Below are 144179 nucleotides of genomic sequence, written 5' to 3'. Positions count from 1 at the left end.
TGAAGGGTTCTCATACAGCTCCTAGAGAACAACTTTTCTGCCAAGCCAGAAAAGCATGAGCTCCACAAAGAGCAAGAGTCATTCTTGTGCTTTATACTCACCCCTTCCAGTGTTCAAATAGACCCATTAAAGTTTCGGCAATTACAGAGTGTCCCAAACAATGTAAGGTCAAGCAGGTGAGACGCTTCATGGGGTTTGCAAACTTCTATTGCTGCTTCATCAGAAATTTCAGTTCTATCATGCCCACTATGATTGCTCTAACCAAGAAGACCTCTTCAGGATTCCAATGGACGAAGTATTCTCAGAACTCAAGCAATGCATCGCTACTGTCAAAGTGCTGCAATATCAAGACCCGAAGTCATCAAGTTCAATGCATCAGAAGTCAGATCCAGGCCCAGGAGGGTGACCTCCCAAATGGTTGTTTGTTCCTGCCTCTGTCACCCCAGACCCTAGAATTTATAAATAAATTACTTTGATGTTCATCTATGTCCCAGGATGTTTATGACTTCATCTCTTCCTGTCCCACTTGTGCTCAGAACAAGACATCACAGCCATGCCCTGCAGGTTTATTGTTTTTGATTTAGTTTTTAAATCTACAGCGCATTACAGGCCCTTCTGCCCACAATATTGTGCTGACCATTTAACCTATTCTAGAAACTGCCTGGAATTTCCTTGCAGAACAGCCCTCTTCTACTAAGCTCTATGTACCTATCTAAGAGTCTCTTAAAAGACCCTATTGTTACAAATCTGCCACTATCACCAGCAGTGCATCCCATGCACCCACCACTCTCTGTGTGAAAAACTTACCTCTGACATCCCCCTATACCTACTTTCAAGCACCTTATAACTATGCCCCCTCCTGTTATCCATTTCAGTCCTGGGAAAAAGCCTTTGGCTATCTGCACAGTCAATACCTCTCACCATCTTATACACCTCTGACAGGTGACCTCTCATCCCCCATCACTCCAAGGAGAAAAGACCAAGTTCACTCAACCTTTTCTCATATGCTCTCCAATCCAGGCAACATCCTTGTAAATCTCCTCTGCACTCTCGCTATAGTATCCACCTCTTTCCTGTAATGTGGTGACCAGAACTAAACACAATACTCCAAGTGGGATCTAACTAAGGTCTTATATAGTTATAACATTATTTCACGGCTCTTGAACTCAAGTTGATGAATGCTATTACACCATACGCCTTCTTAACAACACTGTCAACCTGCGCAGCAGCTTTGAGTGTCCTGTGGACACCGGCTCCAAGATCTCACTGATCCTCCACACTGCCAAGTGTCTTAACATTATATTCTGGCTTCAAATTTTACCTACAAAAATGAACCACTTCACACTTATCTGGGTTGAACTCCATCCATCACTTCTCAGCCCAGTGCTGTATTCTATCGATGTCACTTTGTAACTTCTGACAACTCTCCAGACTATCCACAACAATCCCAACTTTTGTGTCAACAGAAAACTTACTAACCCACTCTTCTACTTCTTCATCCAGGTCATTTATAAAAATCACAAAGAGGAGGAGTCTTAGAACAGATTTCTGCTGAACATCACTGATCACTGTCCTCCATGAAGAAGATGAGCCATGTGCAAGTACCCTTTGCTTTCTGTGGGCAAACCAATTCTAGATCTGGAAAGCAAGGTTTCCTTGGATCCCTTGCCTCATTACTTTCTAAATGAGCCTCTGCTCTGCCCACTATCTCTGCCTCACCGCCCTGTCCCAACTCCTGGTGGGATTTCATCACTAGTCTGCCTCCGTCAGTTAGAAATATTACCACTTTGGTAGTTGTGGACTGGTTCTCCAAAGCTGTCCACTTCATTGCTGTCCCCAAGCTCCATTGACTCATAGGACTGCTACCATCATGATTCAGGCTGAACGGCTTTCCTCAGGACATAGAGTATGATTGAGGACCACAGTTCACATCCGATTTTTGGAAGGCTTTCTGTTCACTTTTGTGAGCCACAATCTGCCTCATATTAGGATTACACCCCCAATCTAATGGCCTGACTCAGAGAGTGAATCAGGAGCTGGAGACAACCCTGCACTGCCTTGTCTGCTCTAAGCTTAGGAGGATTAATGGTGCCCAATGGTGACTCCTTTGCTTGCATCTTTGGAAACAGCTCCATTTCTATCTTTAATATCTCTATTTTTCCCTTTCAGGGTTCTTTTGAAGACGGTGACCTGGAATTACACACCGACTATGGTTCTTTGCAGGAATGGGACCCGCTCTCGGGGTTTCACGAATGGCCGTTATTTGGCATGCCAAGGGCTCGGTCTAAGAGTTCAGCCTGCCTTTGGCGGGCCGAGATCTTGTGGCTCTAGAGATGGGTGAATCGAAGGTCAGAGTCCGGGCAGATCGGTGTGTCGTGGGAGATGGAAGATCTAAGGCTGTGTGCCCAGAGCCCCAGATCTTGGTGCACAGAGCTAGGAAAAAGTGATGCAATAGAGTTTTAACATCATAAACCAGTGAGTTGTTTGTTACATCTCCCCTCTCGCAGTGAAACAGAGACACCTCTTTCTTCCTTCTTTGGGAGAGAGAGAGAGAGAGAGCCTATGGTATGCTGAATACCAGGTGAACAAGTAGTCTTTGGAGAACTACAAGTCTGTGCTCACACTTGAGAGCTCGGTGGTGGGTGCCGATTTTCTTTTTGCCAGTGGGGGTGGGGGTTCATTGCTTGCTGCCGCTTCCGCGTGGGAGGGAGTGGAGCTGGGGGGGGGGGTACTTTGGGGTTCTAACATTTAACTGTCATTCATTCTTTGAGGGCACCTCTCTGTTTTCCTGGATGGTTGTGAAGAAAAAGCATTTTAGGATGCATACTGTATACATTTCTCTGACATTAAATGCACCTTTGAAACCTTTGAAAACCCACGATCCAGAGCTCCCAGCTCCCAACTGGCTTTGATAGAAGTTGTCCACAATAACCTCCAGTCACCCTCCAGTGGCATGTTCCCCTTTGAATGACAGAAGGTATTCTAGCTACCACTCTTCCCTAACCAAGAGATTGACAAGAGAGTTCCCGCTGTTGAACATTTGGTCTAACGCAGCAAGTGCACGTGGAGACAGGCCAGGGCTTCTAAGCTGCAAGATCAGAAACAATATGCCGGGCAGGTTGATTCAGCTCAGAAAGATTTCAAGGAAAGTGCTCCAACATGCATTGCAACAGTTGATATGTAATTAGTGCTCAGCAACATGCTGGGTATCAAGGCTCACTGGGGAGGACATTTTAAATCACTAATTATTTTCACCTCCAGGGATGAACTAGACTCATCAGTCTCTGTCTAATCAGAAGCCCCTCATTCTGTAAGTACTTCCTTGCTGAAGTTGGCAGGAAGATTTATAATATTGATTATCCAAAGCACAACAAGAAGAGGGTCTCCATTACTCTACTTCAATACAAGAATTGATGGAGAATAGTGACTGCTATACCAAGGAACCTAAACATAATCTTTCCCAGGCAAGAGTTATTTGCAAAACAATGCTGAGGGACAGATTCATTCAGGTCCAAAGAGAAAGCTTTAACAAACTACTGATTAGCATTGCTAAAAATATGATCTATTGCATACAGTAGCAGATAGCAAGATTAGTAGAACATTCATCCACAAAAGCATACTATTCTTTTGTTATACCCATTAATAGTAGAACTTAAAATAAATGCACTGCCCTGAAATTAGGAAATAGAATTCTGTTAAAAATATCTCAATACGTAATTGGTAGAAAATCAAAGCTATATATCACATAATGATTTCTAATATGTATATTCACATGATTAAACTGTAAAGTTATTGTCATGACATGCGCTGGCAACGTTGGAACTCAAGTAAAGAGGACGGACAGACTCTGATGTAGAGACCATGACTAGACTTAATTCATAAGATTTCCAATAGAACATCAGCAGCTCAGCTGGGTGACATGGCGAGATGTAATATTCTCAAAACTAGGACCCCACGAGCATCTGCTTAAAAAATACGAGTAACACGGAATACCCAAGCCTAGCAAAATAAGCTTAATTTTCAACTGAAAGTACCAGGAGACTGCATTACAAAGAGCAAATTGCTTGAGAAAAACTGCAGGGAAATCTAAAAGATTAACAATTCTTATTAAACAACAATAATCAGTTCAGGTGCTCTTAAAAACATCGGAGCCCAAACTCACCGGCTCCCTACACAAGCCCAAAGAGTTCATTATAATGATGGATATCAAGAATAAACTTTCTTTTAGATCCTAAGCAAGTGATTCTAATTTATAAAAAATTGGCACCTTTATAATATAGACAACCTGACAACATTATGTTTGTATATAGTACCATAATAATATCTCCAGTTCAAGACAACCACAACTCACACAACTTTTCTCAACCAAGTTCAATATTATTAAACTTGTTGATATTTCCCATATCACCATAATGGCTGCACTTACAAACTAATTACCATCAACTGTGAAGTTCACATAAACATCCAGATGTTGTGAGTGCTGCTGTATAAATGCATAAATGCCAGGAAGTGTAATGGATGATTGTGCAGACTGCTGAGAGTTTTCCCTACTATTTGCCACAGGGAATGTCATCAGAAGAATCTTCAACCACCTCGTTCTTGTGGACACATCCCCAAATCGCTGTGTGGAATCCATAACCTGCAACAAATTAGACTTGGTTGCAGGAGGGACCGGACTGTTAGCAACAGCATATTCTAATGTTCTTTGCTTTAGACACAACAGAGCAGGAGGAATTAAAGGAGGTGGGTTGGCTTTACTACTTAGGGAAAATGTCATGGTAGTGCTCAGTCAGGGCAGACTGGAGAACTCATCTGGTGAGGTGTTATTGGTGGAACTACAGAATATTAAACGTATGACCACGTTAATAGGACTATATTACAGACTGACCAACAGTCTACAGGATTTAGAGGAGCAAATCTGTAGAGAAATCGCTTACTGTTGCAAGAAGCATAAGGTTATTATAAGGTTGTTGCGATTTTAACTTTCCACATATTGACAATGACTCGCATACTGTAGAAGGACTAGATGGGACAGAGTTTGTCAAGTGTGTTCAGGAGCATTTCCTTAATCAGTATATAGAAGTTCCAACAAGAGAGTGTGTGATACTTGATCTGCTGTTAGTGAATGAATCAGGGCAGGTGACAGATGTTTGAGTAGTGGAACACTATGCATTTAGTGATCATAATGCCATTAATTTCAAAGCAAATATGCAAAAAGATAGATCTGGTCCATGGGTTGAGATTCTAAATGGGAGGAAGGCCAATTTTAATGGTATCAGAAAGGATCTGGCAAGTGTAGCTGTTTATTGGCAAAGGTGTACGTGATAAGTGGGAGGCCTTCAAGAGAGAAATTCTGAGGATACAAAACTTGTATGTGCCTGTCAAAATAAAAAGAAAAGATAACAGTTTAAGGAACCTTGGTTTTCAAGAGATATTGAGGCCCTGGTTAAGAGAAAAAGGAGGTACATAGAAAGTATAAGCAGGTAGAAATAAATGAGGTGCTTATGGAGCATAAGAAATGCAAGAGGGCTCTTCAGAAGGAAGTCAGAAGTGCTAAAAGTAGGCAAGAGGGTAGAGTAGGATCCGCTGTTGTTTCTCATCCCTATAAATGATCTGGATGATAATGTGTTTAACTGGGGAAGCAAATTTGCAGATGACACCAAGATTGGCTGTGTAGTGGACAGTGAGGAAGGCTATCAGAGCTTTCAGCACGATCTGGACCAGCTGAGAAAATGGGCTGACAAGTGGCTGATAGAATTTAATTCAGACATGTGTGAGCTGTTACACTTCGGTAAGATCAACCAGGGTAGGTCTTAATAGTGAAGGGCAGGGCACAGAGGAGTCTCATAAAACAAAGGGATATAATTAAGTCTATAATTAATTGAAAATGGCATCACAGATAGATAGAATCTTAAAAAAAGTTTTAAACATATTCGTCTTCATAAATTGAAGTATTGAACGCAGGAGATTTGATGTTATGTTGAAGTTGTATAAGACATTGGTGATGTCTAGTTTGGAGTATTGTGCTCAGCTTTGGTCACCTACCTACAGGAAAGATGTAAATAAGGTTGAAAGAGTCAGAGAAAACTTCCAGAGATTTTGCCAGAACTGGAGGACCTGAGTTATAAGGCAAGATTGAATAGGTCAGAACTTTATTCCTTGGAATGTAGAAGATTGGTTAAGGGGGAAATGTGAAAGGATTAAGGGGAGCATGAGTGTAAACACCTTCACTCAGAGTTTCATGAGAGTGTGGAATGAGCTGCCAGCATAAGTGGTGTATGTAAGCTCGATTCCAATGTTTAAGAGAGGTTTGAGTAGGTGTATGGACAATAGGGGTATGGAGGGCTATGGTCCCAGTGTAGGTTGAAGGAACTAGGCATTTTAAATGTTTCGGCATGACTGGATGAGTGGGGGGACTGTTCCTGTTCTGTAGTTTTCTATGATTTTATTTCTCTAACAGTGGATCTCATCATCAATGAATGATCATAGCAAGAGAAATGCAAGGAACCACAGTACATGGTCTTTTCCTGTCCACGAAAGCTTTTGATCTTGATCGTCATAAATGCCAGTAAAGCACTAGATCTTCTTCTTTTGATTTTGATTCCACATACTGGGCATGATAGTGGAGCAGTCTCTTCAACTTCAACTGCCCATGTGAAGCCGTAAGAGATGGGGGAATATCTTAAATGGACTTTTTGCACCTGTATTTACTTAAGAGATGGATACAGTGTCAACAGAAGTGAGGCAAAGCAATAGCGAGGTTATGAACCCTATACAGGTTACAGAGGATGAGCTACTTGCTGTTTTGAGGCAAATTAGGATGGAAAATTCCCCAGGGCCTGACAAGGTGTTCCCTCAGACCCTGTGGGAGGCCAGTGTGGAAATTGCAGAGGCTCTAGCAGAGATATTTAAATCATCCTTAGCGACAGGTGAGATATTGGAAGATTACAAGATAGCCAATGTAGTTCCGCTGTTTAACAAAGGCTCTAAGAGTAAACCAGAAAATTATAGGCCGGTGAGCTTGACGTCAGTAGTGGGAAAGTTATTAGAAGGTATTCTAAGGGACCAGGTATATGATAGACAGGGATTGATTTAGAATAGTCAGTATGGCTTTCTGTGCATTAGGTCATGTCTAAATAATTCTAAAGAGTTTTTCAAAGAAGTTGCCAGGAAAGTTGCAATGGATGTTGTCTACAAGGATTTCAGTTGATAAAGTCCTGCATGTGAGGTTGGTCAAGAAGGTTCATTCGCTTGGCATTCAAGATGAGATAGTAAATTGGATTAAACGTTGGCTTTGTGGGAGAAGGTAGAGAATGGAAGTAGAGGGTTGCCTCTCAAACCGGAGGCCTGTGACTCAAGGAGTGCCGCAGGGATTGGTGCTGGGCTCGTTGTTGTTTGTCACCTGTATCAATGATTTGGATGATAATGTGCTTAACTGAATCTCAAAATTTGCAGATGACACCAAGATTGGGTCTGTTGTGGCCAGTGAGGAAGACGATCAAAGATGGCAAACTGGGCCAGCTGGAAAAATAGGCTGAAAAATGGCAAATCGAATCGAAGTTTGAGGTGTTGCACTGCAGGAGGATCAACCAGGGTGTGTCTTATACAGTGAGCAGTAGGGCACTGAGGAGTGTAGTAGAACAAAAGGATCTGGGAGTACAGGTCCATAACTCCATAAAAGCTGTGTCACAGATAGATAGGGTCATAAAGAAAGCTTGGCACATTGGCTTTCATAAATCAAAGTACTGAGTAAAGAAGTTGGAATGTTATGTTGAAGTTGTATAAGATGTTGGAGACATTGAAAGAGTGCTGAGGACATTCACAAGGATGTGCTGGGACTGATGGAGCTGAGTTATAAGAAAAGATTGAATGGGTTAAAATTTTACCCCCTAAGACTTAGAAGACTGAGGGGAGATTTTATAGAGGTATACAAAATTATGAGGTCTATAAATACGATAAATGCAAGGAGGCTTTTTCCGCTGAGGTTGGTTGAGTCTACAACTAGAGGTCATGGGTTAAGGGTGAAAGGTGAAATGGTCAAGGGGAACATGAGGGGAAACTTCTTCACTCTGAGGGTTGCGAGAGTGTAGAATGAGTTGCCAGCGTAAGTGACAGATGAGATTTTGACTTCAACGTTTAGAGAATTTTGGATAGGTACATGGATAGAGGGATATGGAGGGCTATGGTCCGGTGCAGGTCAATGGGAGTAGGCAGCTTAAATGGTTCAGCATGGATTGGATGGGCTGAAGGGACTGTTGCTGTATTGTAGTTTTCTATGGCTTTATATTTGCTTCATGAGGGCATACAAACCTTGATGCTAACTAATTTGTCCATAACAGAGCGAATCCTTGAGAAGACCAGAGTCAAGTGATGTTTTGAGTAAAGTGCTAAACACTTTGCTCAATCTTTCTCACTACATTGATACAGCTCAGCTCCAACTAACTCATCATAGTGGTGAAGCTCATCTTCAGGACTAATGCAAAATCATTCAGCATGCACTCTGGAACAAGATTATATTTGAATAATCTGTCAATTAATATTCTGGATGCTTGTATATAGTAACTTAGAAACATAGAAACCCTACAGCACAATACATGCCCTTCGGCCCACAAAGTTGGCCGAACATGTCCCTACTTTGGAATTACTAGGCTGACCCATAGCCCTCTATTTTTCTAAGCTCCACGTACCTATTCAAAAGTCTCTTAAAAGACCCTATCATATCCACTTCCACCACCATTGCCAGCAGCCCATTCCACACACTCACCACTCTCTGAGTAAAAAACTTACCCCTGACATCTGTACCTACTCCCCAGCACCTTAAACCTGTGCCCTCTTGTGGCAACCATTCCAGCTCTGGGAAAAAGCCTCTGACTATCCACACTATCAATGCCACTCATCATCTTATACATCTCTATCAGGTCACCTCACATCCTCCGTCGCTCCAAGGAGAAAAGGGCAAATTGACTCAACCTATTCTCGTAAAGCATGCTCCCCAATCCAGGCAACATCCTTGTATATCCAGGGAGCTATCCTTCAACATTGTAATAAAATATTACATTTCAGTGTCTGGTCTTTTACACTCAGAAGATTTGAGATCACTTTTAGCTGCTTAAATTATCAGTTGAGATATGCTCCCTTTGTAAGTATATAATTCTACATAGTTACTTGTCTACACCCAAAGGTTGAAGTTAACATTGAAACAGTTAATCAACAGTTGTCATCCTTGTGTTTAAAAAGTATAACATCTCATTACACTTTTGAGATTCTCCAAGAAATACATCTTTCAGAATACCTGTTTTTTTTTGTACTGGATAAAGGCATTCTACAACTACGGTTCTAGTCTCCATGTGTCTCATTCACAATCACAGCAGTCAGAACTGGATCTTGGCCTCTGGCACACTGAGGCATAATGGGGCAAACACCCTTTCTGCAAATTCTTCCAGTGAAAGGATGAACAAACCATCTTTAATATACCCTCCCAAGTTAACACTCCCTAACTGAGGCCATTATAAAATGTGTTGCCCTTAAGGCATTTATTTAGCTTTATTACATTCTTGCTTTAGTACTTCGTTTGTAATTATTTTCTGGTTAAAGTGAAGATTGATAACTATGTTGCAGTTGTTGAAGGTAAATTCATTGTCTGTGATGTATCGCGACGTGATGACATCACACCTGGTTTTGCCGCGTCTTGTGGGTAAATACCAGTTTAGAGAAACTGGAAAGCGGGGGCTTGCGTGTGCAGGATCAGCGCGAGAGAAGTTCCATTTCTACGCACTAAGAAACATCATAGAAGCAACGCCGTAAGTTCATATGACAGTCGATATGTTGAAGTAAAAACGTTAACGCTGATTCTGTTAAAAGAAATGATGATTGATAAAGTTTATTTTCTTGTGCTATTGAAAGCGTTGCTGGAAAGTTTGTGTTGAAGTATATTTAAAGTTGTTGACGGCGTAGGTAGATTCTGACTGTATGTTGTACTTTAATGAGACTTTAATATAGTTTGTTGTAGTTTTACTTTTACAAGTATTTATGATGTAAATGTAATGCCAAGAAAGAAACAGATACTGTATATATTTTTTATTGTTTTATCAACAGTTTTCACCATACGTTAATGTGGAAGAGTGAACAGTAAATGGTTAATCTTACTGTGATCCTGTCCTCATTGGCTACGGTTTAACTTGGTGTTTAGTTCAGAGTTTCTACACCGGCAGAAGAACACTACATAAAATCAACACAGCCAAGTCTATTAGGCAGACCACATCATCTGCCTGCCTCATACCAGACTCCGCTACTCTGTCTCAAGATCTGTCACAGGATATTATTTTAATAGATTTCAATAGGTTTCAACATGTACATTTAATGTCAAAGAAATGTATACAATATACATCCTGAAATTCTAATAACATTCGGTGTGCTAAACAGGTTTAGAGATGGTGCCCATCTGTCTGCGCTCCGGGCCGGTAGCAACAGCACTTCCCGCCGGCCGCGCAAGGCCAGTGATCCCTGGCGCGAGGGTGTCACTGCGTTTAGGCGACTGATGACCTCGCATGCGTTCAAGTTCAACTGTGGGCATGACGGAATGAGGAAAGGTGCAGCTGATTCCTATCGTTTCATACCGCCAAATCACATAGCTTCCTCATGGTTGGGGACCACTGAAGTACACTGTAGTGCGGGGGAGCTACACGCATGCGCACTGGGCAGAAAGAACGGAACTAAAACCCCGCAACCCGGAAACGATTTCTCAACAGTATTTGTGTATTTATTTTTCTTTTTTTTCTGGATCTACCGGGAAAGTCTCAAAGATCGACCAGTCGATCGTGATCGATGGGTTGGCGACTACTATTCTAGGGAATACAACACTTCAGAATCTGTATCAGGTTTAAAATCACTGGCATGCATTGTGAAATTTGCTAACTTTGCGGCAGCAGTTCAATGCAATACATGATAAATAGAGAAAAATTCTGAATTACAGTAAGTCTACTGTATATATGTATATTAAATAGTTAAATTAAGATAACTAGTGCAAAAACAGAAATTTTTAAAAAGTACTGTCATAGTGTTCATGGGTTCAATGTTCATTTAGAAATCAGATGGCAGAGGGGATGAAGCTGTTCCTGAATCACTGAGAGTGTGTCTTCAGGCTTCTGTACCTCCTTCCTGATGCTAACAATGAGCAGAGGGCATGCCATGGGTGGTGGGTATCCTTGATGTTGGAAGCCAATTTCCTGAGACACAGCTCCTTGAAGATGTCTTGGATACTATGAAGGCTGGCACCCATAATGGAGCAGACTAATTCAATAACTCTCTGCAGCTTTCTTTGATCCTGTGCAGTAGCCCAACCTTCCCCTCCATACCAACTGGTGATGCAGCCAGACAGAACGGTCTCCACAGTATAATTGTAGAAGTCCTAGGTGACAAACTGCATCTCTTCAAACTCTTAAGGAAATATAGCTGCTGTTTTGTCTTCTCTATAACTGCATCGATATATTGGGACCAGGTTAGGTCCTGTCCTCAGACATATTGACACCCAGGAACTTGAAACTGCTCACTCTCTCCACTTCTGATCCCTCTTTGAGGATTAGTTTATGTCTCCTTGTTTTTCCCTTTGTGAAGTCCACAATCAGCTCTTTGGTCTTACTGACATTGAGTGCCAGGTTGTTGCTGACACCACTCAGCTAGCTGATACATTTTGCTCCTGTCCACTCTCTTGGCACCATTTGAGATTCTGCCATCAATAGTTGTATCAGCAGCAAATTAATAGATGATATTTAAGCTATGCCTAGCCACAAAGTCATGGGTATATAGAGAGTAGAGCAGTGGGCTAAGCACACACCTCTGAGGTACAATAGTGTTAATTATCAGCAAGGTGGAGATGTTATCAACAATCCACACAGATTGTGGTCTTCTGGTTAGGAAGTCAAGGATCTATTTGTAGACAGAGGTACAGAGGCCCAGGTTCTGTGGCTTTTTCAATCAGAACTGTAAGAATGATGGTGTTAAATACTGAGCTATAGTTATTGAACAGCATCTAGACATAGGTTTTTGTATTTCCAGGAGATCCAAAACCACATGGACAGTCATTGAGATCACGCTCGCTGTAGACCTATTGTGGTGGCAGGTAAACTGTAGTGGCTCCAGGTCCTTGCTGAGGCATGGGTTAATTCCAGCCATGACTAACCTCTCAATGCATTTCATCACCATAGATGTGAGTGCTACTGGTTGATAGTTGTTGATGCAGCTCTTCTAGGGCACCGATATAATTGTTGCCCTTTTGAAGAAGGTCAGTAATTCCAGCTGTAGCAATGAGAGATCAAAAATGTCTTTGAATACCAGTTGGTAGGCATAAGTTTTCAGAGCCTTACTAGGGACTCCTTCATGGCCAGCTGCCTTGCTGATACTCCTAAAAGACAGTCTAACATCAGCCTACGTGACAGGTATCAAAGGGTCACCAGGTACAGCAGGCATCCTCACAGCTGTAGTTTTATTTTTCCTTTTAAAGCGACCATAAAGAGCATTGAGCTTGTCTGGTAGTGTAGCATCACTGCTATTGGTGATCACGAGGAAATCTGCAGATGCTGGAAATTTAAACAACACACACAAAATGCTGGTGGAACACAGCAGGCCAGGCAGCATCTATAAGGAGAAGCACTGTCGACGTTTCAGGCCGAGACCCTTCGTCAGGACTGCTATTGGTGATGTTGGGTTTCCCTTTGTAAGAAGTAATGTCCTGCAAATCCTGCCAGAGTTGGTGTGCATCCGATGTCACCTCCAGCCTCACTCGGAATTATTTCTTAGCTCCTGAAATAGCCCTTCGCAAGGCATACCTGGTTTTCTTGTACAGAACTGGGTCACCACATTTAAATGCCATAGATGTAGCCCTCAAAAGACTATGATCCTTCTGGCTCATCCATGGCTTTTCGTTTGGGAACGTGCAGGTAAGTTTTCATATGCACACACTCATCCACACGGGTGACAAATGTGGCATACTTATCTGGGTTTGAAGATGAATCCCTGAATACAGTCCAATCAAAGCAGTCTGTAAGTCCTCTGGTGCTTCCCTTGTCCACACCTTCTGCCTCTGCCTGTATTCAGGGAATAGAAGTACAGCCAGGTGATCAGACTTTCCAAAGTGTGTGTAAGGAATAGCACAGTAAGCACTCTTGATGGTATAACAGTGGTCCAGTGTGTTTTTTCCTCTGCTACTGCAAGTGATTTGTTGATAATCATTATTTAGTGACTCTTTCTGTCCAGTTAAAATACTTCAAAATGATGGGGAAAGTATCAGGGTGTGCTGTCTCATGCCTGCTGATGTCGTGGTTTTTCGTGCCTTACAAACGACGAGGAGACGCAGAAGATTCTTCAAGAAGGGTTAAACTTTAATTTGCAAATCAAAGCTGAGACAGTCAATGAGCTAGTCGCTGATTGCGCCCCCCCCCCCCCCTCGATCCCCGGACACTGCAGCTTTTATAGCAATCTCTAGTTGCATACTGCACATACTGCACGTACATCATGTCCCTTTTGTTCCTATCGATTGGCTTAATCATGTTTTACTCTACATCTTTTAGCTACCTCTCATTAACACACCATTGTCTTCCACATTTTTAAGACTTCGGTCTCCTACCAAATTGGATACATGCATAGAAAATAATAGTCCTAGGATTATGTGACTTAATTATGTTCTAATCTACATCTCTTAGCTACCTTTCTTTAACACACCATTGTCTTCTACATTTTTAAGACTTTGGTCTCCTACCAAATTGAATACATGCATAGAAAATAATAAACTCAGAACTGAGCAATGTTCTAATCTACATTTCTTTAGTTCTTTAGCTACCTCTCATTAACACACCATTGTCTTCTACATTCCTAAGATTTCATTCTACTAAATTGAGTACATGCATAGCAAATAACTGACTTCATAGTTAAAATTTATACTTTTATACTCCAATATATCCCCCCTTTGAGACCCAGAGGGTCTCACACAGAGAAGGAAGACGAAGAGTCTGCGCACAAAAGCCCCAATAAACTCAAGCACTTATTCCCAAATCTCGGGTTAAACTATAATTTTCTGCGCCAAGACCTCAAAGTATTCTCTCCCTGTTACCCTGGGGCGCTGAGCCAAAAACCTGTCCCTATGTATCTGAGACAGGGAAAAAGACTCAGAAGCCCTAACAATCTACTCCCACACTGTCGTTTTGCTCCTGTTCATCCTGCAGGTGTGGTAGGCTGTAACGATACATGTTCGGTGTTTCTTTCTCCACTAAGCTTGCTTCAGTAATTGCCACGAGCATTGGAAATTGTTTGGTTGCAGCACGCACTACAAGAGATTTGAGACAAGGAAGAAAACAGCACAGCAGAAGTGCACAGCTCAACAATATAATACTGACAGTTATTGCTATTTTAGTCAGCCATGCTCCCCATCCTCCGAGTCTACTTTCTAACCAATCAAAGAACTGATGTCCGAACCCTGCATTCTGTTTGACCTCCATCCGCAGATTCTTTAACTTATTCATTGCTCTGGTGAAAGACCCTTCTGGGCTAGTATTGTTCGGTATGAAAGTGCAGCATTGTTCTCCAAACATTACACACACACCCCCTTTCTCTGCCAAAAGCCAATCCAGTACCTGTTTTGCCACGCCACCCTGCTAGTTGCATCTAGCTGTTGCCCTAAGGCCCCCAGTGCATCATCGGTGTAGTTGATGAATCTCTGCTGATTATAGTATATATATATTATCCATTCAACATTTTTGCTCACCCCTATCACAGGTATGATAGCTTCCCAGCCTGCAGCAATCTCATTTCGTGCCTTGAATTCGTTAGGTATACCTCTTGGCTGCCCTATACTGTCAATCCGGATTGTCGGATCCGGGTCATATTTTCTCTTCTGCCGTAGCAGAGTCCGCTGCTCAGGGAAGTTAGCATTGGACTGCACTTCAGGGGACATTATAACTTCCTGAAGCAGCATGACATGCATACATGTTCCTGCCCACCTGAGGGGGAGTGTAGATCTCAGACCTCCTTCCTGTCCACACAGCCACCAAGTGTCTGCTAATGGGATAGTCTGAGACTCCATTGCACCCTCAGGAGGAGGGGAACCCGTCAAGTGTCTTTTACCTGGGGTTACATCCCATGTCTGAGTGCAGTTGCCTCGGAAATGGCCAACTGGGTGCGTGCCCACCCGCATGAAACATTCATAATTCAGATGGTCCTGCATTATAAGCTGTTGCAGTGTAGGTGTCTGGCTTCTTTTGTTTATAGCCCAGGGTCTGCTATAATTACAGTGATAGGCAAGCTTTTTTTAGTCAAACTGCGAGGATGCCTGATATAGCATACACCAATATGGGCACATTGGTGCATTGTTCATACAGCTTTGATAGCAGGAATCTGCTTTAACGCAAATCCTCATGAAACAAGCCCTAACTGGAACTGAACATCGTTGCTCACATTGCCCTGTGCTCTCTTCGCCACCGCGTGCAAGTGGAGGAGTTATAAGGCATGGGAACTACATGCTGAGTGAGGCTTTCCCTTGAGCACAGATAACAATTTTGTCTCTTCATCATTCCTGCCGTGTAAGCTGCCCATTGATACCACTGATTAGTATGTGTCTTTAACCATGGCGAGGAGGTAAGTGTTGTGCTCCTCTTACTTCTTTTCTGCAGGTTACCAGTCCCATTCCATATCTGCCCCACTAATGGTACCCAAGTCTGCACTACTAGAGTATGTGGGTGCTTTGTCCCCAGGGGCACAACTGGTCATTCCCAGCTCATCCCCATTATCTGGAGAAGCCCTATTATCCACCACCACATCCTGAGGGTCTTGAGGCCCATCCTCAGAATCAAAAATTTCCCTTACTAATTGATCAAACTCCTGCGGTGCAGTGTCAACTTCTTGTTCCCCCTGTCTGTCTCCTGTTAACTGCTCTTCCACATCACTTACCTCGGACACTTCACCTGATTGCCCTTGCAGGACTGCCCTCGTGCAATGGTTCAGGTGGTACCAGGTGGAGGGTCCTTCTACCTGAACTGCGGTGGGTGATGCCTTAGTCACCGTAAAGGGTCCCTCCCTTCTTGGCTCGTTCCACTTTCTCCGAAAAACTCGCATGTAAACCTGGTCTCCTGGTTTAATCCGTCCTTCCCCTTGTACGGTCTCCAGCTCTTTCTGTTTTTCCTGGGCATAAATAGACCTATGTATCATAGTTAGCTGCTGCATGTATTGTTTCAATTCTATTTCCAATTGTTCCAAGCTAGGTCCCTTATACGGCCCTCTCCACTGGGGCACTGGCATGGGCCTCCCAGTGAGCATCTCATGCGGTGTCAGGCATGTAGATAGATAGATAGATAGATACTTTATTCATCCCCATGGGGAAATTCAACATTTTTTTCCAATGTCCCATACACTTATTGTAGCAAAACTAATTACATACAATACTTAACTCAGTAAAAATATGATATGCATCTAAAATCACTCTCAAAAAGCATTAATAATACCTTTTAAAAAGTTCTTAAGTAGTTTACTTAAATACATTGAGTCCTAACCCCGGCACTTTAACATATCTTACTCCTGGCGGTTGAATTGTAAAGCCGAATGGCATTGGGGAGTATTGATCTCTTCATCCTGTCTGAGGAGCATTGCATCGATAGCAACCTGTCGCTGAAACTGCTTCTCTGTCTCTGGATGGTGCTATGTAGAGGATGTTCAGGGTTTTCCATAATTGACCGTAGCCTACTCAGCGCCCTTCGCTCTGCTACCGATGTTATACTCTCCAGTACTTTGCCCACGACAGAGCCCGCCTTCCTTACCAGCTTATTAAGACGTGAGGCGTCCCTCTTCTTAATGCTGCCACCCCAACACGCCACCACAAAGAAGAGGGCGCTCTCCACAACTGACCTATAGAACATCTTCAGCATCTCACTACAAACATTGAATGACGCCAACCTTCTAAGGAAGTACAGTCGACTCTGTGCCTTCCTGCACAAGGCATCTGTGTTGGCAGTCCAGTCTAGCTTCTCGTCTAACTGTACTCCCAGATACTTGTAGGTCTTAACCTGCTCCACACATTCTCCATTCGATTATTCGATTAGTTTGCATGCGGTAAATCATCAATGCTAATGGTAAAGCATCAACCCAATTAAGTTTAGTATCTGCACAAATTTTGTTTAGTTTGGCTTTCAGGGTTCCATTAATTCTCTCTACCATGCCCTGCGACTGAGGGTGGTATACACATCCAAATCTTTGCTTTATCCTCAGCGCCTGTAGTACCAGTTTGACCACTTTCTGGGTAAAAGCTGAACCGTTGTCTGAACTAACTTCTGTAGGTATTCCAAACCTTGGGATCACTTCATTTGTCAGGAATTTTACCACTGTCTTTGCCCCTTGATCTCTTGAAGGTACCACCTCCACCCATCTGCTAAATTGATCAATTACTACCAGCATGTATCTTTTCCCTCTCACTGTCTTTATCATGTCTACGTAATCGATCACTAAATGTTTAAATGGTCCTTCAGGTACAGGAATGTGACCTATTGGGGTTGTAATTCCCTTCCGAACATTATTTTGTGCGCATACCTCGCACTGTGACAAAACAAAGTCCACTGAAGCCTGTAAATAAGGTGACCAAAAACCATCTTTCTTTATTTTCCTTATCACTTCCCCCCTTGCACAATGGTCCATCCCATGCGCTTCTGAAATCAGAATCGTCAGTAGAGGGGTGGGTGCTACCAACAAACCATCCTTCGTGCTCCACAAGCCTTCCGGGTTCTGCTTGGCCCCCCTTTTTCTCCACATTGTCTGTTCTGCCAAAGTTGCCTTACCTTGTATTTCAATTAGCTCCTCTATGTTAGGTTCTGGAGTTAGGCTTACCTGGGGGGCAATGACAGCTGACGTACGTCCAGACGCTTTTCTAGCTGCCTCGTCTGCAGCTTGATTTCCCTTTGTTATTACATCGTTTCCCTTTTTATGTGCCTGGCATTTTACTATAGCCAATGCTTTAGGTTTCATTATGGCTTTTATTAAGTCTAGAATTTGCTGACAATGTTGTATGGAATCTCCGCTACTTTTTTTAAAACCTCTCTGCTTCCACACTGCCCCGAACAAATGGCATACTCCGTGAGCATATGCTGAATCAGTATAGATGTCTACTTTCTCACCTTCCATCATTTCACACGCAGCTGTCAGGGCTTTGAGTTCTGCTAGTTGGGCGGAACACGGTTGGGGACAGGACTCTATCCTAATAATCTTATAGCTCGACTGATCCTGCTGCACCACTGAGAATCCTGCGTGATTTCCATCATAATCCCTATAACAAGAGCCATCTACGAACAGAACCTTTTTATCTATATCCTCTAGTGGTTCTGACCGTAAATCTGCTCTCAATTTGGCAAATGCCATCGTCTTCCCTACACAATCATGGGGTTCTCCTTCATAGTCTAAAGGGACAAAATCGGCTATATTACTGGTAGTGCATCTCTGTATAGTTATGTCAGGAAATGTCAATAGCATCTGATACGCTGCTATCCTGGCTGGCGTCAGCACAAATTTCCCTTTTTCCAGCAATTCTGCTACTTTGTGGTGTGTGTACAGAGTTACAGGATAGCCCAGGGTTACCGATGATACCTTTTCATATGCATAGTACAGCACCGCCAATCCCTGATAACAGGGTGGGTACCCCTGAGCCACCACATCTAGTCTCGTACTGTAGTATGCTATCGGCTGCTTTGCTTTTCCTGTGCCTGTCTCTTGTGTTAGAACCGCTGTGACATAACCCTCCTGTCGATTGGATACATACAAATAAAAAACCTTCTCGTAGTCAGGCAAAGCTAATGCTGGTGCTGACTGCAATTCCTGCTTAATAGTATTGAAAGCTATCTCCGCCTCTCCATTCCACTGTAAGCCGTTCTTCAAATTTGTATGTCCTGCTTTTTTCATTATCTTTCTTAAAGGTGCCACAATCTCAGCATATTCTCCTATCCAATCTGAGCTGTACCCTGCCATTCCTAAAAATGTCATCATCTGCTCTACAGTCTGGGGTTTTGGGGCCTTAGTTATTGCCTCAATCTGATCTGGTGCTATCGCCTTCACTCCCTTGGATATTACCCTGCCTAAGTACTCCACTTGCTGCATGCAGAATTGCAGTTCCTTTTTGGATATTTTATGTCCTCCCTGCGCTAGCTTCTCTAACAGAGTTATAGTGTCCTGCTTACACTGTTCCTCGCTGTGGGAGCAAATCAACAGGTCATCCACATATTGTAACAATGTACTTTCCAATGGCATGCCCTCTAGGTCTGCCTTCAATACCTGATTAAAAATGTGTGGTGAATGTTTAAATCCTTGCGGCATTCTGGTACAGGTATACTGAGCACCTCTGTAAGTAAATGCAAACAAATACTGTAATACTGACACTGCTTGGCCAGAGGAATGCTGAAGAAAGCCGAACACAAATCGATCACTGAAAAGTAACTTGCTTCTGGTGGAACATTAGTCAAAAGCGTGTGTGGGTTGGGGACTACCGCTGGCCAGTCCTCTACCACATCGTTTACCGCTCGCAAATCATGCACCAATCTCCACTTAGATTTATCTGCTTTTAAGACCGGCAACAACGGGGTATTGCATGGACTGTTTGTTCTTTCAAGCACTCCTATTTCAAGCAACCCCTGCACTGTCGACGCTATTCCCTCTTCTGCTTCTGGTCTTAGAGGGTATTGTGGTCTCCTGGGTGGAATTGCTCCCCTTTTCAGCCTTATTTCCACCGGACTCGCTGTTTTTATTTTCCCTAAGTCCGTGTCATGCTGTGACCACAGAATAGACGGCAACTCATCTAACCTTCTATCTTTCTGTTGGCCTCTTTCCTTTCCCAGCAATGGCAGGTGTGGTTGGGGAGTTATTTCGACCTCTCTCACTGTCCCTACCATATCTACACTTACCATTATTTTAATACAATTGTTGTCTTCTGATATCCACACCTCTGGTGTGATTTTCCTCTACACTGTTATGGTTTCAGCACTCTTAACTAAAGGTCCTAAGTCTTTAGACTGATATCCCTTATTTACCAACAACGTTACGTGGGGCGCAGCCTCCGGTATCCTGTACCATTTTTCTAAAAAGGTGTTCCACTTAACTTGTAAAGCTGCCCCTTGCTTTCCAATTATCACAGCCTCCCCTTCCAGGTGCTGTTGGGTACATGCCTCCAGGTGCCATCTCTCCTCTAACTCCCTGTTCTGAGTCTCGTCAAAAATCACTGTACAATGTAGCTCAGATTTGGGCATTACAGCCCTGGGTAATATAGTCTGCACGCCCTTTTTCCATTTTTCCCAGGTTTCCTGAATCTGGTCTGCGATGTCTCCTATCCAAAAGACATTAGCCTTCTTGTCTTCTCGCACTATCAATTGAGCCCCTGCTCTTTTCACACTCAGCCCATTTCTGGTGCATTCTAATTTTAATTCCAGTTTCAACAAGGCATCTCTGCCTAACAAATTAATCGGAGTTCCTTTAAATACTAGCACCAGCAAAACAACTTCTTTATTTCCCATTCTCAACCGCACTGGAGCCGTGCACTGTGTTAACTGTGTTTTCCCGAGAACCCTACCGTCTTAATAAACTTTCCTGACATGGGAAGGTGAAGGGCATACTGTGGCTGTACACAAGTGTACGTGGCTCCAGTATCTATCACCATTGGTGTCAATTGCTCTTCTAACATAACCTGAACAATGGGTTCCTCGTCTGCCTCCCTTGTTATCATTGGGTAATGTCCCTTCCCACTCAAGTTCTCGGGGCATCCCTAGTACCTCGCATAGGGGTTCACAGGTCCGCTTGGGCCGGTGGGGGCTGGTCCTTGGCTAAACTTTAGTTCCCTTCTTATCGGTTCCTGCTTGTGTGTGTCAGGCCATAGTATAAACGGACAATCTCTTCTCATGTGACCTGGCTGATTACATTCCCAGCACAATTTCTCTACCTCTCTTTCCCACTGTCTTCTCACTGGTCTCCTTTGCCCATAGCTCCTCTGTCCCCCTCCTTGGGACTTCCAGTCCTGTCTGGGCTGTCTGAATTTAGTCTGTTCCTGATAGAGCATTTGTGGGAATGCTCCCTCAAAGTTAATTATTGGCATGGGGTTTTCCAGCCCTTGTCTTACAGTATGATCGGTCCCTCCATATAGCAGTGCTTTGTCCAGCTCGATGGCTGTACTCGAACCGGTGGTTGTTGGCAGCATCTTTTTGTTTTTCTCTTTTTCCTTCTTTTTGAGTTCTTCGAGCTGCATTTGTATTAACTTTCTTTGCACCTCTTCCTGCTGCTCAGCCAACCTTTGTTTGTCGTTCCGGTATTTCTCAACCGCATGGACTACGTGGTCTCTAAATTCTTGTGGGGTCTTTGACGTTAGCCCAACCACTTCCTCCAGTTTGGATTTTACTTGTGGTGGCATTGCATCCAAAATGCTATGTCGGAACAGTGAGGTCATAAATAAGCTATTCTCCACCTCTTGCTCAGTCTCCAGTCTCCACCTTTTCAACTGGTTTTCTACGCAGGCTGCTGGGTTTTCAGTGTCTCCCAGTGGATCCCCTTTTAAGGCTTTGGGGTCCACTTTGGGTGGATAAAGCTTTCTGAGGGCCTGCCATACCCTCTGCCTCACTCTGTCAAACCCATCTCCATCAGTTCTTGGGTCGTTCGAGTTTACTATGCCAGCCATTTCCATTAGTTCATTAAATTTGGAGGTTCCCATCAACCTTATCAACAGTGCCTTCAAATCTCCCATAGCCAATAATTGTCCCGCTGTTTCTTCTTCAAAGGCTCTAATCCATTTCCCTGCTCCTTCATGTAAATTGGGAAGAGTGTTTTTCAGCCCTTCTAGGTCCTGGGATCCCCAAGGGATATACTGCACTTGTCCTGATCCTTTAACTAACAACGGCATCATTCTTCCTCCTTCTTCCCACCTGCCCTGGCTCTCCTCCTCACCTGACTCCCCATCTGTCTCAGGGTATGTCTTTACTGCCTCCCACACAAATGTCTCCAGGGTTCTGCTCTTCCCTCGGTCTCCCTGTGGAGTCCTTCCTTTCTGTCTTGATTCAATACTTGGTTGGCCCCTAGAATATTTTTCGCATCTCTCCTGGTAATCCCCTTTCAGTAACTTATCTGGCGCTCTCTCTACTTCCGCAAGTCGCTCCCCTACTGCCTCCTTCTTTCCTTCTAGGCTTCTGCCTCCTACCTCTTCCCCACAAATTCTCACATCCTCTCTCTCTCCACTTAACTCTTGCTCCTCCAATGAGTCACCTTTTCTAGTCTGTTTATTTCTATGGTATAATCGATACTCTTCATACTCCTTTTCCTCTCTCAAGTATTTCATCCGTTCAATCCCTTCTTCCATTTCTCTCTGTACCTGTTCTATCTTTATCTTTTCTGCCTGTATCTCCTTCCATATCGCCGCTCTTTCATTCTCGTATTGTTTTTTCTCCTCCTCATTATCCCAAACTTGGACTTCTCCCTGCATGTTTACTGTTCCCGTCAGCAGGGGGCACTGCTTAGGGGTTCCTTCCTCATTATAGGGAGGGGGTTTTTCTGTTTCTTTCGCATCCGGGTACGGAGCCGAAGCCAGCTTCTCACCGTACCCTCCTCTCTCTTTAACAGGCTGTTTCTCCAGCACCTTAGTGTCTTCCTCGCTTGTAATCAATATTCTACCTGTCCTCCTCAGCCTTTCTCCCTCCGTTCTGAAGAGTTTTAGCACTTCCATTTCTCGTTCTCTTTTTTGCTCTCTTTTCTTAGATTTATCTTTTGATTTGTAATTTTTAATTAGTCCCTCCATTTCTTCGCACAAACTTACATCAAACGTTCCTTCTTTTGGCTACCTTGTGACCAGGTTTTTGGTTTTTTTTCCCCATTTTTCTGAAGTTTTTGTGATCTCATTTTGAACTAATGGGAATTTTTTGCTCAGAATCTCTACTGCTGTTCCTTTACCTGTCATGTTATTCTCTCTTGTTAAGGTATTTCAGAGATTCACAGTTTGTTTACTGGATAATATTATTTACTCTAATTCTACACCTAGTCCTAGTCTAACACCACGTGGACTTTTTCTTCCTATAACTTACTCTAATTCTACGCCTAGTCTAACACCTCGCCCGTTCAGACCCTTATCTCTTAAGGCAGTATCCACGAGGACTTTCTACTCTAATTCTATTCTACTTTCCCTGCCCGTTCAGCCCATCGTTTCATACGAAGCGGTACCCACAGGGATTTACCAACACCACGTGGACTTTTTCTTAACGTATTAACTTATTTGTACTTACCCTCACTGCAGTGTTCTTGAGCAATCCTCTGAGCCTCCTCTGTTAACCCCCAATTCTGCCAGATTCTTTGGACCAGAGAGACCCTTTGGCAGTGGTTCCACACTTCTGAGACTCCAAGACTTCCCTAAAGCCAACAGAATTCTTAGTCCAAATTGTCGCAAAAAGCGCTTTCCTTTTGTTTGGGTGCACCCTTAATTCTGTTAGCCCTGTGGGGGTCCCTAGAGGACTGGGAAGCATTCCCAATCTGCCGTTTCCTTTCTGCGGGTCTCTTTCCGGTCCTGCCGCGGTCGCCAATTATGTCGTGGTTTTTCGTGCTTTACAAATGACCAAGAGACGCAGAAGATTCTTCAAGAAGGGTTAAACTTTAATTTGCAAATCAAAGCTGAGACAGTCAATGAGCTAGTCGCTGATTGCGCCCCCCCCCCACCCCCCACCGATCCCCGGACACTGCAGCTTTTATAGCAATCTCTAGTTGCATACTGCACATACTGCACGTACATCATGTCCCTTTTGTTCCTATCAATTGGCTTAATCATGTTTTACTCTACATCTCTTAGCTACCTCTCATTAACACACCATTGTCTTCCACATTTTTAAGACTTCAGTCTCCTACCAAATTGGATACATGCATAGAAAATAATAGTCCTAGGATTATGTGATTTAATTATGTTCTAATCTACATCTCTTAGCTACCTTTCTTTAACACACCATTGTCTTCTACATTTTTAAGACTTTGGTCTCCTACCAAATTGAATACATGCATAGAAAATAATAAACTCAGAACTGAGCAATGTTCTAATCTACATTTCTTTAGTTCTTTAGCTACCTCTCATTAACACACCATTGTCTTCTACATTCCTAAGATTTCATTCTACTAAATTGAGTACATGCATAGCAAATAACTGACTTCATAGTTAAAGTTTATACTTTTATACTCCAATACTGATTACATTGCTCAGTTCGTCTAGAGCCTGTTTGACTTTGGCCTGAGGTGGAATGTACACCATTACCAAGAATAACACTGAAATCTCCTGTGGCAGGTAAAATGGCTGGCATTTGATAGTAAAGTGTAACAGATCTGGTGAACAGGATTGGAACTCCACTGCCATGTTTGTCCATGACAAGGAATTGATCACTAAGCAAACCTCCTCTGTCTTTGGCTTGAACAGACTCAGCAGTTCTATCTAAAGGTAAACCTGGACTCTGCGTGAATTCTTTCTGGCTGCATTTTCTCTCTTCCTGTACTCATGGATGCCATTTGTGAAAAATTTAACTCTTTCAGTTCATTCAACCATTTGGTCACACATCCTCTGTGGTGAAAAATTTTACAGATTCACCACCCTATGAGTGAAAAAGAATTATTCTCCTGTCCATTGTAATGCTTCAGTCTGCATCCTGAGATGGTGATCCCTTGTTCAAGATTTCTCCAGCCAGGGAAACATTCTCCTTTCTTTGAATCTATCCAACTTGTCAGGATATTGTACAGGATATTCAAACTGTGTAAAGAGACCAACAACGTTCTTCTCCAGTATACAACTAATGCTCAGACGTTAAAAATTAACTTACCAAAATTAAGGCAGAAATCCTTCAGCCAAGCACAACACCTGAAAAGGGAAAAGTAAATGTGTATTTCACATTGGTTGCCTATTGAGTAAAGGTTTCCAGCTGACTACATCACCTGCCTTTTCCTTGTCTCATTTGGTTCGATCTCCAGACATTCTGATTTAATTACAATTTACAACATTTGCAGTTTTCTCTGCTTATCAATTTAAAAAAATCAACCACTAATATATTTTCATTATCAGACTGAAACAGTGTAGATGGAAAAAGGCTGATTTTAATACCCAATCTGTAACAAACAGAGGAGAGAGATTATCCTTGATTGCAGTTACACAGATATCAGAGAGTACTTTTTATATTGAAGATCCACACAGTTGTAATTGTTCCTCCAATTTTGATGCAGGATTCATTTCACAGAAAGGTGAACTTTAATGAACTCGCACTTCCCAGCATTAACTCGCTGATAATAGTCACTAGGATCTCTAATTAAGGTCTGAACCCTCCTGAAGTCTACTATTAAAGGTAACCATCAGTATCTGTGATAGATCCCCACTGAATTAGCTGCATGGAAATGGATCTATGTTAGTTAAGGGCACCACAGGAAGCAACAACAATTGAGTTTCAGGTAGGATCAGCTGTATCTAATCGAATGGCAGAACTGATTTGAGGAGCAGGGCTCTTATCCTGCTTCTATGATGCCTGAACAGAGTCCTAACTTCCATTAAGTAGGAATTCTTGAGGTATCTACAATATACTCCAACACTAAACATGGCAAGAGAAGGTGACATGGGGCACAAAGATGACTGAGAAATCAATTGCATTCAATATTTGGTCCAAAGACAAAGTTGAGTCCATTGCAACATGTATACACAGGGGCAATGATAAAACTTGCTTGCTGCAGCATCACAGACACGTAACATTGGGGACATAAAAATTGCAATAAAAACATACATTAAATATAAATTATATAAAATTATGCAAGAAAGAACAAGCTTAAAACACAAATCACAGCCCACTGTATTGCAAAGCGATCATAGTGTTGTTATGTCAAGGAAGTACTTAGGGTAGTGCAAATTGGTTAAAGACCATAAGAACATAAGACCATGAAGCATAAGAACAGAATTAGGCCATGTATGGGATTTCTGTCCTGTTTACATCCTGTCCTATGTTAGCTGTGAGAAGTTGGCATGGCCTAGATCTCTGATGATGGCTGTTGCCTTCTATACAATTCTACATAGAGCGAGTATTCAAGGAGATAGGTTAGCTTGGGTGAAGATTGCCAATGGAATAGATATTTTAATCTATTTTAATCTATGGAATAGATCATCTATAACAGAAAATACACAGCCAAAAAGAGCCATGACCACTGCAGAACAATCAGTTCTTTATGTCTTACACTTTGGATGGCGTAAGCCGGTTTTAGAGCTCGTCCTTATTCAAGAAATGATAAATTTTATGGAACATTGGTGGCATAGCAGAAAGCTCAGTGAGACCATGAGGTAACAAGAAACTACAGATGTGATAGGTTAGATTTAATGTACTTCCAAATGGGAGCTGTATACAATGGGATGTTGGAGAAGGAATACATTTGTTCAGAAAAATTGGTGGTGTGCTGGTGGTGATGAGGTTGTAGAACAAGCTTGTTGAGATCAAAGTTTAAAGTAAATTTATTATCAAAGGACACATATGTCAAAATATACAAACCTGAGATTCATTTTATTGAGGCTATTCACAGAAACATAATAGAATCAATGAAAAACTTCACCAAACAGGACAGACTATCAATGTGCAAAAGACAACAAACTGTGCAAATGCAAAATGAAATTTAAAAAAATATAAGCAATAAATATCAAGAACATGAAATGAAGAGTCTTGAAAGTATGTCCATAGGTCGTGGGAACAGTTCAGTGATGGGGCAAATGAAGTTGAGTGAAGTTACCTCCTCTGGTTCAAGAGTCTGTTGGTTGAGAGGCAATAACTACTCCTGAACCTGGTGGTGTGGGTCCTAAGGCTCTTGTACCTTATTCCTGATGGGAGCAGTGAGAAAAGAGAATGACTTGAGTGATGGGGGTCCTTGATGATGGCTGCTGCTTTCTTGTGTAGGCACTGTGTAGATGTGCCCAATAATGGGGAGGATTTACCCGTGATGGACTGGGCTGTATACTTTTTTTGTAGGCTTTTCCATTCAAGTGCATTGGTATTTCTATACCAGGTTGTGATGCGACAGCCAATATACTCTCCACCACACACTTCTATAGAAGTTTGCCATGTTACACTGGTGATTGGAAATTGGTATTGAATAGATCAGCTGAGAGCAGCTTGCAAAGAAAAGAGAGTAGAGAGGAGATCCAGCAGGGTGTTGACTGGGACTGATATTTTAACTTTGAGGAGTCCCTGGATAGGATGGGTTTGTTTACCTTGTGGAGTGGAGAGGGGCTGAGAAGCACCTTATTGTCTGCCTGCATTGCACTTTCTCTTTGACTGCAATCCCATTGTCTGCATTCAGTTATTGCTTTACTCTTATACTACCTCAGTATACAAATGTGGTGAAATCATCTGATCTCTGTGGATGACATGCAAAACAAAATTTTTCACTGTACCTCAGTTTATGTGATGATAAAGCAATTTACCAATTTAAGAACATGAAAGAGGTATTCAAAATTATGAGGGGAATATGTAGTCTAGCAATAAAGTGTATATAGTTAAAGTAAGTGGTAGAAGGTTTAGAGGGGCCTTGAGGAAAACATTTTCACTTGAGTGTGGTTGTAATCTGGAACACACTGACTGAGTGGGAGATGGGAGATGGTACTCTCGTAGTATTTGAAAATATATAGCTGAATATCTGAATCACCAAGGCATCGAAGGCTATGGGCCAACCCTGGAAAATAGATAGGAACTCAATAGTCAGCATGAACATGATGGGTCAAAGGACCTGGTCTTGTGCTGAAAACAAGTACAGCAAATTGGAAGAGGATATGATGACTAATCTATACACATTCGTATAACCATACACAGGACCATTGGGCACATAGGGACCATGCTAGGTTCCTGCAGAGTGATCCCATCAGTCTCATGATCCCTAATCAGTCCCTGCTTATCCAAATACTCATATATCTGGTCTTTTAGAATACCTTCCAGTAACTTTTCTGCTGGTTATGTCAGGCTCAGTGGCCTATTATTTGCTGGCTTATTCTTAAAGCCTTTCTTGAAAGGCACGGACTAGAAGGGCCGAGATGGCCTGTTTCTGTGCTGTAATTGTTATATGGTTATATGGAAAAGTGGAACAGTATTAGCTATCCTGCAATCCTTTGGTACCTCACCTGTTGCCAAGGATGATTTAAATATCTATGCTAGGGCCCCTGAAATTTCTGCACTTGCCTCCCATACAGTCTGAGGATTCAGACCCTGGAGATTTATCTGTCTGAATTTGCCACAAGACAGCAAACACCTCCTCCTCTGTAATGTGTATATGGTCCATGACCTCACTGCTGTTTTGCATCACCTCTATTGACTCTGTGTTCATCTTCTGAGTAAATAAAGCTGCAAAGATTCCATTTAAGATCCCCATCTCTTTTGGCTCTACACATAGATTACAATTCTGGTCTTCCAGAGGACCAATTTTGTCCCTTGCAATCCTTTTGCTCTTAACATATCTGTAGAATCCCTTAGGTTTCTCCTTCACCTTGTCTGCTAGGACAACCTCATGTCTACTTTTAGCTGTCCTGATTTTTTTCTTAAGTGTTCTCTTGCATTTCCTACACTCCATAAGCACCTCAATTGTTCCTACCCTGCTATGCACCTTTTTTTTTCATATCCTGGACCTCAATATCTATTGAAAACCAAGGTTCCCTAAACCTGTTATCCTTGCCTTTTAATCTGACATACAAGTTTTGTACACTCAAATTTTCACTTTTGCAGGCTTCCCACTTACCAAGTACTCCTTTGCCAGAAAACAACCTGCCCAATCCACACTTGCCAGATCCTTTCTGATGCTATCAAAATTGGTCTTTATCCAATTTAGAATCTCAACCTATGGACCTTTACCATAATTATCTTGAAACTAATGGCATCATGATCACTAGATCCAAAGTGTTCCCCTACACACACTTCCGTCACCTGCCCTGTCTCATTCCCTAATAGCAGATCAAGTATCATACATTCTGTCCTTAGGACTTCTACATTCTGATTAAGGAAATGCTCCTGAACACATTTGACAAACTCTATCCCATCTAGCCCTTTTACAGTATGGGATTCTCAGTCAATATGTGGAAAGTTAAATTTACCTACTATCACAACCTTATGTTTCTTGCAACAATCTGCAATCTCTCTACAAATACAGGAACATAGAAAACCTACAGCATAATACAGGCCCTTCGGCCCACAATGCTGTGCGAACATGTACCTACTTTGGAAACTACCTAGGGTTATCCATAGCCCTCTATTTTTCTAAACTCCATGTACCTATCCAGGAGTCTCTTAAAAGACCCTATCATATCCACTTCCATCACCGTCGCTGGCAGCCCATTCCACGCACTCACCACTCTGCGTAAAAAAACTTACCCCTGACACCTCCTCTATTCCTACTTCCAAGCACCTTAAAACTGTGCCCTCTCATGTTAGCCATTTCAGCCCTGGGAAAAGCCTCTGACTATCCACATGATTAATGCCTCTCATCATCTTATACACCTCTGTCAGGTCAGCTTTCATCCTCTAAACACAACGGACTGTTGGGTGGTCTATGATATAGCCCCCATAACATGGTCATACCTTTCTTATTCCTCAGAAGAAGAAGAAGAAGAAAGCCCTTAACTCCAAGTGGAGTCATCGGGACGCCGTCATGACGGCATTTTTTTAGCAGGCTTTCTTGTTTTTACGAGGCCGAGTTGCTAGTTCGATGCTCAACCCAGTTACTGCAGATCTGATGCAGCACAAAAAACCCCATAAAAAATAAAGAACACAATAATAGTGAAAAACACACACTATGAATATAAATACACAAGATAGATTACATACATGTATTAATTGTATGTCTATAAATGACATTACACCCTACACAGGGTGAATGACAGGAAATAATGAAGTTGTGGTGGAGTTAATGAGTGGAGATGCTGATCAGTCTGACTGCTTGGGGAACACAACCGCTTTTGAGGCTGAAGACCTGGTGTGTGGATATTACCTAGCCTGCTCCCTGATAGGAGTGTACCTGAAGAAACCTGATATCCTCTTTAATATTATTGGATAGGTTACTTTTGTATTACATCTTTTCATTCTTAAATGATGTTTTTAGTTATCTTCTGTTGGTTTTTAAAAGCTTCCCAAATCTCTTATTTCCCATTAATTTTTTGCTCTATTACATGCCCTCTGCTCGGCTTTTATGTTAGTTATATATATCCTGTGCCTTCTGAATTGCTTCCAGAAATTCCAGCTATTGGTGCTCTGTTGTCATCCCTGCCAATGTTCTTTTCCAAGCAATTCCGACCAACTCCTCTCTCGTGCCTTTGTAACTCTTTTACTCCACTTTAATACTGATACGTCTGACTTTAGCTTCTCCTTCTCAAATTTCAGGGTGAATTCAAACATATTATGATCACTTGCCCCTTAGGGTCCTTTATCTTCTGTGCTTTAACCAATTCTGGTTCATTGTACATCGCCCACTCCAGAATAGCTGATCCTCTAGTGCGGTCAACCATGAGCTGCTCTAATAAACTATCTGATAGGCCTTCTAGAAGTTCCCTCTTTTGGGATCCAGCACCAACCTGATTTTCCCAATCTACCTGCAAATTGCAATCCATCATGACTGCTGTAACATTGCCCTTTTGGCATGCATTTTCTATCTCCCCTTGTAACTTGTAGACCATATCTTTACTACTGTTTGGGGGTCTGTATATAACTCCCATCAGGGTCTCCTTATCCTTGCAGTTCTTCAGCACTACCCACAATGATTCAACACTATCTGACCCTATGTCACTTCTTTCTAATGATTTGACTTCATTTTACCAAGAGAACCACACCCCCCACCCCACCCCCACCTACTTGCCTGTCCTTTTGATAGAATGTGTATCCTTGGATATTAAGCTCCCAGCTATAATCTTCTTTCAGCCATGATTCAGTAATCCCTACAACATCATACATGCCTGTCTGTAACTGTACTGGAAGTTCATCTATCTTATTCTGCATACTGTGAGCATTCCAATATAACACATTCCATTCTGTGTTCTCCCTTTTCAATTTTGTCCTCCTTTTACATTGCAACTCATCCTGTTAACTACAATTTTTCCCTATCATAGGCCTCACTTTGATGGGAGTCTCACTACACATTGTCTCTGTTTGTAAACCAACTATCTCATCCTCAGCTCTATCACTCCAGCATAACTTTGCTTTCAACCAGAGATTTGGGTTGGATCTTGAGATTACCTCTCTAGAGGTAACAATGTCATCTACACACTTATTGATCTCATTGTAGTATGATGTACGGGTGACAAATGAGGCATATTCCTGGAGATCTGTGTTTACTCTGTTTGTGGAGTCCTCCTTGATCATCTGCCAGTTGCTCCATTCAAAACAGTCCTGAAGCCTCATTAGGCCATACAGTGACGGTCCTCTTGACTGGTTTCTCCATTTTCATCAGCAATTAACAGTATGCTGGGATTAACATAATGAAGTTGTGATCAAAGAGGCCAAGATGAGGGTGTAGGATGGCTTTGTAAGTTACGCATGTTTGTATAAACATACAAATAGATTCTCAATTGTGAATACTCCTTTTCCACATTAAATAGCCATCGGCCAGCTATGTCCATTTGTCAGTGGGGATGTTGTATTCTTTCAAAGCCTTCAATTGGGCTTTGAGCCTTGAATCGTTCCTTCTCATGGCAGATCTTGGAACAGAGTATTTGTTTAGAAACACTGGATGTTGGGGAAATCACATAGCATAAAATGCTGGCCAGGCAGCATCTATGGAAAAGAGTAAACAGTCAACATTTCGGGCCGAGATCTTTCATTGAGACTGAATGAAGGACCTTGGCCCTGAATATCGACTCGTTATTCTTTTCCACAGATGCTCCCTGGCCTGCTGAGTTCCTCCAGCACTTTGTGTGTGCTGCTTGGATCTCCAGCATCTGCCAATGTTCTCTTGTTTGTGATTAGGGAAGTAAATACCATTGCCTGCCCGATGTCTCTGCCTGAGAGTAACCCATGCCTCAGAACTGGAATTATACAATCATGAATTCACTACCACAATACAAAAGATATATTCAACCCTTCATTGCATTTATACAGAACATTTAAAGTCATCTAATGACAATGAGTCACTAAACTAAATCTGTTCTGTGGAAAACATTCTGATAGGTCTGGTATGGAATCTCCAAAGCATAGCAATGCAAGAGACTACAGATCTGCCAGATCCATCATGAGTACAGCTTTCTCCACCATCTAAGATATCTACAAGAGGCAATGTCTCAGGAAGGTGACATCCATTGTCAGGTACTCATCCCATTTGGGCCATGCCCACTTTTCAATGCTGCCATTGCACAGGAGGTGCAAGAACCTGAAAACCCACAACCCAAGGTTCAATGACAACTTCTTCCCCACTGCCGTCAAGGTCTTGAACCATTAATTAATTTATTTACAGATACAGAACAGACAGGCCCTTTCAGCTCACTGAGTCACACTTCCCAGCAGCCCACTGATTTAACCCTACCCTAATCACAGGATGATTTATAATGACCAATATAGCTACTTACTGGTACACCTTTGGACTGTGCGGGGAATTTGGGGGACCCAGAGGAAACCTACACACACACACACACACACACACACACACACACACACACACACACACACACACACACACACACACACACACACACACACACACACACACACACACACACACACACACACACACACACACACACACACTCCACAATATTTTACAGAGAATGCCAGAATTTGAACTCTGAATTCTGACATCCTGAGCTGTAGTAGGCTCGTTGTAATCACTACACTACAAAGGCATCTGGAACTGAACCAAAAACCCCGCAGACTATATTTTCCTCAACATTCACTGATATTGTTACGTGTATTTTTGTTTATTTTGCCCTGTAGTTATATATAATTTATGATAAGTTTCTATAAGTTTTGTTTGTCATATTTGTAATGCTCTGTTACAGCTGTAAAAATCTAATTTTCATGGCATGAGCATTCCTGGGTAGGTATGCCGATGAAAATAAACTTGAAACTTAAACAGTGCCTATACACTTGAGCTTATATAAAAACAAGTTCTGTTATAAATACTCTGAGATAAGATCTTTAAACATTATATTTCTGAAGGGCCTGTACTGTGCTGTAGTATTCTAGTGAAAAGCAAGTTACTGAACCAACCTACAATGGAATGTGTACTTAAACTGTGCCTTTTCTATCTTTCTCAATCAATTCAACACTCTGTTTCTAACCCATCGTAACCTTAACTAATACCCTTCAAAGCATGATATACCTGATGCACCATCAATAACTCACGCTGAGACTTAGGAAACGAGATATCGGCTTTTATTGACTGGAAGAATAAACAACACTACATCCTGGGGAAAATGAGGGAGAGCAGCAGCCCACAGTCGCCTTTATACAGAGGTCTGTGGGAGGACCACAGGAGCAGTCAGACAGGTATATCTAGTTCACCACAATACCCAAACCTAAAATTGTTTTCAGATCGAAACAGAAGAGAGCATGCCAAAATTGGATCCAGCACACCAGACCCTCTTATATACGAGGGTCAAATGTCATACAATACTCTTAAGCTAGCTTGGCATGTAAAAATACACAAGGAACTGTTAATTGGAGTGATGTAGCATGTTTTGGTATAAGTTAAAAGTCTTTTCATGTTTGCCGGTAGCAGAGAGTTTGAGGCACCCAACTTAATCCAGGCTTAATCCCGTCCCATGATTTTTTCCCTTCTCTAGCTCTGTATCCCTTTTGCCAATCACCTTTCTGGCTCTCAGCTTCACTCCACCTCCTCCAGTCTTCTCCTATCATTTCGCATTTTCCCCTCCCCCTCCTACTTTCAAATCTCTTACTATCTTTCCTTTCAGTTAGTCCTGACAAAGGGTCTCGGCCTGAAACGTCGACTGTGCTTCTCCCTATAGATGCTGCCCGGCCTGCTGCGTTCCACCAGCATTTTGTGTGTGTTGCTAATCCAGGCAGATGCTTTTTTTCTAGTACTTCCACTCTTCTGCCTCCTCCACTCACCAAAGGCCCCTCTTCCATGTGAAGGTCTGCTCAAACCCAACAACTTTCTACTTAACCTTTGCACAATCATTTGCTTGCCCTGCAACCTTTAATCCCATTTTCCCACTCAACTCCCCAAAGCAGGCACATGGAAAATAAAGCTGGAGTAAGAGCTTTGGCCCTTCAATCTGCCAATGTGGTTATGCCTAATCTTCCACTACACTTGTCTTCTCCCTTTATGCCCTTACATTGAGAAGTACTTTCTTCTTGAATACATTTAATTCTACCGGATCCTCACAACCTGAGTGAAGAAATTTCTCATGTATCTTGGTACTGTGACACTTGTTTCTGTCAAACCCAACCATTTGGGACATTCCCTCGGCATCTGCAGTTTCCAGTTATGCTAACAATACATAGGTTTCCAGGAGATCTCTTGTCATTCTTATAAACTTCAGTTAAAAAGGGCCTATTTCTCCTGAGACATGAGATTTGCCCAGGAAACAATCTTGTAAATGTTTGCTGTCTCTTCCCCGCCCCCCACTCCACACAATTACCCCATTGCAAGAACATATTTCCTCAGATTAGGAGACCAAAACTGCACGTGATACTCCAGATGAGGAGTCACCATGGCCCTGACCATGAGCAGTAAGACATCCTTGTCCTTGCACTCAGATCCACTTGCAATCAAGGTCAGCACACCACTTCTCTACCCGCTGCTTGCTGCACTTCAATGCTTGCTTTCGGGATCTTTTGTACAAAGATACCCAGGACTCATTGCACCTTCCATCACCATTCAGATAATAATGTTTTTCTGTCTTAAGCTCTGACTCACTGTTATCCACATTGACTCCCATGACATTGTATTTGCTTGCTGACTTAATTTGTCTGAATCCCCCGCTTTGATGAACTCTTTCACTCTTTCCACGCACCCACTCTTCTCTCTAGTTTTGTGTCATCTGCATACTTCCATATACTGCATTTTTGGTATCTCTTTTTTTCCCTTTTGAAGACCCTGACCTGGAGTTACATTCTGAATTTGGTTCTTTGCGTGAATGGGACCCTCTCTCAGGGCATCATGACTGGCTGTGGTTTGATATCCCAAGGACACGGCTTAGAAGGCGAGCGCACCTTCAGGGATCCAGATTTTTGAGGTGCTGGAGACAGGCTGATTCTAGGCTGCTGCTCTTGAGTGAAGCATCACAGGAGAACACGGAACATCAGGAGCAGTGGGTTAGCTGCCAGGAGTTGTGTATCTGGAGATCTGCACCTTTCTGGTGCCAACTCTCTGGGAACAGAACTCAGAAAAAGTGACGCAACAATCTTTTAACGTCATAAATCAATGAGTTGTTATGTCTCCCCTCTCACTGTGAAGTGGGGACACCTCTTATTCCCTTATCAGGGAAGAGAGAGCCTGTGGTTTGTCGAATTACTGGGTGAGTGAGTGGTTTTTGGGGTAGTGTGTTTATTGATGCTTTGCTGCATGTTTGAGTGCTCAGTAGAGGGTGCTGGTGCTTTTTGCTGCTGGAGATGGGGGAAAGGGACCATTGCCTCGCTGTTGCTTGTGCGTGGGAGGGGGAACTGGGGGGGGCTTTGGGTTTCTAACTTTTAACTGTCATTTATTCTTTAAGGCACCACTCTGTTTTCGAGGATGTTTGCAAAGAAAAAGAATCTCAGGATGTATATTGTATACATTTCTCTGACATTAAATGTACCTATTGAAATTTATTGATTTCCTTATTCATATACTGAGATATAACTGGGGCCTAAACACTGACACAAAATGCAGGTGGAACACAGCAGGCCAGGCAGCATCTATAAGGAGAAGCACTGTCGACGTTTCAGGCCGAGACCCTTCGTCAGGACTAACTGAAAGGAAAGATACTAAGAGATTTGAAAGTAGTGGGGGAGGGGGGAAATGCAAAATGATAGGAGAAGAACGGATGGGGTGGGATGAAGCTAAGAGCTGGAAAAGTGATTGGCGAAAGTGATACAGAGCTGGAGAAGGGAAAGGATCATGGGACGGGCGGTCTCAGGAGAAAAAAAGGGGGGGGAGCACCAGAGGGAGATGGAGAACAGGCAGAGTGATGGGCAGAGAGAGAGAAAAAAAACAAACAACTAAATATGTCAGGGATCGGGTAAGAAGGGGAGGAGGGGCATTAACGGAAGTTAGAGAAGTCAATGTTCATGCCATCAGATTGGAGGCTACCCAGCCGGTATAGAAGGTGTTGTTCCTCCAACCTGAGTGTGGCTTCATCTTGACAGTAGAGGAGGCCATGGATAGACATATCAGAATGGGAATGGGATGTGGAATTAAAATGTGTGGCCACTGGGAGTTCCTGCTTTCTCTGGCGGACCGAGCATAGGTGTTCAGTGAAACGGTCTCCCAGTCTGTGTCAGGTCTCACCAATATATAAAAGGCCACACCGGAAGCACCGGACGCAGTATACCACACCAGCTGACTCACAGGTGAAGTGTCGCCTCACCTGGAAGGACTGTCTGGGGCTCTGAATGGTGGTGAGGGAGGAAGTGTAAGGGCAGCTGTAGCATTTGTTCCACTTACAAGGATAAGTGCCAGGAGAGAGATCGGTGGGAAGGGATGGGTGGGGACAAGTGGACAAGGGAGTCGCGTAGGGAGCGATCCCTGCAGAAAGCAGAAAGAAGGGGGGAGGGAAAGATGTGTTTGGTAGTGGGATCCCGTTGGAGGTGGCGGAAGTTATGGAGAATTATACGTTGGACCTGGAGGTTGGTGGGGTGGTAGGTGAGGACAAGAGGAACCATGTCCCGAGTGGGGTGGTGGGCGGATGGAGTGAGGGCAGATGTGTGGGAAATGGGAGAGATGCGTTTGAGAGCAGTGTTGATGGTGGAAGAAGGGAAGCCCCTTTGTTTAAAAAAGGAAGACATCTCCTTCATCCTGGAATGAAAAGCCTCATCCTGAGAGCAGATGTGACGGAGACGGAGGAATTGTGAGAAGGGGATAGCATTTTTGCAAGAGACAGGGTGGGAAGAGGAATAGTCCAGGTAGCTGTGAGAGTCTGTAGGCTTATAGCATATCCTTCCTTGGACCAGACCCCCTAAACACTGATCCCTGTGGATCCCAACATTCAGTGCTGCCAGCTGGCAAAAAGACCTAATTGCTCCTACTTTCTCTTTCCTGTTTCATTTCAAGACCCAAGATTGCTTTATGTCATTTCTTGTACAGAAGTGTAAGGAGAACAAAATAATTGTTCCTCTGGATCTGAAGCAGTACAAAATAAAGCACATAATAAATATAAGTACATGAAATCCAAAACTTTTACTAAGCCTGATTTCCCATTCATAAACCCATCCTAACTTTGTCCAATCCCAAACATACTTTCCAATGCCTCTGTTATTGCACATTTAATTATAAAAAGAACACTTGGGATTGGACAAAGTGTCCAATTACTGATTTCCACCACTGATGTTTGGCTTATTGGTTCAAAATCACGTGTTTTTTTAATCCTTTTATCTTTCTTAATAACATTGGGTGGCATTTGCTCACTCTCTCAGATGGTGATGAAAAGGCGTACAGGAGTGAGCTGGGTCAGCTGGTTGAGTGGTATCACAACAGTCTTTCACTCAGTGTCGTTAAGTCCAAATAATTGATTGTGGACTCTGGAAGTAGAAGGCAGGGGAGCACACACTAGTCTTCATCGAGAGGTCAACAGTGGAAAGGATGATCAGATTCATTAGGAATTTGAGAAGATTTGGTATGTACCCAAATACTCTAGCGAATGTCACAGATGAGTCACTGAGAGCATTCTAGCCAGTTGCATCATCGTCTGGTATGAAGCGGCCACTACACAGGATTGGAGAAAGCTGCAGCGGGTTGTCAACTCTGCCAGCTCCATCATGGAATCTGAGCATGGAGGAGATCTACAAAATGATGCCTCAGCAAGGCAGCATCCATCATTAGCGAGCCTCTGGTTACCACCATCAGAGAGAAGGCTGAAGACTCAACGTTTTAGGAACAACTTCTTCCCCTCTTCCATCAGACTTATGAATGGACATGAACACTACCTCAATACTTTTGCTCTCTTTTTGCAATAGTTATTATTTTTAATATAGATTTCTTAGTATTATTTATTGTATTTTTATGTACTGTACTATACTGCTCCATAAAACAACAAATTTCATGATATATTTATTATTATCAAACCAGATTCTGATTCTGATTCCAATCTGTAGAAAGTGCCCCCGAGTTTAATGAATTTTGGAAGGTGATTTCCAATGCACTCCTTATTTCCATGAGCAACTTCCTCAAGTACTGTGGGATGTAGATTAAAATTGAATTTGTGCAACTGAACTCATCGATTCCTCTGCTGTTCAGCCTACACCCCTTACTATCAATTACTTTGCATAGGTTAGTGCCTCTACCTTTCCAATCAAGATGGTGCTGGGCTGCAATATCTGTAGATGTCATGATTAATTTTTCAGTTTGTATGAATAGCTTCAGGGCAGAGCGTAGTGTTAGGGGTCAGGTTAGGGTTCAGGCAGAGGAACAAGGGGGAGTCTTGGGGCTCTAAATAAAGTATCCGGACAGGACTTCCTGTCCAGGTTAAAGCACTGTGCTGCAGAACATCAGGAAGTCATGTCATAGGCATTGATAAGACTCTCACCGGAGAGACTTCCTCAGCTCAGAGTCCAGTCCCAGACTGCAAGTTCATTAGGGCGGCGACTCCCGGGTAATGGTGGGTGTCAAGAGTGCTGTTGACGCACACCCCAGGACACTAGAGTTGAGGACTGTGTGAGTCCGGAAGTCAAGGACCAAAGATCAAACCGGCCAATTCAGACGGCAAAGCCAGAAGATCGAAGAATGAAGGTCGGGGCCCAAAGGTATCATAAGGATCCCAAGGAGTCGAGACAGCCTGTGTCACTGGGGTCTGAGGCCTGTGCAAGTCTAAAAGCCGAAGTTCAAAGGACAAATTCATGATTAGCACCCTGGGTTGAAGTCTGAAGTTGGAGGCCCAGTGTCTATGCGTCTGACAACCTGGGGACAAGAACTGAAGGCACAAAGGCAGCCTGTCCTAGGGTTGGAGGCCTTTGAATGGGTGCTTGGTGGATGGGAGAGAGGGATGGAAAAGGGGCTTATTTTGCTGCTGTTGTTTTGTTTTGTTGTGTTGCTACTTCTGGTTATTAACAGAAGTGACATATTTTACTGTACGCTTTAATTTGTAACTGATAAATAAATCTGAAACTAAATCTGACTCAAATACAATAAATCACAACCACTCAGGAATGAATTCCCCTTGAGACTTTTAACCCTGCCATTGCTATCCTCCTGAGTTTGTTGGATTCCTTCCTCAGTATCAATCACTATCTAATAGCAAGTCATCGACTGAGGGTTATACAGCATAGAAATGTGCTCTTCAGTCCAACTGGTCTATGATGAGCAAGATTCCCTGTATTTGTCCTATATCCCTCTGAATCTTCCTTATCCATGTACCTGCCCAAGTATCTTTCAAATATTATGAAAGTACTTGCCTCAACGACTTATTCAGGCAGCTCATTCCATATACTGACCATCCTCTGTGTGGAAAACTTTGCCCCTCAACTTCCTGTTAAATCTCTTCCCTTTTACACTAAATCCATACCCCCTATTTCTTGATTTCTTGATTTTCCCTATCAAAGCCGCTCAGGATTTTATATACCTCAATAATCACCTGTAAACTCATTTAAGAACCACATTTCCTACATTTAATTTTAAATCATACTATAATGAAACAAAGAATAAAACACTATGCCCTGTGGATCTCATTATAAACAGCGTAGCAGCCTCCCAGAATCCCTTTCCCTTGCTGTCACTCAGCTGGTTTATATCCAAATTGCCATTTTGCTTGGGCCTTAACTTTTTTTGATCAGTTTGCCATGAGGATTTGTCAAAATCCTTGCTAAAATTCTAATGGTCTAAACCAGACACAATTATTTTTGCTTACAGAAAAATTCAATGTTTAGTCAAACAGGCGTTCCTTTGAAAATATTCATGTAAATTATCCTTGATAAATCCATGGCAGTCTGAATAATGCTTTGTATCATCACACAAAACTTTTCCAACAATTTGCTCTCTTCTGAGAGTGTGCCAATCTGACTAGATGTACTGCTTGTTCACTTCTATCACAGAAGTCTATCAGTTTGGAAAATTATGGTCCGATCCTCCATTACACATTCTTCTGAAAGAGGAATCAAAATCAGGTTTAATATCATGAACATCTGTCATGAAATTTGTTGTTTCATGGTAGCAGTACAGTGCAATATACAAAAAAAAACTAATAAGTAATGCAAAAAGAGAGCAAAAGATACCGAGGTAGTGTTCATAGGTTATTTCCCTGCCTGTTCAGAAATCTAATAGTAGAGGGGAGAAAGCTATTCCTAAGATGTTGAGAGTGTGTCTTCAGGCTCATGTCCTCTTCTCATTGCTACCTCCTCCCTGGGGGTTGCAAAAAGAAGAGAGCATGTCCCGTGTGGTAGCTGAACTTAGTGATGGATGCCACATTTTTGAGGCATCATCTTTTGAAGAAGTCCTTGATGCTGGGGAGGCAAGTTCCCAAGATGGAGCTGGCTGAGTTTGTAACCATCTGCAGCATTTTCTGATCCTGTGCAGTGGCTCCCCCTTACCAGGCGGTGATGCAACCAGTTAGAATGCATCCCACAGTGCATCTGTAGAAATTTGCTGAAGTCTTTGGTGACATACCAAATCTTCTCAAACTCCTAATGAAATATTGCCTCTGTTGTTCCTTCTTTGTGATTGTATCAATATGTTGGGTCCAGGAAGGATATTGAGAGATGTTGACACACAGGAACTAGAAACTGCTCACTTTGTCCACTGCTGATCCCTCGATGAAGGGTGGTATATGTTCCCTTGACTTCTGCTTCCTGGAGTCCACAATCAATTCCTTGGTCTTACTGAAAATTGAGTGCAAGGTTGTTGTCATGACACCAGTCAAGATCATAAACATTAAATATTTTCTTCTCACAAATGCTGCCTGACTTGCCCCCCGCCCCCTTCCCTCCCGAATTCCAGATGTATATCAGAAGTGCTGCATATGCTTGTCAAAGACCCCTTCTATCTTTCCCATAGCTCATTGACCTCCTGCCATCGGGCAGAAGGTACCACAGCATAAGAACCTGAACAAGTCAGTCTGCATAACCGTTTCATCCCCCGAGGTTGTTAGATTTCTTAACACCCTGCTGCCACACAACACACATGTAGACCTCGTCTGAGTTCCCCACTGCCGCCCCCTACCCCTCACTCCACAATTCACAGATGAAAGGCACACTCTCATCCTGCACTGGTCACTTTTCAACTTTTATTGCTGCTGTTTCACATAATTATACAACTGCTTGTTTTATTATAATAGTTTCAGTAACATTAAACTGTCTTACATAAACATGCACCGTGCCACTGTGCTAATATTATTTTGTGTCTGCATTGTGCTTGATCATAACTATACAGTATGTGCTGTAAGTGACTATGTGGCCTGTGTTTTGCACCTTGGCACCAGAGGAACAATATTTTGTTTGACCATCGGCATATATATGGTTCAAAGACGATAGATTTTATTTATTTGGCATCGAACAGCTCCTCTGGCTCAATGAGCCTTGTCAGCCACCAACCCATCTGATTAACCCTAGCCCAATCACAGGACAATTTATAATGACCAATTAACCTATCAACTGCTAAGTCCTTTGGGAGGAAACTGGAGCACTTGGAAAAAACCTACACAGACACAGAGAGAATGTACAAACCTGAACTTGATCTGTGGGGACAGGACTGATGCAATTCTTCTACAATCACCCAACATGGACTCAATGTCAGCTTACTGTGATTCAAATTTTCCACTTCATCTTTAACTACTTACAGTGGTTGTTAATGTATGATGCTGATACACAATTAATATCCCTGCAATCGTGACAAGTGCTATACCTGCCCCTTCACCTCCTCCCACACCGCTATTCAAGGCCCCAAACAGTTCATCTAGTTGAGGTGACACCTCAGCTGTGACTCTGCCAGGGTCACCTACTGTATTCAGTGCACTCAGTGTGACCTTCTCTATATCGGAGAGACCTGATGTAGATCGGGGGACCACTTTGTCGAGCACCTTTGCTCCATCCACAACAGGTGGGACTTCTGTGACCACCCATTTTAATTCTACTTCTAAATTACATTCTGAAATGTTGGCCTATGGTCTCTTCTACTGCCATGATGAGGCAACTCTCAGGCTGGACCTTATATTCTGCTTGGGTAGCCTCCAACCTGATGCATGAACATTGATTTCTCTAACTTCTGGTAATCTTCCCCCCTCCCTCTTCTCTCCCTTTTCCATTGCCCATTCCAGCTCCCCTCTTACCTCTTCCCTTCTCCTAACCTGCCCATTGCCTCCTCCTTCCCTTTCTCCCATGGTCCACTTTCCTCACCTGTCAGATCCTGTCTTCAGCCCTTTACCATTTACACCTATCACCTCCTGGCTTCTTACCTCATCCCTCCTTCCCCACCTACCTGGCTTCACCTATCACTTTCTAGTTTGTGTTCCTTCCCTTCTCCCCAACTTCTTATTCTGGCTTCTTCCTACTTCCTTTCCAGTCCTGATGAAAGATTTCAGCCCAAAACATCAACTGTTTATTCCTCTCCATAGATGCTGCATGAACTACCAATTTCCTCCAACAGTTTGTATGTTACTCTTAATCTGAGCAAGACATTTTCATAAGGATAAAAAAAAAATGTTCCACAGACACTCTGAAAGCCTCCTTGAAGAAGGGTAACATCATCCTGATTCAAGGTAATCCCTGGTGCATTACTACTTATTCAGAAAAGAAAGAGTACCTTGCTGCATGAGCATGCAGAAGCAAGCACAGACAAAAGAAAGAAAAATAGTGCCTCACGTACAACCCACCCAACTGCCCCTGAAGATCTCACAGGAATTTTCAACCACCTCAAAACCCTTATGACTGTAATCATTCTCAGACTCAAGAGACTGCCTAAAGGAGAAGAAAGTGATGATTTATGACTTCACCAAAAGAACAAGGAGGCACCTTCATGAGCCCCCATAGCCTGAAATGGCCTTGTGATTTTAGTCTCTGAGGCCAACGTGAATGCGGAGTGGCATCTATCAGCCAGACGGGACACACAGTGGAAAATCACGTCAAGGAGCACAGGAGGTGTATCGGTTTGGGTTACCCAGAGAAATTGGCAGTAACAGAACATTACATTTGCAACGGACATAGGATTGAATCTGACGGCAGACAATACCATATTGTGGCTTTTCGGAACTGCCTGGTGAAGGAAGATATTGGAATAAAACTAGAGGGGAAAAAATTAGCAAAGGTGAAGGTCTCACTCTAAGTAAGAACTAGAATTCAAATGTAAACAAGGAGGGACAATGGAAAACTGATTGGATGAGGACGGACAATGGGGATATATATACCACCAGACTAGACATGCCCAGGCATCATCGCTGATGGAGATGGTAGAGTTAGTCATCAAAACGTCAGTTAAAATCAAGACCTGTGCCCGGCTGGAAGCCCGAGAAGAGTTTATGTTAAAAAAATGTAAAGTGTCATATTTTGGATGAATGAAGATATGGTGGCTGAGAGATCAAAATGGTGATTGAAAATCAAAACAATGCAGATACTGAAAATCTGAGGTAAAAACAGTAGCTACTACAAATATCTTGCAGGTCAGACAGCATCCATGGAGGGAGAAACACAATTAATGTTACATGTTCAGCAACCTTCTCCAGGCATGGAAAAGTTACAAATTATACATTAAAACAGGAACCCTCATTTTATCTCCAAAGATACTTTTGGTGTGCTGGATATTTCTTTTAATTTCAGACATTTGAGTCCATCTTTACTAGTGGGAGGAAGAAACCATAAGAAAAGGACTGTAGGTTTTATATGCAGAGATATTATGAAAGTGAGATGAAGATAAACATGCTGGTCTAGTCAAGTACAACTAAGCACAATTTTAATTTTATTTTCTGTACTTCTGAGAGATTTTGGGAAGATTCTTTTTTCAAAGAAGCACAGGCAAATCTACATCATGTGATATCCAGGAAGTTTATTTATGAGGAAAAGCTGGAGAAATCCAGGGTACTATGAATAGAATTTTGAAAGGTAGAATAAATTTTAATAAGGGTATAAACATTTATACTGGTTTAATGAGCACATTACCAGAATTATTTCTATTTCCTAGATGGGAGCCAAGAACAAATAAAAAGATGGCATGTAGAGCTACTACCTCACGTCTCCAGTGAATCAGGATCAATCCTGACCGTGGTGCTCTCTGTGTGGAATTTGCACTTTCTCCTGGGTGCTCCAGTTACCGCCCAAATCCCAAAGAGAGGGACATGGGTAATAGAATCTGGGCTGATAGCTGGGAATGCAGGGAGAATAGGGAACAGGGAAAATTATTGGTGGAATAGGATTCCTCTGTGAGCTGTGATTCCTCTGATTACTTTCTCCATCATAGTCTCGTTGGGACTAACAGTTTCCTTTATAAATTGAAATGTGAATTACGCATTACACAACTATTACACAATTACACAACTATTAGGGGCATAGGTCATGAGACACTTCACACAAGTGTTGATGTCCAGAAGGCTTGGTTAAGGGATAGATTTCAGGATGGATTGTTTTACCTAGAGGATGTTTGGGCCTAGTTTAGGCAAGTGCTCTCACAATATTTATATAGTATTTATGTGGAACATCATGGCATAGTCATCTGTGGCTCAAGTGCCTGAAAATGGGATTAAGTTGTGTAGACAATTGATGTTGCATGGATATTGTGAGCAGAAGAGACTGCTTCCATGCTACATGACCCAATGGCAAACAAAACAAATTATTAATTGATGAAAAGAATTACATTAATGGATCATGAAGATACCAAAAGAGTGCAATAAACAAATGCAAGTTCTTTTTTTATACATAAATAAATGTTACATTCCATAGGAGAATAAAGGATGACGTACTTTCAAGAACTAAGTTACAACTGTTCAAAATCTTTAAAAAGACAAAGGCATTTCTAGATCATAAGCAAATGAGTACATGCAAGGTGAATGAATTATGTGATTAAAAATGCATGATAATATGGGTCTAATATGAAGCTTTCAAGAGACCAATGCCTCCAGACAAGAGGGACTTAAGAGCAGACAAACAATGTTAATTAAAGTATCAGAACAGTTGCTTTGTATGTCTGAATCTATTTAAACTAATCCACATAGCCTAGAAAATAAGCTATTAGACTAAGCTGAAGTGCTCAAAATAAACACATCTGTAAAGCTGTCAATCTCACCAAGATCAGAGGTCTAAAGAACTGAGTGTTGCAGTGGAGGGCAGCAGTGTAGGGTGAACCTCAGTTTAAATGAAACATTGAGGCCTTGTGGCTGCTGACAGCTGCTGAATATACACAATGGTACTAGCCACCTTTGAGATCTTGTTGGAGAATATCAAGAGATCAAAAAGCCAACAAAAAAAGTCTTTAAACTTTCTCCTTCATTAAACTTGGGATATTTAGGCATTTGCAGGATATTTAAAAAGTTGCTTAGATCAAAAAAGAAGCCCTTCTCCTTCTTTCATTCATATTATGCTTTGAATGAAACTTACTGGTTTGGAATGACTTAAGAAGTTATTGTTTGATCCCGATTAATTCCCACTTGGTCTCCAAGAGTATACTGTGAAATTGTTGTTGATAAAACTGGCATGAAGAGCTAAACAGAAATTTGATGGCTTCATTCCAAAGTCACAAACTGGTAAACAAGGAAATGTTAGAGGATACATGAGGAATGGCTACTATTTCCTGCAAAATTCAGATTTGCAGGTTGACTTGGTTGCTGATTGTTGAAAATCTTTTACTCCGCTAGTGAAAATTAACAGATGTTCTCTCTTCATTATGATTTGTTATCTACAAATCAGTATCAACTAAAAATTAAAATGTTGTGATTAGAGTTTAAGAGCAGAGCAAGAAATCATCTGAATAGCTGAGTAACTAATTCAATGTGATGCAGCTATTAATAATAAACTTCTGATACAAGCTCTCTGAGTTGTTTCAATCTATCATTTACAAGCATAGAGATTTAAGCAAGTTGATGTAATATTTAATTTTAATAGTTGGAGAAAGGTCGCAGTTAAATATATTCAGATGCCATAATAGTTTAGCATTTAGATGAAATATTCAATGCTATTTTATTTAACACCTCAGATTGGACACCATCAGTACGTTGGTTGATGGCAGTGGAGCTGAACTTATTGCATATCGTTGTTGTGTTGTTGTGTTGTTGCCTGTGTCATACCATTATACTGAGGTGGTGTGTGATCCAACACACCGAGCGAGTGATTGTCCTTGACATTTTTCTTGTGATTGCAAGACCCTGTTCCCTTGGTAATGTAGAGTACTGCAAGTCAGATTCACCGGTTCATTGATGAGATGGACAGCGGGGAAGCTGCATTGTCTTGGTTATGGTGTGGACTAGGCCCACCTGCCGAGGTGTTTCCTGTTGTAGTCGCCCAGGAGAGGAGATGCTGAGGTGGATTAGGAGAGAGCAGAGGCCTCCATGGCCATGCTGAAATCTGTACTGGGTTGGGGGCTGGCTCCTCCTGTCAGTGCTGCCCTCCAGTGTTTGCTCAGTGGAAGAGCAAGCAGGACCAGGACAACATAACATGTACTATTAATCTACAGGCCATGCCACTCAAGGACTTGGGCAATAACTTTTTTTGTATGACTGTATGTTTTCTGCTATCATAACATTATGTGCTATGTGCTATGTACTGTTGATAATATATTTTGCACCTTGGCTACGGAGGAACGCTCTTTTGTTTGCCTATATACATGTACGGCTGAATGATAATTACAAACTGTATATTTGAATTTGAACTTGAATTAGGGAATGGATTTCGTAATAGGGTAATTTGGCCTTGTTAATAAATGTGGGTCACTGTATTTCTCAACCGGTAAGAGATGAAGGGTTTCAAAGAAAAGCCATTAGGGTCAGCGTTTGTGTCCTTGCTTGCCCATTTATGTTTAGTGATATGCAAACCACTTTATTATTGTCACAGGTTCTGTACAATGAAAAACTTTCTTTGCGTACAATCCATACATACCATTCATTACTGCAAATTTGACAGACTGCTTACCGTAGATTCCGGACTACAGAGCGCACCTGATTAAAAGCCGCTGGCTCTAATTTTAGAAATAAAATCAATTTTTTACTTGTACAGGCCACACCGGATTTTAGGCCGCACCGGATTTTCGGCCGCAGGTGTCCCACGTTGTAATATGAGATATTTACACAGAAAGATATTACACGTGAGGATTTTTTAACTTTTAATTAAATCCATATGGTAACAAACAAATATATATTGCAAATGCTTTTTTTCGAACCGTGCCTGTAATACGGCTACTTTTAAATATACATACGTATCGGTAACACAAATTACGTTGCATATACTTTTTTACTGAACAGCACGAACAACATTCCAATATCTCCTAGCGACTGGTAAAAATATATATACTGCAGCCTACCAGGAAAAGTTATTGATCGCCTTTAACTTAAAAGCAGCGTTTTCGCTCGGGTCTGATGTGCTCGGGTCTGATGTGCTCGGGTCTGATGTGCTTGGGTCTAATGTGCTCGGGTCTGATGTGCTCGGGTCTAATGTGCTCGGGTCTGATGTGCTCAGGTCTAATGTGCTCGGGTCTGATGTGCTCGGGTCTGATGTGCTTTTCTTTGAGCGTTTTCCATGTTGATGAGGGTGACTACAAATGACTGATTTACAATAATTTAATTGTGAAAGTGCGCTTGATTTATTGTACAATTTCATTGGACCTCTGTGAACTACTCATCAATTTTATTGGTCTACTGTTACGAGGCAAAATGTTTACGAGGCGGCATGAAAAAAAACCATGCATTAGCCGCTCTGGATTAAAGGCCGCAGAGTTCAAAGCTGTTCAAAATGTGGGAAAAAAGTAGTGGCTTATAATCCGGAATCTACGGTACTTTGAATTCTGAATAGGCCAATCATCCAGAAAAGTGGTGGAACCTGCTTGATACTATTGAATTTCGTTCTTGCAGCCAATGAAACCCAAAATCATTTTCAACCCTTCCCTCATTTTCCTCCCAGTTTCCCAAGGCAATGAGTAGAGGAGCTAGATGTACTTGAAATCTAGTTCCTTGATTTTACCCCAATCATGGCAAGAAGTGGCGCTTAGAAGTGGGTAACCCTAGGTAATTTCTAAGGTGAGGACATGTTCGGCACAGCTTTGTGGGCTGAAGGGCCTGTATTGTGCTGTAGGTTTTTCTGCATTTCCATGTAATAGATTCTGCAACCTGCATTAAAAATGCAAGCGTATCTAAGTGTTTTTCTCCACATTAGCATAATATTTTCTATGAATTTATAGTAGTTTAAGGTTGTAATAAATATTTATTTTTAGTAGTTTGTATTATAATTATGAAAATGTTTCTAATTTTTGAGAATTTTATAAACAAGTTACAACCTGTCATAAAGGCATCTGATCACTCCAGCTCTGTTAATCAGGTTTAATGGGAGCTACAAACAACGTGCAGGAGGAACTCAGCAGATCAAACCGCAGCTGCAGGAGGAAGGATGTCCTGTTACAGGGCTTCAATTCAAAGCATTGACAATTCCTTTCCCCAAAAAAGGTACAGTTTGACCTACTGAAGCAGATTTTTGTTACATCATATTTCATCATCTGCATTCTCTTGTGTCTCCATAGTTTTAATTAGCATTTGGAACAGTTGGGTTTTGTGAGATATCTATGGAATCTAGATCAATTTCTGCTTTGGAGCTGGAGCGGGTAAGTGTGGGCACTGGGAAAGGGCAGAGAATGAGTGGGAATGATGGGCTTCATGGAGCCTGTTGGGCTTATTCCTACTCAGCTGATAAGCAGTTAGCAGATATTTTTAGTGTCCAATAAAACACTCCTCAGCAGAAACCTGGGGAGGCCAAGTGCAGGTGGCTCCAAGTTTTCTGCTTGTTCCTTGTGAGTTTTGAGACTTTAACAATTACTCTCAGAGACGCTGCAAATACTCTCTGACATGCTGCATCCTTCCTTATTCAACTCCCACAGAGCCTTAGAATGGAAACTGGTCCTTCTGCTCTACTGGTTCAGGCCAACCAGATTGCCCATCCAAGCACATCCCATTTGCCAGCATTTTACTGATGTCAATCGAATATTTTTCCTGTCTGATTAACTGATGAAGCACATGAGACTGAGGACAAATCCCTGAGTATTTTGTGAACGGAAATTCCTCTTTATCATGCCTGTCTCAGATTGGCTAGTATACCCTGGTTGTAAACAATAGATCTGACTCAAAAATCTGAGGAGAACTTGAAGGATAACTGCCATAAACTTTTACATTCAATGGGTAATCCCAGCACTGAAAATCATTTTCAAGAATCCTGACCATCAAATACAATCATTCAGCCAACATTTAAGCAACCATAAGGTATACATCTCCCACATTCTGTTTATTTGCTGTCACTGTAGGTCCTCTAAGTCCATTTGAGTCAACTCCACAACTTGTTTCCAACATTACAATGGTGATGTGACTTCACTGGCACTTGAAGCGTTGTTTCTCACTGATTGTAAAGCAAGTACCAGTGTACACATGAAAGGTGTTATACAAATGCAGGATATCTCCTGTCCTTTACAAAAATATACAGAATTAGAAATAGACATTGTTTAGCCAGTTACAGAAATTTCACAGAATATCAGTCTCACCGTATTGACCATGCAGGGGAGGTGAGGTTGGTTGTGGTGTGATACATGGTGACATTCAACAGAGAATATTACTTACAAGGAGATGAGTTGCAGAGGTATGTGAAGAGGGTGGGAGAATGGAATTAGCCGGATTGCTCTTGCATCCTCTTTCCATGCTACAAGCCTTTGGCACTTCTGTGCCAAAGTGGAAAGCAATTAGAGGTACCTGAACACAGCAATTGAGCTGTGGTCACATTTAGGTCTGTTGTCGAATAGAACATTTCTCAGCCTTCAAGTATTGGCAGGAATTAATGACTACACAAGATTTAGTTCCCAAACGCCTCACAACTGAGTCCAAATTTGCAGTGTGTCTTAAAGTGGAGAGAATTCAGTTCTTCTGAGACATAAATAAGTTCATCCATAGCTCTGCTGTTCACAGCCAAACTCACATCATGATTTGTTTTCCTAGCACCAAGAACACTTAACTCCAGTGTCTCTTCATTTTTCTCATCCTAATGTTTGAATTCCTCCATAAACTTTCCATTCCCTTTCTCTGTAACGTTCTCTAAGCCTCCTGACCTCTCTGCAGTCTTCCTGCTTAGCCTTGTATGAATTTCTTTGATTCTACTATTCTTAGACTTGCCTTCAGTTGCTTAGACCCTAAACACCTCAACTTTTCTCCATTCAACCTCATTCACCTATTTTAAAACATTTCTTAAAACTTGTCTCCTAAACTTTTGACTGCATCTGCTTAATGGAGCATAGTATAACTTTGCAAAGAAGTGCTTGAGGATTTTTAACCATATTAGAAGTGTTTCTGAATCTAGATTATTGCTTCATTTGCTGGTGTTTTGTTAAAATGAATCTCCCTGACTGAGATATTGCAAAGTTAGCCAACAGAAAAGAACATTATCACACAGGATATCTACAGTTTGAAGATTGTTTAATATCATTTCCTGAAAACAAATGTAATGGGGAATGAATTAATACTTAATCGGTGTCCAAAGCAGCAAAAAATACAAAATTTAAAGAACACAATAATAATTAAAAAATAAATATGAATAAATACATACTATAACTTATATATACAGATTGATTGCATGCCCATAACGTGACACTAGACTATATATAAGGTGACTGAAAGGAAATAATGAAGTAGCAGTGGAGTGGGTTAGTGGTGGAGGTGTTGATCAGTCTTACTGCTTGGTGAAAGTAACAGTTTTTGATTCTAGTGGTCCTGGCATGGATGCTACATAACCTTCTTCCTTATGGGAGTGGGGACAAACACACCCATCATCCTTCATGATGTTACTGGCCTTTTTCCAGCACTTTTTCTTTTTAACAAAATTTTTTAATTCAATTTTTAAGATAGTTACATAGAATGAATAGAATAATAGAATAATATGATATTGTAGCAGTGTGCTACACACAGCGCTGAAATAACGACACGCAGTCGGTGAGTTGCAGTTGCAAAAAAGATTTATTCAAACTTCACGGCGTCGCTTTAAAGCCTTCTTGTTCCCGCCCTCCCCGGGTGGGAATGCTATAGGGGGTGCATATTCACAGTCCTGTCCCGCGCGCGGGCTTTTCCCCTTGCTGGTGAAGAAAGCCTGGCACCCTTTTTGGAACCGGCCTCAATGCCCGCGCGCGCCACTTTGTGAGCCGGTTCGAGTGCGCTGGGAAGTGGGTCACCACATAACCATCCCCCCCCCAGAACTGACGATACACCCCACAATGTCCTCAGTCTGGGTCGGACTCTGTTTGGGAGGTCTGCCTCTGCGCCACGGTGCCTGAATCTCGACCGGCTGCGTCAAGTCCACATGGGCCGGTTTGAGTCGGTCCACTGTGAAAACCTTCTCTTTCCCCCCAATGTCCAGCACGAATGTGGACCCGTTGTTTCTGATCACCGTAAACGGCCCCTTGTAAGTCCATTGTAGTGGTGTCCGGTGTCCGCCCCGTCATACAAAAACAAACTTACAGTTCTGCAGGTCTTTGGGTACGCAGGTCGGGTTCTGTCCATGCTGTGAAGTGGATATGGGGGCCAGGTCACCGAGCCTCTCACGTAGTCTGTCCAGGACTGCTGCGGGTTCTTCTTCTTGCCCCCTTGGGGCTGGTATGAACTCTCCTGGGATGACCAGGGGTGCGCCATACACCAACTCGGCCGACGAGGTGTGCAGATCCTCTTCGGGCGCCGTGCGGATTCCGAGCAGGACCCAGGGGAGCTCAAAAGCCAAAGCGAGATACCCAGGTTGCAATCAGTGCTCGGGCGCAAGATTCGGAGATGGTGTCGGTGAGCGGGACCGCCTCTGGCCATCTTGTGAACTGGTCCACGATAGTCAGGAGGTGCCGCACTCCTCGCGACACTGGCAGGGGGCCCATGATATCCACATGAATGTGGTCGAAACGCCGGTGGGTGGGGTGGAACTGCTGCGGCAGGGCTTTGGTGTGCCGCTGCACCTTGGCTGTTTGGCAGTGCATGCACGTTCTGACCCATTCACGGACCTGCTTGCAGAGTCCGTGCCAAACGAACCTGTTGGCTACCATCCGGATGGTAGTCCTGATGGAGGGGTGCACTAAGTTGTGAATGGAGTTGAAAATGCGCCGCTGCCAGGCTGCCGGGACGACGGGGCGGGGTTGGCCCGTGGCTACGTCACAGAGTAGGGTCCTCTCACCTGGGCCTACGGGGAGGTCCTAGAGCTGCAAACCGGAGACTGCAGTTCTGTAACTAGGGATCTCCTCGTCTGCCTGCTGCACCTCTGCCAGCGTTTCATAGTCCACCCCCTGGGACAGGGCTTGGATGTTAGGTCTGGAGTAAGCGTCTGCCACGACATTGTCCTTTCCTGAGACATGCCGGACATCCGTCGTGTATTCGGAGATGTAGGACAGATGTCACTGCTGGCGGGACGACCAGGGGTCGGACGCTTTCGTGAACGCAAAGGTAAGCGGTTTGTGGTCCGTGAACGCGGTGAAGGGCCTACCTTCTAAGAAGTACCTGAAATGCCGGATTGCCAGGTATAGCACCAACAGTTTCTGGTCGAAAGCACTGTATTTGAGCTCGGGTGGTCGTAGGTGTTTGCTGAAGAACGCCAGGGGTTGCCAGCGACCCTCGATGAGTTGTTCCAGCACCCCACCGACTACCGTGTTAGATGCGTCCACTGTGAGGGCGGTAGGGACGTCCGTTCTGGGGTGCACTAGCATCGTGGCGTTTGCCAAGGCTTCTTTGGTTTTAACGAAAATAGCTGCGGACTCTTCGTCCCAGATAACGTCCTTGCCCTTACCCGACATCAGGGCGAACAGGGGGCGCATGATTTGGGCTGCTGAGGGGACGAAGCGGTGGTAGAAATTCACCATACCCACGAATTCCTGCGGGCCTTTGATTGTGTTGGGTCGGGGGAAGTGGCGGACCGCGTCTGCCTTGGCGGGCAGAGGAGTTTCCCCGTCTTTAGTAATCCTGTGGCCCAGGAAGTCGATGGTGTCGAGCCCGAACTGGCATTTGGCTGGGTGGGACAGATGCTCCTGACGACTACTGCTGGCTATGAGGAAGTCGTCCAAATAGATGAAAGCGAAATCCAGGTCGCATCCCACCGCGTCCATTAACCGCTGGAACGTCTGTGCGGCATTCTCTAGGCCGAACGGCATACGGAGGAACTCGAAAAGGCTGAATGGGGTGATGAGTGCCGTTTTGGGGACGTCATCCTGATGCATCGGGATTTGATGGTATTCCCGGACGAGGTCTACCTTGGAGAAGATCCGTGCACTGTGCAGGTTTGCTGCAAAGTCCTGAATGTGCGGCACAGGGTAGCGGTCCGGTGTTGAAGCCTCGTTCAGCCTGTGGTAGTCGCCGCATGATCTCCAGCCCCCTGTTTCTTTGGGCACCATGTGCAGGGGGGAGGCCCATGGGCTGTCGGACCGCTGTATGATCCCCAATTCCTCCATCCTCTTGAACTCATCCTTCGCCAGTTGGAGCTTGTCCGGGGGAAGCCTTCGAGCACAGGTGTGGAGGGGTGGTCCTTGTGTCGGGATGTAGTGCTGTACGCCGTGTCTGGGCATGACTGCCGTGAACTGCGGTGCCAGAACCGATGGGAAATCCACCAGGACTCTGGTGAAGTCGTTGTCGGACAGCGTGATGTAGTCTAGGTGTGGGGCTGGCAACTGGGCTTCACCCAGGGAGAACGTTTGAAAGGTCTTGGCGTGGACCAGTCTCTGCCTCGGCAGGTCGACCAGTAGGCTGTGAGCTCATAAAAAATCCACCCCCAGGAGCAGTTGGGTTACGGCGGCCAGTGTGAAGTCCCACGCGAACTGGCTGGAGCTGAACTGTAGCTGCACCGTACGGGTGCCGTAGGTCCTTACTGTGCTGCCATTCGTGGCCCTCAGGGTGGGACCCGGTGCCCTGTTGCGGGTGTCGTAACTCGTCGAAGGTAAGATGCTGATCTTGGCTCTGGTGTCGACCAAAAAACGGCGTCCCGACTGCTTGTCACAGACATACAGGAGGCTATCCCGATGGCCAGCCGCCGTAGCCATCTGCAGTGGCTGGCCCTGGCGTTTCCCGGGAACTTGCAGGGCGGGCTACAGCGGCGGGCTTCTGTACCCCACCGCTGGTGGTAGAAGCACCATTGTTCGTTGGTCTCCTCACTCCTGCCTCTGGGGTTAGCAGGCTCTGCAGCCGGGCCTTGTCTTGTTTGCTGCTGGGAGCGTGGCCTGGTGATCTGTGCGATGGACTCCCCATTCTCCTTCTTGGCTTTCCACAGCACGTCCGCCCAGGCTGCCACCCTCCGGGGGTCACTGAAATCTGCGTCAGACAGCAGCAGGTGTATGTCCTCGGGCAGCTGCTCCAGGAACGCCTGCTCAAACATGAGGCAGGGCTTGTGGCCTCCGGCCAGGGACAGCATCTCGTTCATCAAAGCCGACAGTGGCCTGTCCCCCAAACCATCCAGGTGCAGTAAGCGGGCAGCTCACTCACGCCGTGAGAGTCTGAAAGTCCTTATGAGCAGGGCTTTGAATTCTGTGTATTTGCCGTCCTCCGGGGGCGACTGTATGAACTCCTCAACCTGGGCGGCTGTCTCCTGGTCGAGGGAGCTCACCACTTAGTAATAACATGTGGAATCCGCGGTTATCTGCTGAATGTGGAATTGGGCTTCTGCTTGCTGGAACCATAGGTGAGGTCGCAGCATCCAGAAGCTTGGCAGTTTTAACAAAACTGCATGAACAGATGCGGTGTCGTTCATCTCCGGTCCAAATATTGTTTGGGCCATCGGGGTCACCAATTGTAGCGGTGTGCTACACACAGCGCTGAAATAACAACATGCAGTCGGTGAGTTGCAGTTGCAAAAAAGATTTATTCAAACTTCGCGGCCTCGCTTTAAAGCCTTCCTGTTCCCGCCCTGCCCGGGAGTATTCACAGTCCCGTCCCGCGTGTGGGCTTTTCCCCTTGCTGGTGAAGCAGGCCTGGCACCCTCTTTGGGACCGGCCTCAATGCCGGCGTGCGCCACTTTGTGAGCCGGTTTGAGTGCGCTGGGAAGTGGGTCGCTACAATATCAACCTTCCCCCCCTCCCCTTAACATCCCTATCTAAATAAAAAGAAAAAAAAGAAAGAAAGAAGAAAGAAAGAGTGCCTGGATATCGGAAGATCCCCATATGCTCCATGAAATTCAAAATAGCTTTAATATATATATTTATTTCTTTCCCTCTATATATATATGTGTATACATATATATATATATATATATATATCCCATCCACTCCATAGTGTACTGGTTAGGCACAGGAGTACATTCAGCCAGAGACTCATTCCACCGAGATGTAACACTGAGCGTCATAGGAAGTCATTCCTACCTGTGGCCATCAAACTTTACAACTCCTCCCTCGGAGTGTCAGTCACCCTGTGCCAATAGGCTGGTCCTGGATTTATTTCCACTTGGCATGATTAACTTATTATTTAATTATTTATGGTTTATATTGCTATATTTCTTCACTATTCTTGGTTGGTGCAGCTGTAACGAAACCTAATTTCCCTCGGGATCAATCTATCTGTCTGTCTGTGTTTGTAAATAAGGGCACCAAATTCTCAGAAACGTGTCATATTTATTCCTTAAATTATAAGTAATTTTTTCAAGTGGAATGCAGCTAAAAATTTCATTATTCCAATGATCCATACTTAAGTATGAATCCGATTTCCAAGTAACTGCGATAGCCTTTTTGGCTACTGCCAATGCAATTTTTATAAATACTTTCTGATATTTGTTCAATTTAGGTTTCGGTTTTATCCCTTCAATATCACCTAGTAAAAATAATATTGGGTTATGTGGAAGCTGTGTTCCAATAATTTGTTCCAATAAAACTCTTAAATTTATCCAAAAAGGTTGTATTTTAAAACAAGACCAACTAGAATGTAAAAAAGTACCAATTTCTTGATTATATCAAAAACATTGATCAGATAAATTTGGGTTTAATCTATTTATTTTTTTGCGGTGTAATAAATAGTTGATGTAAAAAATTGTATTGTACTAATCTAAGTCGGACATTTGTTGTATTTGTCATACTGTCAAGACATAGTCTTGACCGACTTGTTTCATCAGTTTTAATATTCAAATCTATTTCCCATTTTTGTCTTGACTTATGAATTCCTTGTTTAAGTGTCTGTTTTTGCATCAAATTATACATACAAGAGTAATTTTTTTAATTTGTCCTTTTTGAATTAAAGTTTCTATTTCATTAGGTTTCCGCATTAACATTGTTTGACCCAGTTTTTCTCTTAAGTAAGCCCTTAGCTGAAAATAACAGAAAAGAGTGTTATTTGATATTTTATATTTATTCTTTAATTGATCAAATGACATCAATATACCTCCTTCAAAACAATCCCCTATATATCTAATCCCATTTTGAAAGCAGTTATATAAAAGTTGATTATCCATTGTAAAAGGAATGAGTCTATTTTGAATTAGAGGCTTCTTTGCTAATAAAAATTTCTTTATCTCATTATCAACATTTGTCTTATTCCATAAATTAATCAAATGTTTTAATATATGGGATTCTTTCTTTTCCCGTATCCATCCAGTACTTTTTTTGTATATATGCCCTTGATAGTGTTTAAGCTGGTGCCAGTCATGCATTGGGCTGTTGTAGTGCCTTCCGGTCTGCCACAGTGCAGTTTCCATTCCAGGCAGTGATGCAGTTTGTCAGGATGTTTCCTACTGTGCATCTGCAGAATGATGTTAGTATAGAAGTGCAAAGTCCAGCTCCCTTTAGCCTCCACAGAAAGTAGAGGCGCTGAAGAGTTCTTCTGATTGTGTAGAATATGCTTTGGGACCATGAGAGGTTGTGTGTGATGTGCACTCCCAAAAGCTTGAAATTGCTTGCAGTTCCCACTGCTGTGCCTCTGATACAAAGAGAGGTGTATGTGGTACAAGTTCTCCTGAAGTCAATAACCATCTCCTTTGTCTTGTGGACATTAAGGAAGAGGTTATTTGCCTAGCACCAGGCTTCGAGCTCTTCCACTTCCTCTCTATAAGCCTTCTAATTGATGTTGGTGGCAAACCACACTGTTGTCGTGTCATCAGTGAGCTTGACGATGTGATTGTTCGGATGTTTGGCCAGGCAGGACAATATTCCAATAAAAAAATCAATCTCGAGCAATTGCCTTTGCTCTCTTTTCACCCTTTGTACTTCACTTTGCTTCTTGAAGTATACATTGGCTATGAACACTGAAGTGTACTCAGGGGGGCTCCTGTTCCAATGACCGAACCAGCTGACAATTCCAACCTCAGCCTCTCTGTAATGAATCATGACATTTTGTCAGAAATATCAACTCTGACATATTCAAAGCATTTTGGCCTGTGTTACATTTAGTTACATCAAACATAGAGCAGTACATCACAGCAAACACAAAGTGCACTGCAGATGCTGTGGTCAAATCAAGATGTACAAAAAAGCTGGATGAACTCAGCAGGTCGGGCGGCATCTGCTGAAAGAAGCAGTCAAACCTTCAGTCCTGACGAAGGGTTTCAACCCGAAACGTTGACTGCTTCTTTCAACGGATGCTGCCCGACCTGCTGTGTTCATCCAGCTTTTTAGTACATCACAGCCACAGGCCCTTAACCCACAATATCTGTAGCAAGTATGATGCTAAATGAAACTAATCCTTTCTGCCTGCACATGATCCACATCCCTCCATTCACTGCATGACTGGAATCATGGAAGTGGGGATGCACCACCAAGCCCAGGATAAGTTTGAGAGGATACTGTAAATAGCCTCTACTGCTACTATTATGCCCCAAAGAAGCCAACACTTTATCTGCAAGTCTGTTGGGGTCATCTACTGTATCTGGTGTTTCAGTTGGTCCTTTACTACATCGGTGAGACTCATCATAAGTTGGGGGACTGTTGTGTTGCGCACCTTTGCTTTGTCTGCAACAAGGAGGATTTACCATTTTAACTGCACTCTCTATGTGGAAGTTGAATCTGGATAAAGTCACTCAGAGACCGTGTAAGTACAAACGCTTTATTCAAAGCACCCGGGGCTTACTCTGTCTGTCTGTGACTGTTCCTGCCCGATCCACCAAAACTAACTAACAATTCCCCTTACAGCACAGATGTATTTGTTCAGATACCTCCCACACAAGACAGGCTGGAGTCAAAGTTATCCACTACATGACAGCCCTGAAAGACAAATTACGAAATAGGCATAATGGGCAGAACATACTGAAACAGGCTAGAGTGGTCCCATCTCTACGCATGAGTGCACAAGGAGATAAGCATCCTGAAACCCTAGCTAGCTATCTTCAAGAAGAAATATGGCTCAGCATGGCTTAGCACATCTATTGATCATCAGCAGTTTCTTTCAGAAAAACAGGCTGCTATTGTTTAACGAAGTGCTAACCCTTTTACATACTTTATCATCTATTCCCATTCCAACATGTTGGTCCATGGCCTCCTCTGCTATCATGATGTCACAAACATTAATTTCTTCACCTTCCAGTAATTTCTCCCCCTCTATCCCTCTCTCCTTTTCCACATCCCTTTCTGGCTCACCTCTTACCTCTTCTCTTCTCATCTCCCTATCTATCACCTCCCTCTGGTGTCCCTCCTCCTTCCCTGTCTCCCATGGTCCACTCTCCTCTCCATCAGATTCCTTCTTCTTCAGCCCTTTACCTTTTCCAGCTAACCTGAATTCACCCTACCTTCTCCACCCACCCATTTTCTCCCTCACCTGGTTTCACCTATCAATTCTGAGCTACCTTCCTTCCACTCCCTTCAATTTTTTATTCTGTATTTTTTTCTCTTCCTTTCCAGTACTGATGAAGGGTCTTCATCCAAAACGTTGACTCTTCTTTCCTTTCCACAGATGCTGTCTGACCTGCAGAGCTCTCCAGCACTTTTGTCTATTTTACTCTGGATTTTCAGCATCTGCAGAACCTCTTGTGTTTATGCTGTTTCTATGTTGCGAGGGAGCAATATTGAAACATTTTTAATGGTAATTACTTCACAATACTCTCCATATTTTAAAGTTCTTACCATTAGCAACAAACTGAAGAAAAATAATTTTGAAACTGATGTGAAAAACATAACAGAGGAACTACATTATTAGGGAAAAAAGGTCCCCTCACCTCACTGGTTCCACAGGCAAGTCCCCAATTAAAAGAAATGGAGTAAAAATCAGGATGGAAACAAGTTAAAAGAGACAATAGGATGACTCAAAAAGTAAAATGTTTTTCTTTTTATGCCTCTTGCAAATGATTTATTAACAGACAACTCAAACACATTCTGCTATCCTGGGAAGACAACAACAATCCCTGTAATATTTTTAACAGCTATGCGGACCAACCATTGATCTGAGAAGGGAATTTTTACACAGCCTGAAAACTGTAGGGCACTTTAAATGATTTTTTCTAATATACGTACTATGAATATTTAGAATGAAAATTGAAAAATCACATACTTTTGTTTTTATTTATTAATTGAAGGTTATAATGAAATACAGTACAACAAAGAAAAACTTACACATTTGGCAAACTTTTTCTCATCTGTCTTTACTACAAATCTATTGTCTATGAACACTATCAAAATTAATATCACATGCAGATGAAGGATATGTCTTAATCCTCATTAGATCATCCAAATGTTGCATTTCTAGTCTGTTTCTGGATTTACATTTGATTTAATACATGACTGAATCCACGTTTGCAGTCAGCACTAGAAGCTTGAAATGTTCCAACGATGTCAACAAGAATTGACAGTTCTTCAAATTCTTCGTTTCTACGCATATGGTTCCACACATCAGTGATCATCCTAATTGAACCAGTCTTAACTTTCTCAGAAACAACAAATTTGGAATCATAGTATTGCTGCGGTATTTTTGAGGCAACACTTTTTGTCATACTTTGTAATAATTGCTGAGTATTTTTTTTGTCAGTCATGCAACATTCTCTTTTCCAAATTCACCACTGAGTCAGAAGTTTGCCATTCTCTTAATTCATTGTCCCATAATCGATTATCCAAGTGATAATACACATGTTAAATGAATCAAATAATAGGCTCAGTGTCAATGTCAGAACTTACAGATACAAGCAGATTTTTCACTTTCTTACTACGATAAATGGTATCGCCAAGATATTGTGAATATAACTTGTTAACTTCTGCTTTTTACATACTGCAGTACTTCAATTGTATTCAAATAGGTTTTCTGAAGGGATTTACAAAGAGGTGCCAGATCTTAACACTTAATGCTACTCAATATTGTTGATTGGTCAAAATCTTCAGGCAGTAGTTGTTGATTGGATTGTCACATTTATTAACTTGCTCTTTGCAATTGTGGATCAAAACTTCATAATTCCTGATTAAAGCAGTGATGGTAAAACGCCCTGGCAGCCATCTTACTTTGTTTAGAATCAGAATCAGGTTTATTATCACTAGTATGTGATGTGAAATTTGTTAAAACAACACAATAGCACATTCTGTGGTGTTAGCTAATTTCCAGATGCATGGCAACAAAGGCTATGTGCACGGGAATGTTTCAGTTACTGTACAGCCATGCATCTGTGTAGTTTGGATGGAATAGTGGACAGCAGTCAACATAATCAAAATCCTTCCCATGCCAGTCATCCTCTCTTCTCCCCTCTCAATTAAGCAGAGGACACAAAGGCTTGAGAAGATGAGCCAACAGTCTCAAGGACTGCTCCATCTCACTGTTACCAGAATTTTGAATAGTCCTCTCATACATCAAGAGATAAACTCTTGATCTCATGATCTACCTTGTCATGGATTTCATACCTTATTTGCCTACCTCCTCTGTACTTTCAGTGTGACTGCAACACTATATTTTGCATTGTTTTTTTTTATTTTTGTATTACCTTGAAGTACCTATATATGGAATTATCAGCCTGAATGGCAAACAAATGAAAGCTTTCTATGTTATCTTTGTACATATAACAATAATAAACCAGTACCAATTACCGAATTGAGGGAATGAGTCTGTATCATTACCCATTTCTCTAATATCTATTCAGATAGATACATATTTTTTAAAGGACATCAAGTGAACTGGGTAAGTCTGAGTTGGAACAACTGACAGGGCTGCAATTCATCACTTACAGAAAGCAATTTAGACAACAGAAGGAAATTGAAAACAACAGCACAGTGCTCTCAAAGAAGCAAATGGAAGTAAGACAGGTATGTGATGGCATTGGGCTCACTGTCCACAAAGCCCTAAACTCAAAAGGAAATTTTAAGCCCTATCTGATTTAGGTATCTACAAGTAGCTTCACTGTAGGGAGGTTATACTGGATCAATCTCCTCTTCAAAGACTAGCTTACTTCCCTGTCGAGTCCCTGTGGTGAGGTCTAACTGCCAATACCCACAATTTGAGTGGTGAGTGTCCATCACTCCAGCTAACAACGTAGTTTAAACACAGCTGTCAAACAAAAGAAAACTTGCAGATGCTGGACATCCAAATAACACACAACAAATGCTGGAGGAACTCAGCAGGCCAGACAGCATCTATGGTAAAGAGTACAGTCCACGTTTTGGGCTGAAACCCTTCAGCAGGACTGGAGAAAAAAGATGAGGAGTCAGAGTTAGAGGGTGGGGGGAAGGGGGAGAAACACAAGGTGACAGGTGAAACTAGGAGTGGGGGAGGTATGAAGTAAAGAGTTGGGAAGTTGATTGGTGAAAGAGATACAGGGCTGCGGAAGGGGGAATCTGACAGAGTACAGAAGGTCATGGAAGGAAGAAGAAGGGGGAGGAGCACCAGAGGGAGGTGACAGGCAGGCAAGGAGATAAGGTGAAAAAGGGATGGGGAATAGAGGAAGGGTTGAGGGGGAGCATTACCGGAAGTTTGAGAAATTGATGTTCATACCATTAGGTTGGAGGCTATGCAGATGGAATATAAGGCATTGCTTCTGAGTGTGGTCTTATCACAACAGTAGAGGAAGATATGGATGGACATGTTGGAATGTGAATGGGAAGTGTTATTAAAATGGGTGGCCACTGAGAGATCCCACATTTCCCAGCAGACGTAGTTCATTTTATTTTAATGATACATGTTTAAATTTTGACATTTAGTTCTTAACACACATTTAAATCATAAATTTCAGATTCAGAAGAAATTTCCGCATTCCAAAAGATTTATAAACATTTATAAAAGATTTATAAACATTCAATGTCTGTAGTGAGAAGCTGAAGATGTTCTATAGGTCAGTTGTGGAGAGCGCCCTCTTCTTTGTGGTGGCGTGTTGGGGAGGAAGCATTAAGAAGAGGGATGCCTCACATCTTAATAAGCTGGTAAGGAAGGCGGGCTCTGTCGTGGGCAAAGTACTGGAGAGTTTAACATCGGTAGCTGAGCGAAGGGCGCTGAGTAGGCTACGGTCAATTATGGATAACTCTGAACATCCTCTACATAGCACCATCCAGAGACAGAGAAGCAGTTTCAGCGACAGGTTACTATCGATGCAATGCTCCTCAGACAGGATGAAGAGGTCAATACTCCCCAATGCCATTAGGCTTTACAATTCTACCGCCAGGACTTAAGAACTTTTTAAAAGCTATTATTAATGCTTTTTGAGATAGTGATTTAGATGCATATCATATTTTTTACTGAGTTAAGTATTGTATGTAATTAGTTTTGCTACAACAAGTGTATGGGACATTGGAAAAAAAGTTGAATTTCCCCATGGGGATGAATAAAGTATCTATCTATCTATCTATCTATCTACAAAGGATTTCCAAACACAGGTACAACTCTTATGAACTGAAAGATCAAAATTGCAAACAAACCAATCATCAGTTGCAGAAAATGCAAGTTGAGGAATTCATTTTAGTTCTTCTTTCTGTCTTCTGTCTTATTTCTGTCTTCATTTTTCCATCATTTTCCCTGTCATTCCTAACAATCCCTAATGCTTTCAAGTATTTTATACAGTTTTGCTACTAATTGACATTATTTGAATGTGATGTTTTTTCAGATACCTTTGCTAGCACAAAGTAATTCCCAATTACAAAATAATTAGTCTTCAAGCTGCTGAAGACAGAGATCCCGGACACCCAAAATTAATGTTGTGAGGGCTTACTTTCTGAGTATGTAAATATCGTAACTGTTATTGATTATATCTATGACCATGTGCTAAGTGACAAAATCTTCTGGTCTGCAAACTTTCTTGAACTCATTTACAATGGCGCAAAAGAAAATCCAGCTAGTGCTGTTGGTTTTCAAAGCTGTCCTTTCGACTTCAGACTGATTATTGCTTGCAGTTTAGATAGATGGATAGATACTTTAATGATCCCAAATGAAGTTACAATATCACGGTAGCATTACAAGTGCACAGATATACAAATATTAGAAGAGAAGTAAGAAAGAATAAAAATGTTACCTCAGAGTCTAACAGGAGCAGGTCATCACTTCTCTGGCTATAGGTTGACTCATTATAGAGTCTAATGGCCGAAGGTAAGAATTACCTCATATAGCGCTCTTTGGAGCAGCACAGTTGTCTTGGTCTATTCCTAAAAGTGCTCCTCTGTTAAGCCAAGGTGGCCTACAGAGGGTGAGAAAAATTACACTATGAGTCGAAGAGTGGTTATTGATTACAATAAGAAGCTGAGCCAGGAATATTGATTAGAAGCTTAACTTTGTCATAAGTAAAGCTGACCCTTTGGAAAGTTCATGCTGCTCTGCCAGAAAGCTGAGGTTAACAGTAATCCTTTCAGGCCCTGGGCAATGACTATCCACCACAGTGAATATCCATCCAGAGAACAGTTACAATTAACTATGGATGAGGGAAGTGCTAGATAGATTTAACCTAGAGGGAGTTAAAAGTTTGGGCCTCTGCTGTGCCGTCGTGATGTATGCTCTATTTCAGACGTGAGTAATAAAAGTTTAATTTTAAGTTGAAATAGCAGTTCAAGCAGTATCCCTTTCCAGCTTGCAGGTGACTGAACATTGACTGGGAAATATTGTAGTAAAATTTAGCTGAAAGAATTCAGGCCGAAGAATAATTAAAATGGAAGATGGAGTTTGTTCATTTTAAACACAGGAACTTGTAGTTTTAGACTTCTAAGCCATTAATATTATTGCATAACCTACTCTGCAGAAGCAGAAATTATGTACTTCAGAGCCAGAGTTAGCAGAAGTGCATCCTTCTGTCCCTATTGTAAAATTATTAGGCAGGCTCAGTGAATTTATGATAAATCAAAAGGAGACAAACCAATAAAAGTTCAAAGATGGGAATACTCATGGCAACATTCCTAGTGCAAACTTCTGAAAGCTTTTAAAGTTCCTCAGATCTCAGACTTTATAAATAGCAACACAGAGCACAAGAGTAAGGGAATCATGGAGTGTCTTTATAAAACCCTAACCAAAGTATTGTGTCCAATTTTGTATGACACACTTTAGAAAAGATGCAAATACTTTGGTGAGAGTGCAGGTTGATTCTATTGAATCAATTTCCCTTCTTACACTAGTTAATTCAATTTTTAATATATATTTCTTATTGTAATTTATAGTTGGGTAGATGGGGCTCATCAACCTTGGTTGGCAGCTCATCTAGGAGAAAGAAAACTTTGATTTCAAACCTCTACTGTCTTGTGGCTATACCCACTGATGAGGTAGGCTTCAGCAGTAAACCCCGAGGAAGAACCTGAGCTGGAGTTTCTAAGGCAGTCCTACGTTGAGTTCAATGCTGACTGGCAACTCTTGTGATGCCACTGGTGCCAAACTGTATCAGTCTCTGCTGTTCCTTTAGATTAATCGGTTGCATGGGGAGGGTTGAAGTGCAGAAGCCTGCCACATGGGCAATAGTTGGTTTCCATATAGTACTGCTATATGCATTGGCTTGCGTATCATATAGACATTTGGGACACAACATCCATGGGTGATCTTGACCGATGGAGGGCCTCAGAATTTATAGTTTCTCTTTCGTTCTTATGTATTGCAATATACTGCGGCTGCAAAACAACAAATTTAATGACTTATGCCTGTGATATCAATCCTGATTCTGCTGTTGATAAGGATAAGGAAAGAGCTCCACTCAATGATAAAGAAGGGATTTTGCGCTTGTTGCAAAAACAAGTAGCTGAATTTTAGTTCTTAGTAGGCAGCTGTTGATCTCAGGGCATCATGGGTTTGCACCTCTGGTGGACTGTGTCCTCTCCAGGGCGTAAGCCTGGGTGGAAAGATTTGGAGAACCGGCTGTTGCCTATGCAGTAGGCTCCCCCCTCCATGTCACTGATGTCGTCCAAGGGAAGGGCAGCACTGACACCTGTGTTGTTGCAGAGATTGCCAGAGTAAAGTTGTAAACAACATCAGACTGCCTGAGGGACCCCAGCAGCGGATTTCTTCTCAGGGTTTACTCCCGAAGCCTTTCCCGTGGGTGGGTATGGCCACAAGGCAGCGGAGATTTAAAATCAGAGTTTTCCTTCTCCTAGGCGGGCTGCTGTCCAAGGCTGATGAGCCCCACCTGCCCAAAGCAACTGGTTTTGTGGTGCCAGTGGTCTGCCTTTGCCCCTCCTCTTGACAGCAGAAACAGTTCTGCCAGGCCTAGTAGCTCATCCACATCTGAAGGCCAAGAGTTGGACTTAGTTGTCAGAGGCTGTTAGAGACGCACGCCAATTAGAGCACTTTATAGATAGTGGTAGTTTATCCCCACTACCACCCCCAACTATGATAACCGTAGGAACCAAGGTGTTAATTAAGTACTTTAAATCAGTATTTACTGATGGAAGGAATTGGACAATAGTGAAAATAGTGGGGTATGTGTATGTGTTGGGACTTCTTGAGATTAAGGAGGAAGTGGTGGGTCTACATTTAGGTGAATACATTCCAAGGGCCTCAAAGCCTATATCCCAGGTTGTGGGAAGAAACAAGTGAGGAAATTGTTGGAGATATGACAAAGTTCTTTGTGTCCTCATTAGCAACAGGTGAGAACCCAGAGGACTGGATTGTAGGAAAAGGTGTGCCTTTGTTCATTTAGGAATTAATCAAGTAACTTTAGGCCAGTGAACCTCTACTCAGTGGTAGGGAAACTACTGGAGATGATGGATAGGATTTAAGTGTATTTAGACAGGTATGGGCTACTGAGGGACAGTGGCCATGGCTTTGTGCAGGGTAGTCCACACATTACAAATCTGATTGAGTATGTTTGACAAAATGACACAGTTGTTTGTTAAGTGTAGGGCGGTGGATATTATCTGCATGGACATTTGATTAAGGTTGTTCATGGTAAGTTGATTCAGAAGATAAAGATGCATGGGATCCAAGGAGAATTGCAAATTTAGATTTAGAATTAGTTTGTCCATTAAAGATGCTGATGGCTGTTATTCTAGCTAACGGTGCTTCCATAAGAATCAGTACTAGGACCTCTGTCGCTTGTGATCTGTCGCAATGATTTTGATGGAAATATAGATGGATAGATTAGCACACTGAACATCCTCTACATAGCACCATCCAGAGACAGAGAAGCAGTTTCAGCGACAGGTTGCTATCGATGCAATGCTCCTCAGACAGGATGAAGAGGTCAATACTCCCCAATGCCATTAGTCTTTACAATTCAACTGCCAGGAGTAAGATATGTTAAAGTGCCGGGGTTGATTGTATTTAATGTATTTAAGTAAACTACTTAAGAACTTTTTAAAAGCTATTATTAATGCTTTTTGAGAGAGTGATTTAGATGCACATCATATTTTTACTGAGTTAAGTATTGTATGTAATTAGTTTTGCTACAACAAGTGTATGGGACATTGGAAAAAATGTTGAATTTCCCCATGGGGATGAATAAAGTATCTATCTATCTATCTATCTATCTATCTATCTATCTATCTATCTATCTATCTATCTATCTATCTATCACTTCTGAAGGACACTAAGATTGGTGGATTTGTGGACAGTGTAAAGGACTCTCAAAGAATACAACAGGACATATATCAGTCAAAAATATGGCCTGAAAAAGATGCTTATCAGGATGCTGCCTGGATTAGAAGGTACGGGCAATCAGGAAAGGTTGGACAAACTAGTGTTATTCTCCTTAAAGTGTTGGAGCCTGAGGGAAAACCTTGTGGAGGTTTTTGCAATTATGAAAACATAGATAGGATAGATATTCAGAATCATTTTTATCAGGTAGAGAGCAAACACAAGAAAATATGCTGATGGTGGAAATCCAAGGCAACAGACTCAAAATGCCAAAGGAACTCAGTAGACCAGGCAGCATCTATTGAAAAGAGTAAACTGCCGATGTTTTGGGTTGAGACCTTTCATCAGGACTGGAAAGAAAGAGGAGAAGACAAAGTAAGACGGTGGGGGAGGGGAGGAAGAAGTACAAGCTGGTAGGAAATAGGTGAAACTGGGAGGGGGAGGGGTGAGGTAAAGAGCTGGGAAGTTGATTGTTGAAAGAGATAAAGGACTGGAAGAGGGGTAATCTAGTAGGAGAGGATAGAAGACCATCGAAGAAAGGGAAGGAGGAGGTGCACCAGAGTGAGATAATGGGCAGGTAAGGAGATAAAGTAAGAGAGGTAAATAGGAATGAAGAATGGTGAAGGAGAGGGTGGGCGGAAATTACTGGAAATTCAATAAATTGATGTTCATGCCATTAAGTTGAAGGCTACCTAGACGGAATATAAGTTGTTGCTCCTCTAACCTGAGTGTGGCCTCCTCACAGCACTAGACATTTTGGAATGGGAATGGGAAGTAGAATTGAAATGGGTGGCTATTGGGAGATTCTGCTTTTTCTGGTGGCGGAGAGTAGGTGCTTGGCCAAAGTAGTCTCCGAATCTACCTAGGGTCTCATCGGTATACCAGAGGCCACAGAAGCACCAGACACAATTGATGACCCCAGCAGACTCACAGGAAGTAATGTTTAGGTCCTGAATGGTAGTGAGGGAGGATGTGCAGGGGAAGTTTGTTCAAAGACAATCCCTGCGAAAAGCAGAAAGTGGGAGGGGAGGGGTAGGGGAAGATACATTTAGTGGTGGGATCCCGTTGGAGATGAAGGGAGTTATGAAGTAAGGTAGGGGACATGTTTTTAAATTTAGTGTGGAGGAGCTCAAAGGTGACATGAGGGACAAATTTTTATTCAGCTACTTATAATTGCCTGGAAAGATAGTGGTGGAAGGAAGCCACTTAGCTGGAAAAGGTGCAGAATTGTTACTGAATCTCGATGGCTTCCGTTATAAGGAAAAGATGGATAATCTGGGATATTTTTGCCTGGGGCATAAGAGGCTGATGGATTAACTCCTTGCATGATCGAGTTTTATAAAATCGAGATGGGCATAAATAAGGTGAATATTCACAGTATTATTCCCAGAGTAAGAAAATCTAAAAATAAAGGGCATAAGTTTAAGTTGAGGGGAAAGAGGATTTGAGGAGCAACATTTTCACCCAGAGAGTCGTGTACATATGGAAAAAGTTGGCTGAATAATTTAGATCAAAGGGTCTGTTGCCTAGATGTATAACTCTACGATTATTTAAGTCGATTTAATACTAAATTCATTCCTTCCTAATGAGCTTACCAAACCACTTACGATGAAGTCTCAAAATACAAATGTATTGAAACTGTATTAAACCAACACAATTATGCAGCACAATACCCTGAAAAACAGAGTCACAACAAAACTGTTTCACTCTTAGGATGAAAAGATACGAACTGAGTCTCGCCTCTTCCTGTACTATATAGTTTTAATGATGGTTACCCTGTCCACTTATGAGGAACACCCATCATATGGAATCAAGCAAGAGAGGGGTGGTTGTTTATTGCTACTGGAATATTGAAACTGTGATTCAATGACTCTCCAGTTAATCTGACCATGTACTGTATTTTGCAGTAATCCCAGCTGTTGGGTTTCTTCAATCTGCTGTGGTTGTTCTGAGTTAATTTTGTACAGGGAACAGAGCAGAACATTTTCAAGCAACAGTATTAATTTGCTCACTCAGTTAAGCATATTATTATTCTGCATGTCTGGGGTTCAAGTTCCTGTACTTTCTGAGACAAGGCAGAGGACTGTGATTATACAGATTGCTCTCTCTGAATCCTGACAAGAAGGCGGCCCACTTATCTTCCTGCATACTGCATTTATTACAATTCTTATGCATTTTAATAGCACCTTTCACTGGAATTTCCATAGAACTTCCCATCCAATTAATTACATTCAGAATGAAGTCATGGCTGTAAGGTAGGACATGCAACAATCGATTTTTGCAGAACAAGCTTCAGTAAACAACATGAATGATGAAGTTATCTGCTTTCTCATGATTGAGGGATGAATAATGACCACAACAGAGTAACTACATCTTCTCAAATGTGTATCAGTTTCTTCTTCTCTTCTCAGATGCACAATATTCAATCACTCTATGACAGAATGTGAGATACCCCAGCTTTTTGATCATTTTAATGGCGCAATGCTGCATCTAAAGCACAACTGTATTCAACAATTTGAGCAAAAGATTAATTGCCAGCCTATCTGTACATCCACTCAGTGAGCACAGGCAGTCTGAATCTCAGAGTCTTGTGTGTAGGAAAATTGTTGGCTTGCCTCATATTTTATTTTAATGAATTAACTTATTTAGAGATGCAGCATGGAATAAACCCTTCCAGCCCAACAAGCCATGCTACCATGCAACCTCAGCATTTAATATTTAATCCTAATTTGATTACAGGACAATTTACAATGACCAATTGACCTACTAATCAGCATGTCTTTGAACTCTGGGAGGAAACCCATACGGTCATCGGGAGAACATGCAAACTCCTTACAGAATGCACCAGAAATGATCTCTGAACTCTGATGCCCCGAGCTGTAATAATGTCAGATTAAATGCTAAACTACCATGCCTGAAACAAGTTCGTTGAAGCTCAAAGTGAAAACTTGTCTCCTTTGATCAGGCCTTACCTAAACAGATTTTAATTACAGCCGTTTTGCATTAATATACTGGTGTTCTACATTTACAAGGTCCCATGCAGGGTTTTTTTTCTGCTTTAAAATCAAGAACAGCAGATGGACCCATCTGACGGGTGATGCATCTCCTGCAGTTGCACTGGGCAATGTTGTGAGAAATTGATGAGGAGGAGAGGTTGCTTCCTCTGGAGCATTGGATGTTGAGTATGAGAGGCATAGACAATGTAGACAGCTGGTATCTTTTTTCCATTGTTGACATATATAATGCATGCACTTAAGGTGAGATAGAGCAAGTTCAAAGGAGATGTGCTGGCAGACTTCTTTTACACAGAATGTGTGGGTGCCCGGAATGTGTTTCCAGGGGGTGGAGGAGGCATATGCAAAAGAGGTGTTTAAGAGGCTCTTAAGTAGGCACATGGATATGTGGAGAATGGAAGGATAGGGACCATGTGCAGGCAGAAGAGGATTAGGTGTCATTAGCTTAATAAATTCAGCATAACATTGTGGACTGTGTTGTATTGTTCTAGATTCTATGTTCTAGAAAGGGACAGAAGTGTGGACAAGGGAAGCTTGAGGATAGTCCCTTCTGAACACGGTAAAGTGCGAGTAAGGAAAACGTGCCTGGTGGTGGAACCTCATTGAAGGTGAAAAAAAGGCGAAGGAAGACCACTGAAAGTAGAGATTGGTAGTTGGGAAGTGAAGGATCAAGGAAAACTCCTTTTGAGATCTTGCTGTAAGCAGTTGGGGTGAAAGCAGAGGTGTGGGAAATGGATGCCAAGCAAAGTTTCCACCAAATGATGTAAAGGGAAATTCACAGTTTAGGAAGAAAGGAAGTTGCCTCATTGGTACCAGTGCAGAACATCTCATCATCAGAATGGGTGGGACATAGGATGCAAAGATATTTAGCCAAGATAGTTTTGGAAGTCTGTAGGATTGTAATGGACTTTGGTAGCCAGCCTGTGCACTGCACTATAAGGTAGACAGCAAGATCTGGAAAAGGAGGGAAGAGTCAAGGAGGGGCTATGTGAAAGTGAAAGCAATGTTGAAATTCACTGCAAAAATAATGGAACGTTTTGGTTCTGTAATATTACAGGAAGCAGTACCAGTACAGTTGTGAGTGTACTGCAAAAAGTATTACTGAATCAATTACTGTACCACATACTTTACCAAATCACTTACAGCTTGGACCCATACAGGTGCCCATAGCCAAATCCCTGATATCTAGAAAGTATGTAGAGTTAAGGAGAAGTTGTTCAATGTGAGGATGTGTTCCATCAAGCCAGTGAATGTTTTGATGGAGAGGAACTGGTTGGGCCTCTACTGAAAGAAGATGTGGCTATTCTGATGTTGGATGGAGGTACAGAGTAACCGTATATCCATGTGAAAGATTAGCTGGTCAACACTGATGAATTGAAAACTACCAAAGTAGCACAGGGATTTGGGGCTTCATTGATGTAAGTGGGAAAGGGCTGGACTGAGGAGAAAGGATGGAAAGTAAATAGGAATATGAACAATGGGGCAGGAACAAACTGAAGCGATATCTGGGTATGGGATAAAAGAGGGTTGTGTAGAGTTAGAGATGACATAGCTGAAAAGAATGGAAGGAGGTCTGATGCTGAGTTGTAGAGTCATCATTCAAAGGGAGGTGTGAGGAGAGTCTAAGAGCTGACATTTGGCTTCTTTTAGATTTAGGCCATTCTATCAGATGACTGCAGTGCGCCTGTCAGCACTGGCTTTTAGTGAAGGGAGGCTGGAAGTTCTGACGGGGGTGAGAAAGAGCATTAAGGGGAAGTAGATAACCTAAGAGACCCACAAGAGACTGCATATGCTGGATACCTGGGGCAAAGAGCACACAAAGTATTAGGGCCGGCAGCATCTACAGCAGGAAATGAAAGGTAAACATTTAAGCTTAAAACCCTTTATCAGGCCTCATAAATTAATATAGTTAATGTTGCCTCGACAATTAGTAGTCATAACAGGCCAACCTGACACTGAGGAATAACATCTCCTGTCATTTCTCATGTTTATGTGGAGACATTCAGAGCCTGCTTTATACTAGTTACTTAAGGATTCTGACCACACTGAAACCTATAATTAAGGAAACTAGCATCATGGAGATGGACTGAAGGGAGTTAACTTATGCACACAGAATGTGAATGTCATTATCATGGTAACAATTTTAGAATTGTTATTGTTTTCTACTTGGGTATTATTCATTTTGTAGAGGAGGTCAGGGTCTGGGAAGACCCTGACAAGCAAGTCACCTCCCAACTCCCTCAAGCCTATTCACCATCTACAAGGCAAAGTCAGGAATGTGATCGTCCTGACATGACATCCTCACATTAACAATTTCTCCTTAATTCAACACACTTAATTAATATCAGAAGTGTGGTTATAAGCACTGCATGAACCCAAGCTGTGTCAGCAGTTTGGTGAGATACGTGGTAGGATAATTGATTCAATAATACTCAGGGTCCTGCATCAACTCTATTTCCAATACACTCATAACTGTACTGATGTTGTTTCCTGCATTCTTACAGAACCTAAACAGGAACATTCTCCACTTGCCTGGATGAAGGCAGCTTCAATAGCAGTCAAGAAAGTTGACTTTTTACAGGACATAGAACCCCTCTTGATAGTCATACCATCAGCAACTATTCACTTACGTCTACACCAATCAACAGGAGCAGCTGTTTCCACCATTTACAGGATGCACTGTGATAATTCACCAGGACTCCTCAGGCAATATCTTTCAAGCCCACAATGTCTCTACCATCAAGAAAGACAAGGCATTCAAGAGCATGAGAACACCACCACCTGGGATTTGTCTTCCAAACCACACAGCATCCTGGCTTGGAAATATATCATTATTCCTTCACCACTGCTGGCTCATAATCCTAGAACTCCTTCCTGAAATAGTACTGTGGTTATACCCATACTTAAGGACTGCTGTTCCTGAATTCAAAAGGGACCATCACCTTCACAAGGACAACTGCTGATGGGATGTCTTCTTCTTACTTGTTATACCAGCATATTAACCTTTTGAGCTTCACATAAAAACACATGCTAGTCTCACCAATACCTGTCAGTCTGTCACTATTTAAAAATGACTTTTCATTTATCTTATCTATCCACATTATAAAAAGCAAGCTGTCTGAATGCATCACTGCTTGATATGGTAATTTCTCTACCCAGTACAGCAAGGAGCTGCGGTCAATTATAGCACATCACGAAAACTAGCCTCCCATCCAAGAACTCTTCTCTACTCATCAAGACGTACAAAAAAGCTGGATGAACTCAGCAGGTCGGGCAGCATCCGTTGAAAGAAGCAGTCAACGTTTCAGGTCGAGACCCTTCGTCAGGACTAAAGAAGGAGGCGGCAGGGGCCCTATAAAGAAGGTGGGAGAGGGTGGAAAACCAATCAGAGGAAAGATCAAGGGGTGGGGCAGGTGAAACATGGAGGGGATAGGCAGGAGAGGTGAAGAAGGAATCTAAGGGGAAAGCACTATGGGTAGTAGAAGAAGGCAGAGTCATGAGAGGTGATAGGCAGCTGGAAGAGGAGACAGAGTGAAGGTGGGATGGGGGAAGGGAGAGGGAGAGAATTACCGGAAGTTGGAGAATTCACTGGTCATACCAAGGGGCTGGAGACTACCCAGATAGTATATGAGATGTTGTTCCTCCAACCGAAGTTTGGCCTCATCATGGCAGTAGAGGAGGGCATGTATGGACATATCCGAATGGGAATGAGAGGGAGAGTTGAAGTGAGTGGCAACTGGGAGATTCTTCTTCTACTACCCATAGTGCTTTCCTCTTAGATTCCTTCTTCACCTCTCCTGCCTATCCACTCCCTGTTTCCCCTCCTAGATCTTTCCTCTGATTGGTTTTCCACCCTCCCCCACCTTCTTTATAGGGCCCCCGCCTCCTCCTTCTTTAGTCCTGACGAAGGGTCTCGACCTGAAACGTTGACTGCTTCTTTTAACGGATACTGCCCGACCTGCTGAGTTCATCCAGCTTTTTTGTACGTCTTGATTTGACCACAGCATCTGCAGTGTACTTTGTGTCTTCTCTACACATCTTGCTGCCTCACTAAAGCAGTCAACATAATCAAAGTCTCCTCCCACCAGGGCATTCTCTCTTCCCATCCAGCAGAAGATACAAAAATCTGAATCCATTGTCTGAAGGACAGCTTCTATCCTGCTTTTATAAGACTTAATCAAACCTCTTTTACACTTCACCTTTCAGTCTTCCTTGTCAATGCCATACACCTTATTGTCTACCTGCACTGCACTTTCATTATAACATTATATTCCGCATTCTCTTATTGTGCTACCTTTGTACCACCTGTGTGCACTGATATGATGATGCATGGCATGGAAAACAAGTTTTTCATTATACCTTGAAACAGATGGCTGTAGTCAAACAATTACCAATTATCATCCAAGTAGCCTATTCCAATCCAAACCAATCATAATTCAGCATTAAATAGAAAATGTCACAACTACTGTTTGCAACTGAACAAAAACAACTCAATATCTAGGTGCTGCTGCAGAATTTCAGAATGCGACCATTGAGCTGCAATCAGTAGTGTAGCCAGACCTACAGCAGGACTGGCTGTAACACAAAGGAAAGCAACGATAAATCCGGAGAGGAAAGTTCAAACACCATCAATATATTTGCTGATGACACCATTGCTGTTGGCAGAATCTCAGATGGTGACAAGGAGGTGTACAGGAGCAAAACTGATTGGCTGATCGAGTGATGTTGCAATAACAATCTTGAACTCAACAATTGATTGTAGACTTCAGGAAAAGGAAGTGGGAAAACATGCTCGAATCCTCATCGAGGGTCAGCGGTGGAAAGGGTAACATGTTCAAGTTCCTGGGCATCAACATCTCAGAGGATCCATCCTGGGCCAACATATTGATGCAATTGTGACAAAGTGACTATAATTCATTTGGAGCTTGCGAAGATTTAATGTATCGCTACAGGCTCCAGCAAATTTCTACAGATGTACTGCACCTTGGAGAACATTCCCACTGGTTGCATCACTGTCTTGTATGGAGGCATCAATGCACAGGATCATAAGAGGCTGTAGAAGATTGTAGACTCTGTCAGTTCAATTATGGGTACAAACCTCTCCACTGTTGAAGACATCTCCAAAAGGTGGTGGCTCGAGAAGGCGGCATCATTAAGTATTGTCACTATCTGTGACATTCCCTCTCTTTATTACTGGCATCAGCGAGGAAGTAAAGGAACATGAAGGTCCACAATAGCTTCATCTCCTCTGCCATCAGATTGATGGAAGTCCATGAACTCATGAACATTATAACATACAAGACAGTGACACAACCTTTTTGTGATACAACATTTACACTACACGCTGCATCCGCAAAGGAAACAGCATTATGAAGGACCATGCACCCCTCATACAATCTCTTCTCCCTCCTGCCATCTGGGAAAAGTCTCCGCAGCATTCGGGCTCTCACTATAGACCAGACTATGTAACAGTTTCTTCCCCCAAGCTATCAGACTCCTCAATACCCGAAGCCTGGACTGACACCTTGCCCTATTGTCCTGTTTATTATTTATTGTAATTCCTGCACTGTTTTTGTGCACTTTATGCAGTCCTGTGTAGGTCTGTAGTCTAGTGTAGCTTTCTCTGTGTTCTTTTTTTTTATGTCTTTCAGTCTAGTTTTTGTACTGTGTCATGTAACACCATGGTCCTGAAAAATGTTGCCTAATTTTTACTGTGTACTGTACCAGCAGCTATGGTCGAAATGACAATAAAAAGTGACTTGACTTGACTTGAACCAGTAAGGATGCTATCCTTTGTACATCTGCAGAAATTTGCTCTGTTTTGGCAGTATCTGATGTTGCTGGATTAAATTTTCCCATCAAATATGTCGCTGTGTCCTCTGTAGTTGTTGGCCCAGGGAGACCAGTCAGAATTTCTTATGTCTTTAATGAGACATAGGAAGATGGACAAACTTGGGTTGTTTGCTCTGAAGCATTGGAGCTAAAGGGAAACCTGATTGAGGTTTCTAAGATTATGAGGGGCACAGACAGATAGAATAGACAGTCAGAACTTTTACTGATTGAACAGATCCTCCAGTAGTTGAATAAAAATGTCAATTACTAGAGAACATGCACATAAGATGAGAGGAGGGAAGTTGAAAGGAGATGTGTGGGCATATTTTTTTACACAGATAGTGGTGGATGCTGCCGGGGGTGCTGTGGAAGCAGATATGAAAGTAGTGACAAAGACATACAAGAACATGCAGAGAATGGGGGTGGGGCGAGTGGGGGGGGGGATTTAGGACAGATGCAGGCAAAAGAGGCTTAGTTTAAGTTGGTATCACGTTCAGTGCAGACATCATGGTCCAAAGAGCTTATTCCTGTGCTGTGTAGTTCTATCCTCTAGCTCCTATTAGCAACAACAACACTGCTGGCTTGTGTATAGCTCTGTGCCCTCCACTGGAAAATGAGTACATTATTCTCCTTCAAGAATGGTTTGACATTTTCCATTTATTGAAGAAACAGCCAAATTCACACATACCTCTTGAGATACCCAAAGTACCTGATACACCTGTTGTCTGCTTTACAAGAACCCCTTTTATACTAATCCTGCGACTCCTTCAAAACGCAGCACCCCAAATCCAATCACAGTATCTATAATAGTCCTTTATGTCACTATTTATTTATTGTAGTAATATGAACAAAATATCTTTCATAGTCTAGTTATAACATTAAATCAAAACCGTAATGCAAACAGCATTATTGGTTTTCAAAGATACATGCTGACAGTGCCTTTAAACTGAGGAAGAGCAAGGAAGAGTTGCAAAGACAATGTTAAGAAACTTTTCACAAAAAGAGGCTCATTGACAAATGTGGCCAGAGCTACCAAATACAGAGGATGTAGTGACATCCTTGAAAGGGAAATTTAACCCAGCAGCATCAGACACTGGAAAACGACACAAATTTACAGTCCTTTTAGTATTGGGTATTCTGGGGATGCTTAATACAGAACAGTCAGTACCAACAATGATGCAGCAAATTTGTTGTACCTGCTGAGCATATAGATAAACAAATATATAGATGGTTACATTTATATTTGTACTGATGGGTATAATTTTAAAATTATTTTATTGGTATGTTGGTTGAAGTTTTTGTGGACATTGCTGTAATATATTTTGCATTTAAATTTTACTTTTTATCTCACTGATTATAGACAATTAATTCATAAAGCATAACCCATTTCCACCATACAGTATCCTAAACCAACATCATGTGCTATTCCCTTCTCTCAGTTCCTCCACCTCCTCCACATCTGTTCTCAAGATGAAGCTTTCCATTCTAGAAAATCTGAGATGTCCTCTTCCATCAAAAAACAGGTTTTCCCTTTCACCAGCATTGATGCTGCCATCATCTGCATGTCCTCCATTTCCTGCACATCTGTCCTTACTCCTTCCACATCCCATTACACCAGGGTAGGGTTGCCCTTGTCCTCACCTCCACCCCTTGAGCTTCTGTATCCAGCACATCATTCACTGTAACTGCCACCATCTTACTGCTTGTTCAATTCCTCTGATCTTTGTTACTGCAGACTAGACACTTACATAGACTCAGATTCTGCTTCACTTTCTCACTTACGTATATACCACAGAAGGATGCCACCCCCAGAACTATCCCAATACCCCTTATACTCCAGCAAATTTTCCTTTCTCAAGCATGGCTACAAACTCCTCCCTTGATCATTTTGCCACTTACCTACACTATGTGTCAAATAACCTACTGATGTGGGAGGAAACCCAAGCATTTTGAGAAGCCCACAAAGTCAGTGAAAGAATGTCCAAACATCACACAGACAGAGGTCAGAAACAAACTCAGCTCACCTGTGCTGTGAAGCAGCAATTCTACTGGCTGACTAAACATAGAACTCACAAACTGAAGGTTTTGTTTAAACATCTCTTAAACCCACTCTCCATTTTTTCAATGAAATTCCTCGTCACTGAAGACAGCTCATCAACTGGATCCTTCTTTTGTGCTGACCTCCATGGTAAGAGCTTTTAAATTCAGTGGAGATATACAGAGATGTTCCTAGTTTTCATCATTCATTGGTGCTTTGCAAAACCTTTTCCAATTCTCCTTTTCTCCAATCAAAAGGGAATTAAATTGGCCTGAAGCATTTTCGGCTAAAAATCACGCAGTAGGGAGCAGAATATGTACATCACTGGGAAAGAATTAAACTGTTAATGTGTTTTTATCTCCTGTAATAGCCAGGGAATGTGTCCTTGATTCTTCATTATTGAGTAATTTTGTAAAAATTAACATGGCAGGACATTTCAGAAGTGAGCATTTGGCAGCTTGAAATATTGAAGAGCCAACATCAGCTGTAATGAACAGATTATATTAATTATTATTCTAAAAATGCTCAGATTGCTATTCTTCTCTCTTCAGTTTGAATTTATTAAGATAATCTGCATCCTTCACTTACTTGTCAGTCTGTTGAATCTGCGTCATACTGAACCTCAAAGTGGTCAGATAGCAGACTGGGCTGAACTGAAAAAGATAAAGGGTGAAGAGGAAGAGTCTTCTCTATCAGCTGCAAGTGTTCAAGATGAAGTAAACCTTGGACCACCTCAACTCACTGCTACAGAGCCTGGGACATTGTAGACAACTGATTTTTATTGAGTATTAATTTTGGACTTGATATAGAAATTGATGCAAGATGCCTCACATTGATGAACGAAGAAATACACAATAGAAGTTTGAATTGGGGAACATAAATTGGTAAGTTGGTTTATTATTGTCACATGTACCAAGGTTCAGTGAAAATCTTTGTTTGGGGCACCATCTACACACATCATTTCACCACATCATTGCACTGAGGTAGTACAAGGGAAAACAATAACAGAATGCAGAATAAAGTGTTACAGTTACAGAGAATGTGTTGGGCAGCTTAGCAATAAGGTGTAATGGCATAACAAGATAGGCTGTGAGGTTAAGCTTTCATTCTAGGAAACTGTTCACTAGTCTGATAAAGGTGAGGCAGAATCTGCCCTTGACCCGGGTGGCAGATTCAGGATTTTGTACGAATGCTGCCTGACCTGCTGAGTTCATCCAGCTTTTTTGTATGTCTTGATTTGACCGCAGCATCTGCAGTGCACTTTGTGTCTTGTATTTTCTACCTGATGAAATGATTATGAAGAAAGAATTCCCAGAACGGGTGGGGTCATTGATTATACTGAATGCCATACAGACACAGCAAGAAGTGTAGAAAGAGTCCATAGAAGGGAGGCAAGTTCCAATGGTGTGCTGACCACAGACCTAATCCCAGTTTAAATTGAGATCAGGTAAGGCTATGCACACACCTCACAGCACAGTCACTCTCCCAGAGGCAGGAAAACTTCGGGCAGTGAAATGGGAAGTAGCTTTGATACTTGCGGATAAACACGTATAGATAATAAGGGATTGTTTGGTAGCCAGTTTGATGGATAGGATAGATCACCACATGAGTGCATGGAGTTAAAGCAAGGGCCTGAGGAGAAATACCCTTAGAGAGAAGTGATGTGTTGACAATGGAAGTACCATGATGGTAATCCATGAGGGGATAGGCTGTTAGGAAACCTAATGTCACGAGGATACCTTGGACAGGAATGATTTAATGATGTAAACATATTTCTGCAGGAACAATAAACATGGATACCAACAAACTACGCTCAGAAGAACTTGGATAATTGAATATCTCTTTTAAAATGGAGCAGCTATTGTTGGAGTGGGACATTGTTAAGAATGATCTGGCTTTGGCTCAACACAGGCAAAGGTTCTAAGTAAGTAAGTAAGAAAGTTTCTAGTAATTTGATCTTTTTTTTCTGTTACTACAGAGCTACTGCACTGAGAATGGGTCCAGAAATGGTGTTATGTTCTTTGTATGAGAGGTGGGAAACTTGGAGGACCTCCAGTCCTCCCTGATAACTACAGTTGCAGAAAGTGTATCAAGCTGCAACTCCTTGTTAGGCAACTAGAGCTACAGCTGGATTACCTTTGGCTTATATAGGAGAATGAGGAGGAAATACATAGGAGGTACAGGGAGATAGTTACCCCTGAGATGCAGAAGGCAGTTGCTTGGGTGACTGTCAAGAGAAGGAAAGAGAATAGGCAACAGTGCTGAGTATCCCTGTGGCCATTCCTCTCAATAGTAAGTACTGCTTTGGATACGATTGGGGGAAGAGGGAGTGACCTACCAGGGGACGTAGCAGCAACTGGGTTTCTGGCACTCAGTCTGGCTTTGTAGCCCAGAAGGGGCGTGGGGAGAAGAGGAGTGCTGCAGCCATAGGGAATTCAATATTCAGAGAAGCAGAAAACAGATATTGTGGACATGAAAGAGACACCTGGATGGTACAGCGCTTGCCAGGTGCCAGGGTCAGAAATGTCTCTGATTGGGTCCACGGCATTCTAATGGGAGATGGTGAATATTTTAATGTCATGGTGCATATTGATTCCAATGGTAGAAAAAAGGAGGTCCTGAAGATAGAATATAGGTAGTTTGGAAGAAATATGAAAAGCAGGATCTCCAGCATAGTAAGCAAACATCTGAGGCAAATGTGATATATGGACTGTGTTTTGCACCTTGGTTTCAGAGGAACATTCTTTCATTCAGCTGTATACGTGTGTACGGTTGAATTACAATAAACTTGAATTTCAACTTTAAATACTATCATTAAAATTTACAGATAACCAGCATGACTCCTGCCCTACAGATTGATCACTCTTTTCACTGAGTGTCATTAAGGCTACATCCACACTAGACTGGATAATTTTGAAAACACCGGTTTCGCGTAAAAACGATAGGCGTCCACACTATGCATTTTTAAAAATATCTCCATCCACATTGAAACGGAGCTTTCAGCAAATCTCCTCCTACTGTGCATGCGCAGGACACATCTACCGAAAACAAGCAATATGTTTGGTGTCGAATCTCGCCGTGAAAGTGCGCATTTGTGTAGTTACAGACTAGAAAAACTTAAACAACGGGCAGCTGTTGGCTCTCGCGCAGGAGGACTTAAAAGTAAAAGAAAACAAATACTGGAGCATACGGAGGCAACCGACAGGGAGTTCACGGACAGATTGACCCGGCTGACGATGAACATTGAAAAACTGACTAACTCGGTTGCATTAATAAAACACCTTGTTAAATGTGTAAAACATGTCTGCATCAGTATTATCTTGTATTTCCATGCAACGTTACATTAGACTGTTACACATCTATTGTCAGAGAAGTACTTGCATAAATAGGTAAACCAATTTCATACAAGCAAGGATAGAAAACAGGGCAAAATGAGTATACTTATTTATTCAGTAAGTTATGGGTCAAAGTATTTGGTGAGTACATTTCTAACTCTTCCGGCTTCAGTCTCGTTGCCATCTGTTCTGAAATTGTTAGGTTGCGTTCAAGAAAACAATGAAATGGCGTGCTGCCATCTGACAGCGTTTTCAGATTTCTCCGGTTACCCCGTCCACACTGATCTGCCTGAGCGGTGTTTTCAAAATTACACACTTTGGAGAGCCTTTCCGAAATGCTCCAGTTTCGGGGGACGAAAACGCCATTTTAGTGTGGACGGAGGGTAAAAACAAAGAGAAAAAGCTTTGGTTATAGATTTATCCGGTGTAGTGTGGAGGTAGCCTAAAGTTAGCAGGGTACAAGTCTGGGTGTGAGATTTCTCACATTTTAATCCTTAATGACTTCCAGTCTTCCATTTACTGTCCTCCTCATGACATTTTGTGGAACAAACTTGCAACCTTTTAAACTGAAGGTCTTTGATAAACTTTAAAGTAGGCATTTCTCATCCCTTCTAAAACCATATTAGATTTGCCCTGGTTTTACCTTTGTCAACACTGAGAACCATCAGAACTCATAAAGAATGATCTTGTCTGCCAGTTGTCAGAGACAACCTGTTGACTCCCAAACTATAGGAGCCATAGTGTGCCCACATTGCCCTGTGTCCATCATAGTTAGCATAGTTAGCATAGTTAAGAGCATCTTGCCTTCTCTAGTAGGAAGCACCACTGATTTAAGGTGGAGGCACAAGAGCAATGTCGAAGGGGTGTAGGAACTAATTCAACATACAGTAAAGTAAGCCAGGCTTGGATTAGCACCACCACCACACCTTAAGGTACATTTACAGGGTAACTGAAGACTGAGGTCCAAATCAGATAGGTTGAAAGTCCACTGAAGATCTGGTGCTGTGTTGATAAGCATGACAGGCGTGAATTCATCAGTATGCTTTAGGTCTTTGAGATCATCTACAGCCCAAACATTTAAGAATCTACCCCACTGAAGGTAAATAATGCAGCAGAGATTACCATGGGTACAAAAGAAGATAGTAACCACTGGAAGGAACACTGTGAAGACTCCTTGGATCACATGCTCTTGACTCTACCCTCCCTGCACCCCTGCTATAACATCATCTCCAGTCATGTTGCATCCCCAGTCCGATGAGACGTTGAAAAGATTGCAGATACCATCTAAAAAATTAAGTCCCTAGAACAGCTGGTACAGTGAGTTTTAAGGCATGATAGAGAAGAGCTGGTAGCCTCTTTTCTGTCATCTAGGAAAAAAGGGCCATTCCAAGGATTCTCAGAGATGTTTAATCATGACTCTCTCTCAGGAGTGTGGAAAATCTAATTGCAGTAACTACTGAGGGATCTCCCCAACTGTCCTCCTCAGGGAAAGTCACTGCCAGTGTCCTCCTCAATCCTCTTCTCCCATTTGTAGAATAGCTACTTCTCTAAGCAGTTGTGAGCAGCAACATCAGTCATTGTTCATGGCCTCTTTTGCTTTCACAGGAGAACCAATTAGAAGGGATGTTGGGGAACCATTCTCAAGTTTGACTGATACTATATTAACATCTCCCTTTTTCCCTGGTACACAAAGACACAGCGTTTTTATCCAAAGAGTCCAAAAGAACCAATCTCCTCGAGGGCAAGGATCAAATAAGATTGCCTTGGTTTCATCTATATTTTCAATCTTTTTCACTTCAGTTTTGTTTCTTAATTTCCCCATTGAAGTGGAGCTAATCTACAGGTCGAGTGCAAATGTGATCAACTGGCTTGCCTCCAAGCCAGAGCCAAGGTCATTCTAACTTCAGTCTTCCACATGTAGTATGTAAACTAACAACACATATAGGGCCACTCAGAGGCCAAAGTCAGGTCAATGCTGATCTTTTTGTTGATATATGAAATAAAATCAAACTTACATCAAACATCCAAAAGACAAATCAGCCCCTGTTACAAAATGATTGTTTAATAGAACCCTCTGCTTCAGTGACCAACCTAACACAATATCTTCAATTAAATAGAAACAAACTACTGGAGATACTCAGAGAGCTGAGCAACATCTGTGGAGGCAAAGATATAGTTAGTGTTTCAGGTTGAGACACTACATTAGAACTAAGAGAAAAAAAACAGTATAAAAAGACCAGTTTCATTTCCTCCTTTATTGCTCTGCACGCAATAGTCCAAGTGTAGTCTGATTAAAGTTTTGGTGGCTGCTGTATGACTTCCTTACACTTATGCTCCATACCCTTACCAATCAAGACAAGCATGACATGCACCTTCTCTATCAGTTTATCCATGCCTGTAGGCAACTTCAGTATACTGTGGACCTGGTCCCTAAGATCCCTCTGTACCTCAAAGTGATTAAGGAGTCTACCGTTAGCTGGATACTTGACCTTTTATTTGACTCCCCAAAGGGCAACTCCTCATATTTGTCCAAATTAAACTCCATCTGCTACTTCTCTGCCCATATCTGTAACTGACCAATATCCCACTTTTTTTTCATTGATAGCTTTATACATAGCCCACAACTCTGTGAAACTTGGTGTCATCTGCAAACTTCTTAATCCACTCACCTACATTTTCTTCAAAGTCATTGTATATCAGAAACAACAGAGGATCCAGCATTGACCCTTACAGACTTCCAGCCAGAAAAACAGTCTTCCATTCCTACTCCCTGTCTTTTAAAGGCCAGTTGAATCCAAAAATTCTAATTCATCCTGAATTCCACACAGTTTTATATTCTCAATCAATGCGCAGTGAGGGACATTATCAGATGCCTTACTGAAATCTATGTAGTTAAAGTCTATTGCCTTACCCATATCAAGCTCCTTTGTCACCTCCTCAAAACAACTCAACCAAGATAGTAAGGCATGGCCTACCCTTCACAAAGCCATGCTGACTGTCCCTAAGCAGGCCATACTTCCCCAAATGTCCATGAATTCTATATCTCAGCATTGTCTTCAATAGCTTCCTTAACACTGACCTGAGGGTCACTGGCCTTTAATTTCCTGGATTATGTCTATTTTCCTTCTAGAACAAGGCAAAACAGTTGTAACTCCCCATTCTTCTAGGACCTCACCATTTGTTAGTGAGGACACACAGACTTCTGTTGATATCCCAGCATTCTCCTTACTAGCCTCTTTCAATATACTAGGATATATGTCATCAGGTCCTGGGGACTTATCTACTTTAATGCCTTTTAGAAGAACCAGCATTACCTCTTTCTTAATCTCAAAATATCCCAGCACATGAGTATGTCCCACACTGCTTTCATTATCTTTCACAAATCCTTCTCCTGTGTAAATAGAGTGTACTTACCCTCTCCTTAGCTATTCTCTTTTTCTGAAAACAAATACATAATATCTTGGGGTTCTCCTTGATCTTGCTCATCAAGGACATTTCATGTGCTCATTTGGCCTTCCTAAATGCTTGCTTGAGCACTTTCTTAATATCTTCATATTCCATAAGGGCGCAGTCAGAATTAAACTTCCTTTTTGATTTCAGACTAAACTTAGAAACATAGAAAACCTACAGCATAATACAGGCCCTTCAGCCCACAAAGCTGTGCCGAACATGTCCTTACCTTAGAAATTACCTAGGGTTACCCATAGCCCTCTATTTTTCTGAGCTCCGTATATCCATCCAGGAGTCACTTAAAAGACCCTATTGTATCCACCTGCACCACTGTCACCGGTAGCCCATTCCATGCACTCACCACTCTCTGTGTAAAAAACTTATCCCTGACATCTCCTCTGTACCTGCTTCTAAGCACTTAAAACTGTACCCTCTTGTGCTAGCCATTTCAGCCCTGGAAAAAAGTCTCTATCCACATGATCAATGCCTCTCATCACCTTATACACCTCTATCAGGTTACCTCTCATCCTCTGTTGCTCCAAGGAGAAAAGGCCAAGTTCACTCAACCTATTCTCATAAGGCATGCTCCCCAATCCAGGCAACATCCTTGTAATCTCCTCTGCACCCTTTCTATGGTTTCCACATCCTACCTATAGTGAGGTGAACAAAACAGAGCACAGTACTCCAAGTGGGATCTGACCAGGGTCCTATATAGCTGCGACATTACCTCGCGGCTCCTAAACACAATCTCACGATTGATGAAGGCCAGTGCACCGTGTGCTTTCTTAACCACAGAATCAACCTGTGCAGCAGCTTTGAGTGTCCTATGGACTCGGGACCCAAGATCCCTCTGATCCTCCACACTGCCAAGAGTCTTACTATCAATATTATATTCTGTCATCTCTGCTTATCCCTTCCTTGTCCTTAACCCCCACCAGGTCATACTGCTCCTGAACTCTGATCAGCTGGTCTTCAAACAACTCCCACATGTCAGACATGGGATTGTCTGACAGCAGCTCTTCAATTAGCTCCTGTATCATCCTGTTAGAATTTGTTCTCCCCCAATTTAGTACCTTCCCAAAAGATCTATCTTTATCCTTACTCATAACCATCTTAAAACAATGAATTTTGGTCACTATTTCCAAAATGCTCCCATGCTATCAGTTCATTTTTTAAAACCAGTTTCAGTATCTTCCCTCCTCCAGTTGGACACTCCACATGCTTTTTCAATGCACGCCCCCCCCCCAAAGGCACTCAAGAAATCCTTCCCCATCTAAGCCTTTTGTATTTAGAAAGTTCCAATCAATACTGAGAATGTTAAAGTCCACTATTGTGACAATCCTAATGTTCCTTCACCTTTTCAAATTCTGTCTAGATATCTGTTCCTACAACTCTCACCATAAGGGCATTACCACCCAATAGCAGCAACATACTAAATTTATGCCAAGTAAACCTGCCTGTCAATTACAAAAGTTTGATGAGAATTTCCTACTGATTATATTGTTAATTGTGCCTTAGTTGTTTCACTATTAACTATCTTGATTGTGGAATGATTATGTCTGAGACACTTCTTTTAATTCAACTCTTGACAGCACAAAAGACTATTTCTTAAACTACCATTAAATGGTAATGATAATTAATTGCTAATTAGCCATGACTGTTAGATTACTTCAGTTATTAATGCTGCTGTAAATCTATTTCAGGCAGCTAATAGAAGTTAAATAGCTGTCGTACTCTCCACTGGAGCACCATTTCGATCATTTCTACACCAAGAAATTGCATTGTTGCAATGTTTTTCCTGTAATGAGTTTAATACATTTTCTATCTTATTCCTATGATTACTTCACTTCTAACAGGGGATGGGAAATCACCCAAAAATTCCGACCTTTGTCATCAGTATATTTTTCCTGCTGGATCACGAGCCATGCAGGATGTTGGGTAAGAGGAATATTGTGCATGATTTTGGGGGGAGATATAGTGAGGGGGGAAAAGAGAGAGAAAGAGAACCAGACTAAAATTATAGATAGGGATGGGGTAAGGGGGGGGGGGGGCAGGGGTATCAACAGAGGTCTGTGAGTTGAATGTTCATGCCGGCAGGTAGGAGGCTACCTAGGCGGGAGATAAGGTATTGTTCCATCAACCTGCGTGTGGCCTCATCTTGACGGTAGAGGAGACCATGGACAGACATATCAGAGTGGGAGTGGTCTGTATCTCCCCCCAGCTCTACCTTTCTTTCTCTTTTATTTCCCATAATTCTCCACCTTCCCCCAGCCCATTTCCCTTCAGCCTATCACTTTCCAGCTCTCTACTTCATCCCTCCCCCCACTTCTTATCTCCCCTTGACCGTCCCAGGCTACTTCACTCCTGAAGAAGGGTTTCGGCCTGAAACGTCATCACTACCTCCTCCCATAGATGCTGTCTGGCCTGCTGAGTTCTGCCAGCATTTTGTGTTTTTATTGCTTTCATAACACAGCTTTAAAAGAGAAAAATGGCCCTGATGATGATGCAGGAGCTTTGTGACAAGAAAGACACTTCTGACAGAGGAGCACTCCATCAGGTGTCAGACAGCCATGGAGACTTCATGCAGACCCCACACAAAGAGCACCCACATTCACGACTGAAACCATAACTCAGGAGCTGTGAGGCAGTGGTGTGCAAAATACGGTAGTCTGGATTTGGTGCTCAATTGCAAGAATGGGATTTGAACCTTTTATTTTCTGTCTCATGGCGTGAGGAGGAGGGGAGATTGGCATTCATTAAGGCTTATATCATACTAGGGTTGAAGATTGTGGGATTAAACTTTACTCTTGGGTCTTGCTGATAAAATTCTGGCATGAAAGTACATTGGAGTACTGACAGGTTGCACCACAGAAATTGCCTTGCTGGTCTGTAATGCCTTCCCATCCTCCTGTACCAATTTTGTCTGCATGTGGAGGGTGAGCCTCTTCGGCTGTCATTATCGCGGAGAGTAGCAACGTGGCCTGAAAAGGGTAACAGGACTTCCAGCACTTGGGTACTTCTTTACTATCTTTGGTACCTCCTAGGGCTGGTGATTTGAATTGAATTGACTTTATTACTTACATCCTGATTCTAAACCTCCGCTGCCTTGCGCCCATACCCACCCGTGGGAAAGGCTTCGGGAGTAAACCCCGAGGAAGAAATCCGGAGCCAGCGTCCCTCAGGCAGTTTGATGTCGTTTACAACTTCACTCTGGCAACCTCTGCGACAACACTGGTGCCAAGCTGTATCAGTGCTTGCTCTTCCCTGGGACTACATCAGTGACGTGGAGAGGGGGAGCCCTCTGCATGGGCAACAGCTGGTTCTTCAAATCTTCCCACCCAGGCTTGTGTGGTGGAGAGGACACAGTTCAACAGAGGCACAAACCCATGATCCCCTGGGACCGATAGCAGCCTTCTACTTACATCCTTCACATACATGAGGAGTAAAAATCTCTTACATTACATCTTCGTCTAATTGTACAATGTGCAATTTAAGCAATGTGTAATAAATAGTATGTACAACAGGACAGTCACTATAGCATAGAAATACAATTGTACCAGCATGAATTAATCAGTCTGATGGCCTGTTGGAAGAAGCTGTTCCGGAGGCTGTTGGTCCTGGATTTTGTGCTGCAGTACCGTTTCCCGGATGGAAGCAGCTGGGATGGTTTGTGATTGGGGTGACTTGGGTTCCCAATGATCCTTTCAGCCCTTCTTACACACCTGTCTCTGTAAATGTCCTGAATAGTGGGAGGTTCACAACTACAGATGTGTTGGGCTGTCCACACCCATGTCCTGGATTGTGTCCTACAGCTCCCATACGAGGCAGTGATGCAGCCAGTCAGAATGCTCTCAATTGTGCCGCTGTGGAAAGACCTTAGGATCTGGGGACCCATACCAAACTTCTTCAACCATCTGAAGTGAAAGAGGTGCTGTTTTGCTTTTTCACCGTACAGCCAGTATGTACTGACCACGTGAGATCCTCAGTGATGTGTATGCCAAAGAACTTAAAGCTGTTTACCCTCTCAACCCCTGATCCATTGACGTCAATAGGGGTTAGCCTGTCTCCATTCCTCCTGTAGTCCACAACCAGCTCCTTTGTTTTTGCAACATTGAGGGAGAGGTTGTTTTCTTAATACCACTGTGTAAGGGTGATGACTTCTTCTCTGTAGGCTACCTCATTATTATATGAGATTAGGCCAGTCCATGGAATATCGTCAGCAAATTTAATTAGAAGATTGGTGTTGTGGGTGGCGACACAGTCATGGGTGTACCGAGAGTAAAGTGGGGGCTTAGGACACAGCCTTAAGAGGCACCTGTGTTGAGGGTCAGAGGGGTACAGGTGAGTGAACCCACTCTTACCACCTGCTGGCAATCTGACAGGAAGTCCAGGATCCAGCTACACAAGGCAGGGTGAAAGCTGAGATGTCTGAGCCTCTTGTCAAGCCTGGAGGGAATTATGGTGTTGAATGCTGAATGAACAGCATTCTCACATAAACATCCCTCTTCTGCAGGTCTGTAAGGATGGCGTGTAGACAGGATTCATGGGCTTAAACACTTTGAAATGACTTGCAATATAAAATATCTCCAATAATTTGAGATTGTTAGGTCTTTAAAATTTGAAGTAAATTAATGAAAGAAGTTAAATCTATCTAAACATATAAAAAGGAATATTGTAATAAAACACCAAAAGCACAAATGATTGAAAACAAAGGAAAAAAGTAATTTGAGTACAACTGAGTAAGGAGAGTAAACTCTCATTTGTTTTCTAATCCTTTATCCTACTAGAAAGACTAGCTGGGGTATTCCAGCCAAACTGGGCACCAAATGAGTTCAAAAGCAGCAAAATAAATGTACTGGTGATGCACCATCAATAACTCACGCTGAGACTTAGGAAGTGAGATATCGGCTTTTATTGACTGGAAGAATAAACAGCACTACATCCTGGGAAAATGAGGGAGAGCAGCAGACCACAGTTGCCTTTATACAGGGGTCTGTGGGAGGAGCCACAGGAGCAGTCAGACAGGTATATCTAGTTCACCACAACTGGTTTAGAATTTATTTAAATCTTACTTCCATCCCACAACGTGAGGGAGTAAAATTATTTGCGTTATGAATCTATCGCAATGTACAGACATGTAATTTTAAAAGCCTAATGGCTTGTAGAAAGGAGCTGTCCCCTAGCCCATTGGGCCTGGCTTTAATGCTGCCGTACCATTTGCCAGACGGAAGCAGCTGAAACAGTTTATGGTTGGGGTGACTGGTGACCCTAATGACCTTCCAGACATTCTTTCTACACCTGCTACTATAAATGTCCTCAGTGGAGGGAAGTTCACATCCACAGATGCACTGGGCTCTCTATACCACTCTCTGCAGTGTCTAGGGATCAAGGTTGATGCTGTTCCCATACCAGGTGGTGATACAGCCAGTCAGTATGTTCTCAATGGTGCCTGTGTAGAAGGTCTTGAGGATTTGGGAGCCCATGCCAAACTTCTTTAGTCACCTGAGGGGGAAGATATGCCGTTGTGCATTTTTTGCCACACAGTCGGTGTGTACAGTCCAGGTGAGATCTGCAGTGACGTGTATAGCGAGGAACTTGAAACAACTCACCCTCTCAACTGCAGACCCATCGATGTTGATTGGGCTAAGCCTGCTTCTGTTCCTCTTGTAATCCACAATCAACCTTTTTGTTTTTTGGACTTTCAGGGAGAGGTTGTTATCCTGGTACCACTGTGTCAGGGTGTCAATCTTTCTTCTGTAGGCTGTCTCATCACCACTACTAATAAGGCCAATTAAAGTTGTATCATCTGTGAATTTGATCAGCAGATTGGAGCTTTGTGTGGCAGTACAGTTATGGGTGTAAAGGGAATAGAGAAGAGGTCTCAAAACATAACCCTAGGGGTACCTGTGTTGAGGGTCAGAGGGCAGAGGTGAGGGAGCCCATCCTTACCACCTGTCAGCGATCCGATAGGAAGTCTAGGATCCAGCTGCACATGGTGGGGTGTAGGCCGAGGTCTCTGAGTTTCCTGTCCAGTCTGGAGGGAATGATGGTGTTGAATGCTTAACTGTAGTCCAGGAACAGCAATCTAACATATGTATCCATCTTGTCCAGGTGAATGAGGACTGTGTGTACATCTGTGGCTATGGCATCATCGGTAGACCAGTTCCATCGGTAGGTGAATTGTAAGGGGTCCAGAGTGGGTGGTAGTATGCTGCAGATGTAGTCTATAACCAGTCTCTCAAAGTATTTTCTTATAATTGGGGTGAGTATGACAGGACACCAATCATTCCGGCAGGCTACCTTGATTTTCTTAGGTACAGGAACAATGATGGCCTTTGAACAGAAAATCCTACAAAAATAGAGGAATTGGATCAGTCCTTCACAGGTAAAGTCCTCCCCACATTTGAGCACATCTACAACAAATCATTGTTGCAGGAAAGCGGCATCCATTGTCAGGGACTCACACCACCCAAGTCATTCTCTGTTCTCACTGCTGCCAACGGGAAGAAGGTAGAGGAGCCTCAGGACTCACACCACGAGGCTCAAAAACAGTTAGTGCCTTCAACCATCAGGCTCTTGAACCAAAGGGGATAACCACCCAACTTCATTTTCCCCATCATAGAAATGCTCCTATAACCTATGGACTAATTTTCAAGGGCTTTTCATCTCATGTCCTTAATGCCTATTCCTTATTTATTTATTATTAGTATTCCCTTCCTTTTTAATACTTGCACAGTTTGTTGTCTTTTGCACACTGGTTGAATGCCCGGATTGGTGTCATCTTTCATTGATTATATTATCGTTATTATTTTATTATGGACTTATTGAGAATGCCCACTAGAAAATGAATCTCACAGTTGTATATGATGACACATATGCACTTTGATAATAAATTTACTTTGAACTTTATGTTTTGATGTATTCACCAAATATCGCAGACAACAGCAACATTAACAAGCATTATTAAGAAGACTTGTGAAGTCCAGGCTAATTCTGTCCAGAAATCGATGCTCCAAGACTAACAGCCTGTTCCATGGCTGTCCTTGTACGAGATCTGATCCCAATGTTACAGCAATTCTCTGCAGTAAAGTGTCCTTTGGATGTGATCTGCTTCTTTTACTTGGGTAATAAATTTTAATTAATGGCTTCCTGTCAATTATGCACTATTAACTCCCTCCCAGTCTATTATAATTTTATAATCATCCTAAATCATGTTTAGGCTTTCTACTCCAATGAAAAGAGCTCCAAGATATTGAGCTCTTTGTTACAACTATAACTTCTCATCTGAGGCATCCGCTAATGAATCTACTGTCTGCTGCCAACTGTTTTCACTTCCTCTGAATGGAGGTTTCTGAACAGCACTGAGAACTCAAGATGGAACCCTAATGAACTCTATTCAAATAGATCAATGTCAACACTGTTCTCATTTTGAAACAGAATGTACCATCCTTTTTATGGCAATGGGGAATTATGCACAAGACATGAAGATCACTCCCCCATCACCGTCCAACTATTATGTACTTGTTTCCACGCCTTATTAATACCTTCCTAGAAATATTCCTCTTGGCCAGGGGTTCCCAACGTGGGGACAATGGACCTCTTGGTTAATGGTAGGAGTCTATGGCATAAAAAAAGGTCGGGAACCCCTGGTCTAGGTGTTACAGCTGCAATGATCAGCATTTGCAATCAAAGATCAATTTTAAGATCATTTAGGCTACATTTAACATTGAGTCTGTGAAGTTACTCAAACCTTGGTTTGGGCAAAGTGTGGGGACACTAGCACAAGTACTGGGGAAGAAGAGAGCTGTTCCTTTGCGATGGGCTCCACCTGAATTCTGCTGGGAGCAGTGTCTTGCTGCCTTACGTAGATAGGGCTTTCAACTGGCTAGGAGGAGGGAGTTATCCACAAACAGAAAATTTAATAAATCAGGAGGGACTGAAAGTTGGTAGATAGTGAGGGGGAAACGAAGGTTCAAAGGTTAATTTACTATCAAAGCATGATAAGTTATATGATATACAACTCTGAAATTTGCTTTTCTCCAGGTAGCCATGAAACAAAGAAAGAACATGAAATTCATTCAGAGAGAAACATCAAACCAACCCTCCCCCTTACAAAAAAGAACAGCATCTCAATAATTAACCCCCCCCCCAAACCCCCACCCCCTGCACAAAACGGAACAGGAACATTGACCCCCAAAAATCCCCTCCCCCGCACAAATAACTAACAGGACATCAACTGCCAAACACCCTCCCCCACACACAACAAAGCGGAAAAGGAACGAGTGATTAAAGAAAAGCACAGAATATAAAACCCATAAGCCTGAAAAAGTCCACAGTCCATAAACACAATGGGCCAATCCATGAATGCAGGACCAAGATAGGATCCGACCTGCCACAGCGAGCCACACAGTAATAGTCTGCTCACAGACTGCTTCTCCAGCAGCGTTCAGAAGGCTGGCAGTCAGCAATGAAACGCTCGCTCATCTTCCGCATTCGCCTGGATGCCTCAGTCTTTCTCGACACTTTAATCAGACAGCCATTGTGCGATAGCCCACGTTAGATGTAAATGTTAATATGCTCAATAGAGCAAATCTAAATTTAACTAACTCTAAAACGTCAAAGTTTAGTAATGTTTATTTCAATGCATGTAGAATTTGCATCAAGGTGGGTGAGTTGACAGCACAGTTAACTATGTTATTGAACTAATTGTTATACTGAAAGTGTGGCTGAAGGCTGACCAGGACATTATGCTCAATATTTTAGGTTAAACGGTGTTGCAAAAGAAACGTCCGAAGAGGAAAGTATTATGTACGAGCAGGACAAGAATGACAACAAAATGGTATGATTAAACATTTTTACTAAGTCATGTTAGTAACAGAACTCACTGGGCAACTTACAGTGTGGAAGCTACGATCCGGGCCCACCGTGACAAAAACTCAAGCACATTAGAAAGCCATTTCCCAAAAGAGAGTGTTCCGCCCCCATCCTCCATAGGAAGCCCAGTCGATTCACCGCGTGATCAATCGGCTGCGTGCACGCACGCCCCATTTTTACAATCGATCTGATACAGTACACCCCTCACCCTCCATACCAAGGATGGGAACTGCAGAGGAGGTGAATAAGTGAAGTAAACTAAGAAAAATATTGAAATGTCTATCCCGCTTGCTAACAGTAACCTGGCTGGTGCACCACTGTGGCCCGCTACAGGGTTCAAGGTGGGGGGGGGGGGGGGGACAGCTTCTCTGTCTCCGTCTTCCTGGTTAGCTGATGTTGAGTGCAGTGGGCTGTTAATCTCCTCTTCTGTTGATGAAGCGTCCATTGGTTCATCCGCAGGGACACTGGCTTCATCATCAGAGAATACCTCTGATAGCTTGCCTGGGATGCCCACCTCTTCACTGTGTACTGTGGTGAACTACATATACCTGTCTGGACATGCCCCCCCCTACTGACTGCTCCTGTGGCTCCTCCCACAGACCATGGCTCCTCCCAGGGACCCCGGTGATGCACCATCAATAACTCACGCCGAGACTTAGGAAGTGAGATATCGGCTTTTATTGACTGAAGAACAACACTACATCCTGGGGAAAATGAGGGAGAGCAGCAGGCCACAGTCGCCTTTATACAGGGGTCTGTGGGAGGAGCCACAGGGGCAGTCAGCAGGGTCTTGGGACGAGCCACAGGAGCAGTCAGACAGGTATATCTAGTTCACCACACCCGGTATAAAGGCGATTGGAGGCACAGCCCCGGCCTCAGTCTCCAGGATGTTGTGTGGTGATCACTTGCTGCTTGTTCTTTCTTCCAGCCAATAAAAGCCTATATCTCGCCTCACATCTCCGAGAGTTATTGATGGTGCATCATGTACATACTGTCAGTTGAAGTTCTGCTGCATGAACTTGACAATGCTAGATGACAGTTTTCTTCCTACGAGATGCACATGCCGACTTTGTCTCTGGCACCAAGTTCAAGTTTAATTAAACATACATGAATATAGCTAAATGAAGCAGCTTTCCTTCAGGCCAAGATGCAAAACACATTACCAATAGCATAAAGCAAACTGTACATAGCACCTGGCACAAGTAGCAAATATCATTACAATTTCAGAATAAAACATTGCCACAAAGAAATAAAAGGTAATCATAAACCCCAAGCCCCTGAGTGGCATGAGTGGTCCTGAAGAAAGGTCCTGGCCAGAAACATTGATTGTTTATTCAGTTCCATAGTTGCTGCCTGACCTGCTGAGTTCCTCCACTATTTTGTATGTGTTGTTCTGCATTTCCAACATCTACAAAATCTCTTGTGTTTAAGAATTGATAGTAAGTTGTCCTGGTACAGCTTGTTCTTCAACTGAGCGAACACAGGAGGGCAGCACCAAATGGAGGGCCAGCCCCCAACCCATGTACAGATTCCACAGTACCCCACAGGGGCTCTCAGATACTGCCTCAGTGTCCGCTTCCTGGTCAGCTGCAACAGGCGACCCTGAGGCCTCGGCCTATTCCTCCCCACAACTGAGGCGAATCAGCTCCCCTGACATCGGTCTTGCCAATGAACCGGTGAACCATACTTACAGTATTCTATGTCACTGTTACTCCAACAATAAAAATGTCCAAGCCAATCGGTCACACCTGTTTTTGCATGTCACACCACCCAGACATCCCACCCAGCAAAAACTCATTTCAGGGAGGTAGCAGCATCAATTTGCGGTAGACTCTCGGAACTTCCAGGAGAGGTAAGATGTCTGCAATAGAGTAGCTCCTTAGCAGCTAGCGAGCTAGGTTAAATAACGTTAGCTATAGTAATGAACGAATGACACCTATTAAACTCACCTCAACATGTGTTTTACAGTCATTTAACCCACCATGGGCAATAGAAAAGTCACTGTTGCAAACAGTACAGTGAGCAACACTGTCATTGTTTTTGACCCCTATTAGGCAGGGGTACACTTTAGTGTATTCTGATGTACATTTTATATTTTCTTTTTTTTGGAACACTTTGCCATGGTGTGCTCTCTCTCTCTCTCGCTCTCTCAAAAAAATTGATTTCTGGGATATTGTATATAATTTGCGGGCGTCAGGGAGCCACTATCAATATGCCGGAGCTGCTGGAACTTCTGGGAGAGGTGGGATGTCTGCAGCATCCAACGGTACACGACAGGTCCAGGCAACAACACAATAATGGTACGCAATAAGTTTTGCTGATGGGATAGTCCTGCCGTATTGATGTACTTAGCATTCAGCAGAGACTTGGGGTCATAAAAGAGGCATACAAGATGAACAAGTACATCATTCATGTGAACAAGCATTCACAGACGAATGTGAGTATCATATTTTTGTTTCATGCCCTCCTGCTTGCTACAAATTGCACCCACCACATACGGCACCACGCGGGCCTTGTAAAACTTGAGCTGGGTGTTCTCCTTAAACTTGAACTTAGCAGCCAGACCACGGTATTGGCCAAAGCCTCAGCTGGGAAAACCCACTGGTGCTTTGGTAATAGAGAATACAATGCAGGGCTCTCCCAAATACGGTCAATACAGGACAGCACCGATGGCATCTTTTTAATCCAATTTCAGCTAAGCAAATTAGTCTGTCGATCTCCCTGACCACCTACACAAGTAATATCCCTGCTGAACCAATTCTTCCATAAAGACACCATGCACATCCACGCTATCTCCAGTGTAACTGCAGGATACTGAGTTCACTGGTCATTATCTTGGAATCTGCTGAAAGGATAGTTCGCTTACCAGAATGACAGCTAACCCCAAATCCAGCTCAAATTTCACAGGTTGGTTGTCAGTTGTAAGTGCAACGAAGTAAGGCTCCACCTGAACCATGCTGGGACCAGGGTCCTGGTGAATCGCATAATAAGGGTTGTGGATAGGGCTTTTAGCGGTATAGGGAAGTGTATGGTCATGCACTTTGGTAGAAAGATGCCTTGTGCAGGAGATGCAGAGGAGATTTCAATAGCATGTAAATAGACTGTAACCAAGATGAATGGTTCAATGCCTAAAGAAAGTTAATGTAATAAAATAATTAAACAAGTTTACATACTTCAATCATGTGTGTATGCTGATACTTTTATTTTGAGCACTTCAGAATTTTAAAATATTAGTTAAATAAAAGACAGTGTCAGGTGCCTGGAATATGCATCGAAGGGAAGCAGATATGATAGCAATGTGTGAGAAGCATTCACACAGACACATGAACAGGCTGGGAATAGAGACTAGATGTAGACGGGATTAGTTTCAATTGTCATCATTGTTAGTACAGATGGAATGTGCTAAAAGGCCCATTCCTGAACTGAACTGTTGTAAGTGTTATGCTGTTTCATCCTGGGATTCTATCTGTGTGGTATTAATGTGATTAATGCTCAACCCTAGATACTGGAGTTAGATGCCAGCAATGTTGTTGAACAGCATGCTTAACAGTAATCACCATTGAAATACGGAATGATCACACTTCTGGATCTTGTGGTCAATGAGCTATGAGATCGAAACATTTTTTTTCTCTCTATTGTCTTCTGCTTTGGTTAAACATTGAAGAAAATGTGATTATCAACAGCATGAACATAGATGCACAGGAATGTAAGAAGCTGCAGAGAAAGTTCATTGTAGATTTAGTATCAAAATATGTATACCGTATATAACCTTGAGATTTAGCACATAGAAATCTACAGCACATACAGGCCTTTCAACCCACAGTGATGTGCTGATATGTAACCTACTTTAGAAACTGCCTAGAATTTCCCTAGCACAAAGCCCTCTAGTTTTCTAAGCTCCATGTACTTATCTAAGACTGTCTTAAAAGACCCTATCGTATCCACCCTCACCACCATCATCAGCACCACGCACCCACCACTCTCTGTGAAAAACATACCCTGACATCCCCTCTGTACTTATTTCCAAGCACCTTAAAACTGTGCCCTGTCATGTGAGCCATTTCAGCTCTGAGGAAAAGCCTCTGGCTATCCATACGATCAATGACTCTCATCATCTTTTACATCTCTATCAGGTCATCTCTTTCCTTCTGTTGCTGTTGTGTCCCGGTCTAGAGCCCGCATTCCGGGTCTTGATCCGGTGGTCCTCCTCCTCCTCCCGGTCCTCCTCCCCCTCCTCCTCCTTCTCCTCTCTCCCCCACCCCCCCCCCCCCCCCCCACTGTTCTGTCCTGTTCGCCTGTCTATCCCGTTTCGACCCCGGCTTGGAGTACCCACCGTGAATCATCTAGTTCTGTAGTTGTGCCCCAAAACCTGCCCAGCTGCTCTGCATCTTGCCCAGGCCCTCGTGTTACTGCCTGGGAGGCGACCCTGCCCAGCAGCTATGTGGCCCGCCCTGAGGACTCCTGATCCTTTCCTACCCCTCGCTTCTGACGGGTTGTGTCCCGCGACCTGCCCGGGCCCCTGTGTTCCTGCCTGGGAGGCTGGGCCCTGCCCAGGAGTTATGCAGGATCTATCCTTCCAGTATTCCTTGTCCCATAGACCCATCCTTTAGCCTAGCCAGGGTCCTGCTTTCGCCATGAACTCCAGGGTCCTGCTTTCGCCATGAACTCTCTGAATCCCAGGATCACCTTTGCATGCCACGATCTCCCCATCTTGTTCTATCCTTTAGTTGTTCCTGTCCTACCCCTAGTACTTCAGTGCCTGCGTCCTGCACTTGGGTCCAGTCTCCACGTCCCCTTGTGACAGTTGCTGCAAGGAGAAAAGGCCAAATTCAGTCAACTTATTCTCATTAGGCATACTCTCCAATCCAGGCAACATCCTTGTAAATCTCCACTACACTCTTTCTACGGTATCCACATCCTTCCTGTAGTGAAGTGACCAGAAATGAACACAATACTCAAAGAGGGGGATGCCAAGGTCTTATATAACTATAATACTACCTCATGGCTCTTGAACTCAATCCCATGGTTAATGAATGCCAATACACAACACACCTTCAGCCAGAGACACATTCCACCGAGATGTAACACTGAGCATCATAGGAAGTTATTCCTACCTGTGGCCATCAAACTTTACAACTCCTCCCTTGGAGTGTCAGACACCCTGTGCCAATAGGCTGGTCCTGGACTTATTTCCACTTGGCATGATTAACTTATTATTTAATTATTTATGGTTTTATATTGCTATATTTCTTCAATATTCTTGGTTGGTGCAGCTGTAATGAAACCCAATTTCCCTTGGGATCAATAAAGTTTGTCTGTCTGTCTGTCTGTCTGTCTGACCTTCTTAACAACCTGTGCAGCAGCTTTGAGTGTCCTATGGACACGGACTCCATGATTTCTGATTCTTCACATTGTCAAGAGTCTTAGCATCAATTCTATATTCTGTCTTCAAATCTGACCTACTAAAATGAACCACTTCATACTTATCTGGGTTGAACTCCATCTGCCACTTCTCAGCCCAGTTCTGCATCCTATTGATATCCCACTGTAACATCTGACAACACTCCAGACACCCCCAATCTTTGTGTCATCAGCAAACTTACTAACTCACCCTTCTACTTCCTCATCCAGGTTATTTATAGAAGTCACATAAAGGAGGGGGCCCAGAACAGGTCCTTGCAGAACACCACTGGTCACCGTCCTCCATGCAGAATACAAACCATCTACAACCACTTCTCGATCCACAAAGCAAGGTCTCCTTGGATCCCATCCCTCCTTACTTTCTGAATGAGCCTCGCATGGAAAACCTTATCAAGTACCTTACCTAAATCCATATTCATTACATCCACTGCCCTACCTTCATCACTATGTTTTGTTATATCCTCAAAGAATTCAATCAGACTCATAACGCACGACCTGCCCTTGACAAAGCCATGCTGACTGTCCCTAATCAGAGTATGTCTCTCCAAATACTCATAAATCCTGCCTCTCAGGATCTTCTCTAACAACTTGCCCACTACTGAAGTAAGACTCACTGGTTTATAATTTCCTGGGTTATCTCTACTCCCTTTCTTGAACAAAGGAACAAAATTTGCAACCTTCCAATCATCCAGTACTTCTCCTGTCCCTATTGATGATGCAAAGATCATTGCCAGAGGCTCAGCAATCTTCTCCCTCAGTTTGCACAGTAGCCTGGGTTATGTCTCATCCAGTCCCGGCAGCTTACCTAACTACCGGTAAATGCTTTTCGTGAGCTCCAGCACATCCTCTTTCTTAACGTCTATGTGCTCAAGCATTTCATTACACTGTAAGTCATCCCCACAATTGCCAAAGTAATTTTCCCTGGTGAATACTGAAGCAAGGTGTTCATTAAGTACCTCTGCTACCTCCTCCAACTTCATGCACACTCTTCACTATCGCACCTGATTGGTCCTGTTCTCACACATCTCATCCCCTTGCTCTGCACATGTCTGTAGAATGCCTTAGGGTTTTCTTGCAGCCACCAACAAAACAAAGAAACAAAATAGAATTCACGAAAAACTACACACAGCAAAGACGGGCAACCAGCCAGTGTGTGAAATAAAGAACGGATCATGCAAATGTAGCCTGGGAAAAACACTCAAAACAAACAAATTTTTTTTTTTGGTCTTTAATTATTTTATCTGTTTTAGATGTTTTAATGCAGGAAGAGGGTATCAAAACAAAAGTAACAAAGTGAGTTTGAAAAAATAAACAGTTCGTGCTGTTACAATCTGAGCTTAATTTTGGTCTTCACACTTGTGGATCAACTAGTTACGTAAGCAGTATGAAAATAAGTAAAATCAAATGTACAAACCAATATGGTAGTAAGGCTGTTGTAAGTAATTTATCACTGCACATGTTCCTTCATATATTTGTGCTTATAACAATGAATTTGACCTTAATTTTGACTCTTTGCGCAGCTAGTTCTCCACATTCCTGCACCCTTGCTTTCAGCTGGCTCTTTGCATCTCAGCATCATGATATAATGGCACAATGACAGCTTATCTCTAAATGAACTGAACAAGATGCAACTGAACAGAGACTTCAGCATGATGTTGAAGAAGCTGACTTCCAGCAGCTGCTGGTGGTAGAGTGAAGTGTGTGAGTTCGCTATGATGAGAACTAATATGTACAAATCAGAGTGTGTTCTCATTTTTTTGCTATGTCCTCTATTAGTGGCCACTTTTCTGAAATGGATCAGGATTATGTCCATCAGAAGACCCTGCAGAACAATCTTTTCCTTGCAAGAATACATCTGTATCCAATTCTACTTTTCGCAACTACAAATTTGTTGATAGGAATTTGTTGTAGTTAAGATGAAATCATGGAAATTCAGTGACACTCCAGCAGTGAGCAGTAGAGGGATATTTCAGGTCTCTTTTTTATGAAAGATCTGTATTCAATACCATACTTTAAACATAAAACATTTGTCAATGTGAAAAAATAGCCAGACAGATTAAAATTGAGGTCTCTTGTTGCAGCCTTATTAGATTGGAATTCTACTTAGAAAATTAATTTGAATGCCTCATATCCAATGACTCAGTGGTATGGCACTAACAGCAAGAGTCAAAAATCAACAAACAATTCGGGAATATCTTTTCCCTGATCCAACTTTGGAGGGTCTCAATTGGGAATGTGAGGTCACAGCATGAGGCTTTGATCAACAGAAACACTCTTCAAAGCCAAATAAAGTTGTTTGTTTGTGTCAAATCATTACGGTGAGGTGTTGCTTGCTGGCACTGCCATCATTGACCACAGTGCATTCTTAGTTACTGCAATTTCGTCATTTTCTCTCTTTATATATTCTTCTGGGTTGGGGTAGGTGGGATAGGGCATCCCAGATGATCGTCACCCACCATGGGATGGTCCAGCACAGGGGTCTCCAGACCATTCCTTCTCATCAATATTCAAGTGAAATGTTCAACATTCATTTTGATGCAAGCAGCTTTCTCCGTGGCATTAGGCGTTTTGTCACTGCAATGTGGTTGTGCCTCATGTGTCATCCCGGCCGATTTCTCTCTGCTTTTCAGATAGCAAATGGTGCTTCTCCAGTGCTGATATACTGGCATGTCTATTAATCCTGGTCTGCTGAAGATAGGCTGTTGATGATATTTTTCTGTATACTGGACTTGCAATATCCTCTTAAAAGAGCGTCTGACCTGAAGTCTCTCCAAGAGAAAATTAATTTATGTAAGTAGTCATATAGTGTGTGGAGGAAGTGCGGTGGGGGGAGGGGTGAGCAGGGGTGGTATGGGGGAGGAAGCTGTGGGACAAAAGGTGGGGATGATGTGGGGCTTGTTACTGCAGAAGGAACAGAAGAATCTAACTGAGGAGTGAGGGCCATTTAGTGAGGTCAAGACTAATCTGACTTTCTAGTAATGAGAGAAAACTGTTCTTTCCCCCCTGTTAAATACCCAAGCCACCACTGTCTTATCATTTACTCCAAAATAAAGGTAATTTACACGATCAGAATCAGGTTTATTATCACTGGCATCTATCGTGAAATTTGTTGTTTTGTGACAGAGTACATTGCAATACATGATAATAAAAACTATAAATTACAATGAGAAGTATATATAAAAATAAATTAAATTAGTGCAAAAAGTGAGGGAAGAAGTAATAAGGCACTTTTCATGGATTCACTGTCCATTCAGAAATCTGATGATGGAGGAGAAGAAGCTGTTCGTGCAATTTTGAGCCTTCAGGGACCTGTGCCTCCTTCTTGATGGTAGCAATGAAAAGAGGGCATGTCCTGGGTGTTGGCATCGCCATTTGAAAGTGTCCTGGATGCCAGGAGGCTGATGGTCATGATGGAGCTGGCTGAGGTTACAACTTCCTGTAGCTTTTTTCCGATCCTGTGCAGTAGCCCCTTCATTCCAGATGGTGATGTGACAGTTAGAATGCTCACCACAGAACGCCTGTGGAAATTGGTAAGTGTCTTTGCTGACGTACAAAATCTCCTCAAACTTGTAATGAAACATAGCCGCTGGCATGCCTTCTTTGTAATTACACCAATATGTTGGGCCCAGAATAGATCCTCAGATATATTGGATATCCAGTAATTTGAAACTGTCCATCCATTCCACTGCTAATTCTTTAATGAGGATTGATGTGTGTTCTCTCGAATTCCCCTTCCTAATGTCCACATTCAGTTCCTTGGTCTTATTGAAGTCACGTGCAAGTTTGTTGTTGCGTCACCACTCAAACAGCTGATCTATCTTGCTTCTGTATGCCTCCTCATTACCATCTGAAATTCTGCCAACAATAGTTGAGCCATCGGCAATTTTATAGCTGCCATTCCAGCTGTGCCTAGCCACACGGTCTTGTTTGTGGAGAGTAGAGCAGTGGGCTAAGCATGCATCCTTGAAGTCACCGTTGTTGGTTATCAGCAGTGGAGATATTATTTCTCATCTGCACAGAGTGTGGTCGTCTGGTGGGGAAGTCAATAATCCAATTGAAGAGGGATTACAGAAGCCCAGATTTTGGAGCTTGTTGATTAGAACTGAAGGTATGATTATGTTGAATGCTGAGCTGTAATCAATCAACAGCAGCCTGATGCAGCTATTGCCCAGATGATCTAATGCCAAGTGGCTAGCCAGTGAGAATGCATCTGCTTGTTGTGGGAATTTCAGACTGCAGCAGTGAGAGACCGACGATGTCCTTGAACATTCCCGCCAATCAGTTGGCACAGGTTTTCAGCGCCCTGCTAGCTACACCATCAGAGCCTGACAACTTGCGAGGGTTCACCCTCTTGAAAGACATTCTGATGTTGGTCTCCGAGACAGAGATCACAAGGTCACCAGATGCTGCAGGGATCCTCATAGTTGTAATTTTATTCTCCCTTTCAATGCATGCATGAAAGGGGTTGAGCTCAACTGGGAGTAAAACATCACATCCATTCATGATGTAAGCTTTCACTTTGTAGGGCTAATGACCTGAAAACCCTGTCAGAGCTGATGCGCAACTAATTATGTCTCTAACCTCAATTGGAATTGTTTTTTTCACTCTTAAAATAGCCTTCTGTAATTCATAATGCTGAGGGAACTGTGTTACGTAATTGAATTTACAGGCAAAAGACTTACTGCTCTTGTTTCATGTCCTCCAATTGCATTGCCTGTTATTTTCCATTGTTTTATGTTGTAATAATTTACAGATCTAATACCTACCAAATTCTTTGTTTTTCAACATTATGAACATCAGTGAAAGCATATTGTGCAGCCTCTTTCTTTGTGTTTACACTGACCTGTATTTGTTAATTAACTGCATTGTATTTCTATGCAAACTATATTTCTGATAATGAAGTTACAGATGAATTAAGTGACTGACTCTGCATAAAAGAATTCATGATCTACAATGAGCTTGAAGCATTTGCTTTATGCCTGTAATGCCAGCTCCAGTGGAAGCACCCCCATCAGTCACTGGGATCACTAGGTGTCATTGCATATACTCCATCACTAAAACCCCCTCTGCAGAATTTCACCCTTCCTCTCATGACAGAACAGCCTTTTTAGAAGCTACTATCTGATCAAGAAACAGTACCTATCAGAAATTCAGAGCTCAAACTGAAAGAGGATGAAAATCCTTTAATGCTGGCCAATTACCGAATTTTAAGCACCCTACAACAGACAGCATCAATTTAATGTATTAATAATGTCCAAGGTTTAATTTCCAGGAGCTGGAATTTGAACACAATTGCTGAAATTGCTGCACTAGTATTAAGGTTGTCTTTCAAAGAAAGCTTGGCTAGTAAATGGTGACATGAGAGATTGCAGATACAAGAATTAGGAATAACACAAGACGTGTTGGGGGAATCACCCACTAAATGCTAGAGGAACTCAGCAGGCCAGGCAGCGTCAATGGAAAAGAGTACAGCTGATGTTTCAGGCTAAAACCCTTCAGCAGGACTGGAGAAAAAAAGCTGAGGAGTAGATTTAAGAGGTGGGGGGAAGGAAGAGATAAACACAAGGTGGTAGATGAAGGTGGGAGGGATGAAGTAAAGAGCTAGGAAGTTGATTGGTGAAAGAGACAGAAGGCCATGGGAGAAAGAAAAGGGGAGGAGCACCAGGTGGAGGAGATGGGTGGGTGAGGAGATATGGTGAGAGAGGGAAAGGGGATGGGAAATCTTCCTCCTGGCATTTATCCTTGTAAGCGTAGCTACAGGCAGTTCCTGGGTTACAAACGAGTTCCATTCCTGAGTCGTCTTTAAGTCGGATTTGTACTTAAGTCGGAACAAGTACATCTGGTATTATTTAGCATGTTAGCAAAATGTTTGTCTTAGTATATAGTATATATTTTACCTTTCTATGCATATAAAAGACTTAAGAAATGTATGCATTCCAATAATTAAACCACTGCGTTGCTTAGTAATAATTGTAGCTTTCATCAGGGCAGGGCCTTTCATATGCTCCATTATTCTCACTTTATCTGTTATCCTTTAAAATTCTTCTGATCGTTGACCAACTGTAGCCTAACGCGTTTCCAATGACAGATGGCATTTCACCTCTTTCCAAATGCTTTATTATTTCTACTTTATTTTCAATCACGATCGCTTCCCGTCAATGGAACAGAAATACTGCGGGTCCTAAGGACCACCGCACTGAGACAGGCTAAATGGGACAAGTGGGGGCTGTGCTGGGTTTGGGTATTTGATCCTCCACAATATTACGCGTGGGAATTTAAACCGGAGGTGGCAGTGTTTTTTTTACGAGGTCGAGTTGCGAGCTCCACATCAACCCGGCATGGATGGTACAGAGGTCACTGGATCAACATCAACCCGGCACCGGAGCGGTCTGTCACTAAATCGACCTCAGGAAACTCCGTTCTCCAGCCCGGCGCTGATCTCACTGCGCCACCAGCTGACCGGAATGGGGGGCAAGGTCAGGGTGAATCTTACTAAGAAAAATTTAAGCCAAATACAAAGTTAAACACTCAACACAATGTCAACGGCAATGACTTAAAATGGCGGACGACCTTAACCTTCCTCGGTTCGTAAGTACGAGTTGTCCATAAGTCGGACGTTCGTAACTCAGGGATTACCTGTAGTACTACACATGCTCCTGCACCTCCCCCCTCACTACCATTCAAGGCCCTAAACAGTCCTTCATCTGTGAGTCTGTTGGGGTCACATATTGTGTTTGGTGCTCCCAGTGTGGCCTCCTGTATATCAGAGAGACCCGACACAGATTCAGAGACTGCTTTGCCAAGCAGCAATGCTCCATCCACAAAATAAAGTGGGATCTTCCAGTGGCCAGCCATTTTAATTCCACTTCCCATACCCATTTCTGCTATGTCTACCCATGGCCTCCTCCACTGTTGTGGTGAGGCCAGATTTGGGTTTGAGGAACAACACCTCATATTTTGTCTGGATGGCTTCCAGCTTGATTGCATGAATATCGATTTCTCCAACGTCCGGTAATGCCCCCCATACCCCCTCTCCACCATTTCCCATCTCCTTTTTCCTCTTTGACCTTATCTCCTTGCCCTCCCAACACCTCCCTTTGGTGCTCCTGCCCCTTTTTTTCCCTTCCATGGCCTTCTGTCTCGTTCACCAATCAACTTCCCAGCTCTTTACTTCAACCCTTCCCATTCAGGTATCGCCTATTATCTTGTATTTGTCTCTCCCCTTCTCCCTCCTTTTAAGTCTACTCCATAGCTTCTTTCTCCAGTCCTGCCGAAGGGTTTCAGCTTGAATATGTTGACTGTACTCGTTTCCATAAATGCTACCTGGCCTGCTGGGTTCCTCCAACATTTTGTGTGTGTTGCATGGATTTCTAGTATCTGTGGATTTTCTCTAGTTTCAGATTCAGATTCAGATTCAGTTTATTGTCATTTAAAAACCACAAATGTAATGCAGTTAAAAAATGAGACAACGCTCCTCCAGAATGATATCAACAAAGCACATGACAAAAACAGACTACATCAGAAAATCCACATAACGTTTGGCAATCCCCAATCCAGACCCCGGAGAGGCTGCTGCATATTAATATCACGCTACCGTCTTAGCGCGTTCCCCGGAAAGGAGCTCCAATCTCACCAGACAAAACAAGACCAAGAAATAAAGCTACAAGACCTGCACAAAACCACATAGTTGCAACATATAGTTACAACAGTGCAAACAATAGCATAATTGATTAAAAAACAGACCATGGGCACAGTAAAAATAGTCCAAAGATGTTAAAAGACCATAAGTTCAAAGGAAACCAGCACACAGTTTCCACAAGTCCTCAGGGTCCCGATTGACTCGTCATCCCACGCAGGTGGCAGAAGGGAATACCCCCGCTATGGACTGCCACGGCGCCGCCTGACTCAGCCTCGCAGAAGCAGCACACAATGGAAGCTCCGTCAAAACATCCTCTGAAAACTCTGAACATCCTCTACATAGCACCATCCAGAGACAGAGAAGCAGTTTCAGCGACAGGTTACTATCGATGCAATGCTCCTCAGACAGAATGAAGAGGTCAATACTCCCCAATACCATTAGGCTTTACAATTCAACCGCCAGGACTTAAGAACTTTTTAAAAGCTATTATTAATGCTTTTTGAGATAGTGATTTAGATGCATATCATATTTTTTACTGAGTTAAGTATTGTATGTAATTAGTTTTGCTACAACAAGTGTATGGGACATTGGAAAAAAAGTTGAATTTCCCCATGGGGATGAATAAAGTATCTATCTATCTATCTATCTATCTAGCAAGCCTCGCAGGCGCAGCACACACTGAAAGCGACCTGACCGCAGCAGACTCCGAGTCCGTCGAACCACCGAGCCTCCGACCATCCCCTCCAGCACAGCTTCTCTGAGCACCATCCTCTGCCGAGCATATTAAGACGCCCCCGCCAACACGACCCTGAGGACTGGGGGCCTGTTCTTCCCAGCAGAGACCCGAACCTCACAGCAGCAGCAGCAATGAAGAAGGTCTTCCTGGAGATTTCCAGATGTTCCTTCATGCTCCCATATCCGTTTTTCATCCGATTATGATTGCGCATGGCACCCGGCTTCACAAATAACAGATAATCAGTTCCAGAGTGGCTGCTGCAAGCTGTGTTGTGCCGCCATCTTGTATCATATCATCTTGTTTGTGTTGGGGGAACCAGTTTGTCAGGCAGCATCTGTGGAGGAAAATGGTCTGTCAACATTTCAGATTGAGAACTTCCATCTGGACTGATGGAAGTGATGGAGTAAGAGCTGGCAGGTGATAAATGGATCCAGATGAGGAGGGGGTGTGAAAGGCAGATGAGGGAGGGGAGAGTGGTGATGTTGTTAGAAGCTGGGAGGTGATAGGTGAAAGTGAAAAAGATGATGGAATGTTACAAGAGAAGACCCACCTCATCTAGTTTTATTTGCTCATGCTTAGCCCATGACCTTCTAAACCAGGGTTCACAATCTGAGGTTTGCAGACCTCTTGCTTAATAGTATTGACCCATGGCATATAAAAGGATTGGGAACCCCTGCTCTAAACCTTTTCTATCCATGCACCTGTCCAAGTACTTTTTCAATGTTGTTTACGTACCTGTCTGAAACATTTCCTCATTCCATATACTGACCACTCTCTGGAAGAAAATGTTGAGTAGTCCACAGGTTCCAATTAGACTTCTCCCCTCCAGCTTGTAATTTCCCAGCCCTGAGAATGACTGTGCTCATTCTATCTATCTATCTATGTCCCTCATCATTTTAAACACCCTTAAAGATCACCCTCATTCTCCTGCTCTCCATTGCAGAAAATTCCACCCTGCTTAATATCTTACTCTCTTGGGACCTGGCAACATCAATGAAAAAATTCCCAACCTGCTCAACATTTCTTCATTAATCAGTCTTTCGTGTCTCAAGGAGAGTGAGGAGGTGAGGACTGGGGCTACAGATTTACTGAGTTTGAATGGATATATTAATAAGGGTGTAGAGGCTCTAGACAATTTGTGGCAAGGCCCCCACCCAGAATTTACAACAGGCACTAGACCCCAACAGATAACAGGACGTCAATATTATTGCATGATAATTATCAGGCAGACAAGAGAATAGCTGCAGATGCTGGAAATCCGAGCAGCACTTACAAAATGCTGGAGGAACTCTGCAGGCCAGGCAGCATCTAGGGAAAAAAGTACAGTCGACGTTTCAGACTGAAACCCTTCAGCAGGACTGGAGAAAAAAAGCTGAGGAGTAGATTTAACAGGTGGGGGGAGGGGAGAGAGAAACACCAGGTGAAAGGTGACACCTGGAGGGGGAAGGATGAGGTAAAAAGCTTGGAAGTTGACTGGTGAGATGAGGTGAAAATGGAAATGGGGATGGGCAATGGAGAAGGGGGGCTGCGGGGAAATTACCAGAAGTTTGAGAAATTGATGTTCATTCCATCAGGTTGGAGGCACCCCAGCGGAATATAAGGTGTTACTCCTCCAACCTAAGTGTTGCCTTGTCCTGACAATGGAGGAGGCCATAGATGGACATATTGGAATGGGAATGGGAAGTGGAATTAGAATGGGTGGCCACTGGGAGATCCCACTTGTTCTGGTGGACAGAGCGTAGATGCTTGATGAAGCGGCCTCCCAATCTATGTCGGGTCTCACCGATGTACAGGAGGCCACACCGGGAGCAGCAAACACAATTAATGACCCCACCTGCAAGGACTGTTTAGAGCCCTGAATGGTAGTGAGGGAGGAGGTGTAAGGCAGGTGTAGAACTCGTTCCGCTTGCAAGGATAAGTGCCAGAAGGGAGATCAGTGGGGAGGGATGAACGGACAAGGGAGTTGCATAGGAAGTGATCCTGCTTCTTGTAAAAACTCACCTTGTCCCACCCTGTTACTTGTAAAAATGCCAACTCCTTTTCTCAATTCCTCTGTCTCCACTGCATCTGCTCTCAGGATGAGGCTTCATCCTAGACTGAAGGAGATGTCTTCCTTTTCCAAAGAAAGGGGCTTCCCATCCTCTACCATCAATGCTGACCTCAACCGCATCTCTTCCATTTCTTACCCCATTCTCTCAGCACCCTACCAAGGATAGGGTTCCTCTTGTCTTCACTTACCACCCCACCAGCCTCCACATCCAGCATATAATTCTCTGACACTTCTGCCACCTCCAATGGAATCCCACCAACAATCACATCTTTCCCTGCCTCCATGTTCTGCTTTCCGCAGGGATCAATCCCTACATGGCTCCCTTGTCCATTTGTCCCTCCTGGCAGTTATCCTTGCAAATGAAACAAGTGTTACACCTGCCCCATACCTTCTCCCTCACTACCATTCAGGGCCCTAAACAGTCCTTCCAGGTGAGGTGACACTTCACCTGTGAGTCTATGGGAGTCATTTACTGTGTTGGGTCCTCCTATTGTGGTCTCCCAGATTAGGAGATCACTTCGCCGAACATCTACTCTCGGTCTGCCAGAACAAGCAGGATCCCCCAGTAGTCACCCATTTTAATTCCTCTTCTCATTCCCATTCCGATATGTCCATCCATGGCCTCCTCCACTGTCGTGATGAGGCCACACCTAGGTTGGAGGAACAACACCTTATATTCCATTTGGGTAAGCTGCAACCTGATGGCATGAACATCAATTTCTCAAACTCCTGGTAATGGCCCCCAAACCCCCCACCCCCACTTCTCCATTTCTCATCCCCTTTTCCCTCTCTCAGCTCATCTCTCCAGTCAAATTCCCAGCTCTTTACTTCATCCTTCCCCCTCCAGGTTTCGCCTATAAACCTGGTGGTACTCCCTCCCCTCACCATTTAAATCTACTCAGATTTTTTTCTCCAGCCCCGCCAAACATTGACTGTACTTTTTTCCCATAAATGCCACCTGGCCTGGTGAATTCCTCCAGCATTTTGTGTGTGTCGCGATCATCAGACAGAAGTGCGACAACTACAGCATGTTTAAGGTCAATACAGTACTTTGGTAAAATAGCAGAGAGATGGGGGTGTGCTGCATAGAGTATAAAAGAGGAAAAGAGAGAAAATCCGGGGGTTTAGATCAGAAAGACTGGATTGGGAGAAAAACATTCAAAGTGAGTGTTCAGCAAGAGGGGATTGGGGGAGAGAACATTTAGGAGAGAGGCTCAGGGTTGACTTAAGTCTGATGAAAGGACTGGGGGTATAGAGAAGATAGAGGAAGTGAGATTTGTAGTCCTACATCAGGACTGAGAGTGAAAGGCAAGATATCTAATATAAAGAAGAGAAGGGGTGTGGTGAGGAACAAGTCAACAACTTATTTTCTCCCATGGATGCTGGTTAATTTACTGAGTTCCTCTAGCATATTGTTTGCTGCTTGGATACCATTCATTTGGCAAAGTGAATGTAAGCCACTAAACAATGGGAAGGTACTTCTCCCTTTGTCACCAAACATCTGAGGACAGGAGAAGACAGCCAATGGCACTTTTTCAGTTTCTCACGGTTAATTGGAATTATTCATGCTTAATGACAAAAGGCAATTGAAGCTCATTTTGAAGAAGGAAATTACTTCTCTGCTTGGGTTTATACATTTCAGATCCAGTAATGGATGTGATTGAATATATGCGTTGTTAAACTGTGTTCACAGAGTCAATTTCACTTTTACAGCGATGGGAATAAGTTGTCTTTGAGAGTGTCATATGTTCTTACAGATCTTATCTATAGCCATTGACATGGATTGTACTTACAATATGATTAATAATCTTTCTGTATATCCCTATAGACAGAATCAGATGAAACTCATGTTAGGTCATATGGATCAGTTCAGTGAACAGGTTAGGATTTAGCAGTTGGAACTTGTGAGAGAAACATTGGCTTAGCCATTCTGGTTGGAAAATAGAAAAATGGAATTTCTTTTGATGGTGAGAGTTTGAAAATTGTCGTGTTCAGAGGGACTGGGGTAACACAGATCAGGTTAATCATGAAGTTTCAGTAAGCAATGAGGGAAGTAAATGGTGTATTGTCCTTGATTGTTAAAGAAATTGAATATAAGAGTCTACTGAGATATCATTGGATTACTGTGCACAGCCTGATCTCCTCACTAAAGGAAGGGAGTACCTGAAAGAAGCCATGTAACAACTTTTCACCAAAATGACCCTTGGAATAGCAGCTTTCTCACATGAGGAGAGATTAAGTAGATTGGGTTTAAACAGAGTTTGACAAAGGACATCCAAGGATGATGTTCCCTGGTTAGAATGTATGGAACCAGGACTCAAATTCTCAATACTCAATAGTCTTTCCAGTTATTCTAGAGAACAGTGAGTAATTGGAATTCTTGTGTAATGACACACACCCAACCATGCCAGCCTCCAGGATTTAAATGGTCTGACTCTCTGGAATATGGATTGCCGGTGCGGTCCCTTTAAGGATTCAAGTCCACCCTGCTAATTGGTGGTCATGTTTTTGCGCCATGGTTTGATTATTTAAGGAGCACCTGAATTAAGGTTTGGTGCTCGATCATCAGCTCAACTTTGGATTCTCATCTAACGTCTAGTTTATAACCCTGACTTAGTTTCAGTTTCATATCGTGTCTCGGTTCTAGTCGCGGATACTCCAGCCCTTGGGTCCTCACCATCCTCGCCTCAGTCTCGCCTACATTTTGCCTTTGAGGAGATTCAAGTTAGAAGTCATATAAAGTTTGGATGTTAAGGAAATCAAGGGATATGACGTTCATGCAGGAAAGCAGCGTCAAAGTATAAGATTTGCCATGATCATATTGAATGATGTATCAAGCAGGAAGGTCTGGGAAACCTAGAACTGTTCCCATGTCTTATGTTTTTATAATCATAGCGACATGGAGGCATACACAGCATGGAAGCAGTCCCCTGTGAAACATCAAAAACCTACTTTAAAGTTCAAAATAAATTTATTATCAAAGTAGACATATGTCACCATGTATTACCCAGAGATCCATTTTTTTGCAGGCATTCACAGTAACTAGAAAGAAATACAATAGAATCAATGAAAAAACACACACGACAAAGACAGACAAATAACCAATATGCAAAAGGCAACAAACTGTTCAAATACAAAAAGAAAAAAAAAATTGCAAATCAATATAAATAAATAAACAATAAATATCGAGAACATGAGTTGAAGAGTCCTTGACAGTGACTCCTCAAGTTGTGGGATCAGTTCAGTGCTTGGGTGAGTGAAGCAGAGTGAAGTTATCCCCTCTGGTTCAAGAGCCTGATGGTTGAGGGGTAGTAACTGTTCCTGAACCTGAAGCTTCTGCACCATCTTTCTGATGGCCACAGCAAGAAGAGAGCATGATGGGGGTCCTTGATGATGGGTGCTGCTTTCCTGTGACAGCGCTCCTTGCAGGTGTGCTTATTGATGGGGAGCGTTTTACCCATGATGTACTGACCGTATCCATTACTATCTGTGGCATTTTCCATTCAATCCACTAATCACATTTCATTCTCCTTATACTGATATGAATTTGTCCCCTCCAGATTCTGCCACTTACCTAAATACTCAAGGTAATGTAAAGTCACCATTTAACGAGGCAACCTACAAGTCTGTGGAATGCAGGAGAAAACTCGGAGAAAACCATGCAAATTCTACACTGACACAGGGAGACATGCAAATGTGACATGGTGTTAAATGTATGTGTTCTAAAATTTGGGCCTGTGCTATGCATCTAGTTTGATTAACTTTGTTCTAATAGATGTTTGATGATTTAATCATCCAAATGCTTCCTTTCATCCCTCTAAACAAGTTCTCCCAATTACCTCCAGCATTCCAAATCTTCTCAAACTCATCAAGGAGAATGCAATGTTCTCACATAACTTATTCATGGTCTATTTTCAGGTTTCCTTTGCTCCTGTCAAATCAAATATCCCTCTCATCTCTTTCTGACAGATATTGAAAAACATTTCAATGTAATGGATAAAAAAATGGCATCTGATTAACAAGATAAGCTAATAAATTGTTTTCCTCCAGAGAAACAACTTTGGACCAGCATATCCTTCTCCAGCTGTTTAAAAATAATCATAAAATATGCATTGTTTTAAAAAAAAATCTTGTAATTCTTTCTCTAGATTCTTTTGAAACAGAACAGGCAACACACACTTAGAATACACAATCAAAAGATTTTTAACAAGGTGGATTCAAGAACTTTTATCCACTCTATATTTGCTTGCTGTTCTCTGGACTAGGAAAGTCCTTAAAGTCTCATGCCATCAGACATTGATTACTGACATCTCTACCCTCCCAGCATCGAAGACCAAAATCCTGTCAGAGGCCAAGATTATCAGGGAAGGTAACCTTTTCCTGTGATTCAATTATACCAATTATGTTGCTTGTATTCCATTCGCAATCAATCACCTGATTGGTTTCTGCCATTTTTCCACCAATATTTGTCACCAGATGGAAGTCATGAAACAAAGTGATGGAATTCTCATATTGCATGGTAAATGTCTGTAGCCACAGTTTCATCTGTATCCTAACAGAAGAATGTTTTGTAACATGTTATTGTGTTTAAATCCTGATAAAGTAAACAATTTAAACACAAAAGCTTATTTATCTTGTTTGAATTTTAGTCCAACCACAGAATCCTGCACAACAGTAATTGATCTGGCCAAGTGCCAACAAAACCAGGAGTATTAGATAGTCCCTTTGTGTCTGGGTAGCAGGATCGGGTCAAACGCACAGTAGATCTCAGCTGCAGCTTTACATTGGAACATTCTGTAGTTAAGAATTTTAACTGCCATTGTCCCTTCAAATGTGCTATCTGAGAGCAATCCACTGCAGTGTCAGTTAGTTACAGCCCATCAAAAAATCTCTGCATTCAATCGCTATTCTGGATAACATAGATAAATGTCCAAAGATGATACATACTTTTAATATCAGGTAACCTTCACTTCTGGCATGTCTTTTTTTTTTCTCTACCCTACCTCCTCCCCTGCCCCCCCCCCCCACCAATCCTCCTTTGGTCGCCTCACTTCTGCATCCTTTCTCATTCTGACCCCTCCAGCCGCTGATCACCCCTTTACAACCCCACCCTCCATTTCCAACCACCTGACCTGTTACCTTTATGTTTCACCCTCTGGGTCCCACCCCACCCACTTCTGTTCTCGGTTCTATCTGCCTTTCACCTCTCCCCTAATGGTTCCCACCTTCACCTTCCTTACTTATTAGATGGATGGCACATAGCTTAGCTGCGAGCACCACACTTTACAGCACCAGCGACTGAGGTTCAAGTCTTGTCACTCTTCCATGTGGGATTCCGGTGGGTGGTTCGGTTTTCTCCCTGTAAGGAAAAAGTTAAGTGTGATTCCTCCTTGCTATATGCTAAAATAAGCTGGAATTCTGTAAGGTAAAATGGTGTTGGCTTGGAGAGGGATTATTTTGAGAAAGTTCACAACAAGGTTTTGAGAAAGTTAAGGGAGTACAAGTCTATAGCCATAACATGTGGAAGATGGTGAAAAACGTGTTTTTTTTCAGGAAGGCAAGGTCATTACGCAGGTGCAGGTGCCAAATGCATGGAGAAGTACCAGTTTAAGGGGTTTTGAAGAGTATAAAAGGGATACCTTCTTGTTGCAAAGAGAGAGAGTTTTGTCCTAGCTGGTCTCAGCTGGTGACTAGCGCAATGATAGGGAACAGTATGTTGAGAGAGTCAGAGTATGTTGAGTCAGCGTTAGACTTTCACAGACCTGGAAAGAGAGAGAGATGTGCTGTGTGGAAGCATTTCGCAGATCAGATGATGAGTATTATTTTGTTTTCCGTATTGCTAATACTTGCTGCCATATAGATTTGCTTCTCTATTTGTACTGCATTTGTGCTAGTTTTCTTGTGGCCTTGAATACGTGTGTCATCTCCTTTGGTTTGTCAAAACAAGGAAGGAACACATAATGAATTTTAGGATGGTTTTCATTTATACTCCCATATTCCAAAGACAGACGGGTTAGGATTAGTGAGTTGTGGGCATGCTGTGTTGGTGGCAGAAGCATAACTGCACTTGTGGGCAGCCCCAGCACATCCTCAGATTGCGTTTGTCATTGATGCAAACAATACATTTCACTTTTTTTTGGCTTTGATGTACATGTGATAAACAGACAGACAGACAGACATACTTCATTGATCCCGAGGGAAATTAGGTTTCGTTACAGTTGCACCAACCAAGAATAGTGTAGAGATATAGCAATATAAAACCATAAATAATTAAATAATAATAAGTCAATTACTCCAAGTGGAAATAAGTGTTGGACAAGCCTATTGGCTCAGGGTGTCTGACACTCCGAGGGAGGAGTTGTAAAGTTTGATGGCCACAGGCAGGAATGACTTCCTATGACGCTCAGTGTTGCATCTCGGTGGAATGACTCTCTGACTGAATGAGTCCCTGTGCCTAACCAGTACATTATGGAGTGGAGGGGAGACATTGTCCAAGATGGCATGCAACTTGGACAACATCCTCTTTTCAGACACGGCCATCAGAGAGTTCAGTTCCCCCCCCCCCCCCACAACATCACTGGCCTTACGAATGAGTTTGTTGATTCTGTTGGTGTCTGCTACCCTCAGCCTGCTGCCCCAGCACACAACAGGAAACATGATAGCACTGGCCACCACAGACTCGTAGAACATCCTCAGCATCATCCGGCAGATGTTAAAGGACCTCAGTCTCCTCAGGAAATAGAGACAGCTCTGACCCTTCTTGTAGACAGCCTCCGTGTTCTTTGACCAGTTCAGTTTATTGTCAAGTCGTATCCCCAGATATTTGTAATCCTCCACCATGTCCACACTGACCCCTTGGATGGAAACAGGGGTCACCGGTGCCTTAGTCCTCCTCAGGTCCACCACCAGCTCCTTAGTCTTTTTCACATTAAGCTGCAGATGATTCTGCTCACACCATGTGACAAAGTTTCCCACCGTAGCCCTGTACTCTGCCTCATCTCCCTTGCTGATGCATCCAACTATGGCACAGTCATCTGAAAACTTCTGAAGATGGCAAAGCTAATCTTTAATATTAGATTAGAACATTGGTAGCCTTTTTGTTCCTATTTTTCTGCCTTCCTCTTGGTTTTCTTGGTTTTTCACAACTTCCAAGCCTAAAAGCATAATTTTCTTGTTGAGTTTAATGTAGTCTCAATGGTTACTAATTTAAAAGAAAATTCTCTTTTCCATCCTTTTCTCCGATGTCGGTTGATCTCACATTGTTTCAAAGCATATCGTAGCTGTCCCGTCCTCACTCATTTATAAGTCTGCCTCCCCAAACCTCTCTGCACTCTCCTCACGGCCGCTCAGCTTTGTATCGTCAGCAACTTATTCCGTCTCATCAAAAAAGCTGATACCCTAGTACTGATCCCTCCAGCACCCCACTGGTCTCAGGCTTCTAACCTGAAAATACCAGAATCAGAATCAGGTTTTATTATCACTGGCATGTGACATGAAATATGTTAACTTAGTAGCAGCAGTTCAATGCAATACATAATCTAGCAGAGAGAGAGAAAAAAATAATAATAAATAAAATAAAACAATAATAAATAAACAAGTAAATCAATTAAGTATATTGAATAGATTTTTTTAAATGTGCACAATCAGAAATACTGCATATCAAAAAAGTGAGGTAGTGTCCAAAGCTTCAATGTCCATTCAGGGATCAGATGGCAGAGTGGAAGAAGCTGTTCCTGAATCACTGAGTGTGTGCCTTCAGGCTTCTGTACCTCCTACCTGATGGTAAGAGTGAGAAAAGGGCATGCCCTGGTTGCTGGAGGTCCTTAACAATGGACGCTGCCTTTCTGAGACACCGCTTCCTAAAGACATCTTGGGTACTTTGTAGGCTAGTGCCCAAGATGGAGCTGACAAGATTTACAACATTCTGCAGCTTCTTTCGATCCTGTGCAGTAGCCCCTCCATACAAGACAGTGATGCAGCCTGTCAGAATGCTCTCTACGGTACAACTATAGAAGTTTTTGAGTGTATTTGTTGACATGCCAAATCTCTTCTAACTCCATAGCCACTGTCTTTGCCTTCTTTATAACTACTTCAATATGTTGGGACCAGGTTAGTTCCTCAGGGATCTTGACACCCAGGAACTTGAAGCTGCTCACTCTCTCCACTTCTGATCCCTCTATGAGGATTGGTATGTGTTCCTTCATCTTACCCTTCATGAAGTCCACAATCAGCTTTTTTGTCTTACTGACGTTGAGTGCCAGGTTGTTGTTGCGGCTCCATTCCACTAGTTGGCATATCTCACTCCTGTATGCCCTCTCGTCACCACCTGAGATTCTACCAACAATGGTTGTATCATCAGGATATTTGTAGATGGTATTTGAGCTATGCCTAGTCACATAGTCATGTGTATACAGAGAGTAGAGCAGTGGGCTAAGCACATACCCCAGAAGTGCACCAGTGTTGATTGTCAGCGAGGAGGATACGTTATCACCAATCCGCACAGACTGTGATCTTCTGGTTAGGAAGCTGAGGATCCAATTGCAGAGGGAGGTTCAGAGGCCCAGGTTCTGCAACTTCTCAATCAGGATTTTGGGAATGATGGTATTTAATGCTGAGCTGTAGTCAATGAACAGCATCCTGATGTAGGTGATTGTGTTGTCTAGGTGGTCTAAAGCTGTGTGGAGAGCCATTGAGATTGTGTCTGCCATTGACCTATTGTGGCGATAGGCAAATTGCAATGGGTCCAGGTCCTTGTTGAGGCAGGAGTTCAGTCTAGTCATGACCAACCTCTCAAAGCATTTCATCACTGTCAATTTGAGTGCTACCGGGTGATTGTCATTAAGGCAGCCCACATGACTCTTATAATTATTAGACCATAATCTATTTATTCCTTCTCTCTCCTTGCCATCAATTAACTTATCTTCAATGTATTACCCTCAATCCTATATGCTCTAAATTTTAACAGCATTTATCAGGTCTTCTGAGACTGATAATAAGCAGTAATTGATTTCCATATTTCACTAGTTACAGCTTAGAAACTTCTAACAGATTGATCAAACATGATTTCCCTTTATTAATCCAATTCTGTTCTGCCCAATCAATCATCTTTCAATCCGCCATGTCATTGCCCTTGCACTTCATTTGTCTACTTGCACGGCACTTTCTCTGTCAGTGCAACATTATATTCTGAATTCTGTTTTCATTTTTACTACCCTGATATACTTATGTATTGAATTATCTGTCTGGCTGGAAGGCAAACAAAAGATTTTTACTGTATCTCAGTACCTGTGATAATAGTAAACCAATACCGACAAAACCAATGTATCCAAGCTTTTTCCCTAATAATGATGTCAAATAAATCATTTGTAGTTTTCTTATTTTTCTCTTCTGTTTTCTTTAGTTTGCTCCCTTCCAATGTGTGGACCATGGAGTTTTGTAAGATAACAAGTCATGCACTTCTTTCAAATCCAGTTTAACAGGCCCTGGTGATTTATTCACTTTCAATTGCATTTAATCATCTATTTTTTTAAACAGTTGCTAATTTTTCTCAGCTTCTAATTTGTTCTCCTAAATTTCTGGGAGGTTTTCAGTGTTTACTTCCCTGAAGATGGACACAAAATATTTGTTTGCTTTCTCTGCCATTTCCTCATTCCAAATTTTGGTTTCTCTTGGAAGGGAACAACTCTAACTTTCAATGATCTTTCCAGTCTTTTCAGATTTATCTAATAAGTAGATACTTTTTTTATATGTTCCTCACTGGCTTAATCTCAATTTCTTGATTCTGCTTTGCTAATCTTTCTTTTTTTGTGTGTACAGGGTTGGGAGATTTGGGGGTCAACGTGGCTTCTGTTTTTGTTTGTTTTCTTGTGCAGGGAAGGAGGATTTGGGGGCTGATGATTGTGCTGCCATTCTTTTCTTTCTTGGTTTTGTGACTATCTGGAGAAGAAGAATTTCAGAGTTGTATACTTTGATAATAAACAAACCTTTGAATTATGAAATTGACCTACTCCTCTGGTTTCTGTTTTATTTGTCAACATTAGAAAAAGTTTCATTTGATCTTATGCTTTCTACAAATTAACTTCATGTCTAAAATTGGACAGATTTTCCTCTGGGTTTTCGTGGCCTTCAATTTTTTATAAGTTTTCTATTAATTCTTTGCATGTTATATATTGCTTGTTTACTGTTAAACTTTTTAAGATAGTTTCCCAATTTACCAAAACTGGGTTATGCCTCATAGTTTATATTTCTAAGCAGTTGGTTGAATAAAGCTTACACTGAATTAAGCTACTTTTAATCTTCATAAATATTATTATCATTCTTCCCTAAAATCTTCCCAAAGCATTAGTTAATCCTTCTACCTTGCACATACCAGAACTTAAATACTTAATAACTGTGTAAACATGATAATGCTTGCTTGTGGTGCTTTCAAATATTGAAGGCACTTTTCATACTTAGAAACTTTGAAGGGCTCGAAATGTATTCGACTTCTAAAAGCTGTTAAATTCTTTCCATAAGACTGCAAGGCGTAGTAGCAGAATTAGCTCATCTGGCCCATTGTTTTTGCTCTGCTCTGATCACAGTTGCTTTATTTCACTCCCAGCTTTATTTTCCTGCCTTCTCCCTGTAACCTTTGGTGACCTTGCTAATCAAGATCCTGGCAATCACCCCTTTAAATATACCAAAGGACTTACCTCCACAGCTCTCTGTGGCAATGAATTCCACAGATTCGCAGCCTCTGCCTCAGAGAAGTTGCTCCTCGTCTCTTTAGTACAGCAACATCTTTCTATTCTGAATGTCTGCCTTCTTGCCCTTTATTGGAAACATCCTCTCTTCCTAAGCCTGTTTATATTTGGTATGTTTGAATTAGATGGAGCATCATTCTTATCAACTCTAGCGAGTACAGGCCCAGAGCCATCAAAACCTCCTCATATGTTAACCCTTTCATTCCCAGGATTATTCCTGAAAAGCTCCTCTGGCCACACATATTTTCTTAGAAAAGAGAGAGAATTTAAGGAGCTAGATAGAAAGTTGAAAAGCAGGATCTCCTGGATAATAATCTCTGGATTGTTACCTGTGCCATGCACCAGTGAGATTAAGAATAGGATGATTTGACAGGTGAGTGCCTGGCTGAGAAACTGGTGCAAGGGACAGGAGTTCAGATTTCTGGATCATTGGGTTCTCCACTGGGGAAGGTAGGACCTTTACAAAAGGGACAAGTTCCACCTGAACGCAAGGGGGACCAATATATTTGCAGGCAGGTTTGCTAGAACTGTTGGAGAGGTTTAAACTAATTTGGTAGGGGAATGCGAACCAGAGTGATAGGGCTGTGGACAGGACTGTTGGTTTAAAAGCACAGGTGGTGTGTAGTGAGACTGTCAGGAAGGACAAAGAAAGGAAGCAAAGAGCAAAATTGCAGTCAGTAGGGTGAGTAACAGTGTAAAAGGGGTACAAAATCAAAAAGGGCGATGGATACAGGATGGAAGGTGTTATATTTGAATGCACACAGTAAACGGAATAAGGTAGATGTTTGTGTAGGGCAGTTACAGATTGGCAAACTTGACATTGTGGGCATCACTGACTTGTTGTGACTGAATGAAGATTATAGTTGGGAGCTTAATATCCTTGGATACACATTGTATTGAAAGGACAGGCAGGTAGACAGAAGGGGGTAGGGTGGCTCTGCTGATAAAGTATGAAATCAAATCTTTAGAAAAAGGTGACATAGGGATGGATGATGTAGAATCCTAGAGTTAAGAAACTGCAATGGTAAGAAGCCCCTGATGAGAGCTATATACAGGCCTCCTAACAGTTGTCAGGATGTGGGTGGCAAATTACAAGGGAGATAGAAAAGGCATATCAAAAGGGCCTATACAAAAGGCATATACAAAAATCATGGGGGTTTCAATATGCAGGTAGAATGGGCAAATGAGGTATGTTCTAGATCCCAAGAGAAAGGATTTGTAGAATCAGAATTGAGCTTAATATCATTGGCATATGTTGTGGAATTTGTTGTTTTTGCAGCAGTACATTGCAATACGTAATAATAAAAAACTGAATTACAGTAGGTGTATAAATATATGTGTGTATGTGTGTGTGTGTGTGTGTGTGTGTGTGTGTGTGTGTGTGTGTGTGTGTGTTTATGAGTGGGTACTCACCGAGCATTAGCATTCTGTCTGTTATCGTGTTTGTCACAATAAAACTGGCTGTTGAGATAAACAAGCTCTTCTTATCTGTCATCCTGGATCAGATGCTTGTCACAATATCTTGGGCCCTGGATAGATCCACAGTGATGCTGTCACCCAGGGGCTTGAGATTGCTCACTCATTCTACTTCTGATCCCTCTATAAGAACTGGTGTGTGTTCTCTTGTCTTAACTTCGCTGAAGTCCACATTCAGTGATTTGGTCTTCCTAACGTTGAATGCAAGGTTGTTGCTGTGACACCACTCAACTAGCTGATACATCTTGCTTCTGTACAGCAGCTCCTCACCATCCAAATTCTGCCAACAACAGTTGTGTCTTCAGCAAATTTGTAGATGGTGTCACCATGGTTGGGATATGGCCCAAGCACAGAGTGAGAGACACTGAAGCAGATCGATAGTTCACAGATTTTAATTCGAAAAAAAGGAAAATTTAACTAGAAATGCAAGGCCAAACAGGGCCGCTAACTAAAACTCACAAAAGGGAAACGAAGCCTACACTGTAGCCGAAAAGAGTATCTAAACATCAAAGGAATACCACTAGTCCTCAGAGTCAGTTGATTTTGAAAGTCCAATGGCTCAGGGAAGGCCGAATGCAAAACAGCAGCAAAGCTTGGATGTGTTCTGTCCAAGTCTCGACAAGCACTACGAAGACAAGAACGTAGTTAAATACTATCACGATTAAATAATAAATACCTGACATGTGCAAATTCACAAACGTATCTACTGCGCTGCCGAATCTGTGGTTGTGACAGGGCCCCCCTCTCTAGGCGCAGCCCCTGAGGCACCACAGATCTGTGTCAGCTGTAAGTCCCAGATCAGCGACTTGTCTGAGATGTCCTTCGCTGGGATCCAGGTACGTTCTTCTGGGCCATACACGTACCCGGCGAGATGCCAGGAGTCACTGCACAGTACAGACAAAGGAACCACTTACCAGGTGGGGAGGAGGGGGAGGTGGGGTGACTGGGGCCAGAGGAGGGGTGGCAACTGCCTTGAGCTGGAAAGCATGGAATGCTGGGTGGATCTTCAGTGATGCTGGCAGACGCAATCTATAGGATAACTTGACAGCATTTTCCACTACAAATGGTCCCTCGTAGCGCGGTGCCGATTTCCAGTTCTCGACTTCCAAGAGAAGGTCCCTTGATGCCTGCCAGACCTCCTCCCCTGGCTTGAATGGTCATAACTGTCGACGGAGCCGATCAGACTGCCGGGAATGCTGTTTCTGGGCACGCAGCAGAGAAGCCCTGGCTCGTCTCCAGGTGCGCTTGTAGCGATGGATCAGCTGTTCAGCAGCAGGAGCTCCTATGTCGATCTCCTGATCAGGGAAGAGCGGGGGCTGGAATCCCTTCTGGCATTCAAAGGGAGACATACTGGTGGAGGATGACTAGAGGTTATTGTGGACGATCTCTGTCCAAACCAACTGGGAGCTCCAGGACATGGGGTTGGAAGAGGCAAGACAGTGTAGGGTTGTCTCCAACTCCTGGTCTACTCCCTCAGTCTGGCCATGGGATCGGGGGGTGGACACCAGACGAGAGACTGGCCGTGGCTCCTACAAAAGAACAGAAATCCTTCCAAAATCGAGAAGTGAACTGTGATCCACGATCAGACACTATGTCTTGTCGAAAGCCATGGAGTCTGAACACACGTTGAACCATGAGTCTGGCAGTCTCACGAGCTGATGGGAGCTTGGGGAGGGCAATGAAGTGGGCAGCCTTGGAAAATTGATCCACAATGACCAGAATGGTGGTGTTGCCATTAGACGGGGGCAGACCAGTGATGAAATCTACTGGGAGGTGGGACCAGAGGCAGTGGGGCACGTGCAGTGGACATAACAGACCCGCAGGACGTTGCCATGGTGTCTTGCTCCGAGCGCGGGTGGGACAGGCAGATACAAAGTCGTGCACATCCTGGGACATAGATGGCCATGAAAGTATCTCTTTATAAACTCCAGAGTCCACTGAATTCCCAGATGTCCAGCCAGACGGGAGGAGTGATCCCATTCCAACATTTTGGAACACACCGCAGCAGGGACAAACAGCCAGTTGGGAGGTCCCCATCCGGGCCTGGATCTGATTGTTGGGCAGTCCTCATCTCTGCCTCTATTTCCCAGATCACTGGAGCAGCGATACATGAGCAAGGAAGAATGGCCTCTGGATCGGCATTGTCCTCAGATCTGTTGAACTGCCGGGAGAGAGCGTCGGCCTTTGTACTCTTGCTGCTGGGATGATAAATGGGGACGAAATTGACTTGTGTGAAGAAGGGAGCCCACCAGGCTTGACGACAGTTGAGTCTCTTTGCATCCTGAATACAGGAGAGGTTCTTGTGATCTGTCCAGACCAAGAATGGATGCCCTGCCCCCTCCAGCCAGTGTCGCCATTCCTCCAGGGCCTCCTTGACAGCCAGAAGATCTCAGATCCCAATGTCGTAATTCCTCTCAGCCAGAGTCAAGCAACGGGAAAGAAAAGCACAAGGGTGCAGCCGGCGATCCGCAGATGAGCGCTGAGAGAGGACGGCTCCAATGCCGACATCGGATGCATCCACCTCGACAATGATTGGCTGAGATGGGTCGGGGTGTTGCAGCAGCGGGGCGGTGGTGAAACATCTCTTTAGCTCAGAAAATGTTTGGTCGGTATCTTCCGTCCAGTGGGATCCTGCCGAGGTCTTCTTGGTGAGTGCATTAATTGGAGCCGCGATAGAGCCGAAATTCTGGATGAAGCGGTGATACAAGTTCGCAATCCCCATGAAGCGCCGTACCTGTTTGACTGTAGGCAGTTTGGACCACTCTGCAACTGCCTGAACTTTACCAGAGTCCATTTGAACACTGGATGGCGTAAGTATTATTGGAGTATAAAAGTATAAATTTACCAAAACTAAAAGCAGTTTTGAAACTTGCTATTTGATATGCATGTGTAGGAGAATGAAATCTTAAGAATGTAGAAGACAATGGTGTGTTAATGAGAGGTAACTAAAGAGCTAAAGAAATGTAGATTAGAACATTGGTCAGTTCTGAGTTTGCTATTTGCTATGCATGTATCCTAAAAATGTAGAAGACAATGGTGTGTTAATCAGAAGTAGCTAAAAGATATAGATTAGAACATAATTAAGTCACATAATCCTAGGACTACTATTTGCTGTGCATGTACCCAATTTGGTAGGAGACTAAAATCCTAAAAATGTAGAAGACAATGGTATTAATGAGAGGCAGCTAAAGAGATGTAGATTAGAACATGATTAAGTCACATAATCCTAGGACTACTATTTGCTGTGCATGTACCCAATTTGGTAGGAGACTAAAATCCTAAAAATGTAGAAGACAATGGTATTAATGAGAGGCAGCTAAAGAGATGTAGATTAGAACATGATTAAGTCAATGGGTAGAAACAATAGGGACGGGATGTACATGAGGTACGTGTAATACGCAACTATAGATCGATTACATATGCTAATACAACTGGACCAGGAGACTGCTATAAAAAATGCTATGTCCGAGGATCGGTGGGCAATCAGCGATTAGCTCAATGACTGTCTCAGCTTTGATTTGCAAATTAAAGTTTAACCCTTCTTGAATCTTCTGCGTCTCTTGGTCATTTGTGGGGCACGAGAAACCACGACAGTATATAGCCCAGAAGCAACACCTGGTCTTTATGGAAATCACAGTTTGTTTTCAAGAAAACGTCTGAGTACTCTCCGGACATGCTGGACGTGCTCCTGATGTGAGCGGGAATAGATAAGGATGTCATCACAAGATCACAAGACAAAGGAGCAGAAGTAAGCCATTCGGCCCATCGAGTCTGCTCCTCCACTCCACCATGAGCTAAACTATTCTCGCAGCAAGCTCCAATTTCTGGCTTTTCCCCCATATCCCTTGATACCCTGACTAATTAGATACCTATCAATCTCCTCCTTAAACACCCTCAATGATCGGGCCTCCACAGCTGTATGTGGCTACAAATTCCATAAATCCATGACTGTCTGGCTAAATAAATTTCTCCTCATCTCTGTTTTAAATGGGTACCCTCTAATTCTAAGACTGTGGCTTCTTGCCCTGGACTCACCCACAAAGGGAAATAGCCTTTCCACATCTACTCTATCAAACCCTTTCAACATTCAAAATGTTTCTATGAGATCCCCTCTCATTCTTCTATACTCTAATAAATACAGTCCAAGAGCCGACAAACGCTCCTCATATGTTAGCCCCTGCATTCCAGGAATCATCCCTGTAAATCTTCTCTGAACTCTCTCCAACATCTGTACATCCCTTCTAAGATAGGGGGACCAAAACTGCACACAGTATTCCAAATGAGGTCTCACCAGTGCCCCATAGAGCCTCATCAACACTTCCTTACTCTTATACACTATTCCCCTTGAAATGAATGCCAACATAGCATTCGCTTTCCTTACTGCCGATCCAACCTTTAGGGTATCCAGCATGAGGATCCCTAAGTCCCTTTGCACTTCCGATTTTTGTATTTTCTCCCCACTTAAATAATAATCTGCCCAATTATTTCTTCTTCCAAAATGTACAACCACATATTTCTCAACATTGTATCTCATCTGCCATTTCTTTGCCCACTCTCCTAAACTGACCAAGTCTCTCTGCAATCTTTCCGTTCCTTCAACACTTCCTGCTCCTCCACCTATCTTTGTGTCATCCTCAAACTTGGCCACAAAACCATTTAATCCATAATCTAAATCATCGATATACAGTGTAAAAAGAAGCGGCCTCAACACCGACCCCGGTGGAACACCACTAGTAACCAGCAACCAGAATAGGATCCCTTTATTCCCACCCTTTGCTCTCTGCCTATCAGCCAATGCTCCACCCATTCCAATATCTTTCCTGTAATTCATGGGCTCTCATCTTATTAAGCAGCCTCTTATGCAGCACCTTATCAAAGGCCTTTTGTAAATCCAAATACACAACATCCACATCCTTGTCAATTTTATTTGAGATTACCTCAAAAAATTCCAATAGGTTGGTAAGGCAGGATCTTCCCTTCATGAAACCATGCTGGCTTGGGTTTATCTCGTCATGCACCTTGAGGTATTTCATAACTTTGTCCTTGAGAACCGACTCCAATAACTTTCCAACTACCAGTGTCAGGCTAATAGGTCTGTAATTTTCTTTTTGCTGCCTCCCTCCTTTCTTAAACAACGGAACTATATTTGCGACCTTCCAGTCCTCCACAACCATGTCAGTGTCTATTGATTTCTGGAAGATCATTTTCAATGCCTCCACAATCTCCCAAGCCACCTCCCTCAGAACCCATGGGTGCACCTCATCTGGTCCAGGAGACTTAGCTATCCTTAGTCCATTTAGCTTCCCAAGCACTTTCTCTCCAGTAATCTTGACTGTACCCAATTCTATTCCTTGAGACTCTGGCTATCAGGTACATTGCTAATATCTTCCACTGTGAAGACTGATGCACAATGGGTCCAGGTCCTTGCTGAGATCGGAGTTGATTCTAGCCGTAACCAACCTGTCAAAGCACTTCATCACTGCCACCCTGCCTTTCATGGGCACTGGTATGACTGTTGCCCATTTGAAGCAGGTGGAGACTTCTATTTGTAGCAATGCCTACAAGATGGCTTTTTAGAACAGCTTATGGTTGAGCCCACTTGGGGATCAGTTATTCTAAATTGGTGTTGTGTAATAAATGAGGGAGCTGAAGGTAAAGGAACCCTGAGAGGCAGGAGAGATGTTCTGGCCAAAATTGATTGCAAGGGGAAACCAACACAATGACAGTAGGACAGCAATGGCTCAAGTTTCTGCAAGCTATTTGGAAGGCACAAGATAGACGCATCCCAAAGAGGAATAAGTATTCTAAAGGCAGGATGACACAACTGTGTCAAAGGACAAAGGAAGTCAAAGTCAGCATAAAAGCAAAGGAGAGGGCATATAATACAGCAAAAATTAGTGGGAAGTTAGAGGATTGGGTAGCGTTTAAAAACCAACAGAAGGCAACAAAAATGCCATAAGGGAGGGATCTCATTGAAATGCATTGGATGTGGATAGGCCTGGATAGAGTGGATGTGGAGAAGGTGTTTCCAGTGGTGGGGGAAGTCTAGGACCAGAGGGTACAGCCTCAGAATAGAAGGATGTCCATTCAAAATGGAGATAAGGAGGGAGCTCTATAGCTAGAGGATGGTGAATCTGTGTAATTAGTTGCTCAAGTGGCTGTGGAGTCTACATCACTGGGTATACTTAAGGTGGAGATTGTTAAGTTCTTGATTAGTCAGGCATGAAAGGCTATAGGGAGAATGCAAGAAAATAGTATTGAGAAGGAAATGGATCAGCCATGATGAAATGACGAGCAGGCTCAATGGGTTGAATGTCCTAATTCTGTTCCTGTGTTTTATGATCTTATGGTCTTATAAGGGGCCCATAACTGCTCACAGTACACCAACTGTGGACTAGTCAATGCCTTATTAAGTCTCAGCATTACATACTTGTGTTTATATTCTAGTCCTCTTGTAATGAATGCTTCCTCACTACCAACTCAACCTGCAAAGTAACCTTTAGGGAATTCTGCTGGAGGACACCCAAATCCCTTTGCACATCTGATTTCCAAATTTTCTCCCCATTCAGTAATTAATCTACATTTTTATGTCTTCTACCAAAGTTCATGACCTCACATTTCTCTACACTGTATTCCACCTACCATTTCTTTACTCATTCTCCTAGTCTGTTCAAGTCCTTCTGCAGACTTCCTGCTTTCTCGGTCCTTCCTGACCCTCCACCTATCCTTGTACCATCTGCAAACTTAGCCCTAAGGTATCAATTCTGTCATCTGGGTTATTGACAGATAATGTGAAATGTGATGTTCAAAATACCAAACTTCGCAGAACACCACAAATCACTGGCAGCCAAACAATACAACTTCCTTTCTTTGTTTTCTACAGCAAGTCAGCTTTCTATCCACGCTAGAATCTTTCTTGTAATACCTTGGGCTCTGATCTTGTTTAGTAATCTCATGCATAGATTCGTAGCAAAAGCCTTCTGAAAATCCAAGTAAACAACATCCATTGACTCTCTTTTATCGTTCCTGCCTGTCATTTTCCAAACGAATTCCAAAAGATTTGTCAGGCAAGATTACCTTTTAAGTAAATCATTCTGGCTTCCAGCTATTTTTATCCTGTACCTCCTAGTACTTCATTGGTAAGTTTATAATAATCTCATTCAATAAGTTTTTTGTTTTTCTTTGCAGTGGTATTCTGCAGCAGCTATAAAGTACACTGTGCAATAGTTTCCTTCCTAAATGATAGGTACATTTCTAATATGATACCCAGGTTATGCATCTCAAAGTATTTGTAACTACAGAAGTTACTCACTTGGATATTGTAAAGTAACAAGTCTCATTTTTCCAGTGTAGCACTTTTGCTCTTACATTATCGTTATGTCTATAGTAACGAATGGTTGAAATGTCTTTCAGTTTAATGTTGTTGCAGTTCATTTCTAAGATGTAATGGTCAGGACACCCACAGTCATAGTTATGGACAACTGCAGCAGCCATGGCTGTTCAGGATTCATCTTATTTCCACATTAGGAGCTCACACCCCCTTACAGAACCCAAGCACATAATCTTGGTAGACATAACACTATAGAGCTGGAAGGAACTGCTGTACTATTAGAAGTGAATGAAATCCTCAGTCAAGATGTTTGTTCGGGCTGATGTAAAATATCCCATTTGAAGAACAAACGTTAAATTATTCTGCCAATGCTCTGATTACTGTTTATTCACCTGCCATCACCGCAAAAAGGGACTGACGAAAGGTCTCGGCCCGAAACGTCGACAACGCTTCTCCCTATAGATGCTGCCTGGCCTGCTGTGTTCCACCAGCATTTTGTGTGTGTTGTTGTTTGAATTTCCAGCATCTGCAGATTTCCTCGTGTTTGCTGACTGGTTATTTATGCTTTTCTGTGGGACAATGGAGAGAGTATATAGGAGGTATGTTTACTTCTATAACAATGAGAGCTAACTCATTAGCCTTGGGGCATTCTAAAGAAGTAATTAGGTGCTATGCAAATCAAGGGGACTCTTTAACTGAGTTGTCATTAGAATGATTGAAACAAAAGAAAGTGATGAGTGAACATAAGAACAAAATAATATTAAACATGACAGAAAATGCTGTAAAAAACACTGCTGGTCAAGAATGTCTGTGGAAAGTGAAAAGGGAATATTTCCACTGCACGTATGATGATAAAGGGTGATGATAACAGCATGATGATAAAGGGTAATCCAAGGCAGGTAGAACATTACTGACTTTTACTCTTAAAACACCAGATTGAAAACCGTACTACTGCATTAGGTGGCAAGTACTGCAGCACGCATAATATTCTAATATTAATTCCAAAATGACTGCATTACAATATCTGAGACAAAAGATATTGCAAATGTTGGACATTTAGAGCAATATTCACAAAATGCTGCAGGAACACAGCAGGTCGGTCAGCATCAGTGAAGGGAAGTAAACAGTTGGTGTTTTGGACCCAAAATGTGGACAGTTTATTTTCGTCCATGGATGCTGCCTGACCTGCTGAGTCTCTCCAGCAATTTGTCCGTGGTGCTCCATTTCAATGTCTATTTCTGCTGGGCCCAGGATTTCAAAGACTAATCCAATGTTCTCTTGTGAGCTACTGGTGTTTGGATCTTCACTGTAAAATTTTCCAGCATAGAATTGCTCTCACCTAATATTCTGCTCAAGGCTCTCACTCCCCTTTTTCTTGTTATCATGATCAATTTTGTGATATAAATCTCAGTTCTGTTTGTCAGTGTTTGACTGTTTCTGTTTCCATAGATGCTGTCTAACAATCTGGGCATTCACAGCATTTCTCATGGTTATTCTGTGAACAGCTTGCAGCAAAATCTCGTAGCCAATCAGTGCAATTTAATCTTCAAACTGGGAAGCAAAAACTTCCCAAACATTTGATGTATCTCTGAGGAGTTAATCCAATAACTGCAGGCAAATGCACTGTGTTCTGGGCACAGTCTTTCATCATTACAGATAAAGAACTCCAAAGCTCTATTCCAGGCACATAGCAGAAGTTGTAAATTCTCTGGACAAATTAGTTAAGATGGAGTTGACAGTGGGGAGATGACATGATCCACTCTTCACTTTCAAAAGCTGCACAGAATGCCCAAGTGAATTTTTGACAGATCAGAAAACAAAGCTGATCTTAACTGTACAACTTGTAGTTAAATGGTCGACTAATATTGAACAAGTGCAATGACTCCAAGCAGTGTCTCAAAGAGCAGTTCACGTCCCTGGATTGTTTTACAGTTACAGTTAGTGTTCTCAGCAAAAAAGCAGTAAGGGAATGAAACACAATGAAAGTAATTTCTCAACAGAAATGGCAGCAAGGCTCCCAAATGGCTGCTTTTTAATTTACCAACAATCCCAAGCAATGAATGTTGCAACATACTGCTGTGAAGCACAAGGACAAATATTACAGAATATATCTAAAATGGAAGGCTCTCTCTCTCTCTTTTTCCTCTGAAGGAGACTTTGGTGATCTTTGTTCCAATTAACTTTAGGAATGTTAGATCTACTGAGCTTACCAGTGTACTACTGACACAGAAAGCCTTTGTGGCAAAACAACAGTGAGTTCTGCCTTGGCTTTACATGTAACAATGTCTTTTCATATTTTGCGTGTCGTCACCAAGCAGAGGACATTATTTCTCAGGGGACGAAATGTGAGTAGGACAAAACATGGAAGGAAATAAAACTCCATGAAGAGGAAAAGTTATGGGGAGGCTTTGAAAATAAGGGAGATAGCAGGGAATAGATAACTTTAAAAAGCAAGGTTCCCAGGACCAAAAGCTGATGACAGATCCATTACATTCCACATTTCACAAACACGTTCAGTAATTAAATGGAGGAGGTCCAGTCCAACCCCATGGAAACTGCTGTATAAGTTTATTTCAGACACAAATGTTTCAAACAACTGGCGCACATTAATCAAACAGAAGCTTTTTTGTCTCCCTCAGCTTCTCATTGGTTGAGTTATTGAACTATGAGGTAATGGTTCAGAAGTAGAGTTTCAATGTTTACTCATGCTAAATAAAATGGTTTTATATAAACACTAGAATATTGATTGTGTCACATTAAAAAATCCACTGATCCCCGTTATTGTTGAAACAGTACAACTGCCAAACTCACTCCACCACTGGAGGCTCAGTTCAGTATGACACACCTGAGATGGGAGATGAAATGAGAGTGACGTGGGGAGGAAAGAACTTTCTCTTGAAGCAACTTTTGAATTTGACCAGTCTTTATAAACTTAGAATCAATATATTTTTTATAACACATAAAACATTCCACATAAGTGGCACCCTGATATTCTACAGTGGCTTCAGGAAAACTTTAGATTCTGAGTTCAATTTCTGCTTTGAAGTTAAGAAAACATTATAGACAATTCAACATGTTGTGCACTTCAAGGACTAAGGTTAGGGCACACAATGACATAAGATAAAAGATATAGGAGCAGGATTATGCCATTAGGCCCATTGAGTTTGATCCAATCTCAGACCCAACTTCTGCCTTCTTCCCATGTCCTTTCATGCCTTGAACAATCAAGAATATATCAACCTCTGCCTTAAATATACATAAAGACTTGGCCTCCACAGCTGCCTGTAGCAAAGAATTCCATAAAGTCACTACTCCCTGGCTGATCTCCTCATCTCCATTTCAAAAGGACACCCCTCTATTCTGAGGCTGTGTCCTCTGAGACTCTCCCAATTTAGGAAACATCCTCTCCACATCCACTCTAGCAAGGCCTTTCAGCATTCGATAGGTTTTAATGAAATCACCCTCGTTCTTCTGAATTTGACTAAATTCAAATTCATCAAACACTCTTCATGTGACAAGACATTCAATCCTGGAATAATTTTTCATGAATCTCCTTTGAACTCTCTCCAGTTTCAGCACATCCTTTCTAAGGTAGGTGGCCCTGACCTGCTCACAATACACCAGGTGAGATTTCACCAGTGCTTTATTAAGTTGCAACATTACCATCTTCGCTTTTACATTTGAGTCCTTTTGAAATGAATGCTATCATTGCATTTGCCTTCCTCAGCACAGACTCAACCTGCAAGTTAACCTTTAGGGAATCCTGCACAAGCACTCCCGAGGCTCTTTGCACTTCAGTTTTATTTTGCATTTTCTCTCCATTTAGAAAATAGTCAACCGTTTAATTTATTCTACCAAAGTGCATGACCATATACTTCCTGACACATTATTCCATCTGTCACTTCTTTGCCCCTTCTCCTATTCAGTTTAAGTCTTTCAGTAGCCTCAGTACTTCCTCAAACCTATCTGCCCCACCACCTATCTTGATATTGTCTGCAAACTTGGCAACAAAGCCATCAATTCCATCATCCAAATCATTGACAAGTAACATATAAAGAATTGATCTTAACCCAGACCCCTGTGAAACACCACTAGTCACTAGCAGCCGGCCAGAAAAGGTTCCCTTTATTCCCACTCGTTGCCTCCTGCCAATCAGCCAGTGCTTTACCCATGCTAGAATCTTTTCTGCAATACCAGAAGCCCGTAGCTTGTTAAACAGCTTCATGTATGGGACCTTGTCAAAGGCTTTCTGAAAATCCAAATGCACATTATCAACCAACTCTCCTGCTTGTGATTTCTTCAAAGAGTTCCAACAGATACATCAGGCAAGATTTTCCCTTGAGGAAACCATGCTGACCATGGCCTATTTTATCATGAACCTCCTAGTACCCTGAGACCTCATCCTTAATAATTGAACCAACATCTTCCAAACCACTGAGATCAGACCAGCTGGCATATAAAAGCACTAGGAAGACTAGCTTCCTAGTTTCCTAGTGGTATAATGTATAAAGAATTGGTCCCAGCCCAGACCCCTTTGGAACACTACTAGTCACCAGCAGCCAGGCAGAAAAGGTTCCCTTCATTCCCACTCTTTGCCTTTTGCCTATCAGCCACTGCTTTAGCCATGCTAGAATCTTTCCTGTAATATCGTGGGCTTGTTAAGTAGCCTCATATATGGCACCTTTTCAAAGGCCTTCTGAAAATCCATGTACACAACATCAACTGATACTCCTGTGTTTTTCCTGCTTGTTATTTCTTCAAAGAATTCCAATAGATTTGTCAGGCAAAATTCTTCCTTGAGGAAAGCATGCTGACTATGGCCTGTTTTATCATGTGCCTCTAAGTACTGTGAAACCACATCCTTAACAACTAACTCAAACATATTCTCAACCACTGAGGTTAGACTAACTGGCCTATAACTTCCTTTCTTCTGCCTCTCTTCTGGCTTGAAGACTGGAGTGATATTTACAATTTTCCGGTCTTCTGGAACCAATGCAGAATCTAGTGATTCTTGAAAGATCATTACTAATGCTTCCACAATCTCTTCAGCCACCTATTTCAGAATTCTGGGGTGTACACTATCTGGTCCAGGTGACTTATTTAACTTCAGACTTTTCCAGTTTCCCAAGAAGCTTTGCTCTAGTTGTGGTAACTTCCCACACTTCCTGGCCCCTGACACCTGGAACTTCCACCATCCTGCTAATGTCTTGCATAGTGAAGACTGATGCAAAATACTTATTCAGTTTGTCTACCATTTCATTGTCCCACATTGCTACCTCTCCAGCACCATTTTCCAGTGGTCTGATATCCACCCTCGCCTCACCTTTACACTTTATATATCTGAAGAGACTTCTAGTATTGTCTTTGGCTAGCTTATTTTTGGGTTCCATCTTTACCTTCTTAATGACTTTTTTAGTTGCATTCTGTTGATTTTTAAGAACTTCCTAATCCATTAACTTCCCACTAATCTTTGCCTTCTCTTTGGTTTTAATGTTGGATTTGACTTCCCTTGTTTGCTATGGTTGTGTCATCTCTCCTTTAGAACATTTCTTCTTCTTTGGGATGTATACATCCATCTTCATTTTTTCCAGAATTCCAGCCATTGCTGCTCTGCTGAAGTTTTTTTTTCCAATCAATTCTGGCCAACTTCTCTCTCATGTCTCTGTAATTCCCTTTACTCCACTGTAATACTGATACATCTGACTTAAGCTTCTCCTTCTCAAACTTGAGTGTGAATTCAATCACACTATGATCACTTTCTCCAAAGGGTTCTTTTACCTTAAGATCTCTAATCATTTCTGGTTCATTGCACAACACAGAATAGCTGATCCTCTAGTGAGCTCAGCCATAAGCTGCTCTAAAAAGCCACCTCGTAGGCATTCTAGAGCTTTTCCTTCCTGTAATCCAGCATTGATGTGATTTTCCCATTCTACCTGCATATTGAAGTCCATGACGATTGTAACATTGTCCATTTGGCAGGAATTTTCTAACCCCAGTTGTAATTTGTAAGACACATCCTTACTATTGTTTGGGGATCTGTATACAACTCCCATCAGGGTATTTTTACCCTTTCAGTTCCTTAGTTCTATCCACAATGACTCAGATTCTTCCGAACCATTGTCACCCCTTTCTAATGGCTTGATTTCATTTCTTACCAACAGAGCAATGCTGCCCCTAAACCTTCCTGCCTAAGCTTTTGATACACTGTGTATCCTTGGACATTAAGCTCCCAGCTATAATCTTTCATCCATGATTCAGTGATGCTTACAACATCATACCTGCCAATTTGCAACTGTGCTGCAAGTTCATCTACCTTATTCCTTCTACTGTATGCATTCAAATACAACACCATCGGTCCTGTATTCATCCTTTTTGATTTTGTCTACCTTTTACATTGCAACTCATCTTGTTGCTTTAATTTTGTCCTGTCAACAGCCTCTCCTCACTACACATTGTCTCTATTTTTGGGAAAACCAGGCCAGTACTAGACCTCAAGAGAGAAAATTAGTTGGATGTCTGAGGGATGGCTTTTTAGAACAGCTTGTTGTTGAGCCCACTAGGTGATCGGCTGTGCTGAATGGGGTGTTGTGCAATGATCCAGAGGTGATAAAAGAGCTTGGTTAAGGAACCCTTAGGCAACAGTGATCACAATAGGATCGAGTTCACTTTGAAATTTGAGAAGGAGAAACTAAATTCCAATGTGTCAGTATTTCAGTGGAATAAAGGAAATTACAAGAGCATGAGAGGAGAACTGGCCAAGGTTGAATGGAAGGGAACACTAGCAGGAAGGACAGCAGAGCGGCAATGGCAGGAGTTTCTGCAAAAAAATGAGGAAAGTGCAAGACAGATATATTCCAAATAAGAAGAAGTTTTTGAATGGAAAAAGAACACTACCGTAGCTGACAAGTGAAGTTAGAGCGAAAGTAAAAGCAAAAGAGAGGGCATACAAGGAAGCCAAAGTTAGTGGGAAGATAGAGGATTGGGAAGCTTTTAAAAACTTGCAGAAGGAAACTAAGAAGGTCATAAGGAAGGAAAAGATGAATTATGAAAGGAAGCTGGAGACTAATATCAAGAAGGATACTAAAAGCTTTTTTAAGTATATAAAGGGTAAAAGAGAATTGAGGGTAGATATAGGACGAATAGAAAATGACACTGGAGATATTGTAATGAGAGATGCAGAGATGGCAGAGGAACGGAATGTATATTTTCCAACATTCTTCACAGTGTAAAACATCTGTAGTAAACCGGACATTCAAGAGTGTCGGGGAGGTGAAGTATATGTAGTGAAAATTACGACTGAGAAGGTGCTCAGGAAGCTTATTGGTCTCAGGGTGGATCAATCTCCTGGACCTGGTGGAATGCACCCTCGGGTTCTGAAGGAAGTAGTTGGAGAGATTGCAGAGGCATTAATAATAATCTTTCAAGAATCGATAGATTCCAGCATTGTATTGGATGACTGGAAAATTGCAAATGTTACTCCACTATTTAAGAAGTGTGGGAGGCAGCAGAAAGGAAACTATAGACATGTTACTCTGACATCCGTGGTTGGGAAGTTATTGGAATCGATTGTTAGGGATGAGATTATGCAATGCCTGGAGGCACATGACAAGATAGGCCAAAGCCAGCATGAGTTCCTGGAAGGAAAACCTTGTCTGACTAACCGATTACAATTTTTTGAGGAAATTACAAGCAGGTAGACAAAGGAGATGCAGTAGATGTGGTGTACTTGGATTTTCAGAAGGCCTTTGACAAGGTGCTACACATGAGGCTGCTTAGCAATATTAGAGACCATGGAATTACAGGGGAGTTACTAGCATGGGTGGAGCATTGGCTGTTCGGAAAAAACAGAGAGTGGGAATAAAGAAATCCTATTCTGGCTGGCTGCCGGTTACCAGTGGAGTTCCACAGGGCTTGGAACCGCTGCTTTTTACAATGTATGTCAATGATTTGGACTATGGGATTAATGGATTCGTGGCTAAGTTTGCTGATGATACAAAGATAGGTGGATGAGCAGGTAGTGTTGAGGAAACAGAGAGCCTGCAGAGAGTCTTAGATAGTTTAGGTTTAAGTCATTGGGTATATTTAAGGCAGAGACAGACAGGTTCTTGATTATCCAGGGCATCAAAGGGTATGGGGATAAGTGGGGATGATTGGAAGAATTGGATCAGCCTATGATTGAATGGCAGAGCAGACACGATGGGCCAAATGGCCTACTTCTGCTCCTATATCTTATGGTTTTATGGTGTTATTTGTAAACCAGCTACCTCATCTTCAGCACTATCATTCACCTTTCCTACGATGAGTCTTGCATTTAAATATATGCAGCTCCAGACTATGCTTGACTTGATGATTGCTAACTTTGTCTGAGGGCTTACCAACATCTGCCTCCACAACCTCTCCACTAACTATTCTCGCACTCTGGTTCCCCTCCCCCTGGAACTCTAGTTTAAACTCCACCATGCAGCATTAACAAACTTCTTGCTAGGATATTAGCCCTCCTCCAGGTCAACTACAAACTGTCTCTTCTGTACAGGTTCTACTTTCCCTGGAAGACAGCCCAATGATTCAAAAATCTTATGCACTTCCTCCTACACCAACTCATTAGCCATGTATTAAATTGTATAATCTTCTAGTTCTAGCCTCACTAGCATGTGGCATGGGTAGATATCATGAGATCTCAACCCTGGAGTCCTGCCCTTTATCGTAGCACCTAACTTCCTGTACTCCGTATGCAGAACCTCATCACTCATCTTTCCCATGTCATTGGTACCTACATACACCATGACTTCTGGTTGTTCACCCATCCACTTAAGAATGTTGAGGACTTGATCCGCGATATCCCGGAACCCGGCACCAAGGAGGCAACATACCATTCGGGAATCTCATTTTGGCTCACAGAACCTCCTGGTCATTTCCCAACTAACGAATCCCTTATCACCACAGTATGCCTCTTCTCCCCCCTTCCCTTCTGAGTCACAGATGTGGACTCAGTACCAGAGAAGACTCGACTACTATGACTTTTCTCAGTTAGGTCATCCTTCGTGAGAGTATCTAAAGTGATTGTTGAGAGGTACTCTGAACTGGCTCCTTAAACCCCTTTCCTCTTCATGACTGTCACCCAGTTTCCTATGTCCTCCAACTTGGGTGTAAATACCTCTCTATAAGTCCTATCTATCACCCCTTCAGCTTATGAATGATCTGGAGTTCATCCAGTTCCAAATCCTTAACATGGCTTGTTAGAAGTTGCAGCTGGATGCACTTCTCACAGTTGCATTCGTCAGGGACTCTGAAGGTTTCTCTGCCTTCCCACATCCTGCAAGTGGAACACTTCACTATCCTGCCTAGCATCTCTACTGTCCTAGCTGAGCCAATATAAAGAACGGAAGGATAAAACTTAAGCTTTTCTTTTTGTTTTGTTTTATCAGAGAGAAGCCTCTCATGGCTGAAGCCTTGAAGAGCTAAAGCCTCAAGATCACCACTCTGACTCTGTCCATTCAGACGACTGCCTCTGCACTTGCCTCTGCCTTCCTTTAACTTCCTCTTGCTAATCAATCCTGGATGCCAATTGGTCGCTGGTCAAAGCTCTATTTTGCTGCAGTGACCTGCTGATCTATTACAAGATGAACCAAGTCAACTTCTTTCTGTTCGTCCACCTTAGAGAAGGATTTTGATATGTTTCATTATGTAAAATATATTTTGTGAGCACAGGATTTTGTTACTCATTTGTCAAATAAGGATAATGCTGGCAAGATCAGAATCTACAGCAATCCTTAACTGCTGTTGAGAAGGTGGAGTTGATATTGCTTCAGCGTTGTTACGCAGGGAGCTTCAGAATCTAATCCCAGCTGCATTGGATAGCATTATTGAGTGCTGAGGAACAAGATTGCCTTGATAATACTGATTTTTGGCTATGAATTGTAGGGCTATTTTACCTCATCTTAAAAAAGAATATGTTTTTATAAATATACATCTTCTTTTCTGTTGGAAACCAGGAATTGTTAAGAAATGAAGAAAGCAGTGCACAAGCTCTATCACAGATTGATGTAGTAATTACTTCTGTTTATGTAGATACTTAGTAATCTACAGGAGTCAAATCCATTAATTATTTGGCATTCCATTTTGACAGTAATTATGGTGAGAAAACACAATCACTCTGCGCTGTGAGGTTGGTGCCATGCTGTGCAGAGCAGTTGTAAAGCCATGAATCAATACAACATGGATACAGGCCCTTCAGCCCACCTGGTCTGTGCAAACCATCAAACACCTGTCTATATTGATCATGCATTAATCAAATGCTTTAGTTTAATGAAACAGTTCTCTAGGTGTGGCAGACAACTTGTCCTTTAATTGGTACACTGAAATAGAATTGAGCTCAATAACTTCACATCGTACCCACAGTCACAGTTAGATAATAGCACAGCAGAGGGCCACTCAGCACTTCGAGTCTCTGCCAGAGTTAACTTCACTATTACAAGATATAGGTCATAACTTTCGCATTGACTTCACCTCCCTGCTTCATTTCCTCATCAATGCTCTCTTCGGCCTGCATCATCACAACTCCTTTTTCCAATAATCACACTTCCTCTTCACTTTATTACCATTTCCTCCCTCTACTCCATTTTCATCCCAGCTTCAACTTCTTTCCATTTTGCTGGAGTGTTTCTGGACTGAACTACCTCTATTTCACTGATTCTACCTGATAAATGTTCCTGGAATTACAAATATTGACACTTGTTGAAATCTTGCATCACTGTTCATGCTAGGGAAAGAGGACAAAAAGATCGTGATATCAATATTTGCAATGTTGGTATTGTTGGGATAGCAATATTACAACTCACTCACTTCCTGCTAAGTAGAACTTATCGGAATGCAGTAAATTTTAAGAGATTGATAATGTTATATTCACTGTCACTTTACTCTGGTGCAAGTTACCAGATCCAGAATGTTTCTCAGCCGAATTTACTGTATTAAGAGAAGTATTATATCATGGCGATAACTAATTTGATTACTATCATTCCAATTTATAGCAATTTCTTAACTATCACAGTGCTATTAAGGAGACATTTTCATTCTATCTTCTGGAATGGACTGAGGTTATGGGTTAAGAAATGTATTTGAAATCTTCTCCGTGGAGTTTTTAATAATCCTGCATTTGAGAAATTTGGGAAACTCAGTGAGCCTTTCACTCCAATGCTCTAAAAAACCTGAAGATGTTGTAAGGAGATGCAGAAGTCTACAACTGCAACCGTGAGCTTCCAGTCTCTTGTCACTTTATTTATCTGTTCCATTTTGACCTCTGTCTTTGAACTGAAATCGATAGAGTTTTGTTTTGTCAAAGGGCTTAATATACAGTATTAGAATGGAGGAGCAGGTGAACGGTGTCTAAAGGACTACTATTCCCTCTATTTCTCCTGCTATAAGAACAGCAGCTTCATAGAGGGTGAATGGAGTTCAGAGCAGGTCACTCCTGGCCTAAACAAAAGGCACAAGACAATAGATTTTTTTTAGATTGTTTGCTCATGATCAAAAAGGAAGACAGTGGGATTGTGGGAAGATTCAGTGGTGTGAGTTCCATATCACAGGGGAGAGTTATAATTAAGAAAATGCTTTTCTTTTTAGCAAATGTTGACAAAATATAAAATAACAGCTCTGTTTCTTACAGACCAAAGTGCAAGTATAGTTTCACAATAAGACAACCCTTACAGTACATTGCTTAATGGTTTTATCTTCCTTTTGTTCTGTTCATTCATTCCTATGTGCCTCTGTCTTCATTCATCCAGCTACTTGGTGCAGTCGGGGTATCAATGAAGCAGAAGGCAGCCCATCAGACTGGAAAATCAGTTACTGAACACCAGGTTCTAAAGAAGTTAATCAAATTTAGAGCACTGGATTGATTGATTATGTGATCAATTTTACTGAAGAACCATGTTTATTCCTTTTCAAAATTACTATCTTGATATTGATTGGCAAATACTTAATGTCCTTAAAGGATTTCCCCTGTCCATTGTTTCAGTTTTGAGCTAATCTGCTTTGTATAAGGAGATCAATTTTTCCCTTAAATTAACAAAGGAAAAACATTGTATAAATGTTTTCTATTTATTCGCTAACATGCTAAACATTGGATTTCTTGACTATAATCTCTCCAGCTTTACCTTAAATTCTCTTCCTCTGCCTTTTCATTCTTGGTTACTGTTCCCTTTGCACAGACAGTAACTCTTTCCTTCCGAAACAATAGGAGTTGTGCATCCTCAACTCCCTCAGCTTTTCCTTTTTTTAATCACACCACCACCCTTCCTTTCCCCTCACCTTTTGAACAGTTTTCTTTAGCCTTCATATTCTGCACCTTGACCAAGCTGTCCCTCGATCTAGATACAGTATTAGATTGAGAAACTATATATTTTTTGAATTTAATATAAAACTCATTTCATCTCACATGATCTCTTCTGGAATCAAGCTGCCAATTAAGTGATTATAAACTCTGTTACAGTCTACTTGCATTGGTGTCATTAGATATTCCTATTTCCATTATTTTGCTTGAGCTGTTAATCTGTTTAATATCTGTCCTAAAATAGGTCACTGAGCTTTGTCTCTGATAAATAATTCCTGAAGTTGGTTAATATTTAATTGAATGTGTGACCTTTAATACATTCATAGTAACAGAGATTTGCTAACTCTGATTGACTACGAGCTCAATATTATTAAACAAATGTCTACAAAGAAGAGAAGAAACATTAGCTCTTATGACAAATATTGAAGGCACTGCTTAACTCAGTGCTAAACTGTTCATTTATATTTGACGTGAAAAAGGACTTGGAATGTATTTTTTAGAGATACAGTGCGGAATAGGCCCTTTTAGCCCTTTGAGTCGTGTCACTCCAACAACCCCCTGATTCAACCCTAGCCTAATCAATAAGGCAATTTTCAATGATCAATTAATTAATCTACCAACAGGTATGTCTTTGGACTGTGGAGGAAACTGGAGCACCTGGAGAAAACCCACACATTCCATGGAAAGGACATACAGACTCCCTACAGATGACATTAGAATTGTACTCTGAACTGCGACGCCCCGAGCTGCAATAGTGTCGTGCTAACTGCTACTGTGCCACCCACCTTTTATCTTCCTTAATGAGTTCAGGAAGTTAGAAATGACAAACCAAAGCAAATCGACATTACAAGCAGGAGGAACCGGCAGACATGAAGTGAATAATAATAGTAGATAAATCCCTGGGGTCCTGACCAGTTTATTTTAGGAAATTACAGGAAGCAAGGGAGAAGATTCCTGGAAAACTGATAGAGATTCTTGTATCTTCCTGAATTACCAAATACTGGAAGATGGCCAAAGCTGTGCCTCTAAGATCAAGGCAGGGAAATAAAGGCCAGTTAACCTTACATAAGTGTATAAATTGCAGGAAAAGATTCAGAGGGATATGCTTTATCTACGTTTGGAAAGGCAAGGACTAATTAGGAATACTCAATACTGCTTTGTGTGTGGGAGATCATGACTCACAAAATTAAATGAGGTTTTCAGGTGGTGACCATAAAGACTGACAAGATCAGGATGCTGGACGTTATCTACAGGGACTTCAAGAAGGCCTTGACAAGGTACCACATGATAGGCCAGTTGGGAAGATTAGAGCACAAGAGATCCTCATTGAGATGAGACGGCAAACAAGATAGAAATTGGTTTGGTTTGGTTGCTGAAGGCTGAGGGTGGTAACGGAGTTGCTATTCAGATTGGAAACCTGAAACCAGTGGTGTGACACAGGGATTAGTGTTGTGTTCTTTACTGTTTATTATATATATTCATGACTTGGAAGAGACTGTAGATGGCAGAATGAGTATGTTTGCAGATGACACCAATCTTTTAAATATTCATTGAAAGGATGTGGGCTTTGCATGCCAAGCAAGCATTATAATTGTAAACGACAGCTCACTATGCCATCTCTAGCCTTTTTGAATCGTTGCAGTTCTCAAGGTGGGGTCTGCCCACAATGTTGTATGGAGGATTTTTGACCAGCCACAGTGAAGGAACAAGAGTATATTTGCAAGTCAGGATAGTACGTGTCTCAGAGCGCAGCATCCAGGTGATGGTGTTCCTCTTATTTTGCTGCCCTTGTGTGTCTAGCTAGTGGAGGTCATGGGCTTGGAAAGTGATACAGTAAACGGCCAAAGGTTACAACAGGGTCCGTATCAACCGGGGAGGTGAGCAAGGAAATAGCTGATAGAAATTAACTTAGATAAGTGTAAAGAGATGCAATCTGGGAAGTTAAACCAGAGCAAATCATAATGGCACAGCACTAAGGAGCTGGAGAAAGCTGCAAAAGATTCATGAGAACATTGCTTGGACTGGAGAGAATGAGAATGACCTTAGAAACATAGAAAATTGGTGCAGGAGTAGGCCATTTGGCCCTTCGAGCCTGCTCCGCCATTCAGTATGATCATGGCTGATCATCCAACTCAGAACCCTGTATCTGCTTTCTCTCCATACCCCCTGATCCCTTTAGCCACAAGGGCCATATCTAACTTCCTCTTAAATATAGCCAATGAACCGGCCTCAACTGTTTCCTGTGGCAGAGAGTTCCACAGATTCACCACTCTCTGTGTGAAGAAGTTTGTCCTCATCTCGGTCCTAAAAGGCTTCCCCTTTATCCTTAAACTGTAACCCCTCGTTCTGGACTTCCCCAACATGGGAAACAATCTTCCTGCATCTAGCCTGTCCAATCTCTTTAGAATTTTATATGTTTCAATAAGATCCCCCTTAGATAGTGATCTTAACTTGAGGGAGGCATAGATAGTGTAGATAGTCACTATTACATCCCCAGGGTAGGTGGATCTAGAAACCAAGGGCATAGTTCTAAGGTGAAAGGGGAAATATTCATAGGTGGCCTAAGGGGTAAGCTTTTCCCACATAGTGGTGGGTGTAGGAAATAAACTTCCAGACTAGGTGACACAGCACTGTGGAGCTGAAGAAGGATGGAAAAGCTTCACAGGAATGTTCCCAGAATTGGTGAGATTGAGAGTAACCTTATAGAGGGGCATAGGTAATGTAGATAATAACAGTTATTTCCCTAGGGTAC

The sequence above is a fragment of the Hemitrygon akajei genome, chromosome 11, assembly GCF_048418815.1.
Source record: "Hemitrygon akajei chromosome 11, sHemAka1.3, whole genome shotgun sequence".
NCBI classification, from domain to species: Eukaryota; Metazoa; Chordata; class Chondrichthyes; order Myliobatiformes; family Dasyatidae; genus Hemitrygon; species Hemitrygon akajei.
This window is presented reverse-complemented; position numbering follows the sequence as displayed.